At 46.1% G+C, this 114,908-nt stretch overlaps 1 protein-coding gene across 1 annotated transcript; it reads right to left on the bottom strand.

Moving 5' to 3' along the window:
- Positions 1-56,869: 56,869 nt before the first annotated feature.
- On the bottom strand, positions 56,870-104,643 carry LOC138260415 (galectin-related protein-like). The gene is made up of 4 exons (XM_069208875.1): positions 104,417-104,643; positions 89,748-89,836; positions 80,655-80,829; positions 56,870-58,407 (listed from the first exon to the last, which is right to left on the bottom strand). Exons 1-4 carry the CDS (start codon positions 104,441-104,443, stop codon positions 58,264-58,266), a joined length of 435 nt encoding a protein of 144 aa, XP_069064976.1. The 5' UTR covers positions 104,444-104,643; the 3' UTR covers positions 56,870-58,263.
- Between the last annotated feature and the right edge of the window lie 10,265 nt (positions 104,644-114,908).

The following is a 114,908-nucleotide window of genomic DNA, read 5'->3' as shown; positions in this document are numbered from 1 at the left end:
TTTTAACAAACACAGAGGGGGATGTTTGTAGTTTGCTCTTAGCGCCTGGGTTTATCTGTTCATTAAAAAAAATTACACAACCAAAAACCAAAACTAACATAAAGGGCATCATTACGACTTTGGCGGTACTTTCACAGGACCACCGAAGCCACTGCAGCTAAAAGACCGCCAGAACTGGAGGTTCTTGCCCGCCATATTAGGAGTTTCCCGCTGGGCCAGCAGAGCATTCACTACAACATCGACGCTGGCTCATAACTGAGCCGGCGGCAATGTTGTGGTGCGTTGGGTGCGACAGCACCTGTCATGCATTTCACTGCCCATAATTTGCAGCGCTGCCCTTTGCAGATTACAAGCACCGGGACCGCCAGGCTGCAGACTGGCTGCAGCCTGGTGGTGTCAGCAGTTTGACCGTGGCAGCTCCACCACAGTCATAATGGGGCGGTCGGACCGCCCTGTCTGCGGCGGTCCGACCGCCATTGCGAGTCTCATAATGAGGCACAAAGTCTTCTAATACATATACACATATATTCCAAGACAATAGACAGTCTTGACATAATCTCCTTTCCTCCATTCATTCATGGTTGTGCATTCATTTGATTAGCTAGTAGTCCATTACAAAGAGGTAATCACAAGATGGCAACATATCATGTGGCACTATGCCCCTAGTTATTATAGGCTGCAACCATCTAACAAATCTCTGTGTTCTTCACAAGTAATACTCAGACTCCTCCAGAAAATAGATGTTGATGGGTACAAACATCTTCATATAAATGCAAAAGAAGATTTTTATAAAATCTACAGAGAAGCCTTAACATTCAGGCCTATATTTATACTTTTTTAGCGCTGCATTTGCGTCATTTTTTGATGCAGAAACGGCGCAAACTTGCAAAATACAAATGTATTTTGCAAGTTTGCACCGTTTTTGCGTTAGAAAGAGGCGCAAATGCGGCGCTAAAAAAGTATAAATATGGGCCTCAATATAAAGGGCGAGGAACCTCTACTGATCATTTCCAACATGCAGGAGCCCAACCTTTTCACAGCAGAGGTGGCCGCAGGAGGAAGGGAGGATGAAGAGGTCACCCTCAGACCAGTGGGGTTCCGAACCAGGAGGCAAATATACAGGAGGTAACTGAAGGGGCTAACCGGGACAAGGAGCACATCTCAATATATAACTTGTCCTATTATGAGCTTTCGTACGTAGAAATTTCAGTTCTTAAAAAAGGACTCTCATTTGTACCCCTTAAGGTCCAAAATGCTATTAATACAAAAACAGAGATATTACACTTCTTGCGGAAGATACAGTTGAAAGTATTCTTCTCAAATAAAGTTGATGAAAGTGAAATCAACAGAAGTAGTTTAAAGAATAAATCGACTTTTTGACCACCAAGCTCAAGTGTGCCCCAGTCGGTATTGGTGTTTGAGGAAACGGTTCTCAGAGAAATCGATTATCTCAATAATTAGAAAATATTCCATAGGCAGAATATTAGTAAGTTAGAGACTCAAGCTATAGGAAATCTTGTGAATAATAATTCACTTGTCATCAAACCGGCAGACAAATGGGGCGGTGTTGTGGTGTGGGTTAGCACTAAATATGAACAGGAAGTAATGCGCCAACCCTCCAATCAAGCCCACTACTGTCCATTGACATCGACACATGATCCGACAAAAGATCTAATGGGCAAAATATTTGAGCTAACTAAAGAAGCAATTTCGTCTTGGCATACATTTTGCTTTCCAGTGACTAATTTAGGTTTTTCTTGTTGATAACTAAGGGCTTGATTTAGATTCCGGCGGGCGGGTTACTCCATCACGGTGACGGATAGACCGTCCGTTAAAATATAAATCCTATAGGATATAATGTAGATGGGTGTTTTGTTTCTAACCTGTCTTGTTGTTTATATGTTTGATAGATGTATCTAGCATTCCTTAAAAACAGATGTTCCTATAGTCCTTGTTCTGTGTGTTGTGTTCCTTCTTGGTGGTCACGTCAGGAACTCTAAATTAATTGTTATGTATGTAGCCCATTGAACCCAGACAATACTCTAACTTTGCTAAATTACATTTAGGGCCTGATTTAGATGTAGGCGGTAACGGTATCGCCGTCGGTTTTTCATCAGAAAACCTGTGTGCTGGCTTGGCGGCCCACTTACCTGATTTAGATGTATTAAAGAGTAATGGCACACATGAATCAAAATCTATCTACCAATTAAATATTTAATACAGCACACAAATAAAAATAGAACAATGTGAGTTCCTTAAACTTAAATCCATCTTAAATCCAATTTCTAAACTAATATCCAACTCGATTGTTCAAATTCACAATATTATAATTAGTCCAATTGTCCCATTTTCATAACCACCATCTCCAAGTTTGTTTGTGCGTCGTCAAATTCACAGTATTATAATTAGTCCAATTGTCCCATTCGTATAACCAAAAACTCCAAATGAGCTTGTACGTTGTCAACACGTGTTTCATCCGGGGGAGTACCCCATACTGGTATAGAGTGATACCACATCTAGGGTCACCAAAATCATACCTGGTTCCCATTGGATATCTGACAACATACTTAATACGTGTTTAGTGTCATTAATATGTGATGGTAAATTATTTACGAAAGGTTGTAGAAAAATATCTACATATTCTGATAATCTCTCTGTGGGGCCTCCTATGCCCGATACAATAGGTCTCCCTGGTGGAAATTTAGATTGTTTATGTATTTTAGGTAGCGTGTACAGACATGGGTATCTGGGACGAAATACTTGTAAGTATAGAAATTCTTCCTCATTCAATAGATTTCTGTCCCTCCAATCCATTAACATTCGATTAATTTTCCCTGTCAATGCCGACATCGGATTATATGACACTTTTTCATAACATGCAGTATCATTTAATTGTGTAATCATTTCTAATTCGTAATCCTTCTGATTCATTACAACTATATTACCTCCCTTATCTGCTTTCTTAATAACCAAATTGTTATCACATTTCAAATTCTTCAATGCAATACATTCCCCTTGTGTCATATTCGATTTTTTCAATTGTTTTTTCTTTCTCTCCTCTTTATCCAAATCATTCCATACTAGTCCAAAGAAAATTTCTATGTTACTATCACTTATTGATTTTGGTGTCCAAGTTGATCTCCGTTTCAGTCCACTGGTAATATATGTATCCGAAGAAATACTTAAGTCTTGTAATATCGAAGATGTTGTCACTGGATCCTCCTCAAAATCTGTGATTGTCATCAGCATTACAGTATCATGTATGTCCTGGATAGACAATTTGCTATACGCACTAATACCTTTTGGGGCTACTTCTGTGTCTGTTATGCGTGAGTCAAAATAACGTTTAAGTTTTAATTTTCTCATAAACTTTAACAAATCAATTTTAGATTGACATATGTTCCCCTCAGATGATGGGCAGAAACTGAGTCCCTTATTCAAAAGTGATATCATATCCGAAGATAGTTGTTTTTCAGATAAATTCACAACATTATTTACCACTTCAGCATTCAAATCTACATCTTTTTGTCCGGTGATCTTGTTTTCATTCCCACATATGTGTCGCTTTTTACTTCCTCTTTTCCCTCTACATGTCCTCCTACCCAATTTTTCTTCTGATTTATCTCCCAATTGCCCTGTTTTATCCTTTTGAGTTCCTGTAAAAAACCCACCGCCTGTACATCAGACCTCATATGTGATTTAGATGTTGGCGATTCCCATAGGCAATAGACCGCCCGCATCCCACAGCCTCTACCAGGAATCCACATTCACCCCAGTGCCACTGGAAATAGTGTCTGGCAGCGGGACTCTAGACACCCTTACCTCCGTGCAGATTTGGATGTGCCTTACCGCCAGGCCAACTGCAGCAGTCCAACCTCCACATCTGATTTGGCAGATTGGGGGGAAATGAGGTAAAAGTTACCTTTTTTCCTGATTCCACTTCCACTTTTGACTGGACACGTCGCTGCTGCCACTGGAGGATGGAGAAAAAACGACCCCTCCGTTGCCGGACTCGAAGGTAGGGAACCGCATTGATTGTGTACATTGTGTGGCCACTGCACATGAGCTCGGGACCACTGCAGTCATATATATGTCAAAGCAATTTTTAAGAATGACTGTCATATGCTTATGTCGGGTGGAGGATTCTGGTTCAGTGTGATAGGTGTGTGAGAGTTGCGAGGAGACGTGAGACGCGAGGAGAGGCGTGGCAGAAGGTAGGGCAGTGCAGCGGTCCATCTCAGGGGCAGCCCGGACCAAGTCAGCCCAACTCAGCCATCAGGGCAATCATTGGCCATCAGTAAACAGACTCTGGCAGCCCGCCTGTAACCCCACAAGTAAGCCTGCAAGCCTGCACCTCCTGCGAGCCGAAAGCCAATAAGCTGTAACATCAAGCCAAAAGCCCCGGTGGCAGGCCCCAAACACATCATGCATGCCGCAGGGTACACAGCTGCTGCCACTGGTAGCGCATATCCTTGGAGACCACTGCTACCACAGCCCATTGGAGCTCATTGAAGACCACTAGGGACTGTTTGAGGCCATCTGAGGTTGGAGGTTAGGTGGTAGGGTGGTAGTGTGGCAGCGTGCTTCCTTTCCGCCTCTTTGCATCCCAGTCCCCATGCCTGGCATACTCCAGTTCAGCCCAGCATTCCCCTTGGTCTCTTGGAAATCTCCACCTTACTGCAGCATGGCTGCCTCCTGAAACTACACCCTCCTGCTGTCTCTCCCTTATCTCATACCACTGTTCATCCTGCTGGGCCCCCCTTGTGAAAGCAAGCAAGTAAGCCAGTGTGTAACTGAGCTATTGAGTTTTCATCTGCAAGTCCCACCTACAAGTTCTGCCCTGCCCTTTCAGTTGGCTCCAGCCGGCCCAGTTAGTTTCCTCAGTCATGGAAAACTGTTTATTTGCAGGCAAACATGCAAATCCGCAAAATAACTAACATAAAATAAAACAATCAAGCAGTTCTTTACCTACTACAGTGAATCCACGCTGCAAGGAGAAATTACTGTCAAGCCAACATGCGCTTTTTGCTTTGAGCGATCAAAGGTGAGAGTGTTACGGCATTAGAACCGTAGCCCCAGAGTAGAGCCGGAGTGGCCACCCCTTCCCTCAGTTGCTTGGTGTCTTCCTGGGAGAGCCTCTCGGAGCATTCATCGCTGCAATTCCTCCTTCATCTCCAGAGGCCCTCCAGCTCTGGCGCTCCAGTCATCCACCAACTGTCTACTCCTTTTCACTTTCTCCCCATAATAATCCCTTGAAGTGCCCTTGATGCTGTCTCTTCTATGCTGTAATACACCGATCCAACCTGCTGGCAGTTTTCACTGACAATGAGGTCAGGTAGACTTAGGGGCGACCCCCCTCTGATTCAGTGCAAAACGAAGGGCCAAAAAGCACCTGATTCAGCTCTCCAATTGTCCAAGCCTGCGCAAAGCCTCCCATCATCTTCACCTCCACCTTCAAAGGTCAACCTATTAGTATCACCTTTTACTACACCGTTGACTAGTAATTTGCCTAATGGCCCAAGGCTCAAAGAAACAATCTGTCAAAATCCACATTTATGAAACACAAGAGTGACATTCTTTATCCATCAACAGAAGAGGTTAAAGAAGTGCTTCCAGCGTTACAGTCGCCCATGAGCCCTCAGCCTGATATATTGGTCAAGGAGGCCAGTCCTGTTCCGCAATCTGACTGACAATCCGACTGACCAGCAGTCCCTGCTCAGCACCTCTGTCTCTGTTCTAAACTTCTCTCCCGTGCAGCTACTGCCTAGACCTTCACTTGTCCTCGCAACTCAAGTAACAAATACTCAACAGGGTTCCCTAGCAGAGCACCCAAACCTGCACTCAATTTCAGATCTGATTTTGTGCAAAGCCTCACACAAAACAATGCACAGCACTAAACATGATGTATCTGAAGCCTTCCCATTACCTCAACTTCATCCTCTTCAGCCCAATGGGGGCTCTTCATCCCTAACCTCGAGGTCTTCCTCAAGTCCTAAGATGTTTGCAAACATCGGATACGAGCAGGGAAACCAGCCCCCTTCTCACCATCGCCTCTCCTTCACACGAATCAACATTGATTGGTGACTTTCCCGTAGAGTCCTTGATTCAAAATCGAAGTTAAAATTCACCTGTTGACATAAGGACCTGGCAGCAACTAATCAATACTCTCAATACTACTACCAAGGCATTGGAATATCAATCAAACAAGTTTGACATCCAAATCTCCTTGGTAGAGACGCTAGCCGGTACACATCATCTATCAACTCTTGCTTTGAACACCTTAATGCCACTCTCAATAGCTTAGTATCAAATGCCCACAATTCACCAGTTCCGAAGCCACCAACCTTCACCACGTGTAGCATACAAGAATATGTCTGCTCAACCCTGTTGGACAAGTTACACGCCTTACCTTCTATAGTTGGCGACTTACGTAAGGAAGTTTCAAACTGATTAGAAAAGTCCAGTCTCCCCTGATCAACACTCAAACCACTTTGCCCCAACTGTTTAGTTAAGCCCAGTTGCACTGACACCAACGCTGGAGACCGTGGTGCCTTCTCCAATAATACTGGTCTCGAACAAGGTTGTGGAACTCAGCGTGGAAGTTCAGCCGATTCTGCCGCATCTTGAAATACAACGCAACAATAACCAATGTAGATAAAGATGTTATCACGTCGTCCAATGCTGCATCCAATCCACTAATAACTATGGATAATGCTATTACTAGTGCACTAGGCACCCCTCTCCCAACTTTCGAAGTGAAAGAGAAAGCGTCTTAGGAAACAAAATAAAAACAGGAAAACATTTTTAGAGTGGCAGACTAGGCCTCGAAGATCAAAAACTTCTTCCACTCTATAGGAAAAGAGCCCCATGCAGACCGGTTTCAGATGTGAACTCACTGAGAAGGATAACAAAGCAGTTATTCAGCTCCCTGGTAACCCATCAATGCCTCAAGAAACTGCAAGAAACAATCTCCTGTAAAGTTGGAGACTGGCACCTTAGCCGTAACTAGCCCACAGGCGTTTTTGGGTCAAGAAATCCATCCTAAAAGTGACTTTCCACCCAGTGGGGCAGTCCTCAAGTCGCTTCCCTCTACTGACCCTCCTCAACCTCTAAATGGGTATGACCTCTCCACTAGAGCAACTGCTGACGCCTTTACTCAAGAACCAAGAGCTGGGACCTATAAAGAACAAGTGCATGCCCTACCAATGCCCTTGACCCACCCTGATTCTATTTTTGTTCAAAATATTCACCCCAGGCTACCACCACACTGTTGACATTTCCCAAGGCTATAACGACATATTGAGCAGAGGAAATATTGTCAAACCTCTGGCTTCACATCTAAACCTTTGCCACTTCCAGCAACATTGCAAGCATACAATTTATTTCTTCAAACATATTCCCTCAAAAGTAAGCAACAGCTGTGACTTGGTCTACTCATTCAGCCATCAGTGCAATATCTGAAAGCTGTGATCTATTAGAAGAAGGGGGTAATTCTGATAACACTCCCATCAAAGCCATGCTATCCTCCAACTCTCATTCAGCAACTCACTGAGGGCATCATTATGAGTGCAGCGGACGGTTTAAGCCATCTGCCGAACTTTAGACTGGGAGGTTGCCGCCATAGTGGCTACCTCCCCACCGGGCCCATTAAGAGTTTCCTGCTAGGTCGGCGGATGGAAACCAGAGTTTCCACCCACTGGGCTAGTGGGAAACACCCTAAAGCATTGTCTCTGGCTCATAATCGAGCCAGCGGCAATTCTATAGGATGCACTGTCTGAAAAGCAGACAGTGATCATTGCAATAGTGCCGGCCAGGGGGACCCCTGCACTGCCCATACCATATGCATGGGCAGAGCAAGGACCATAGGGCCCCCTGCACTCGTTCTCCTCTAGCCTTTTCATGGCGGTGAAATCACTGGTGGAGAATAAGTCGTAAACCCCACGATATTGCTGCTTGCAGCGCTGCCCTGGCAGATTAGGACCACCGCAACTGCCAGACCGGTCTGACAGCGGCACGACCGCCGGGGTCATAATTTGGCACTTGGAGTGCGCATTGGCGGCGATCCGACTGCCACCGTGGTTCTGGCGGTCAAGTGACCGCCAGACTTGTAATGACCCCCTGAGTGTGCCCCACACAAGTCCCCCTTTGGCCAGGACAAAATCAAAAATGTAAAACTTTTGCAGGCCAGTTAAATCACCAAGAACTTCATCTCTACTCAGAAACACAACGGGCCCCCTTTACACAAGAGGTGTCAACAACAGGCAAACGCTAACCATCTCCACTCACAAGCAGGAAAGCTATGCAAGTTCATTACATCTTTAGCAGAAATTCATCAAGAGGACTGGGGCTGGCTTGCTGCCACCCTGGCCAGTCCCTCATTCAACGGACTCACGTTTAAAGGGCTCAACGCCAAGTTTGAAGGAAGAGCCCAAGCTTATAAGTCTACTTTCCTGGAATGTGACCGGCCTTGAAAAAATCTTAACAGAATCGGATGCCATGTATTTTTTAACATCACAGGACATTATGGGGGTCATTCTGACCCTGGCGGTCATGGACCGCCAGGGCCAACGACCGCGGGAGCACCGCCAACAGGCTGGCGGTGCTCCCATGGGCATTCTGACCGTGGCGGTACAGCCGCGGTCAGAAACGGGAAACCGGCGGTGTCCCGCCAGTTTCCCGCTGCCCAAGGGAATCCTCCATGGCGGCGCTGCAGGCAGCACCGCCATGGGGATTCCGACCCCCTTACCGCCAGCCTGGCTCTGGCGGTTTTGACCGCCAGAACCTGGCTGGCGGTAACGGGTGTCGTGGGGCCCCTGGGGGCTCCTGCAGTGCCCATGCCAATGGCATAGGCACTGCAGGGGCCCCCTAACAGGGCCCCACCAAGATTTTCAGTGTCTGCCAAGCAGACATTGAAAATCGCGACGGGTGCAACTGCACCCGTCGCACCCCTTCCACTCCGCCGGCTCCATTCGGAGCCGGCATCCTCATGGAAGGGGGTTTCCCGCTGGGCTGGCGGGCGGCCTTCTGGCGGTCGCCCGCCAGCCCAGCGGGAAACTCAGAATGACCGCCGCGGTCTTTCGACCGCGGTACGGTCTTCTGGCGGTTCCCGCCAGGCGGGCGGCTTCCGCCGCCCGCAGAGGTCAGAATGACCCCCTATATGTATCCAGGAATCGTGGCATGATGCAGAAACCCAACTGAAAGGCTACCATGAGTTCTTCATCCGCGTCACACAATGGGCAGCCTGTCCATTTTCTTATCATCACGCTGGGACTTTTTGGCCTCTGCCCACTCCACTGGTCATCACAGTCTCTTATGTGGGGACGTCAAGAATCAGAACCAGAATACTTCAACTGGCAGATTATTTCTGCTAAAAGTGTATATTCATCCGGCAGCCTCTGGGAAAAAGCATAAAGTTAAGGAGCTGGAGCTCCTAATCTCGGACATCAAGGCCATCCACCTTGAAGTTCATCTCCTCTTGACCTGACATTTAAACTTAAACCTACTCCACAACCCCTTTCACTGTAGCCCCGTTGTCCGGCCCTATTGAATGTCTGCAATTTAACTAAGTGCAACTCAGGATTTCAACGCATATTAGCCTACGTATTTAAATGAATAACAGCCACAAAACACCTGAGGTAAGCAGTTCGTCACAGTATCAGGCATTTGTGCAGTGCACAACAAGCATGGCTTAACCTGGCTGCTTTCAGTATTATGTTGCAATAATGTCATTAAAATATCTAGATATTTCGTCAGACATTTGCTTGCTTTGCCGTGCTCTATTTACGGTTTGATCCATCTATGAATTGGATGTATCACTCATGATGTCTTCCATTCTTTTTTTTTTACCATGCATTGCGCCTATCTTAATCAGAATTATTTTATGAGGTTCCTACTTTGATTGACTTGATTGTCTAAATAAAGTATTTTTAAAATTGAAGCTTCTATCGGGGAAACAATTGTGTCAGACATGGATGGGAACACACTGGTACACAACGCATATTGCACACATACACAACTGTCATTATGGTGTCAGTATTCATTGCCAAACTGGCCCCACAGTGATGTTACAGTAGCACTTGTCAACTTTGTCCATGTGTGTACATTGCCTGTGATGTTGTGCAGTGTGAGCTACAGTTAGCTGACCGCTGAGCCTTATGGTTTTAGTATTAATGTGGGCCAGAAACGGTACATATGAAATTACATAACTATATATTACCCCAGCGAACCACAGGTCAGCCCTCCTAATCTTACCTGGCTATTGTAAGTAGTTTGTTGGTTGGATAGTTTCCAATCTGTGGATTTTAAGCTGTAGATTGAGGCTGTAACTGTCTTTCTGGGTCTGTTCCCAGAATGTGTGGTGGTGTGGTGCAGTTTTCCTGGAGATAGCCATGATTTCAACTGTTTTCTGAAGTGTGTATGCTCCTAGATGCTCCGAATGCTGACTAGTAGTAAGTTCTAGAGTTTGGTGGCTTGTATTGGGAAAGCAGTGCCTCCTACTTATTTATTATAGTGATGTGGTATTATAATAGCCTGGAATGCGGTGTCCTCTTTTGTTTGTATTTCTTGAATTTAGCTTGTAGGTGTACCCACCCCTTTCCTTGGAGGGTCTGTGGAGAATGCAAAGTGCCTTGAACATTGCTCTTCATGCTATAGGTAGCCGGTGGAGTGATTACAAGATGGTGTTGTGTTCTCTTAGGTGAAGGAAGAAAAGAAACCTTGTGGCAGCATTTTGAATGAGTTGTATTTTGCTTATGATGAATGCGGGTGCATCAAGGAATAGGCTGTTGGCATAGTCAAGCTCAGAGATTACAAGTGTGAGGATGATTCGCAGTTCCTATAGGTATTCACTGTATGGAAGGATGTAACATAGTGTTTTCATTGTGTAGAAGGCCCTCTGTTTGACCTTATTAACATTTGGTATCAAATATAGGTATAAATCCATGGTTGGCCTAGGTTTCTGGCTCCTCTTAATATTGTTGGAATGGTCTCATGCTCATTTCGGTCATATGGCTTCATGCTGGTATTTTTGCCATTGTCTGCAGGTCATAATATCTGTCTTTGCAGGATTTAGCTGTAGATAGCTATTCATCATCCATGTATTTATGGCCCGAAGGCAGTCATCAAGGGCCAGATGTACAACCATTTGCTCTTGCGACACGTAATTTGAGAATAGCAAATTGCGAGTCACAAAGCAAAATGTACAACCGTGTCAAGCACACTGTTTGCATTCGCAAATGGGTCACAATGGACCTGCCTCATCAGTTTTCAGTTGCCCTACATGGTCTATAGAGAAGATAGCTAGAGAGAGACTAAAAATATTAATAAGTACAAAGAAGATAAAAGCAAAGATAGAGAGAAGAGATTCCAGAAAAGGAAAGGAGATTGAGATAAAGAACGGAAAGTAAATAGAAAGGCAAGAGGGAGGAGAGGAGGAGAGACAGGAATGGGAAGATAGATGCAACAGCAAACAGAAAGGGGCAGTGGGGAACTGGTTGAGAGAGGCAGTGAGGACAGAGATCAGGGGTTCGGGAGAGAATAGGTAAAGTTACAGAGAGCCAAAAGGAGCAAAATGAGAGCTAGGTACGCATACAGAAACAGTCATTGGAGATTTTAGGTGGAATTTGGAGCTTATAATGTTTTGGCCAATACACCTGGCCCAATGTGATTTCAATACGTAATTTTCACTATATTTCCTAAAAGGGATCTTAGTGTAAGATACAAAAGTAACCTTGCATAGTGGTCTTTCAAGTACTAATATGGTCTAACCATTGTTATGTGATCCACATTGAGTTCTGCAAATTGCTTAACAAGAGCACCCCATTGCTAATTGTTGCTATATGCTAGTGATGAGAAGTGCTAACACCTTCTCTTTTAAAGCATATCATCCATGTCTATATTCTCTGGCTTAGTCACTGGAAAGTACAACCAACGTGCTGAGAAATCCAAGGTCTATTAAAGAGGTGATTTGGCTTTCTATTGTACATTTAAATATGGTAGTCTCTTACCTGTTTCATAACATTTTGCTTGTCTTTTATCTAGACATGTGGTTATGCCAAACAAACCCCCTTCAAGTATATTTTTTCATTTCTAGTACACATAGCAGGCTTCCATGCTTTCTACATTCACCACTCCAAAAACTGCATCATGACCAAGCAATTTAGCCACATAGAGGGTGCCACCTTGATGATTCTATGTAAGGAGTCTACTGCATGTGAAAGAGTGGAGAATGTCCATATTTCTGGACATGGAGGACTCTGAAGCATCCAAATGGGACATACAATGCAAGGAACATCAAATAGAGGCGGTATCACAGAGCAGGATCTTAGATGCAAACTGTGAAACCACCACTTGGAGCCTTAGAGGCAGTGCTGCTGCCTGCCAATGACTAACTGGAGATGAAATTAGTGTCCTCAGTTACAGGTCTAAAATGGACCCATCCCAGGCTCACACAACCACCTACCCTTTGCCTACCTGTCTTTGTGATTGATGTCTAACAAAGGTCTCCTTTTGTACAACATCCTTTGCCCATGTTACCTGTAAACATGAGGGGTTCATGCCAAAGACAGAGCCTGCTTCAAGTCCAGGCAGTTTTGACTGGTGCTTTTGATCACATTAGTTGAATTATTCATCTTTTGAAAGAACCTCATAGTGAATACATTGCAGGACCTCCTCAACTTCCCCTCTTAAATGATATCTAAATTCCGTATAGCTTTTGCCATTGTTATAGCCCTAAAATGTTTAAAACACACTGTTCACCACTAATTTCCCAAAACGTTCTTAATGGATATGTTCCCAGCTCTCTGTAAACTCATTTTAAATTAGTGGCAAGTTAAATTAAAACTTAATTTAGGAAGTTGGGCAGAATTAGGAAACCTGCAAAGCAGATGAACTTTCCTAACTGTAAGTGAGGTAAGTTTTATCCTTTCAGGCGTTTCAAGTGTGATTTTCTAATGCATAATGTCTCAGATAGATCATTCTCCAGCACAAAATGGTCAGTTTGGAGGCTGGACATTCACCATCCGAGGTGAGAGGTGTGGGAAGGTGGGCTCTGAGATGATGCCAGCTTATCTTTTTAAAAATAGAACTTAGTAAGCTTTGCACTTCACAAAGCTTGAACAGTGTAGGAAATACACAAAGCTGCAAGTCAGCCTACATTACACCCCTCTTACACCCTTTACTTAAAATCCCATCTAATTGATAAGATTTAAAGTTGGATTGTGGAAATTTGATTGTGTGGCTTTTCTAAGTGCCTTAAAAAATCCACAAGACCCTTCACATAGAATCACACAGTGTCCATTGGTTAAATGCTCGAATAGGTTATTCAGGGTAGTTTTTCAGTGCAATCTGTCCAGGTCACAGAGTTCAAATCAAATACCTGGACTGGACCAGCTACCCATCCGCAGAACTAGGAAACTTAAGAGCTCTACTTACAGGGAGTGACATTGAAATACAGGCTATCACTGTCCTTAATAACTGGATTTAAAGCACCCAGCATAACTTCATGCTCGCCTCAGTGGGGCCACCACCCACCCAAGCCAAGGCTGGGGCTCCCGTGGTTATTCTAACCCACCCATTGGCTTTGAGCTATATTGTAGGAGCATAGACATGTTACTCACTGCCCTCCATCCCATTTATTTTTCATATAGCCATTAAGGTCACCACAGTTCCAAGGGTGCAGTGCTTGTGTTCTTTGATTTTGTTTAAGAATGTAATGCATTCTGGGTGTCATAGCCCTGTTTACTTTACTTGATTAAACTGAGCTAACACCTGAAACAGATATAAAAACTATAAAAGAATATCCCAGCACTGGAGCATTGTGTTCTTGGTGAGATGGACATATCTGGTAACCTAAACAGCTGGCACTCCTTGGGGTCTGACCACCAACAGCTTGGGAAGTGTCTAGTGCTCCCTAGTGTACATGCAGCCTCGCCTAATTGTCCTCCCCAAGGGTAACACTGTCCGGCGCATATGGAAGCTGCATCTCTCTGCAGCCTCTCAAAAGACTAAGACAATCTTCCAGGTGCAGGTACAGGTGTGTTACTGCATTTTAGACAACATGAGAACACCCAGCTCCTGAGCAGGAACTTCATCATATGAAAGCCAGTCATCATGTCACCTCAGAGACCGCTCATTAACATCATGATCTGAGCATACCGTTTAACAAAGCGACTTCCTGTTCCCCCAGCAACCCTTTTTTTAAAAGGACCTCATAGAAATGTTTGGGTAGCCATTTCTCCATTCTCCCTCATTTCAGTTCTAGATCTTCACCCTCTGTCCACAAGGATGCAGTCAATAGACTCTCAATTTCTAGTGAAGCTGTACCTGTTCTCCATCACATCATGCAAAAGGCATCACACTGGTCCATGCACTAAGACTTTCATCACATAAGGAGTCTTTCTACTACACACTTAGGGGCAGATTTTCTAAGAGCTTGCATTGCTCGTGTGTCAAACAAGGCGATGCAAGGCAACACACGCCCTTAAATGAGATTTACTAAGCCACCTTGCGTGGCTCTGTGTGGCTTAGTAAATCCAGAGAAACGCAAGGCAGCACAAATCACGTTCCATGGGTGGAGCATGGGCGTTCTCATGCATCCACCCATGGATTTTGAGGCAATCTCAGATTTACTAAGGTGAGTAAACGGAGCATTGCATCAAAATGGTGTGTCTTCCCACGTGAGTGTTACGGGAAGAAATATCTGTATTTCTTGTTACTTCTTTTTTCTATGTGAGCTGCATTCTGCAGCACACATAGAAAGAGGAAAATGCCTCAAAGGATTGTTTTTGTGCAGGAAGGTGCCCCTCGTTGCACAAATATAATCCTACTCGTAACACAGTCACCCTTCCACCATGGCGCTAGAGAGCACACAGTGCACCACTGCAGGGAGAGATCAGAAATACATAATATCTTAGCAGATATGGTGCATTTCTGCTTTCTCCTAGCCATGCAATGCAGCACAGACGTCTTAGTAAATCTGCCCCTTGCTACATACCCACCTCACTAACACACACATGGAATGTCAGTGCAAAGATCTGGGAGCTCACACAGAATCCCTCTTTGGGCCACCTGAGATCATTTATCTGGAGCCTCCTTCTCCCCCTCTTCTAGCTCCTCTACTCATCAGAGTCTTCTCATGATCTTGAGCTTCCCTTTGCTGATTTCCATGTCCCCTTTGACCCTTTTGTTAGCCATTTACCATTTTTCCTGACTTCAGACATCTGAGTTTCTCAAACCCTTTCTGCCATCCTTCACAGACTACACCCATTTTCACCCATCCACCTTTAAACTCCTCTGACAAATTACATCTCAATGCCCTCAAATCCACCCTCAGACTACTGTGCCAGCATCCTAACGCATCTTCTATATTAAGAGATCAGTGTGTAACAGTCCCCCTTTTTATTCACTTTGCATGTTCTGATTTTTCAGCAAATACTTACCACTTCTATACGCAGGCTAAAGAGGTGGGGGTGGAAGTATAAGAAGCTTGAATATGAACCATTTACAAAAGGGATATCCTAATGCATGTGGCCTAGACTCACATAGGTTTCCTTTTGCACCTGGTCTTCTTCCTTCACACCCAGGTCCTTGTGTACCTTTATGTGTTGGTCATTCTCCTAGTCCTGTTACAAATTCTCCTTTGCTGGGTTGTTTGGTTCTTCTGGTCCACATCATGACACTGTTCTAACTAGTTCTGGTCACCCTGGTACTGGTTTCCTGAATTTGGGAATCCTGGTTGTAGTCTTTTCTTATACTGGTCTTCCTGGCCCTGCCCTTGGCTCATCATTGTATTAGCCCTTCCTGGGCCTCCTGATCCTGGTACTATTGATTATCACCCTAATCCTACTGGTCTGCTGGGTTCTTGCCCACCTAGCCCTGTCTGGTTCACTGAGGGCTGGCACTTCTAGTCTTCTCGGCTTGGGTCATCCTTATTCTCCTTGCCCTGGTTTTGTCTTTGTGGTCCTGGTCCTCCTTATTAGGTCCTACTGGCCTGGTCATTTTGGTGTTGGTCTGGTCGCATCAGACCTTGTGGCTCTCGTTGTCCTGGTTCCCCTGATCCTCACCAGCCTAGGCCTAATCGCCCACTTCCTAGTCCTCCTGCTCCACTTGGAGCTTCAGGTCCTGATCCCTTAGTTTTGACCTCTTCTTTCCTCTTTGTTCTGTTCCTGGTCCTGTTTATTCTAAGCCTTCTTGGCCAACTAATCCTCCCCATCTGGCCCCTGGTCTTAATTGCCACAGTCCACTTACTCTTGAACTGACTAGTTCTCAGGTTCCTCCTCCAACATGTCATAATACTGTTGGTCCTGGTCCTCCTGCTCATTGTCATCTTGGATTAACTTGTCCACTTTATTCTGATCCTTCTTGTTCAGGTCATCCTGTTCTTAGCCATTCTTAGCCACTCAGCATGGTCAATGTGGCTCCTGTCATCCTGGCCTTAATTGTCCTGGTCCTTTTGAAACCTTATCATGGCCCTGCTTGTTCTGGTATGCCAGGTCCTGATACTCTGGGCCTATCTGAATTGAGCTTTTTTTTCTCCTTGGTTGTGGCCTCACTTGTCCTCATTGCCCTGGTCCTCTTGACTCTTGTCCTCTTGGATCTGGTTGCCTGGCATCTCCTCTTTATTCTTCAGGTCCTGTTCTCCTAGTGTTCCTCACTCTCAGTCTGGTTTGCTTAACAATGGTCTTCCTATTTATAGTCTTCATGGTCCTTGTTCTCTTTCTGGGTTTGTGCCCACTAGACTCAATCCTTTTATCCTTTCGTTTCTAGTCCTCCTTGTTTGGGTCTTTGCATAACCCTCCTGGTTCTAGTCCTTCTAGCCATCCTGTTCCTTCCAGGCCCCCCTTCTACTAGCTCTTTCTTTTTTTCTGATCCTCCTGACCCTCATCCATTTAATATGGTCCTTCTGATCATTCTCACCCTGTCCATCTTATTCCCAGTACACCAGTCCCTGGTCCTCCTGGTTCACTCATTATACCTGGCCTCTTGTGTCCTGGTCCTCTTAGGACTTGCCCTCTTAGCTCTTGTTTTCTAACTCAGGGTCATTCTTGTCCTCCTGGCCTCTACCTTCTCCTCATGGCCCTTCTGGAACTGCCTCCAATTGCCTGTGGCCCCTTTGGTTCTCTTTGTTGGAATCTTTCCGAGCCTTGTCATTGTGGTCCTGGTCCTCCTCGAAATCCAGGACGAGCCCCTTAGTCTTCCTGATTCTGTCTGTTCTGTTCCTCTTGATCTTTCTTACCATGGTCCTGCTTACCCCTAGGTCCTGGTCTTTCTGCTCCACTTTGTACTTTGGGCCCTGGTCCTATAGTCATGGTGCCCCGGGCATGCCTAGGCCTATTTCTGGTCCTACTGGTGTTGATCCTTCTAATCCCGCTTGCTCTGGTCCTGGTCCTCCTGGTGTTCTTGGTACTGACCCCCTCATCTCCCTTGCGTATTCTGGCCACCAGTCCTGTTGGCTTGGATCTTATCTTTCTTGATGTGGTCCTGATCCTTATGGCCCTGGTCTTCCTGCTGCTTGTCCTCGTGCTGCTACACAAACTTAACATAGCCCTCCTCTATCCTGCTCATCTTCCTGACCATCCTCTTCCTAGCCATGTGGCCTGGACCTCCAGGGAATGTTCAGCTTGGCCCTGATGTCCCTGGTTCTCCTGATCCTCCTTTTTCTCCACACCATGGTCTTCCTAGTCGTCGTACTCAAGGTCCTGATTCTCTTTGCCCTGATCTTCCTGGTTCTTTTAGTCCTTTCTTGCCTGGTCCTTTAGAACTTTTCTGACTCTGGCTGCCTGGGTCACTGGTCTCGGCTACTTAGCACTCCTGACCAAGGTCACGTTATTCTTGTTTTTCATACTCCTTGTCCTTCTAAAGATAGTGTGGTCATTGTCCCTGATCCTCTTGGTCCTGTTCCCTGTAGTTTGGATTCTCTTGGGGCCAACCCTTCTGCTATTTTAGTCTTGGTCTCCTTGGTCCCAGTCATCCTAATTCTTCTGATCCTATTGTGCTTGTTATCATAAACTTTGATTATTGCCATCATGGCCCTTTCTGGTTCCCCCAGTGATGGACCATCTGGCCCGGTTCATTTGTGGGCCTCTTGGTCCTAGTCACCTCGACCTGGTTTTCCTTGCTGTCAACCTCCTAGCCCTGGTACCACAGGTCCTTGTCAATTTTGCTTCCTGTATCTTGGCACTCTTAGTCTTTGTCCTCCTGGTTTGGGTTGTCCATGTTCTCCTAGATCTGTTCCTTGTCCGTTTATGTCCTGCTGATACTGGATAATTAATCCAGATCCACTTGATCCAGGTTTTCCTTGTTCGGGTCCTCCTGAGCCTGGCCACTTTGGTCCTGGTATTCCCATCCACTACTGTCCATTCCACTTGGTCTTCCAGATGGTGGTTGGGCTTCTTAACTCATATCCTCATCACCCTGGCCCTGCTAATTGTAATGATTGCTCTGCCCAACTTGGTAATCCGAACTGTGGTCCCCTGGTCCAGATTTTCATGACGCTCCTAGACCTATTTCCAGTCCTCCTAGTCATGGTCCTTTTTAGTTTAAATAGTCCTTTTGCTCTGGTCTTCTGGGTGCCCTTTCCTCCTGCCTCGTCTTCCTAATCCCGACCCTGCTTTCCCTAGTTTCCTGGACATACTGGTCATTGCCCGTCAGGTCCTGATCTTCTTAGTCCTCTTCAATCTGGACCTGATCCTCATAGCCCTCATCCTCCTGCTCCTTGCCTGCATGGCCCTGCAATAACTGGTCCTGTCACAGAACAGCCTAACCTTTCCTACTTCTGATGTTTCTTGACCTCCAGTTCATGCTAGTCAAAGAAATTACTGGCCCTGTACTTCCTGGTCCTGGTTTAATAGGTCATCATTCCCATGTACTCCTACCCCTAGTCATTTAGATCTTGTCTCTCCTATTTAACAGGCTCCCTGTCCTGGAAATGTTTATTCTCACCCTAATTCTTATCCATTAGTCCTCCTGGTCTGGCTCCCCTGGTTTATCTAGTCCCCTTGTTTGCCTGTTCCTAATCCTCACCTTAGTCCATGTAGCTCAGGTCTTAGTTTTGGTACTCCTTTGTCTGGCCTTCATGTATCAGGTCTTGTGATGCTAGTCCCACTGGCTTAGTTTCCTAAAGCCTTTCTAGTCCTTGGTCCTCCTGCCTTGTCCTACTCCTACTAGTTCTCCTGGACACCTGGTTTGACTATTCTACCTTGTTCTTGTACATTTGACCATGGGCCCCACTATTATGGTCCTCCTAGTAATGGTCTTATTGGGTCTGGTGTTCTAATCCCTCTGGCACTGGTCATCCAAGTTCCTATGTTGTGGGTCACTGTGGTTCATGTGGTTCGGATCCCCCTGAGTATGGCACTCCTGCACCTTTTGATCCTGGTCCCATCCGACCTAGCCCCTGTTGTCCTTTACAATCCCCTCAATTCCCTGGTCATTCTAATCTAGGATCTCCAAGTCCTACCAACCCTGGTCATTTCTGGTTGTGGTCTTCCTGGCCCTGGTCTTTTTTGTCTGAACCCTTGGTCCTCCTTGGTCTGATGTCTGTAGTATTGGCCTTCCCATCTTTGTTCCTTCTGTCCAGTGGTCTCCTGGTCCTCTTTGGTCTGTTTACTTGGGTCTGCTACTCCGCGCACTGGTTGTCCTCTTCTCGCAGGTCCTAGTCAGTGTGCACAACCCTCATAGCCCTTCTTTTTTTAACGTCCAAGGCCTTCTATTCCTTCTACTTCTGAGCCTTCTGTTCCTTCAGGCCTTTGTCCACTGGGTCCAGATTCCCCTGTTCCACATCCTCCCAGCCATCCTCCTTGTCCTGTTCCTCATTGTCTGTTTGTTCCTGGTTTCTTCTGGCACTGGTAAACCTTGACTCTAGGTCTCTCTTGGCCTAATTCTTCTTTCCTGGTCCTCATGGCTCTGGTCATCCTAGCCCTCCTAAGGTCCACCTCTTAGTCCTTATTCTCCTACTTTTCATTCTCCTCCATCTCCTCCTGCTGCTTCCTTACCCTCCACAATGATTGTAGTCAGGTACAGCCTCCAAATCTACCTACCTGATTTTTTTGCTTTTTTGGCTTCCAGATTTATTTTTCTGAGACAGCACTGTCAAGAATAGAAATGACGGCCCGGTACAGACAGGACCTTGCCCACATAAAACACTGCTTAATATGTTAAACATCAAAGCTACCATTCCCAAGATGCATTGTGCAGGTGACTAAAATGTCAGTGTGGATGAAGGGGCTGCCCGTGGCATAAGACCCTAAACCTACTCTGTAGGATGAATAGCATGAAAAAGTGTGTTTATTAACAGGATCCCCATTACCCAGATGCATTACGTACGTGTCTCCTGCTTTCACTTCCCCATTCCACAGAAGCCCCTTTGCAGTGTCTCACTCTGTTTACCTCCTGCAAGTGCCCCAAAGCACTGTGCCCCCAAATATCAATTACCTACTGTACGTGTTTCTCTCTCTGAAGCCCCAATGCCACCTGCATTCTCTGTTTGCTGCTGCTAGTTGACTGCTGTGTATTGCCAGATTTGCAAAACACTAAGCAAGCACAATCCCATTACACAGGAGCCCTGAAAAATCATCAAAAGGATCATCATAAAGATTAAAAACACAATGTATTCTCATGAGTGAATATAACATTTATGTAACATGCTTTAAAACTGTACTCACTTCTCTTTGCTGACAGCCAAATACTCCCCGACGGAAGCGCAAAATGTCTGTGTACCATATCCTGAAGCTTCTGCTTGATTTCTACATGCCTTATTTGAATATTAAAATAATATAAATGTTTTTATTTAAAATTGATTTTAATTGTTTTTCATCTGTAAACAGCTGAGCTCAATTCATGCACCTACCTTTTTACACATATTGTAGTTTTGTATTTGCATTTACTTTCAAGTGCTTCACACATGTTGCATCCTCATTACAAGGTGGCCACCACACTACTATTGCCTGGAGTCCCATTTTTCATTACGGCTGGGCCTCCTTCACACTATCTATCCAGGCAAAGGTGAAACTATACATCATCTTTGCTATTTATCTATGGACGGCTAAGCAGCAAAGATTATGGACTAATTTGCCGGACGCTCGGTAAATAGCAAAGATTCTGCACTATTTGGCCGGCAGCGGGTAGACACTTACTTCTTTTAGTCAGGTCTGAGAAACATGGAAAGGGAACCCCCACAAGCCAACCCTCCCGGTTCAGACGGGAGACTACCAATTTCAAAAGTAGTCTACCACCTTCTACTTCCTGTGTGCTGAATCTGATTCCTCAGCAGGCTTCTGCCGACAAAGGCTGGTCTTGTGTGACTTGGAGTATGCACCGCCAGTAACTTGCTCCTGCAGGCGTGTGCACAACATTTTTGTCATGCTCTCTCCGTTTTACAGGTAAGGAAAAAAACTTATATTTTGCATTTCTGATTTCTGCAGCAGCACACTTGCAAGTCCCATTCATGCCAATAGACCCCATTCAGGCCTCAATAGAAGTCAATGGGAGAAATACATTCTTCTGAATATTTTTTCAAAATCTCTCACTTTTCTCTTCTAAAATGTTGGCATGTAGGACTACACTTTCTCGATTTTTGTTCCAAAATCTTCCATTTTTCTGCCCTAAAATGTTGGCATGTATGGAGAACCTTTTTTTATTTTTATTTTTATTTTTTTTCTCTTGTGACTCAGCACTCATATGTATTTCTCTTATTGATATAAGTACTTCCACAAGTTACGATTTCCACAGTAATTGATGCCACGAATTTCCAAACTTCTTATTGATGGGACAAATCTTTAATCAAGGAAATTTATTCCTGATGATCCTTAACTTTCAAGGTTCATAAAGTCCATGAGGAATATAAATCCCAACTTACAATAACCATAGTAGCCAACGCGTTTCGTCCACAAGGACGTCTTCAGGGCAACAATCATACAAAAAACAGACCATAAATATATACATACACATACAAATATACATAAAAATATCTTTATACAAAAAAAAATTCCACTCCATATTACTTCATATTAAACATTAACAGTGCCAAATTACCGCGTCTTGTTATATTATTGAAGTCATAAATCAGGAGGCAAATTTATATGAATATATATTACATATTCTTAATTGTAATTTCATATGTTTAAAACGAGTGAAGATATAATTAAATTTTACATTTCTGTTGTCACATCAAACCAAATCTATTTTAAATGTGTTAAATTAATTAATTCAAATTCTACAAAATATTTGGAAAGAACATTTTAAAATTAGTTATTTAATCCTGAGAAAAGAAAAATTATATAACCTCAAACCATTTACACTGAGTCCTAAATCGCAAAATAATTCTCAGACATTTATATTAAGACATTGTCCCTCGTAGAAATAGTTTAGATATTATTACCCATATATTCATAATTCTAAAAACAAAATATCATTCCAATTCTTAATAACGATCCAATAGAGCAAGGGAAATTATGGCGGCCATTTTACAATCTGTATAGATAATTCTAATTGTAATGACTTGTGTACTCAACAATTTACATGTCCTTCTTTAATGCGTTCCTTAATTACCATATGATATAAAAGGGCACTATGTATATATGTTTTCTATAAAGATGTTATTCTCTATATCACCATAATGTGGAAGGAAAGTTCCATTCCAATTCTTAATGATACTCTTGTAAAGCAAGGGGAGCTGTAGCGGCAATCCTGCCTTGCAAATACCTAGTTCTAGTAATCCTAACTCATTTATATCTACTTGCATGACTTTTTTCAATTACATTCCTTGATTGAAATATGATGTAAAAAAGCATTGTAAGTACATATCCAAATCTAAGCTCCCACATGTACGTCTGGGAAATGAACAATCAAATTCCTAATACTTCAACAAAATATGCTGGAATAAGGAGTACCCCAGCGAAACGCAATGCTAAGTGATAGAATCAATCTTACCTGTGTATCCATTTCTTAGTGTTCTCACGGCGGCGTCCCATTCAAGGGCAAACATAGAAAATATTCCTACCTTTGTTTCCCCGTTGTTATGTACTAGACTGATCATTATCACCTGTCATCTTCACCAATCCTATCGTAGAGCAGAGGGAGTTATGACAGCAATGTTGCTACGTATGTATCGAATTGTAATTCTAATGACTCGTGTCTCCATTGCCCACTTCTCACTATTGAAAGCGTTCTTTATGAACGCCGAATATAAGTAATTCACAATCGATTGTTTAGAAGCACTGTATATACTTATAACCTTAAAGCGAGCAGATATGCATATCCATGGTCAAATCTGGAATGCCTACAGAGAGGCATGTCAGAAATGTAGCGGGCCTCAATTTCTGGCACTCAGAGAAGTGAGCAGTGCCACACCCGATAGTTGGCACTGCAGGTGTAGAGAACTAGGGCAGCCACGATCTACATACATCTAGGCACACTTACGCCTTCCAGGCAAGCAGGGCAGTACCAAAGTGAACAATGAAAATAGGGCAGACGAAGTGCCTGCATTGACAACTTTAGGCACCTTAGGCCAGGACATTACCTTCTGATTAATGTATAACAAGCACTCCAGTCGGCAAATGCTGTCTTTTGCTTGGCAAAATCCTTACTCTGTTCCTGGATGAGAACCTGCACGCTTAGCTGGCAAGGTTTGAGATTGCTATGTGTGACATTTCCATAATCTCAGTGTTATTATGAATGACATTTCAACGACTGAGTGGCGCTTTCTCGCCAGCAAAATCAAGCAATGAAGACAAGGCAACCAAATAAATACCACAATATATAGAGTATCCTATACCTTCTGTTGTACACCATTGCCACCTTGTGGCCTTTGATAAACACTACTGAGCGATTCCCTAGCAAAGTGAGAAACTGGAACTAAAAGGTTTTATCGCATTTCAGAAAACAGTTATTTTGTGTGACAATCTCAGGCATTGTGGTAATGCATGAAAATGACAGAAAATGCGTTATTCTAACGTGAGATGCGTGGCACTTGGCAGGGCTGTGCACGTGCTTTCTAGAGAACAAGGGTGAATCACCCTTGGATGTCAACCTTGTGGTTGACTGAGGAGAACATGGTAACGCAGGGAACTATAGCAGTTTGGAAAGGACGCCTTGCTCTACCTTTAGGATTTCATCTGAAAACAAAATGGCGCATGGACTGTTTGCCAGGAAATGAATGGGCCTGTTCTGGAATTCCAAAAGGCGAAGCTGTTCTTGAATTTCTAGTGCAGACAGACATTTCTTTGTGTGTGTGAAACCTTTCTACCGATGATCCTGAAATGCACATTTGTTTTTTAATATTCTTTTTATTAAACAACAAAGCAGCCATTGTACATTATAGCAGATGGCAATAAATGTCCCATCGTCAAGCTGTTACATAGGAACCAATCATAGCGATTATCTAGAGTCCAGGTTCAGACATGTCAGGTGGGCAAAACCCAGTCAAGAAGACAGGTACATCACAATCCCAAACCCCCGGTTCGCCAGCACCCAGCCCACCACTAGTCACCCTGTGCGCCTGTAGGCCTCCCAACCTCCCCATATTTTCTCCCATTTTCGCACCTGCTCTCGAAGATTAATATTTCTGCGCTGCAGCACCAGTCCAGATCCGTCTCCCATCCCGGAATACTTGGCGGAGAGTCAGCAACCCACACCTTTGCTATGTTACGTTTGGCGACCATTACAGCAATAGCCAGCCATAGGGCTTGATGTTTCAGCCAATGTTCCTCCCCGCCACATTTAGCAGAAACAGCTTGGGGTCCAGCGGGATCACCCTTCCCAGCACCCGGGCCACCACCCCGGCGTCCCTGTCTAATATGTCTGTATGACTGGGCAGGTCCGAAGTATATGATAGAAGGTACCCTCCAGCCTGCATCGCCGCAGGCACTGCGAGGTCTGCGCTCTGCCCATCTTATGCAACACCACCCTGGAGTAGAATGCTCTGTGTAGAATCCGCAACGGAATCAATCTAAATCGCGCTTTAATTGCCACCTCCCATGGACCACGTCTCGATTCCCCCCAGTTCTTGTCGTCCAGAGCTTCCACGTCTGCCTCCCATTTAGTGCACAGGGCAATCATTGGATCCGGGGAGTTATTCACTAATGACTTGTACAATAATCAAATGGCCTTTTATCAACAGAGGGCCCTTCAGCAGGCGGTCCTCCAGGGGGGCTACCTCAGGTAGCTGCTCATGCTCCGGGACGTATCTGCCCAGAGCATGACGAAGTTGCAAGTATCTGAACTGCTCCGTGCCCGCCATAGCATATTCTTGCTGGAGGACATCAAAAGATACAAGTGCCTGACCTCTCCAGACATCCCCCAAATGCTCGATCCCCAGTAGAGACCATCCGCGAAACCCACCCAGCATCTTTAGGTCCCCCAAAATATCACTACACCACAAGGGTGTCCGTGCCGCCAGGGTAGTATCCCAACCAAGGAAGCGGGTAGCATAGAACCATGCCCTTACCACCGTCGGTGTGTACCGGCAGCGCATGTGCACTCGCAGGGGTGTAGAGGGCCCGCTCATATCCACCCCCGCCCATCCTCTGTCTGTCCACTCTGAACGCCAAGTCCCCCTGGTCCGCAAAGGCCCAGTCATTAATAGTCACCAGTTGGATTGCCCAGTAGTAACGAAGAGGATCCGGGACAGCGAGCCTGCCCTCGTACACCCCGAGCTTCAGCTTCGTCAACACCACATGGGAACAGCCGCCGTCCCACAGGAGCAAACTAATGTCACGGTACAAACGACGTAACACCTCCGCCTGCCCCCTATATGGGGTATTCTGAAAGACATATAATAGACGTGGCAGAGTCATCATCTTATAGAGGGCTGCTTTCCCCACCAGAGAGAGAGGCAGCTTCCTCTAGCGGACCACGTCCCTACGAAATCTGTCGAGCACTGGCTGCAAATTTTCCTGGAGAAAAAGCTCAGGATTCCTGGTCACATATATCCCTAAGTATCGAAACCCATCCGGTGACATCTGCACTTCAGTGTCTGGGGCAAGGTGGGGGAAGCCCCTGTCAAAGGGAACACCAATGACTTTGCCCAGTTAATTCGAAAACCGGAATGGTTCCCGAATATGTGAAGAATCTGCATGATCCTATCAATAGACCATTGGGGTCTGGTGACATACAGCAGAATATCATCTGCATAGAGTGAGACACGTTTCTCCCACGTAGCTCCAGAATCGATGCTCTGAATCAGGGGATCCTACCTGACCCACTCTGCCAATTACTCAAGTGCCAATGCGAAGAGTATCGGGGAGAGTGGACACCCCTGTCGGGTGCACCTATATATAGTGAAGTTCCTGGCAGGGTTCCATTGACCCACACCCGAGCCACCGGTTCATGATAGAGCAGTCGAATCCAGGCCAGGAACTGTGGGCCCATTCCAAACCTTCTATGGACCGCATTAATATTGGGCCATTCTACGCTATCGAAGGTAATTTTAGCTTCGAGGGACAGCAGCGCCGCCTGTTCACTATTCTGGTGTTCTGTCATATGCAGATCCCCATAGAGTTTCCTCAAATTTAATTGCGTGGATCTGGATGGCATAAAGCCTGACTGATCCGGATGGATTAATCTGGTGATGATTGCATGAAGCCTGGTGGTCAGGACCCTCGCCAGGACCTTCACCTCTGCATTCAGAAGGGAGATGGGCCTTTAGGAGGCACACATCTCCGGGGGCTTATCCTTCTTCCAAATCAATACGATAGTCGCCGTCTGCTGATCCAGCGGCAGCACACCAGCCTCCCTTGCCTCCTGAAACATGGCCAACATGTGTTTAGCCACCGTGTTCCCCATACAGTTGAACAACTCCATTGGGAGTCCATTAGGTCCTGCCGCTTTACCCGACTGAAGCCCCCGCAACGCCTCAGCGACCTCCTCCTCTGTCAGCTCAGCATCTAGTTTGTTTCTCTCTTCTACCGAGAGCTCTGGAAGCGGGATGTCCCATAGGAGGTCCACGCAGTCCACCTCAGTCATCCGAGTCACTAAAGCATAAACCTCCTCTTATTACGCTGCAAATGCCTCCACAATGGACTCACCGATCCCACACATGGCACCCTCCCAAGACCTCACCTCCCTGACCCACGATCACTCTCGCTCCCTCCTGTCCAGCCAGACCAGCAGTTTATTAGCTTTGTCACCCACATAATATAACCGACGCTGAGTCACCAACATGTGGGGCCGCGCATGCTGTTCAGCCAAGGCATATAGGTCATAACGCTTGAGTCGAAGCTGGTGTTACAGATCGCCCTCTGCCTCCCCGTCCGTGGCAAGATGTGCCTCAAGTGCAGCTATTTCCCGCTCAAGATTTGCAGCTTGCATATTACGTTCCTTCTTTTGGCTGCCGATCATGTCCTGCACGTGGCCCCTAATTACAGTTTTAAAGGCTTCCCACAGTGTACATGCCAAGTCAACAGATCCCAGATTCTCCTCAAAGTCCTGGGTCACCCTTTCCCTCAATTTGTCAGCAAAGGATTTGTCTCTCAGATACCAAGGGTCAAGCTGAGGCGGCACAGAATAAGACCGCGATGGGCCCAGCAGGGTAACCCCCATCGGGGGTGGTCTGAAATCCCCCTCAAGGAGTGCACGGCTTCCCGGAACCTACCCACAGAAGCTCCCGCCGTGAGCAGGTAGTCCAGCCTTGACGAACAATTTTGGGGAACTGAGTGATGAGTAAATTGTCTTGCCCCAGGATTCCGCTGCCTCCATAGGTCCACCAGTCCGAGAGAGTCCATAAAGGGCCGCAACGCTGTCAGTGCGTAGGCCCCCCTGTGCGCGATAGTCTGTTTAACCCCGAGTCTACCACCAGATTCATGTCACCACCTAGGACCAGTAGCCCCAGCGGGAGACACAATAGTAATGTCCCAAGCTCCGCAGGAGTAGACCCCTGCAGTCCCAGGAGAGCATAAACCGAACACATGTTAAGAACGTGCCCTTCCCACACACCCGAGACCACCACATATCGCCCCGATCAATCCCACCAGGTGCATGTTAAAATAAATGGTACTGATTTTTTGAGGAGGATACCCACTCCCCTCGAATCCGTTGTGTAGCCTGAATGAGCAACTGTAGGAAAGTACCATCTTGCCTGGCATGTTACCCCCATTTTTCACTGTATATATGTTGTTTTAGTTGTATGTGTCACTGGGACCCTGGTAACCCAGGGCCCCAGTGCTCATAAGTGTGCCTGAATGTGTTACCTGTGTAGTGACTAACTGTCTCACTGAGGCTCTGCTAATCAGAACCTCAGTGGTTATGCTCTCTCATTTCTTTCCAAATTGTCACTAACAGGCTAGTGACCATTTTTACCAATTTACATTGGCTTACTGGAACACCCTTATAATTCCCTAGTATATGGTACTGAGGTACCCAGGGTATTGGGGTTCCAGGAGATCCCTATGGGCTGCAGCATTTCTTTTGCCACCCATAGGGAGCTCTGACAATTCTTACACAGGCCTGCCACTGCAGCCTGAGTGAAATAACGTCCACGTTATTTCACAGCCATTTTACACTGCACTTAAGTAACTTATAAGTCACCTATATGTCTAACCTTTACCTGGTAAAGGTTAGGTGCAAAGTTACTTAGTGTGAGGGCACCCTGGCACTAGCCAAAGTGCCCCCACATTGTTCAGAGCCAATTCCCTGAACTTTGTGAGTGCGGGGACACCATTACACGCGTGCACTACATATAGGTCACTACCTATATGTAGCTTCACAATGGTAACTCCGAATATGGCCATGTAACATGTCTATGATCGTGGAATTGCCCCCTCTATGCCATACTGGCATAGTTGGCACAATCCCATGATCCCAGGGGTCTGTAGCACAGACCCTGGTACTGCCAAACTGCCCTTCCTGGGGTTTCACTGCAGCTGCTGCTGCTGCCAACCCCTCAGACAGGCATCTGCCCTCCTGGGGTCCAGCCAGGCCTGGCCCAGGATGGCAGAACAAAGGACTTCCTCTGAGAGAGGGTGTTACACCCTCTCCCTTTGGAAAATGGTGTGAAGGCAGGGGAGGAGTAGCCTCCCCCAGCCTCTGGAAATGCTTTGTTGGGCACAGATGTGCCCAATTCTGCATAAGCCAGTCTACACCGGTTCAGGGGACCCCTTAGCCCTGCTCTGGCGCGAAACTGGACAAAGGAAAGGGGAGTGACCACTCCCCTGACCTGCACCTCCCCTGGGAGGTGTCCAGAGCTCCTCCAGTGTGCTCCAGACCTCTGCCATCTTGGAAACAGAGGTGCTGCTGGCACACTGGACTGCTCTGAGTGGCCAGTGCCACCAGGTGACGTCAGAGACTCCTTCTGATAGGCTCCTTCAGGTGTTAGTAGCCTATCCTCTCTCCTAGGTAGCCAAACCCTCTTTTCTGGCTATTTAGGGTCTCTGTCTCTGGGGAAACTTTAGATAACGAATGCAAGAGCTCATCTGAGTTCCTCTGCATCTCTCTCTTCACCTTCTGCCAAGGAATCGACTGCTGACCGCGCTGGAAGCCTGCAAACCTGCAACATAGTAGCAAAGACGACTACTGCAACTCTGTAACGCTGATCCTGCCGCCTTCTCGACTGTTTTCCTGCTTGTGCATGCTGTGGGGGTAGTCTGCCTCCTCTCTGCACCAGAAGCTCTGAAGAAATCTCCCGTAGGTCGACGGAATCTTCCCCCTGCAACCGCAGGAACCAAAAAGCTGCATTACCGGTCCCTTGGGTCTCCTCTCAGCACGACGAGCGAGGTCCCTCGAATCCAGCGACTCTGTCCAAGTGACCCCCACAGTCCAGTGACTCTTCAGTCCAAGTTTGGTGGAGGTAAGTCCTTGCCTCACCTCGCTGGGCTGCATTGCTGGGAACCGCGACTTTTGCAGCTACTCCGGCCCCTGTGCACTTCCGGCGGAAATCCTTTGTGCACAGCCAAGCCTGGGTCCACGGCACTCTAACCTGCATTGCACGACTTTCTAAGTTGGTCTCCGGCGACTCCTTTGTGCGACTTCGGGTGAGCACCGTTTCACGCATCCTTGTAGTGCCTGTTTCTGGCACTTCTCCGGGTGCTACCTGCTGCTGAGAGGGCTCCTTGTCTTGCTCGACGTCCCCTCTCTCTCCTGGTCCAATTTGCGACCTCCTGGTCCCTCCTGGGCCACAGCAGCGTCCAAAAACGCTAACCACACGATTTGCAGCTAGCAAGGCTTGTTGGCGTTCTTTCGGCGGGAAAACACTTCTGCACGACTCTCCACGGCGAGAGGGATCCGTCCACCAAAGGGGAAGTCTCTAGCCCTTTTTGTTCCTGCAGAAACCTCAGCTTCTTCTGTCCAGTAGAAGCTTCTTTGCACCCGCAGCTGGCATTTCCTGGGCATTTGCCCATCTCCGACTTGCTTGTGACTTTTGGTCTTGGTCCCCTTGTTCCACAGGTACCCTAGATTGGAAATCCATAGTTGTTGCATTGTTGGTTTGTGTCTTTCCTGCATTATTCCTCTAACACGACTTCTTTGTCCTAAGGGGAACTTTAGTGCACTTTGCACTCACTTTTCAGGGTCTTGGGGAGGGTTATTTTTCTAACTCTCACTATTTTCTAATAGTCCCAGCGACCCTCTACAAGGTCACATAGGTTTGGGGTCCATTCGTGGTTCGCATTCCACTTTTGGAGTATATGGTTTGTGTTGCTCCTATCCCTATGTTTCCCCATTGCATCCTATTGTAACTATACATTGTTTGCACTGTTTTCTAAGACTATACTGCATATTTTTGCTATTGTGTATATATATCTTGTGTATATTTCCTATCCTCTCACTGAGGGTACACTCTAAGATACTTTGGCATATTGTCATAAAAATAAAGTACCTTTATTTTTAGTATAACTGTGTATTGTGTTTTCTTATGATATTGTGCATATGACGCTAAGTGGTACTGTAGTAGCTTCACACGTCTCCTAGTTCAGCCTAAGCTGCTCTGCTAAGCTACCATTATCTATCAGCCTAAGCTGCTAGACACCCTATACACTAATAAGGGATAACTGGGCCTGGTGCAAGGTGCAAGTACCCCTTGGTACTCACCACAAGCCAGTCCAGCCTCCTACATTGGTTGTGCAGCGGTGGGATAAGTGCTTTGAGACTACTTACCACTTTTGTCATTGTACTTTTCATAAGAGAAAAATATACAAAACAAGGTCAGTGTATATACACATAGCCAAAAAGTTTTGCAATTCCTCTTTTCACTCTTTTCTAAGTGCTGAAAAGTACTTCTAACTTTCTAAAAAGTTCTAAAAAGTTTAAAAAGTTTTTTTCTCTGTCTTTCTAAAAGCTCTGATAAACTTTTTATCTTTTACTATCACTATAAACAGGGTGTGTAAAACATGCTAGGTAACGCTTACTGACATACTCGTAGAAAATACTCCGGTTGTGTAGGCCACGATGCTCATTTACAGAAACTAAACCTCAACAGGAAGCACTTACCAATATAAACGTAGCAGGTGCCGCAGTCGAAGCTCAGCCTCTGGAAAGGACAAGCCACCCTGGCTCTTGGGCTTGGCAAGGATGAAGCACGGCTGTGCGCTCAGAGATCCCATAGCAGAAGAAGATCTGGAGTCCTTCCTGGAGGTGAACTGATGGTGTACTAGAGCGTAATCTGTATCTGACTGTGACGCGCGGGTAGCAATAACGCACTAGTAACAATAACATTGCCAAAGGCACACAAGGTTGCTGGAGACGTTTTACCCCGTGGCCCATCACGTACCCCTAGTGTACAATATAAACAGGGTATATAAAACATGCTAGGTAACGCTTACTGACATACTCGTAGAAAATACTCCGGTTGTTCAGGCCACGATGCTCATTTTACAGAAACTAAACCTCAAAGGAAGCACTTACCAATATAAACGTAGCAGGTGCCGCAGTCGAAGCTCAGCTTCTGGAAAGGACAAGCCACCCTAACTCTCGGGCTTGGCAAAGATAAAGCAAGGCTGTGCGCTCAGAGATCCCATAGCAGAGGAAGATCCAGAATCCTTCCTGGAGGTGAACTGATGATGTACTGGAGCGTAATCTGTATCTGACTGTGACGCGCGGTTTCTAACTTCCTCTCCTGGAGACACAGAGTAGAAGGTTCTCCCTTTATGAAGCACCTGTAAGCTCCGCCCGCTGAGCCACGCCCCGTCAACCCTCGAAGTAGGTAGGGGAATTCCCGCCTCTTGCCAGAATGATGGACAGCTTTCCAAGGCGACCCCACTGCGTTTGCCGCCGACTCGCGTGGTGCGTTGTTGATGCGCAGGGGCGCGAGGACATCTCCGCGGGGACGCACTAGTGGCAATGACATTGCCGGGGGCACACAAGGTTGCTGAAGACGTTTTGCCCCCGTGGCCCATCACGTACCCTAGTGTACAATGTGGATTGAAGCTCACCTTCTGGAAAGGACGGCCCACCCTGGCTCTTGGGCTTAGCAGGGATGGGGCGGGGCTGTGCGCTCAGAGATCCCATGGCGGAGGGGATCTGGAATCCTTCCTGGAGGTGAGCTGATGATGTGCTGGAGCGTGGTCTGTGTCTGACTGGGACGCGCGGTTTCTGTCTTCCTCTGCTGGAGACACAGAGTGGAGGGTTTCTCCCTTTGTGGAGCACCTGTGGGCTCCGCCCGCTGGGCCACGCCCCGTCCACCCTCGAGGTAGGTGGGGGAGTTCCCGCCTTTTTACCAGGATGATGGATGGACGACTAAGTATTTTTTACCCATGTTTCTAATTATGTATTGTATATGCAGATGTGTGTGTATAGTCATGTGTGTGTGTGTGTATAAATATATATATATATGTGTATATGTTGTCTCTGTGCCTGGCATGTTTCTATGAATTTCTGCTCTCTTTTTATCACACTTATCTACTCATCGCTCTTATGTCATGTCTCTATCAAACTATCCTCCATTCTCACTCGGACTCATCCCAAATCCCTTCGACCACTTCCATCTCCTAAATATCTCTGCCTAAGCTCATCCCTCCACCCCCACATCTAACTCACCAAACCTCACTCTACCTCTGTGACCTCCCACACAACCCTACTAAATTCTCCTGCATTCATCTCACCCTGCTACTATGCTCTCCCTAACCCTTCCACATCCTCTTTCCCCTCCGCCCCCCTTTTATTCATCTCAAGCCTTTGGATTGAGCAAATGAAGGATAAACTCCCAATTAACACTTCTGGATTTCTTTCCTCCTCCACCCCTCCATTACTCCAGTCAATCTAACTAACAAACTCTCATATCCGCAACTCAAATTAACTCATAATAATACTAAAACTGTACTCCTTATTAAATTATACTAATCCATCACTAATTCTTGTTGGGTACCGGAGTAGCGTGCTACTCATCGAAAAGCGCTTCGACGCCTCGTCAGGGGTAGTAAGCGCTATATAAATACGATTACAATTACAATTACAATTACTTTAACTCTCTCTAAAAATGTCTGGCACAGGCCAAAATGTTGATCTGTTCAAACTTGCATATGACCACCTTAGCTGGAAAGGAGCAAGGAGTCTCTGTGTAGAGAGAGGTTTGAGTGTAGGGGAGAATCCTTCCTTGGAACTGTTACTTAACATGCTTAGAGAACAGGATAAGGCTAGAAGTGCCCCATCTGTTGAAAAAGTAGCTAATGGTTCTCAATCTGATCCAGGGACTCCCCCAGGAAAAGATTCAGGAAAGAAACTTCCTAGCCTGCCCATTACTAGACAGTCTAGCATAGTTGGTAATGATGATGAGCCACACCATATAAATAGTGTTGTCTCACATCATAGCAAAAGCATTTATTCTCACCATACTGGTAGTGATGTTTCTGTTAGCCAAGCTGTTAGGGTGGCTTCTGTAAGGGACAGGTCTCCTTCTGTCCATTCTCACCATACTTCTGTTTCAAGGCATGTCCCTCCCACCCACCCTGATGACAGATTGTTAGAAAGGGAGCTCAATAGATTGAGAGTGGAACAAACCAGACTGAAGCTCAAGAAGCAACAGCTGGATTTGGATAGACAGACTTTAGAAGTAGAGAAGGAGAGACAGAAACTGGGTTTAGAAACCCATGGTGGCAGCAGCAGTATTCCCCATAGTCATCCTGCAAAAGAGCATGATTCCAGGAATCTGCACAAGATAGTTCCCCCTTATAAGGAGGGGGATGACATTAACAAGTGGTTTGCTGCACTTGAGAGGGCCTGTGTTGTACAGGATGTCCCTCAAAGGCAGTGGGCTGCTATCCTATGGCTATCATTTAGTGGAAAAGGTAGGGATAGGCTCCTTACTGTGAAAGAAAATGATGCTAATAATTTCCAAGTTCTTAAGAATGCACTCCTGGATGGTTATAGCTTAACCACTGAACAATACAGGATAAAGTTCAGAGAGACCAAAAAGGAGTCTTCACAAGACTGGGTTGATTTCATTGACCATTCAGTGAAGGCCTTGGAGGGGTGGTTACATGGCAGTAAAGTTACTGACTATGACAGCCTGTATAACTTGATCCTGAGAGAGCATATTCTTAATAATTGTGTGTCTGATTTGTTGCACCAGTACTTGGTGGACTCTGATCTGACCTCTCCCCAAGAATTGGGAAAGAAGGCAGACAAATGGGTCAGAACAAGGGTGAACAGAAAAGTTCATACAGGGGGTGACAAAGATGGCAACAAAAAGAAGGATGGTAAGTCTTCTGACAAGGGTGGGGACAAATCTAAAAATGAGTCTTCATCAGGCCCACAAAAACACTCTGGTGGGGGTGGTGGGCCCAAATCCTCTTTTAATCAGAACAAGGAAAAGAAACCATGGTGCTATTTATGTAAAATAAAAGGCCATTGGACAACAGATCCCAGTTGTCCAAAGAAAGGCACCAAGCCTCCTACCACTACAACCCCTACTGCTACACCTAGTGTCCCTACTAATAGCAGTGGTGGTGGGAGCAAACCTACTAATAGCCAATCCAAGGGAGTAGCTGGGCTCACTATTGGTAACTTAGTTGGGGTTGGCCTTGTTAGGGAGGCCACAGAGGCTGTGTTAGTCTCTGAGGGGGCTATTGATTTAGCCACCTTAGTTGCTTGTCCCCTTAATATGGATAAGTACAAGCAGCTACCCCTAATAAATGGTGTTGAGGTTCAGGCCTACAGGGACACTGGTGCCAGTGTGACTATAGTCATAGAGAAACTGGTCCACCCTGAACAACACCTACTTGGTCACCAGTACCAAGTAACCGATGCTCACAACAACACACTTAGCCACCCCATGGCTGTTGTAAATCTCAACTGGGGGGGGGTTACTGGTCCAAAGAAAGTTGTGGTAGCTTCAGATTTACCTGTAGACTGTCTATTAGGGAATGATTTGGAGACATCAGCTTGGTCAGATGTGGAGTTGGAGGCCCATGCAGCAATGCTGGGCATCCCAGGGCATATTTTTGCTTTGACAAGGGCCCAGGCCAAAAAGCAAAAAGGACAGGGAAGCTTGGATCCTGGAACAATGGACCAAGTGCTCCCTAAAGCTAGGGCTAGTAGAAGCAAACCACTTCCTACTATCCCTCCCTCTACAGTGGATTCTACTTCTGAGGAAGAAGAATTCCCTCCCTGTGCAGAACCTACACCAGAGGAGCTGGAAGCAGACACTGCTGAGCTTTTGGGTGAAGGGGGGCCTGCCAGAGAGGAGCTGAGTGTGGCACAGCAAACCTGTCCCACATTAGAGGGTCTCAGACAGCAAGCTGTCAAACAGGCTAATAGGGATGTCAGTGACTCTCACAGAGTTTACTGGGAGGACAACCTCTTGTACACTGAGCATAGGGATCCTAAACCTGGAGCTGCCAGGAGATTAGTGATTCCTCAGGAGTACAGAAAGTTCCTCCTAACCCTGGCACATGACATTCCCCTAGCTGGACACCTGGGTCAAATGAAAACTTGGGACAGACTGGTTCCATTGTTTCATTGGCCTAGGATGTCTGAGGACACAAAGGAATTTTGTAAGTCCTGTGAATCCTGTCAAGCCAGTGGCAAGACAGGTGGCACCCCTTATTCCACTGCCTGTGGTTGGGGTTCCCTTTGAAAGGGTAGGGGTTGACATAGTTGGCCCCCTTGACCCTCCTACTGCTTCAGGCAATAGATTTATCTTGGTGGTAGTGGACCATGCCACAAGATATCCTGAAGCTATTCCTTTAAGGACCACTACAGCACCTGCAGTGGCAAAGGCCCTCCTGGGAATATTTTCCAGGGTGGGCTTCCCAAAGGAAGTAGTATCAGACAGGGGAAGCAATTTCATGTCTGCATACTTTAAGGCCATGTGGAAGGAGTGTGGTGTAACTTACAAGTTCACAACACCCTATCATCCACAAACAAATGGACTGGTGGAGAGATTTAATAAAACTCTCAAAGGCATGATTATGGGTCTCCCTGAAAAACTCCGCAGGAGATGGGATATCCTTCTACCATGCCTCCTTTTTGCCTACAGGGAGGTACCCCAGAAAGGAGTGGGCTTCAGCCCCTTTGAACTTCTTTTTGGACACCCTGTTAGGGGTCCACTCACACTTGTAAAGGAGGGTTGGGAACAACCTTTAAAAGCTCCTAAGCAGGATATTGTGGATTATGTACTTGGCCTCAGATCAAGGATGGCTGAGTACATGAAAAAGGCCAGTAAAAACCTTCAGGCCAGCCAAGAGCTCCAGAAGCAATGGCATGATCAGAAGGCTGTTTTGGTTCAGTACCAACCAGGGCAGAAAGTGTGGGTCTTGGAGCCTGTGGCCCCAAAAGCACTCCAAGATAAATGGAGTGGACCCCACACAATTGTTGAAAAGAAGGGAGAAGTCACCTATTTAGTTGACGTAGGCACTGCCAGGAGTCCCCTTAGGGTGCTCCATGTCAACCGCCTGAAACCCTACTATGACAGGGCTGATCTCACCCTGCTCATGGCAACAGATGAGGGACAGGAAGAAGACAGTGATCCTCTACCTGATCTCTTCTCTTCCACAGAACAAGATGCTCTTGTGGAAGGTGTAGTTTTGGCTGATTGTCTTACTGCTGAGCAGAAAGACAATTGCATAAATCTCCTAGATCAATTCTCTGAACTGTTCTCTACTGTGCCAGGTACCACTTCTTGGTGTGAGCACACTATAGATACTGGAGACAGCTTGCCTGTCAAAAGTAAGATCTATAGGCAGCCTGACCATGTCAGGGACTGCATAAAGCAAGAGGTCCAGAAAATGTTAGAACTAGGTGTGGTTGAGCACTCTGACAGTCCATGGGCTTCTCCTGTGGTACTGGTACCAAAACCCCTTTCCAAAGATGGAAAGAAGGAAATGCGGTTTTGTGTAGACTATAGAGGTCTCAACTTGGTAACCAAAACTGATGCTCACCCTATACCCAGGGCAGATGAGCTCATAGATACACTGGCATCTGCCAAGTATCTAAGCACTTTTGATTTGACTGCAGGGTATTGGCAGATCAAATTGTCAGAAGATGGTAAACCTAAGACTGCATTTTCTACCATTGGAGGACATTACCAGTTTACTGTAATGCCTTTTTGTTTGAAAAATGCACCTGCCACTTTTCAGAGGTTGGTGAACACAGTCCTGCAAGGGCTGGAAGCTTGCAGTGCAGCATATTTGGACGATATAGCTGTCTTTAGCTCCAGCTGGGATGATCACCTGGTCCACCTATGGAAAGTTTTGGAGGACCTGCAAAAGGCAGGCCTCACTATCAAGGCTTCAAAGTGCCAGATAGGGCAGGGTAAGGTGGTTTATCTGGGACACCTTGTTGGTGGGGAACAGATTGCACCACTACAGGGGAAAATCCAAACAATTATTGATTGGGTTCCCCCTACTACACAGACTCAGGTGAGAGCCTTCCTAGGCCTCACTGGGTATTACAGGAGGTTCATTAAGAACTATGGCTCCATTGCAGCCCCTCTTAATGACCTCACATCCAAGAAAATGCCTAAAAAGGTATTATGGACAGCAAACTGTCAGAAAGCTTTTGAGGAGCTGAAGCAGGCCATGTGCTCTGCACCTGTCCTGAAAAGCCCTTTTTACTCTAAAAAATTCTATGTCCAAACTGATGCATCTGAATTAGGAGTAGGGGCAGTCCTATCACAACTTAATTCTGAGGGCCAGGATCAACCTGTTGCTTTTATTAGTAGGAGGTTGACCCCTAGAGAAAAGCGTTGGTCTGCCATAGAGAGGGAGGCCTTTGCTGTGGTCTGGGCTCTGAAGAAGTTGAGGCCATACCTGTTTGGCACTCACTTCATTGTTCAGACAGACCACAAACCTCTACTTTGGCTAAAACAAATGAAAGGTGAAAATCCTAAATTGTTGAGGTGGTCCATATCCCTACAGGGAATGGACTATACAGTGGAACATAGATCTGGGAGTAGCCACTCCAATACAGATGGACTCTCCAGATATTTCCACTTAGACAATGAAGACTCATCAGGTCATGGCTAGTCTTATTGTCCTTCGTTTGGGGGGGGGGGTTGTGTAGGAAAGTACCATCTTGCCTGGCATGTTACCCCCATTTTTCACTGTATATATGTTGTTTTAGTTGTATGTGTCACTGGGACCCTGGTAACCCAGGGCCCCAGTGCTCATAAGTGTGCCTGAATGTGTTACCTGTGTAGTGACTAACTGTCTCACTGAGGCTCTGCTAATCAGAACCTCAGTGGTTATGCTCTCTCATTTCTTTCCAAATTGTCACTAACAGGCTAGTGACCATTTTTACCAATTTACATTGGCTTACTGGAACACCCTTATAATTCCCTAGTATATGGTACTGAGGTACCCAGGGTATTGGGGTTCCAGGAGATCCCTATGGGCTGCAGCATTTCTTTTGCCACCCATAGGGAGCTCTGACAATTCTTACACAGGCCTGCCACTGCAGCCTGAGTGAAATAACGTCCACGTTATTTCACAGCCATTTTACACTGCACTTAAGTAACTTATAAGTCACCTATATGTCTAACCTTTACCTGGTAAAGGTTAGGTGCAAAGTTACTTAGTGTGAGGGCACCCTGGCACTAGCCAAAGTGCCCCCACATTGTTCAGAGCCAATTCCCTGAACTTTGTGAGTGCGGGGACACCATTACACGCGTGCACTACATATAGGTCACTACCTATATGTAGCTTCACAATGGTAACTCCGAATATGGCCATGTAACATGTCTATGATCGTGGAATTGCCCCCTCTATGCCATCCTGGCATAGTTGGCACAATCCCATGATCCCAGGGGTCTGTAGCACAGACCCTGGTACTGCCAAACTGCCCTTCCTGGGGTTTCACTGCAGCTGCTGCTGCTGCCAACCCCTCAGACAGGCATCTGCCCTCCTGGGGTCCAGCCAGGCCTGGCCCAGGATGGCAGAACAAAGGACTTCCTCTGAGAGAGGGTGTTACACCCTCTCCCTTTGGAAAATGGTGTGAAGGCAGGGGAGGAGTAGCCTCCCCCAGCCTCTGGAAATGCTTTGTTGGGCACAGATGTGCCCAATTCTGCATAAGCCAGTCTACACCGGTTCAGGGGACCCCTTAGCCCTGCTCTGGCGCGAAACTGGACAAAGGAAAGGGGAGTGACCACTCCCCTGACCTGCACCTCCCCTGGGAGGTGTCCAGAGCTCCTACAGTGTGCTCCAGACCTCTGCCATCTTGGAAACAGAGGTGCTGCTGGCACACTGGACTGCTCTGAGTGGCCAGTGCCACCAGGTGACGTCAGAGACTCCTTCTGATAGGCTCCTTCAGGTGTTAGTAGCCTATCCTCTCTCCTAGGTAGCCAAACCCTCTTTTCTGGCTGTTTAGGGTCTCTGTCTCTGGGGAAACTTTAGATAACGAATGCAAGAGCTCATCCGAGTTCCTCTGCATCTCTCTCTTCACCTTCTGCCAAGGAATCGACTGCTGACCGCGCTGGAAGCCTGCAAACCTGCAACATAGTAGCAAAGACGACTACTGCAACTCTGTAACGCTGATCCTGCCGCCTTCACGACTGTTTTCCTGCTTGTGCATGCTGTGGGGGTAGTCTGCCTCCTCTCTGCACCAGAAGCTCCGAAGAAATCTCCCGTGGGTCGACGGAATCTTCCCCCTGCAACCGCAGGCACCAAAAAGCTGCATTACCGGTCCCTTGGGTCTCCTCGCAGCACGACGAGCGAGGTCCCTCGAATCCAGCGACTCTGTCCAAGTGACCCCCACAGTCAAGTGACTCTTCAGTCCAAGTTTGGTGGAGGTAAGTCCTTGCCTCACCTCGCTGGGCTGCATTGCTGGGAACCCCGACTTTTGCAGCTACTCCGGCCCCTGTGCACTTCCGGCGGAAATCCTTTGTGCACAGCCAAGCCTGGGTCCACGGCACTCTAACCTGCATTGCACGACTTTCTAAGTTGGTCTCCGGCGACGTGGGACTCCTTTGTGCGACTTCGGGTGAGCACCGTTTCACGCATCCTTGTAGTGCCTGTTTCTGGCACTTTTCCGGGTGCTACCTGCTGCTTAGAGGGCTCCTTGTCTTGCTCGATGTCCCCTCTCTCTCCTGGTCCAATTTGCGACCTCCTGGTCCCTCCTGGGCCACAGCAGCGTCCAAAAACGCTAACCGCACGATTTGCAGCTAGCAAGGCTTGTTGGCATTCTTTCGGCGGGAAAACACTTCTGCACGACTCTCCACGGCGAGAGAGATCCGTCCACCAAAGGGGAAGTCTCTAGCCCTTTTCGTTCCTGCAGAAACCTCAGCTTCTTCTGTCCAGTAGAAGCTTCTTTGCACCCACAGCTGGCATTTCCTGGGCATTTGCCCATCTCCGACTTGCTTGTGACTTTTGGACTTGGTCCCCTTGTTCCACAGGTACCCTAGATTGGAAATACACAGTTGTTGCATTGTTGGTTTGTGTCTTTCCTGCATTATTCCTCTAACACGACTTCTTTGTCCTAAGGGGAACTTTAGTGCACTTTGCACTCACTTTTCAGGGTCTTGGGGAGAGTTATTTTTCTAACTCTCACTATTTTCTAATAGTCCCAGCGACCCTCTACAAGGTCACATAGGTTTGGGGTCCATTCGTGGTTCGCATTCCACTTTTGGAGTATATGGTTTGTGTTGCCCCTATCCCTATGTTTCCCCATTGCATCCTATTGTAACTATACATTGTTTGCACTGTTTTCTAAGACTATACTGCATATTTTTGCTATTGTGTATATATATCTTGTGTATATTTCCTATCCTCTCACTGAGGGTACACTCTAAGATACTTTGGCATATTGTCATAAAAATAAAGTACCTTTATTTTTAGTATAACTGTGTATTGTGTTTTCTTATGATATTGTGCATATGACGCTAAGTGGTACTGTAGTAGCTTCACACGTCTCCTAGTTCAGCCTAAGCTGCTCTGCTAAGCTACCATTATCTATCAGCCTAAGCTGCTAGACACCCTATACACTAATAAGGGATAACTGGGCCTGGTGCAAGGTGCAAGTACCCCTTGGTACTCACTACAAGCCAGTCCAGCCTCCTACAGCAACCAATTGGTACCCAAACCTATCTAATGCCTTGTAATAGTTCCCTTTCAGATGTGTATCCTGCAGCAAAACAAGGTCGGGCCTATGTCAGCGCAGGTATTGAAGAACTATAGTTCGCTTAATACGACTACCCAGACCTGGTGGTCCCTCCCACACCGCCTCCATCCAAGCAGCAGTGCATATCAGCACATATCGGTACAATGGCATAAAAACAGTGGAAAACCCCAAAACAGTAGGTCAGCAAACCCCAACCAAGAACTCCTCCCACCCTACAACCCCGCATAGCAGGCTTTGAACCCACCCCCCAATCCGTGGATCGCCTGTCGCCCAAAACAATTGAAACACCAGTATGGGTGGGCTAGTGCCACCAATCCATGCCTTCACCATCCGCACCACCATTGTTTAAGCAGAACAATCCCCCAATGTACAATTCAAACACAGTGCCTCCTTCCAGCACTAATGGAGCGCCGTGCCTTCCACACCCCAACCGGATCCATGTAACGCCACAGGTCCCTTACTGTATTCTCCCCAGCACTGCCAGGTCGAAGCCACCAGTCATCAAGGTGATGATCTCGTTGTCTCCTGCGCTTGTTCCTGAGGGGAGCACCCTATTCTGTCCGCCGCGGCCCATCACAGAACCCCAGTGCTCTGAGCGGCTCATTGATCGGGACCCCTCCAGCCACTCCCACGCCTCCTCCAGAGTGTCAAAATGCCACGTTTTCCCTTCCGCAATTACCCTCAGTCTCACCGGGAAGAACATCATGTATTTGAGATCATGGTCCCGCAGTATTTTTTTTTTGTAATCTTCTTTTTATTGACATTTTGTAAAACAGCACAGGCATACTTAATCAATAAGTATCATAGACTACTCAATACAACTCCATCTCCTTTGTCGTTTGTCCCCAGCAGGGGTAAGTGTTACATTGTTCAATAGGAATACTCCGCTCTAAGGGACGCTTGTCATCATGCAAGGTTGTAAGCGTAACCAGCACGTACAGTAAATGAAACAGTTTAAAAAAGATAATAAACAGGTTAACATACAACAAACAATCCATCCCTGGTCATGTCAAGAGTAGCTAAGAGTAGTCGGTGGTTGTGGGTCCCCCTCTCAAGGCCCACAGGGGTCCTCTCCAATCCCCGACTCAGACTCCGGTTTCTAGATATGGAAGAGGTGCAAGGCCCTTAATCTGGGAATACAAGTTGTGAGGGGGAGCCCCCTGGAAAGAAACTGAACCAGGGCATCCCATATGTAATCAAAACTTCTGCGCGAGCCCTCCTCTTTATCAACCAGACGCTCCATGGCGAGACTTTTCCACAACCGAATGAACCACAAAGCTATAGGGGGTGGGTCTGTTTTTTTCCAGAAGGATGCTAGGGTTGTCTTCACCGCCCCCAAAGCCAGCCACGGTCCCCGTATGTTTCGTACTGTAGTTCTTGGGCTCGAAGGCCCAAGAGGGCATGCTCCATCGTGATCAGAATGGGATATCCCAGCATCTCTTTCAGATGAGAGAGAATTTTGTTCCAATTGGGGCGAATCGTTGGGCAGTCCCACCATATGTGTTTAAAGTCTCCCAGCATGCCACAGCCCCTCCAACATCTATCTGACACCTGAGGGTAAAGTTTCTTAAGTTTCTCCGGATATAGATACCAATTATAAAGCAGTTTGTAGTAAGCCTCCCTAGCTGCCATGGAGCGGTTGTGCTTGGGTATATCTTGATATAGATAGCGCCATTGGTCCTCCTCCACCGAAGCACCCAAGACGTGCTCCCAGAAGGGGATGTATCAAGGGGTCGGCGCTGTTTGTGCCATAGCTAGTATAGAGTATAGTGTAGAAATACTGCCCTTTGTCACTTCTCCCCTTTGCACAAATCTCTCCACTGGGAGAAGATCCCTTGTAGCTGCTTCCTTTATATGTGGCTGCGTGACCCAGTGCACTAACTGTGTGTAATGGTAACGTTCGGATTGTGGGAGTTGGAAGTCCCTACAGCAATTATTGAAGGTCCTAAGTTGATTTCCATGGTATAGATCTGCAATGCGTAAGCAGCCCAATTCTCTCCATCGATCAAAGGGTCCCGGAAATTCCCCTGGTGGGAATGCCTTGTTAAGGTGGATAGGGGTGTGTGGCGAGGGGAAGGAAGTAAGCCCATAGATTTTAATTACCTTGTCCCACACTTTTAGGATAGTGGCAGTGGGTGTGCTAATGTATGCGTTTGGTGGTCGTGCCCCCTTAGGCTTCCATGGGATATCCCACAAGGTCTTGCCTGTCACTGCTCTGTCCATGTGCAGCCAAATCTTATCTGACTCTCGGAGGGACCACTCAGCTAAGACCCGCAGTTGTGCTGCTCTAGAATATAGCAGGAGATCCTTCTGGGGCGCACCAGTAGCTCTTGTACCCTGCCAAATGAATTTCGTGAATAGTGTTCGAGTCTCCGCAAAAGAAATCCGGCAGGATCTCAATGGGGAGGCTCTGAAAGTGATATAGAAATCTGGGGAGCAGCCATTTTAATACTATTGATGTAATATTGATGCACCCCAGTCAGGATAGCCATAACGGGGACCACCTCCTGAAGTCGTCTCGTAGAGACCTAATCAAAGGGGGTAGTTAGCTCTAAACAGATCAATTACCTGGGGGACAATCCGAATGCCTAAGTAGGTAATGTCTTTCTTGGCCCAAGCAAATGGGGTCAGGGAGGCTATCTGGGTCATTACTCCAGCGGGCAGTGTCAGATTGAGGAGATAGGGCTTCCCCGTGTTTACCCTGAACCCCACCACTTGTTCAAAATGTGCCAGTTCTTCCTGTATGGCTAAAAGAGATGTGCAGGGCTCAGTGACAAGTAATAAAATGTCGTCTGCAAATAGGGAAATGTTATGTGAATCTGCGCCAAATTTAATGCCTGGGAACTCAGGGCATCCCCTCACCCGCACTGCCAAGGGCTCGAAACTGAGTGCAAAGAGCAGAGGGGAAAGGGGGCATCCCCGCCACGTGCCTCGAAATAGATAAAAAAATTCAGATGTTACCCCATTGACCGAGATGCGGGATCTAGGGCAGGCATAGTTGCTCATCACCATGGATATAAATTGTTCCCCAAATCCAAACCGTCTCATGGTTGCCACTAAAAAAAACCACTCAACCCGGTCAAACGCCTTCTCGGCGTCCAAGACCAATAGGAGTGCAGGGACCTTTTTCTTGTGTACCTTTTCCATTAAGTGGATGACACGCCTTAAGTTGTCATGAGTCTGGCGACCTTTAATAAAACCAGACTGGTCTGGATGTATCAGCTCTAGCATCACATCCTCCAGCCTCTGCGCCAGGATTTTAGAGTATAATTTGGAATCCAGGTTCAACAGGGCAATGGGCCTGAATGAGGCACAGAGTTGAGGGTCTTTCCCGGCCTTGGGTATAAGAGTGATCAGAGCCTCCCCCACGGGTGGGGACACCACACCTTCCCCTCGTATATAATTAAATAGTGCCGCAAGTTGACCTGCTAGTTCTGCACTGAAGGCTTTATAAAAAAGGGCTGTAAAACAGTCAGGGCCCGGAGCCTTATGCAGGGGAAGGGTGTCAATGGCCGCCTGTACTTCCTCCGCCGTAAAGGGTGCCTCTAGCATGTCATTCGTCTCCTGAGAGACCTGCAGTAGGTGGATTGAGGGCAAATAAGACTCAAATCCTCGGAATCATTCACTGAGCTTAAAAACAAGGTTATTAATTGGTTACATCTTAATGCGGGGTTCGCATTCTCCTTGACATCCTCGATCCTAATGGTGAGAAGGGTTGGGTGGGTGGGTTTTCTAGAAAAGATCGGCACAGGGGATTGTATTGTCATCAAATTTGATTCCCCTGCTCTTGTACGGCAGCTCGTGCTAAATGCAGATAGATCGTATCCTGAAATTGGTATGGTCTCTCTGTGTAGACTTCAAGCATTCTATCCATCAGCACGGCCACCCATGAACAGGCAACCTTTATTGTTTCAGAAAGTTCCCCGTGACATTGAGACACGCTCCAGCCCTGCTCTTGGTTTTAGACATCCATCACTGTCACTCTCGGAGATAGACTGACTATGCGATGGCCCGTGGGAAGAGGATTCCAACACTCTTGCCTCTGAGTACACTAATTATACTGTCTCTAATGATCCTACTCTAGCAACTTCATTGCCTTTGATGAACCCTGACAATCGGGGAACTCCTGATAACACCTTTCATTTAGCCAATAAGGAGGGGGCTCCCCATCTCTCAAGCTCTTCTAGGGATCCAGTGCTTTATTGTTCAGATACCCCATTAGATACGATTGTATCGGGCCCTGCACCCTGTGAAGTGTACACTACACAAGAAAATACAGATACAGGCAACTATATTCCTCAAAAGGAAGCTAGATACACCGAGGCCCATATTTATACTTTTTGACGCAAAACTGCGCTAACGCAGTTTTGCGTCAAACAAATTAGCGCCGGCTAACGCCATTCTGAAGCGCCATGCGGGCGCCGTATTTAAGCAATGACGTTAGCCGGCGTTAGCCGCCGGCGCTGCCTGGTGTGCGTTGAAAAAAACTACGTACACCAGGCAGCGCCGGCATAGGGGGATATGGAGCTTGGGCGTGAAAAAATGGGGCAAGTCAGGCTGAGGCAAATTTTTCGCCTCAACCCGATTTGCGCCATTTTTTTCCATTCCCAACCCCCATAGAAATGACTCCTGTCTTAGCAAAGACAGGAGTCATGCCCCCTTGCCCAATGGCCATGCCCAGGGGACTTCTGTCCCCTGGGCATGGTCATTGGGCATAGTGGCATGTAGGGGGGCACGAATCAGGCCCCCCTATGCCACAAATTGTTTTTTTTAAAAATACTTACCAGAACTTACCTTATTGTCCCTGGGATGGGTCCCTCCAGCCTTGGGTGTCCTCCTGGGGTGGGCAAGGGTGACAGGGGGTGTCCCTGGGGGCATGGGAGGGCACCTCTGGGCTCCTTCCGAGCCCACAGGTCCCTTAACGCCTGCCTTTTCCAGGCGCTAAAAAACGGCGCAAAAGCGGGCGTACGTAATTTTTTTTTACCCGCCCACTCCCGGGCGTGAATTTTGCCCGGGAGTGTAAATACGGCGCACATGCTGTGGAGTCACTTTTTTAGACGGGAACGCCTACCTTGCATATAATTAACGCAAAGTAGGTGTCCACGCTAAAAAAGGACGCAAACTCCATGGACTTTGGCGCTAGACGCGTCTAACGCCAAAGTATAAATATGGAGTTACTTTTGCTTCGGAATTGCGTAAAAAAAAACGACGCAATTCCGGCGCAAACGGAGTATAAATATGCCCCCAAATCCAGTGATCTTGCCCAAGTTCTTAGTTGGAATATAGCAGGGCTGGAAGCAAAATGCAAAATTTGGAATGGGGTCAATTTATTGACGATCATTTAATATGCCTATTTCAAGAAACTTGGACGACGGGTCCCAAACACAGATTAGGTTTTAGAAGTTATTGGGTTCCAGCTCGTAAGTCATCCTCTGGGAGATCTTCAGGAGGGCTACTTATATGGTTAAGTAGTTCTCTCAGAAGCAAAGCTGTAGTGATAGACACGAGCTGCCCTGATCTACAGGCCCTATTGCTAACGATTCCCGAGGAGAAATCCTTACTAGTAATCAATGTTTATGACAGGAGTGTGGGTTCCCCCGTAGATCACGACGCTCTATCTTTATTGGATAGCTTACTTAAAAACAATATTTCCCACTTAATTTTGATTGGAGGGGATTTTAACGTTACATTCGAGCCCAACCCCCTGGTTCAAGAGATATATCAGGAAGAGGACGCCTATTGGGGGATTCCACAGCTAGTCTCCAACAAACGACCGAGATTGGGCAAAACAGCCCGTTTAGTGGCTGATATTACAATAACTTATGGCCTTCGAACCTGTAATGGTCGCTCCTGCTCTGATGCAAATTTGCAACCCACTTTCAAACGAGGAAGGATTAGAAGCCAGATTGATTATATGCTCCTCGACATTAGACTGTGGGGCCATATGGTTGATATGAGAGTACAAGAGCATGAAGAGAGCGACCATGACCCATTGATTCTATCGACTAGAGGCTTATTCCCTTTACTTGAGACACCCCATTCTAAGCTTTATGCCCATCAGCTAGTTTTATCAAATAATAGACAGAATTTAAAATGGGAGTTTGTTACTACATCCCCAAGCATCTTTCATCAATCTACAATCTGCTAGCTAATCAAATGGAGTGTATGCTGCATTATAATGAAGATGATGAGGGTGATAGGCTTTTAGCAGCCCATAGTAAACTGTTTGATTCCCTAAAACACCTCTTCACAAAAGAGATCTCCAGCACTTCCAAGAAAAAGTGCCGGGCATGGTGGTTTAACAATTTATGTAGGGAAGCACAGCTCACTCTTCTGAAAGTTTTAAAAACAGGCCAATTTGAATCTATAAGAATAGCTAGAAAAGATTATAAGAATGAATGTATCAAGGCTCGTCGAAGCTGGGAAGAGGCTAGATGGGTAGCCATCTTGGAAACCGCTAAATCAAAAGATACCTCCAGGTTTTGGAAATTAATAGCAGAAAACTGTGGAGACTCTGCCTCTGTACCTGGCACATCAATTCTTCCTGCAACCTGGGTTGAGCATTTTGGCCAATTATACGCAGGTTCTCCCGAGGTATCTTCTAGGTCCCTAGATGTCCCAATATTCCAAGCCGCTACCCCGATCTCATTTACTTTAGCTGAAACTAGCGCTGCTATTGATTCACTAAATTGGGGAAAGGCTCCAGGTCCTGATAAGATTCCGGGCGATCTATAAAAGACAAGACCTGACATATGGGCTCCTTATCTCAATCGAATCTGCAATGCAATCGCACCTGGAGCCCCCATCCCTCTCTCATGGAAAGGGGCCGAGATAGTTCCTATCTTTAAAAAAGGTTGCCCTAATATCCCAGCCAACTATCACCCGATCAGTCTCCTGGATAATTTTCAAAAAATCTATGCCAAACATCTTTTGTGCCACCTTGATGAATGGATCATGGAATCTAATGCCCTATCGAATCTACAAGCAGGGTTCAGACCTGCTGTGAGCACTATTGACCAAGTCTTAAGATTCCTGGCAATCAAGTGGAAGAATGTGGACTTAGGGGGGGGGAATCTGTATGTGGTCTTCATAGACCTAAGAGCTGCATTTGATCTGATCCCCAGGAACATGCTTTGGTCAACACTCTCCAACATGGGGGTTCCTGCTGGTCTCTTAAGTCTTATCACCCGGCTTCACGATAATACCTATGCCCGAATTAGATGTGGCAAGGAGGGCGACCTGACAGATCCTGTGGCCATCAACAGAGGAGTCCGGCAGGGGTGCGTTCTGGCCCCTACCCTTTTTTTGCTCTATATCAATAACTGTATCTGTTATTTGGAGAATTGCATAAACGACTCGCCCAAATTGGCAGGGGAAAAAATCCCATGTTTATTGTATGCGGACGATACAATCTTGCTAGCCAAATCTCCTGTGGGGATCCAAAATTTGGTTAACCAATTTTGTGCTTACTGTAGGGATTTTGGGCTTGACGTCAATGCTAAAAAAACGAAATTTATGATATATAGCTCTCTAAGGAAACAACCTTGTGTTAAAATTGAAATGAATTCAATACCACTGGAGAAAGTGGAAGAGTTTGACTATTTGGGAATTAGATTATCAACCACTGGAAAATGGGAGGCAGCCATTGGTAAAGGGGCACTTATTTTAAGTCAAAGAGGTGGGGCCCTAGTTCGCAGGTCCAGAAAGGTCCGGAGTTCCCCTTTGATTATAATTGCTGAGATCTATAATACCCAAATCCGTGTGGCGGCCTTATATGGAGCAGAACTCTGGGGATCACACAGAAGATTGGATATTTTACAAACAAAAGAAAACAACTTCCTTAGACAGGTTTCCCGGTTAGGGGTAGGTACCCCAATGATTCCTCTCAGGCTCGACTTAGGGTTAAACAGCATCAAAACCATTGCGGCCTTGAGACCGCTTTCTTATTGGATTCGCCTTTGGACAACTCCCGAACTTGAACCATATAGGGTGGTGGTGAGGGAACTTATAGCTACTTCACAGGGCCCGATTAGAATTCAATGGCTGCAGGAGATGAAATCTGCTTGGGCTAATATAGGTCTTCCCCACTATTGGGCACACCCGGAACTGATTCCCAATAACGCAAGACATCTCGTCAAAAGAAGATATTGGGAAAAAGTCAACGAAGATGTATTGCGCCAAAACGGGCTGGGTAGGCTAACATCAGAATTTCTCCAAATTAAACATGAACCTTGGCCCGAGATTTTCATGAACCTCCCTATGCCATCTCATGCTCGTGCCCTTTATCTACAGCTTAGATATGGTTCCCTGCCTACTAATATTTACACGGCCCACTGGTCATCCAGCGTCCTCTCGACTGATAGATGCATATCTTGTCCTCTTCATAAAGAAACAATCGAGCATATTTTGTTTTTTTGTCCCTCATACAAGAACCCCAGAGGAAAATGGATTATCCCCCTCTGTAAAAATGTATTGCTGTCGGATAGAGTCAATGCCACCAGAATATGCAAATATGAAATATCCACACTGGTTGCCACCTCAATTTCCAAATTTTTATCGGAGGCTTGGCGTATCCGTCGTAGGCTCATTTCTGTAGAGAGGGCCCAAGAGCTTTAGGCTGAGCCTTTGTTTGTTCACAGAGGGAGACCTCAATCAGATCTATATTTCTTCGTTCCTTCTTTTATCTCATAATATATGATATGCACCCTGTTATTTCTCTGATTTTACTAATTTATATGTGACTTCTTTTCCTGTATTTTAGCATGAATTCTGGACCTTTTTAGGAGTAAATTGAGACCGCATAAGCTAATTTTAGTTGTAAGGATTTTATTGAAATATTTTACATGTTAGCTGATTATCAGACTTTTATAGTATCTTGAATGATTGTTATTATGAATTATGATGAGTTATTGCGATTCCAATGGATTTATACAATCATGTAAAACAGTTTTTTTCTTTTAAACTTAAATGGTCCAAATTCTCTGGACCGAATGTATTTAAATAAAAAATAAAATAAAGACTCTTGGGCGTGGGCGGGTGGGTGGTCTGATTGATAAAGACGCTCATAGAATCATCTAAATGCCCTCGCCTTCCCCTCTTCAGTGAGGTGTTCCCCGTGCTCGTCTTTGACCTGCTCAATGTAGTCTCGGGCCTGTTGGACTCGAAGCTGTCTTGCTAAGGGAGTGCCTATCTTGTTGCCCTTGTCGTAATGAGCTTTCCGTAATCTCAACAGGGTCATCTCTGCCCTATTTGTATATGTAGCCTGCAGTTTACCTATGAGGGTCGCCACCTTCCCTTGAGCTTGCCAAGTCAGGGATAATTTATGGTCGCGTTCAGCTACCTTAAATTTGCTTTCCAAAAGGAGTTGGTCTTTAATCTTAATCTGTGCATGGCAGCGGCAAGCGCAATGCATTTACCCCTTATAACCGCCTTAAAGGCATCCCAGAGTGTGTGAGTTTTAGTATCACCCGCCCCATTATGTTGGAAATAATCCCTAATCGCTAGCATCATGGGTAAGCACCCCTGGAAAGTACCAGCGCTTGGATGGTTTGCGTGCTAGTGACCAATTTAAACCTACCACCACCGGTGCGTGGTCCGATATGACAAATGGACTAATAGCTACAGTCGTAAGGATGTGTCTTAGCGGTTTGCTAAAAAATACATAGTCTATCCGTGAATATGAGCGGTGGGTATGTGAGAAGAAGGTGTAATCCCTCTCCAGGGGCTTCAGGGCACGCCAGGAGTCAAACATCCCCAAACGGCGAAAGGAGGATTTAACTGATTTAGCAAACGCACGAGTTTGTGATCTCTGTGGGTGCGTTGTGTCTAATGTTGGGTCCCATACCAGGTTAAAGTCTCCCATCAGGATAACTTCGCCCTCAGCAAAGCCCTCTAGCTCGCTCAGGAACTGTAACAGAAATTGGGTTTGACCACTGTTAGGAGCATAGACAGTAGCTATTGTATAAAGTTTCCCGTCCAGGCTGCCCTTCAACATCAGGAACCGTCCCTCCTTATCTTTCTTAGACCCTATTTCCTTAAAGTGGACTGGTCTGCCAAACAGTAACGCCACCCTGCAGCGTTTTGTGGGAGCTGAGGCTAGGGCAATTTGAGGGTAGTGTGTGTGACGAAGACGTTGTCCCTCCCCCGTCTTCAAATGTGTTTCTTGTAGGGCCACTATATCGTACCAATGATCTTCAAGGTATTTTTTCAATTGAGAACATTTATTGGGGGAGTTGAGGCCCTTCATATTCCATGAAAGTAGTTCCAGCATTATCTCTGTGAAACATCAACATTCTCACCCGGGCCGCCAGTAGTATCTCCAATACCCCGCATCGTGTTTCCCGCCCTCCTCCTCTGGGAACATTTAATCAGCTCTGACGCTTTCCCCTGACTCTTTGCACATTGACATGGATGGTAAACATTAAACAACTCGAAAGAACATCTCCGAAGAAAAGTACAAACAATATCTTGGCAGTCTACAACCGCCGAATGTCCTACAAACTTCATGTCGTGGACAGGATCCAGTTCCGTCAATCTCTCCCACCAGGCCCGAACACGCCAACGGGCAGCGCAAAGGCGGGGCCCCCTGGACACCTGGCGACCAGCAAAGACAGAGAATGCTCGAGAGGCAAGTGACACTGAGACCTGAAGCGTGCAGACCACCTTCACACTTTCCCGTCGAGGGGGGGAACCTCCCCCGTCCCTACAGTTCCCCTGGAACTCTCCACCGGGGTTGCCCCCGCTCGTATCAGAGAAATGATGAGACTCTCCTCGGTATCAGACTGCCGCGTGGCTTCATCTTCTAGGGGTCTTTCTACCTCTCCTCTTTTGTTTCCATTGATCTGCCAAAGTGGGGGGACATCCCCTCCTTGCCCCTCTCCCGCCGTGGCGTCGGCAGTACCCCTCTCACCTCTAGTCTCTAGTCCCAATGCGGCAGCCGCCGCCTCCACCGTCGAGAAATGGCACGCTTTATTATAGAGTTCAAACACCACGCCAAAGGGGAAGGTCCATCAATATTTTATATTCTTCTCTCTCGGCGCCTCAGTCACTGGACAGAACTGTTGTCGTCGAGCTAGGGTTGCTGGTGCTATATCCTGGAAGAGTGAGCATCTCGCACCCTGGAAGGAGACAGGGTCCTGTTGTCTCGCCTTTAGAAGGATCTGTTCCTTCACCTTGAATTAGCTCAATTTAGCCAGAACGTCTCTCGGTCTCCTCCCTTCGCCCGAGACTCTGCTGCCCACACGATGTGCTCGTTCCACTTGTTCTTCTGTTTGATCCTCTCCCGGAAGTGTGGAAAATGGCCCTACCACAAAGGCCTCTAGGTCAGGCCCCTCTGCTCCCTCCTCCAGGCCTCTCACCCTCTCGGCGTGCACAATTTTCCAAGTCTTCACACTTCATTGTGGTGAGGTGTAATTGCGCTTTAATATTTGTGAGCTCGGTCTCCACCGGGGCTACTTTCTGTTGTAAGTTCTGTATGTGTGTTTCCAAGTCCAAGGTACGGGCCCCTACTGAATCTACATCTGTTTGGAGTGCGGATAGCTTCCCATTGATGTCCGTTTGGATGGCCTACAGTGTCACTCTCATATCTGTTGTGAGCTCTTCACGCAGTTCGGTTTTAAAGGCACGAAGAGAGGACAGGAGGTCCTCCTTTGTAAGCGCCATCTCCTCTCCCTGTGTCTGGTCAGCACTCTCCACTCTGACCGGTGTGAAATAGCTGGAGACCCGATTGGCCTGTATTTTACGTTGTGGCATATGAAACTGTTAAGGACCAAGCCCCTGTGCTTACTTGGGGGCTCGCCCTCTTCTCAGATCCGCTCTCCTTCACTCCAGGGGCCAGCAACTGGGTCCTCGCCCTTCTGTCGCACCCACTTCTTAGGGGGGTAGGGGATTTCTCCTTCTCCTCTGCCTCAATGCTATATCCTCTTCCCTCAATGGGCTCTCGGCCCCCTTGTGGGCGAGCCCCCAGTGATAGTGACCTGCCGGTCAGGGCCCGTACTTGCCTCTGTAATCTCTACTTTGTCCGAGCCCCCAGCTGAAGAGGCTCTCCAACTCTGTGTCTCTCAAAATGGCCTCCAACAGTCCTCCTCTGATCCACAAATGCACAGCTTCGCCATCCCAGTTCGGAGGTATATTTCTTAAATTAGTTGCTTTCTCCCACTGGGGTAAAACCGTCCTGTTGCTGCTCTATTGTTGTGGAGCTTCAGCCGCGTATCTTGAACTGGACCTCCACCGACTGCGCCATTCAAAATGGAGAAGGGAGGGCCTTCCCCGATCTCACCTAGCCATTGCCGTGTCCGGAGGCGGTCTTCTCGGTGCGGCTCGCCACTGCTCACCTGCGGCTCTGACGTCGGGGTGTCGCACTCCCTCCGTCCTCGGGTCTTGCACCGTTACTCCTCTATTACGGGGCGACGGCCCCTCTCCGACTCCAGCCGGCTCGGCCAGCGTGGCCTCAAGGACGCGCACCACCGCGGGACGCGCACACGAACGAGGGCCCTGCCGGGCGGCGCACCCCTCTCCGCCGGCAATCCCGCCAGGTTCTGCCCCTCCCGGGGTCTCGATGCCAGTCCCTGAATTGGGGGAGGCCCCCCAGCGCCTCCTTACTGCCTCACTGCATCGGACCTGGGGGAAATCGGACAGAGCCGACGGAGCTCACGTCCGATTGGCCATGTTGGTTGGCCCCGCCTCCCCGCAGTATTTTTTTAACCTTCTGAAAGCTTTCATGCTGTCATTGGACCCTCAGTGTAAAGCCCGGAAAAAAGCGTACAGTGGCATTTTCGTACAGTAGATCACCGTGAGATCTGGCAGCCTGCAGGATGGCGTCTCTATCCCGAAAGTTAAAGATTTGCGCAATGATGGTCCTCGGAGGGGCCCCCAGCCTCGGAGGAGGAACCGGAGCCCTGTACGCCGTCTCAACAGTGAAAAACTTTGACAACCTCTTTAGCTCTGCTAAAAAGTGGCCATCTTGGCTGGCGCCTAGCCGCGCCCCCCCTGAAATGCACATTTGTTAGTGGTTAACCATTCTTGGCTTCATGAGTCACTCCGTAATTCCCCCATTTTCAATGCCATATCCATCAACTTCCACCAAACCACTGACATTCTCAGACTGACCACATGATGGCAGCATTGAGCAAAGAATAGAAGTCAGAGGCGCCGTAACATGAACAGTTGCACTGGCAGAGTGCAGAGCCGCCAGCCTGTTTATATGAACTTTACATAAAGGGCAAAAAATAAATAGAAATTTCTCTTTGTTAATGTTTCAACAGCAGAAAAACACAAGTAGGAAAATGCGCGAGACAATCACTGTTTAATGGAAGAACACAAAACGGAAGTCTATGTGTCTCCCTCGCTCGTTTGTCAGAGCACTGCTGTTACACCAACTGGAGAGCTGCCAAGTTTTCAGATTGCTTAAAGTGTGACATTCCTATCGTTCAAAGTGTAAATGAGTGACATTCTGCTGTCAAATGTGAGACACTTTGGGTGACAGTTTCTCACGAGTAAATCAATGCAATGGCCGGTGTTTGGGCGCCTCTCTGTGAGTTATCGCATCCAGATGTGTCACAGACTGAACATGCACTAAAAACAACCCCGACCTATTGTTGTTGCCAATGCTTAGCAGTATCAGCTAAGTGACTAATAACAATTATTTTGTTATAAATGATTAGATTTTATTTTTTTCCAATTCTGAAAATATTGGACTGAGAATTAAACATTACTAAGGTCTCTGGATGGGGTAGAGATCTTTAGGTTCTCAACCACTCATGTGTTCCTCTTCCACCATTGTCCTTTGCAGTCTCTGCCATTTTTCTCTCTACTTCTTCCTGAAATCTTCCATCTGCATGTCTCACACAGCACCACACACACCTGAAGATGGCTGGGCTCATTTGCTGCTTGTAGCTCTAGTCTAGCTCAGGTTGTCCTTCCCTCGGGCTGTTCATTGTTCCACTCAGAAGGATGTTTCAGGGAGAGCAGTGGCCACCTTCTAGCACAACTAGGATCACCTATGCCTATCAGTCCTGGTTTTTCACTAAGCATGTTGGGAGGTGTAGTCCCACCTTACTCGCTTGAAGCATGAATCTACAAGGTAAAGAATGTCCAGCCTTCTTTGCTGCAAAAACAAGACTGGTCTAAATTCACACTGATGTCAGTGGTGCCAGTTGACTGTTATGTCCACCAAGGATTGGAGTTTGCAGTGGGCTCACTGATTTTATCTCTTGTGTGGCCAGATATTTCCATCGGAGTGGGACACTATTTTCCACCACTGAGCACTCATTTAGTAGACCAGTGCATGCTGGGAGTTGTAGTTTTGGTTTGCAATTGAATCGAACTGAAGTAAAATAACTGATAACAAATGATGTGAAAAAGCAAAGCCCAGGACTGAATAGTTTAAACATACATGATCCAGCTATATGATCACCACAATCACCCCCCACGCTCGTTTCTGGGGTTGAAGATTGGCATCCAAGATCTTTATGCAACTCACCACAGGACCTTTCACTCTGATGAAAAGCCACTGTATGTTTTTAAACATTGTAGATGTAAATTTGAGGATGCAGAGTGTTAATAAAGTGTTATTGATTACAAAAACAGTTAGCTAATAAAATTACGATTGCATGTCACAGCATTGAGAGCCACTATATCATAGGCAGTACAGAGGTCACTACATTTGCAGTACCATTGCCTTCTGTATATATGTTTGTGTGTATATGTCTGTGTACATATGTATATATATAAAATTATATCTTATTTATTTATTGAGTGTACTGCCTCAAACCCCTAATTTTCTCCAAGTGTTTGGGGGACATCCATTATTATTTCTATCACAACAAAGAAAAAACACAGTGGACATTGTGTTTGAAGCCCCAACCCAAAAAGGACAGGCCTTCGGATATCATGTCTGCTGCCTCATGCTGGTGGTCTCACTGCAGTGGAGTACACTAGATGGCGGCAACACTTGTACCCTCTGAGCTCTGAGGCATGGGTTAGAGGAGGTTGGTAGAAAAGACATACACCAATTTTCAGAGGATGACATGTTACCACCAACATCGAAATTGTAGCATTTTGATATTATGCACACTAGAATCTTCGTAGTTCTGGACAGACTTTGAACAGGAAATATGTAACGTACAGAGAGGTGTTAAGGTGTGGTTAGTGGAAAGTATGATGAAATGCACAGTTTGTTAGTGTATGCTGAGGAATAAAGTAATGTTTGATCGCAGCTCCCATCTGGTGTAATTCATCTGCATGCTCCAGAGCTAGGTAGACGCTTCATAAATGACCCCCTCAGTCCACTATTTTCAATATTAAGCAGCATGCAAAATGCAGCACAATGGTTGGTGGATTTCAGGATTTTTTAATTAAACTTTTAAACAAATATTTTACTAATAGATACAAACTTGCTTAGAAAAACAAACAGTTAAAAGGACAAAATCCCATGTTCAAATGTCATAATAATAAGAATAATAATGACAGGAGGATTGGTCCTAAGGATGTAATGTAGGGAACAGGCCGGCCTCTCCCGCGCATATTCTCCTCTAGGTGTTTGAGTAATTGAACACATCGAAGGTGGCCTGCCCAAGTTAGTTTGAGCACTCCAAGGACGCTTATAGATAGGTCTGGAACATCCTCATTGATGAAATCGCCTCCTGTCAGTTTGGCCCCTCTGCCACCTGTTGTAATGACATGACCCTCCCATGAGAGGAGAGCGTCACTAATTTCTATATTTCTATATCCTGCACATGCAATATGGACGACCTCATGTAATGTAGATTGTAGTGTGATGTGCTCTTTACTTCTTACTTAATAAAACTCAATAAACAGATTACAAAAAACAGTAATTTTGGGAATGTTAAAATGCACCTTGAAGGAAAAAAAGCTCAAGTAAAATTTGTGAGACCCTGACCACATTTTAAATCATTACACTTAAACGAAGATGATCCACTGTATGTCGTCATATGGATTTACTATGGTTGCACTATGAGCTATATTTGTGTCCTGGATGTTTAGGTCATAGTAACTCTACTCACTCAGTGGTCCAGTTTTAAATGATATGGCTAGTGTTTACACGGGCAAGTTTTGCAAATGTAAACAAGACATTCTCATTAGAATGGAGAGGCCAATGTGTGTATCACTTGCCATATTGTGACTGCTTGTGAACAGAAATAAAAAAGGGAATTGTTCCTCTGCTTACAAGCTGTATGTATCATTGCTTAGTAACTACTCATCCACAATTAAAGAAATGCCTTGGTCAGGTTGTCCTGAGGGAGGGCCATCACACTAGCGACTTTTTAAACCTGCCTCTTAAAGTGACAGGAGTTTGAAGGTCTCTGTGGGATGACTGACTGGTACCCATTCACTCCAGCCAGCACTTCCTCTTATGTACTCAATCCCAAAGTGCCCTGAGGTCACTTTATGGTGATTAGTAGCATTTTACAAAAATTATGAATAATAATAATAAAAAATCAACTCACTCCTGTACCGCAAATGAAATCAATGACTGTACCATGGTTGTTACAACCATTGGCAAACAAAAAGGCTGCCAAGAATCTACACAAACACAATGCTGTCCTTTTTAGTAAACATAAGCCAGCCTCGTTGTTCTATGTGACAGCAGTTGTACACAATAACTGGAAATTTACTGTGGTCTGCAGCACTAGGCTGACACTTCCCCAGTGGACCTGCACCTGGCCCAGTATATTTAAGTAACTCAACGAAGAATTCCGAGTGCAGTTAAGGTAACATTATTGAGACAAGTTTTGTGTTTTCCTTCTTGTAATCCCTCCATCAGAGTCCTCTTCATGCTACTTTGGTAAGCCTGACGTCCCCAGTGATTTTTAATGCAGTCACTGTCTTAATCTGTCGCACTCGATGGGCAAAGTGGCAGAGCTGATGTCCATCCACTAGAAGCCGGATCTGCTGGTGTTCACAGAGAATTTCCATCTGCAAGACAAGAGACATTGAGGTGGTTAAGTTGGGGTGCAAAGTCTGCTGGGAACTACATGTACGTATTGCAGCCTCGAAATTCAACTAAATACTAAATTGTGACTTCACAAACTACATGCGCGCATGGCCCTCCTTCTGTGTGAGACCTTCTCCCAGAATTCCACACAGAAGCAGCAGAGGAGTTGGACCATCAACCATCATTCCCCTCGGGTCCCAGCAGACCTAGGGTAGGCGAAGCTCCCTTGGATCCCTGGATACCAGGGGTAGGTGGTGACTCAGCGCCGCCAAAACACTGCATTCAAAACCTGTATTTTCACTTCTGTGATGTTAAATGCAGGGACAAATGTTAATGGCTTCCTGTGGTAGCCATTTACAACAATACAAATATTACTGGCTCTTATCTGTTATAAACATCGCATTATTTGTTTTTTCACCTTCTCACACAGATCCTTATTTTCTATGGTAAAATTCAATCGAACTGCAACCCTTTCTGTGCTAGCCTTCCTGTATCTAGTTTGATGCTTGCAGTTGATGCAGAGTGGAGGACCTTCAGTCCCATATGCTCCAAATTGCACCCATATCCTACCTGACAGATATGCTCTCTATTGGCCTCCCACTACCCTCCATGATTGTCTGCAGACTCTATGGTTGTCTGCAGCCTCTATGGTTGTCGGCATCCTCTATGGTTGTCTGAACCTCTATGGCTATCTGCAGTATATCCGATTGTCTGCAGGACTATGGCCTTCACGTAGAAAGCCCTTCCTCCCTAGCTTTGCTTCTTTAGTGTACTGGGACAGACACTTCAAGACATCCCACAGATGCTTCACTGGCCAACCCTTAGTTTTCCTACAGGGAGTGGCTCTGTCTTTGTTGCAGGCCCTGTAAAGCAAATATCTTTGCCATTACACTCAAGTAAATACCTAACCACCTGATCTTCGGGTGTATGACATTGTGCATCTGATAAGCTCCTATTTGTCTTCCACCTCAATGGGTTTTTGTTGGGATCTACCTCCCAATTGTTTTTCTCTACATAGCCATGGAGAAGGAATGTTGTCTGTAGTGGGGATTGGAATGTGGGAGGGACACCTGAGAGAAGACGTTGGAGCAGGAGGTTTATGCCTGGACATCCTGTAGTATCCAGTACTCAATAAGCGATTACCTGATGTGCGTTGAGCCTGCAACTCTGTATTGGTGACGAGGGGTATGTGCAGCAGGGCGAGCTATTCCCACATGTCTTGCTGTGTTCTTCAGCTAATAGGAAGTGTTCAAGCCTGGCGGTCGACTGCGCTTCAGTAGGGCATTGACCCAGCGATAAGGAGAAAATAGAGCTCCCTGCACGCCTTTCGCTTGTGCACGCTGTCTATGAGCGATCGCGATCACCTTACGGGAATTGAGTATCGGTTGGGCTGGAAGTATATTCGCACCGTGTTGGTGAAACGTGAGGCCTCCAACGCGTGGAGTCAAACCTCTTGTACAACTATTCACCACTAAAGGGGGACAACAGCCACTCCCAGAATAGCTAAATGGCAGAACAGACTTCAGGAAAATTATTATAGAGTGGAATATGTTCCAGGCTCAAAGAATGTACTTGCTTATTGCCTTTCTCATCTTCTATCTCTGGATTAGGAGGTAAAGGGAAAAGATTTGAATGAGGATGATGCATTGTTAGTATGCACGGTTGAAGGCCATTCTGAAGGTGCCTTATCAGAGGAAGAATGGAAAGTCGCATGTGAGGCTGATGAACAGTTCATAAACGTGAAGGGAGGCACCCTTCGAGGATTGTCGAGTGGAAATCCAAAGAGAAATTGAGTGAAGCATACAAACAAGTTTTTCAAGAGCTATATATTGTCAATGGACTTTGACATCTTTCAAATGTTCTAGTGGTACCTGAGGGAATGAGGAACAGGGTGTTAGCTTTGGCCCACGAAGGACTTATACGTATGCGAGCAATAAAAAGGAGAATTTGGGAGAATATTTGGTGGCCAGGACTGGACAGAAGTGTAGAACATTATGAAAGGGATTGTATGAATTGTGCGATTACTGATAAATCACAGATCACTCTTCCAAGTCCTGTAGAAGCTATAAGAGTACCTAATAAGGCTTGTAGTAAATTAGCAATTGATATAATCAGACCCATGGTTGGTTCAGGTGGTGTATCTTAATATGGCATAGTAGTAGTGGATTTTTATAGCTGCTGGTCTGAAGTGAAATTTATGAAGGTTCCAAGGAGCCTAAAAGTCATGGAGTTTTTAGAATCCATTATTGATAAGGAAGGTATACCAGATGAAATCCTAACAGACAGTGGTTGTCAATTCACGCCTGCACACTTACTGAATTTTTGAAATTTTGGGGAATTAATGTACTAAAACTTCTTTATATCACTCCAGAAGTAATGGTCTGATTGAGAGATTTAATAGAGTTATAAAGGAAAACATACATTTAGCCAGAACAAATAGACTAAACTGTAAAGTAGAATTAAGGAAGCCACTCTGGTCGGTACGTACTACTCCTAATGCGGATAATGGTGTGTCACCTATTGTATTGCTGAGAGGGAGGGCTTCCGCATCTAAACGGACAAGACAGTGGATGGGAAAATTTCCCATTTAGAAGCACATGGTAGAATATGTTGGCAGAAAAAGAATAGATGCTCAAAACAAGTATGTGGACAAACACACTAGAGTGACAAGAGTTGATTTAGGAGATTATGTGAGAATCATAACTTCGATGATTATACTTGAAGGGGAGTCCAAAAAGAGTGTTGGGAGGTGAGAAAGAGTGTGATGAAAAACTAGAGTATGGCAAGTGGTGGAATAAAGGCGAATTGCCTGTGGCTCGTGTCGTGAAGGGAAAAGATGGAAATAAGATGAACAAGAATGAAGAGAGATAAAACGGAGGGGTTCAGTGCGTGAGAAGTGTACAAGAGAAAAGAAACTGCCAAATATATTTCACGAATATGTTCTTGGTTCAGTGTCACATTCATGTTTGATGTTCTTTTACACAGGAAATGCAAGAGATTTGAAATTTTCTGTATCCAATCTTTTAGGATGTATTCTTGTTACAATTTTATTTCATTCTTATTAGAATATATGAAATAGACATTACAATCCTATTTGTCTTAGTTTGTGCATATAGTTGTGAATATTATCATTATGCATTTCATTACGTAGTAATGTGTTATAAGGGAAAAGATGTGTTGGGTTCTACCTCTCAATTGTTTTTTCTCCGCATAGCCATGGATAAGGAATGGTGTCTGTGGCGGGAATTGGAATGTGGGGAGGGACAGTGGAGATAAGACGTTGGAGCAGGAGGTTTATGCCCGCACATCTGTTGTATCAGTACTCAATAAGAGTTTTACCCGATGTGTCGTGATCCCACAACTCTGTAGTTCTAAAGTTTAGATGATCTTAGTGCTATCATAAATATTCATTCATTTTAGACTATGGACTTCAGCAAAACATATCATTATGCACATGTTCCATACATTTTACAAACTAGGTACTGATTTAATTGTAATGTGTTCCGAATTGAGCAATTCTGGAAAGAGGGAGAGGGGAAATTTTATTTGTCAGCCACAAGTAGTGCAATTTTACTTATCCTCTTTCCCGAATTACTCAATTCTGAGCACACGGGTACGATTAAATTAACACCCAGCTTTCTCCTCTTTTCTTGATGTCCCAGTTGCATGCACTTGCCCTTTGTTGGGTTAATTTTGCTTCTTAAAACAATTAAATTTCAGTCCATCACCCAACCGACAGATGCTCATAACTAACCTCCTGTATATAATTCTGATTGTGACCATTGGATTATTATACCCTGGTTGAAACGCCAACTGAAACAGGTGGGAACACTGAGATTTGCCCATAAATACTGGCATTTTCTGTACAACACAAAAACAATGGAATTTTCCTAATAATTATATCTCTATCACCACTTGTTATTCTTGCATAAGTGTGGTTTGTATTGCTTTTTAAGTACATCTACACCAGCACCATTTTGTCTCAGTGATATCCTACCGTACGCATTGAAAATAAATTCTACTTTTATGGAAAATCTTGCATTTTCGTGTTAAATATGTGTTTGTGTGTATGCATATATGTGTATGTATGTATATACATGTATGTATGTATATGTATGTGTGTGTGTGTGTGTGTATAAATATACATATATATATATATATCACTGAAGAGCAGTCCTGTGTTTCTTCCAGCGCTTGCCTGACGAGGTTGGTGCTCAGTAAATGGGCACAGGACCCATTTTGTATCCACTCCAAAAGAAAATCAAACTTAGGCACTCCATGCAAGTCACTGGCCTTGGTTTATTTCAGAAATTCCATTAAACAAAACATAGGGCAACGCGTTTCAACCATCACGGTCTTCTTCTTTGGCCCTTTTTTACAAACATACAACAAAAATGTGGCCCCTCCCACTTACTATATATCCACTTATCCATAGACATAGAAAAAATCCTTTTTTCTTTTTCCCCTTTTTTTTTCTTTTTCCCCTTTTTCCCTTTTTCCTTCCTCCGTGAATAACAAAATTCCAAATTATAATGTTATATTTCTAATTGTCTATTAAATGTAACATCCCCTGTTGGAGTAATACTGATATGTAATAAACAGTAATGCAAATAATTGGAAGAGCCACTCTATAAACCAGTTAATCATCAAAATAATATTTATTTAGGCCTTTTTAAAATAAAAGATAACCTAATATGGGATTATTACAATTTTCCCCTGCCTTTCCACCAACAGACTAACCAATATGGACAGAAAGTTCTTCGTCCTTGTTCATTCCCCAAGGATAACGGCTATTTAGCTGAATAATGTATTCAGACTCCAATCTCCTTAAATGTTTTTCTCTGTCCCCTCCTCTCATAGTACCCAGGACCCTGTCAATCCCAAAGAATTTCATCTTCTCTACTTTACCCTCATGTTTAAGATTACAGTGTCGCGCTACTGGATAAGCAGCATCCTTATTCAATATTGCTCTCCAGTGCTCAAGAATACGTTTTTTCAGAGGAAAGATGGTACTTCCGACATATTGCAATCCACATGGGCACTCTATTACATAAATAGCGAAATCTGAGTTGGAATTTATGTATTTCTTAATGTTCACTCGTCTGCCCGTGGGTAGCACATATTGCTTACGATTAGAACTGTATCTACACGATTTACACTTGGCACATTTGTAGAAACCTTGATGTTTGTCTAGGAAAGTTCCTTTTGTCTTCCTTGCGTAACTGTGTACGAGAATATCTCTCAAAGAGCCGCTTCTTTTATAAGTTATCATTGGAGTGCGACTCACTAGCTGACCAATTGTTCTGTCACCCTTAATAAGATGCTAATGTTTCATGAGGATCTTTCTAACTTCTGAAGAATATGCATTAAATCCTGTCACAAATCTCGGGGTATTGATATCTTCTCCTCTCTTTCTAGGAATCCATAGTTCAGCTCTTTGAACTTCTTTTACCTTGCGACATGCATTCTTCACTATTTTATGTGGATATCCCCTAGATCTAAATCTCTGTATCATTGTTAATTGTTCTCTCTCAAAACTTTGCGGGGTACTGCAATTTCTCTTAGCTCTTAACAATTCCCCGTAGGGTATATTCCATTTAACATTAGGTGGGTGGTGACTTGAGGCGTGTAGAATGCTGTTTCCAGATGTACTCTTTCTGAATAGTTTGGTATGAAGCGTACCTTTCTCTACACTAACCTCTATATCTAAAAATTCCATCACCTGTTTATGTATTTTATAAGAGAAATGCTAATTCAGATCATTGTTTGGTAACGAATTCAGAAAATCATACAATATTGATTCTGGACCTTCCCATATCATAAATATATCATCAATATATTGTGTCCAAAATATAATATGTTGAAACCATTTCACATTTTCATCTGACATCACCAATTGCGTTTCCCACCACCCCATTAATAGACAGGCATAACTGGGAGCAAAGCAACTTCCCATCGCCGTCCCAGTTGTTTGTCTATACCATTGATCCTCATACAAAAAGAAATTGTTTTCGAGACAAAATCTTAACATATTTAGAAGCAGTTCAGAGTGTTCCAAGAGTCTGATCGGTTTGTCCCTAAAAAAATGTCGGCAAGCCTGAATTCCCTTCTCATGTGGGATACAGGTATATAACGATACTACATCTATAGTTACCATGATATAATCAGTTTGCCAAGGAATATCCTGTATTTTCATTAAAAAATCTGTAGTATCTCTACAATAGGAATTTAAATTAAATACATAAGGACTAAAAAAATAATCTAAATAGATGGAAGCATTCTCCAATAGACTACCTCTTGCTGACACTATAGGTCGACCTGGAGGGTTCTCAATATCCTTGTGAATCTTGGGTAACAGATAGAAGCAAGGTACTACTGGTTTCCGTACCAGTAAAAACATATACTCGTCATTTGAGAGCAGACCTCTGCTGACGCCTTCAAAGAGCAAATCATGGAACCTACTTATAGAATGCCGGTAAGCTGACATTGTCGATATCTCATAACAGCCTGGATTCAACAGTTGTCTCTTTACTTCCTGTTGATACTTTGTAGCATCCCACAACACTACATTGCCCTCCTTATCGGCTGGCTTTATCACAAATGAGGTTGCTTTTTTAAGGGATGTTAGTGCAGTTCGTTGGCCTGCTGTTAGATTTTGTGCAAAAACATCCTTTGTCCTCTTCCATAATTTAAGCAAATCAAAGGTCACTGCCTCTTGAAAGGCGTCAATGTTGTCATGTGGCAAAACTGGATTACATCTTGATTTAGCTTTAAAATTGCTGCCACTAGCACAATCTGTTTGTAGGTCTAAGTCATTTAATAATTCAATATCTGTCACCCATGTCCTTTCTCCTATCTCCAGTTCTCGTAGAGTAGCTAAACCATCTATATCGCTAATCGTTAATGCTGGAGCAACCTCCTCAAAATCTGCTTCTGTTGTATGTGTTGCGGTTCCATCCTTCTGTTGCGCAAAGATTTTCATTAGCTTCAATTTCCTTATCAGATGAAAAACATCAATTTGTGTTCTTGTATAATTGAAATTGGCTGTCGGGCAAAATGATAACCCTAATTTCAGTACCGATTGTTAATCCTGTGATAAAGTATGAGATGAAATATTGACTATTGTCAACTCTCTATCCTTCATTGTTTCTTCCTCCTGGTCTGTCGTGCATTTTTGCCAGCCAGTTTGTCGTTTTCTTGTTGACCTGCCCCCTTTCCTGATCTTTTTGTTCCTGCGCTTTCGCCTCTGTCTCTTGGATGTTTCCTCTGCGGTCTTAAGCTCATCTGTAAAAAACGGTACTCTTCCAGCGTAGTAAATGGTTGACCCACCAATGTACTTGGGCCCGGGGTCTCTTCCAGGTCTGATATGTTCTCCACACTTGATACAGATGAGGACATCTCCTGTCGTCGTAGGGCTTCACCTTGTCTATAATCCTTTCTGGCTTGGTTATATCGTCTACTGAATGTTAAGACGCGTCCTGTTGCATAGTCATTTTTGTCCCGCAAGAATTTTCTTCTCTTCTTCAATTTTATTTCATCTTCATATTTCTTGAGTCGTGCCTCCATTTCTTCACAGAATTTCTTAATCTCATCTTGTGTCTCATGTTGTTCAAGATTTGTCTTTAATTTCTCAATTTCCTCGCTAGTTTGTGTTAGTTCCATCTCCGCATATTTAGATAAGAGTTCTAACATGCTTTTACAAGTTGCTGCCATTAAATGCGACCATTCTTCCAATAGCTTAGGGTGTGGGTTGGAATGTGTTGGAGTGATAAAAATTCGTAGGCCCTGTGGGACCCGACCAATCTCGATATAATTATTTAACGAAATCACTTCCCAGGCTCTATTTATCTCTTTCCTCCTTAATTTCTCCAGTTGCCACAATTGTTGCTTTAGGGGCAATGCCCCTTGTACTCTTCCCTCCTTATTACCATACGGATCAAACCCAGTACTTGTCGCTGTTTCAACAAACAAGTCGCGTGCCTCATCTATCCTCTGACGTATTACCTCACTCATTATTAAAAAATATATATATATATATAATGAATTATTTGTTTGGGGTCATTTCGATGAACTGGTAGTTGTAAAGCACCCTGACATATTACAGTCATTAATAAAGGACTACATTTAAGCCACATTTAAAAAATATGAATTTATCTGATGATGTTTGACCGAGATGCCCAACCTGCACTGCCACTGAAGACACTGTAAATTATATGCAGAGTAGATCACATGAAAATAGCAAACCCACTAAATTTAGAATCTGCAGATGTTCTGCTTTACACTTGGATAGCCTGGAGCCCATGACCTGCCCTGGATGCTTCAAGACACTCAAACATCTGATAAAAAACACAAGGGCCACCCTTACTCCATGGGAACCTCGGCCTCCAATACTCTTAAGAAACAATGGCTTTACACAATTGTTATGCTCACATAAATAATGAAAACTACTACAAATAATAGAAAAGAAAAGCCATCACCCAAAGTCATAGGTATTGTTTTTATGATATATAGTCTCAATCATGTAGTTGAAAAACGCAATTCACAAATGATTCCATAGGAGAAATGCAACATGTCACAAGTGAAAAAGGAACCAAATAGGTATAAATAATTTACAATAGACGCATATATATATATATATATATATATATATATATATATATATTATATATATATATATATATATATATGTGTGTGTAGTGTTGGGCACGTTCTGTGGTGGTGTGGAGCTTGGTTTTTAATGCACAGCATTTAATTTATTTTTAATAGACTACATGTCCCATAATGCACTAATAGGACTCATAGGAGAGACACTATAAATAGGGGACATGGAGATAGGACTAAGTTACTGTGATCAAGACCAGTAGGTCGAAACGCGTCGGTGGTGAAGGATGGTGATTTAATCCTGACTGCAATAAAAAGAAATAACTTCCTCCTGGAGTGCGAATGCGGTGGTGAAGTTGCTTGCAACTGTTTGTTTTTGGATTTATGAGAGGAAATGGTCCATTCCTCACACCTGCACCAACATGAAAGAGCGTGCCAGAAGCAGGACCAGTTTGTTTTCTCATATATATATATATATATATATATATATATATATATATATATATATATATATAACAAAAAAGAAACAAAATAAAAGTATGTGTTTCATAAACTACAATCAACCATGTGTATTAATTAAATTCAGGGATAATGATAATTCTGCGCCTTTTCTTGGATAAGACTTTAAAGTTGGTTTGTTTGACCAGTCAGTATCGACGGCGTTTCGACCCTGTTGTCAGGGGCGCGGCTTCAGGTGGGGGAAAGGTGTTTTGGTTACACCCCCTAATGTATTTTCTGGTAAATAGTGTGGTACAGGTGATTTCAGTCGGTTATGGGGAGGTGTCTGTCAGATTTTTGCATACACACAGACAAAAACACATACACTCTCTCTCCACCTCTGTTTTTAAAAGTCTTAAAATTGTTTTGTTAATTTACAAAAATTACAATTTCTCTCACTTAGTACCCCTATTAATCTGCGCTCATTTCACTTTCCACTGGCCCTTGAGCTCCTCTAATGTGCCCTGCTTGTGCTATAATGTATTTAACACTATGTGCCAGGGTGAGTGTTGGAAAATCTGTACCTCACACCCCCTCCAATCTTACTGGCAAGCTACGCCCCTGCCTGTTGTGGCTACAGGGCTCATCAGGACTAATCAATATAGGGACATATAAGAAGGTAAAGAAAGGTTCAGTTTGAGGGATGGCACTGATATGTGTCAGAATTAGGAGTAACAATCACTGTACCTTTAGTTACGCCGCCTTTAGTATTATACACAAAGATTACTCGAGAGCGCTCACCAAGGGTGCAGGAAAGTAAAAGGTTACTTACTCAGGTAAATCTTGGGGGTATATCCAAAAGTATTCATGAATGCCAAAACTTAATGTGTTGTATTAAAAAAAAGGTTAATAATATAAGTTTCACTCACCCCTGAAGGACAAGGCACCAACATGGGATCTAAATAGGTCAGAATTTTATGGTGGCCCGAGGCAGGGTCCTATCTAGTCACTGGGGGGAGGCTCAGCAAGCGGGAAAGCTGTTCAGCTCGCCGCAGTAGCAATGTTCGTGCACGTCGCACGAGCCAGCTCTGCGTGCAGCATCTCAGTCAGTGTCTGAGTGAAGATGCAGAAAAGCGCTTCCCCGAGACACTGACCCAGGCCAAAACGAGGCTTGGAAATGCGTGCACTGCATGCTAGACAAAGAGGAGGGACAATTATTATTCAAAGCTCCCATCCGAGCCGGACTTAAGTGAAAAAGTGTTGTGACACTCTATCAATGGAAGGAAGCATGAGGAAACAAGCAATAGGTCTCGCATTTACTTGCGCTAGAGCTATTGGCACTGTGAATGCATAACTGGACTTTTTTTTGCCACATTAATTGGTCAACCCTGCTGCATATTTTGTTCCTTTCCGCCACATAATTCCTGTAGTCCTGCATATAACTAAAGGGTTAATATGCTGATTTTTTTTTAAACAAGACCCTTAAAACACAAACTACTCCCAGGTGCAAAACATATTTACTTGGCAGTTGGTACAGGCAACATTGCCCGCGGGGCAATGAATAAATAATTGTACTCTAAGAATGTGTGCTTATTGGCTCACGGTCCCTTTACTGCAGTCTGGGGAATCAAACAAAACAAACATGATTTTTCACACGCTTGAGGAGAGCCACCTCACATGATATTAATGATCTTCAGTCAGTCTTGAACTGAAATATTAATTATAAAATATTGACCGTTGTACATCATAATCAACTGTAAGCTCTCCTCTGGGTTAGTTTTATAAATATACACATACACTCAAGTTTTACAGACTCAAACATGTGTAGTTCATCTAGTCAGGTTTCTGCTTTGTACTTTGTCCCAGAATGCAAAGCTGAAACATAAACTAAATAAGCTAATCACGCATCGAACTAGGAAGTTGGACAACTCTACGAATAGTACTCAAAGGGCTGGTTTCCAGCTTGCATCACATTATAAAAATAAAACTACAAGTCCCAGAATAATATGTGTGCCTCAAATAAGTTGTACTAAGCAGATCAGAGTGCATATAATATAAAAATGTCAAAATAACTCTAGTGATTAATGTTCTTTTTAGAGAGAGAACGTACGTTTGTGTAGTGGAAGTTTGGACTCATTATAAGGTAGCGCAAAGGGTTAATGTTCTTTCTGGAGAGAGAATACACTTTTACCTAGTGGAAGTTTGGAGTCATCATAATGTATCACACAGGGTTAATGTGCCTACTGCAAAGAATGTGTACTAATCAGATCAGAGTGCATGTAATGTAAAAATAATACTGGCAATCAAGTTTGGGCTCTGAGCGCCATGGCAGCCACGAAGTGCAGACAAAAGAAAAAAGTAGCTTGCCCATGCTGAAGTATATCGGCAATCGTGCAATTATCCATGTAATAGGGTTCGTGTCCAAGGCGATAACCAAACCACCCCAAGGCGGAACAAGCTAAAAGCATTTACCACGGATAACGAGTGATTTTTGAAAGGCACGCCCACAAACAAATGAAAGTCATGGGACTGAGGTGGGCGTGGTTAAAAGCCCACAATACTTACAACAGGTCAAAGCGCTTGCGCTCTCGACCTAAAAAAAGAATTGCAAGTAGATGATTCTAGGGCAGAACTGATGAATTATAAATCCATTACGAAAAAATAAATATAATGATCAATAAAGCTTATACACATGTAATTATGATAACGATATTGACCCAGAATTACATCAGTAGTCCAACATAATGTGTGAGCAGTTCTTGTTACAATTCATAATCGCAACATGATTGTCAAGGGGAATATTCAGAAAAGAACACCATGTGTTTTTTTTTTATGTGCTTAGTCCACCCACAAATGTGTGCCACTCTTCCACAGTGTTTAGTCCAACACTCAATCCACTTTCATTCCATTTTATGTGGTATCTGTAGGAGATCACCACCTCTCTCTGGGATATGTGCCATATTAATAATTTGCCATGTAATGCCCTCTATAGTGTGGTTTTGTTCTATAAAGTGTGCCACCAAAAGAGCACTTCACACTTTGCATTTAGTCCTGCTTTGGTGCTTACATGTCCTTGTCTTTACAGATTCTAAGGTGTGTCCTACATATGGACACCATATACAGTATATCACATTTTTTGAGTTACACTTCGAAAAGTATTTAAAATCAAATTTGCATTCGTAGTGTATTTACATGCAACATAGTTACCAAATCATAGTGCCCTTTCACAGGTTGTGGGTCCCACATACTTTCCAATGCTGTATTAGTGTTGGGATTAATGTTTCTGACTCCCGAATGAACAAGGTGGTCTTTAATGTTTTTGCCTCTTTTGAAGGCAAACAATGTGAGTTTGATTGAGGGATCAATATTCTTAATGATGTGCCAATTGTTTGTGATGATATCCCTGATCTTATACATGTAGAGACAAAACGTGGTAACACACAGTAGCCTATCAGTAACTTAATTGTTTACGTGGAGCAGTTCTTCCCGGGCACAACATCAGGCTCTTTTAAGAGAGGATCGTGCCAGGACACACATGCCTTGACTGAGCTCTGCACTACATTTCCCAGCATGCTGCGAGGAGGCCTGAGACGCATAAAGTTAGGACCTGAGGCCCGCTGCACAGGACACACACACATACAGCAGAGTCGGAGAGGCCTTGACTGAGCTCTGCACAACATTTCTGAGAGTGCCGGCCAGGAGGCCTGGGATGCATAAAGTTAGGACCTGAGACCCACTGCGCGGGACACGCACATACAGCAGTGCGGGGAAGGCCTTGACTGAGCTCTGCATTACAATTACCAGCGTATCGGCCAGGAGGCCTGGGGCGCATAAAGTTGGGACCTGAGCCCCGCTGCACAGAACGCACTCATACAGCAGAGCGGGGGAGGCCTTGACTGAGCTCCACACTATATTTCCCAGTGTGCCGGCCAGGATGCCGGGGACGCACAGAGTTGGGACCTGAGACCTACTTTACGGGAAGCGCACGGGACATCCGTCTGCACCTGTCCGCGGCTGGATGAGGCTGGGCCCCTCCTCAAAGCTGCTCATTCTCGGATCAGGCTTGTTGGATGAGTGACAGCCCTTTTTATTTATACTTTGAGTTCGATCAAGCCTGCTTTGGTCAAGCCGTAGGGGGCTGTTTGTGCAGCTATCTTGGCGTACCGGGGGGCAGATTCTGATGGAGAAGAAAAGGCCATTATGCTGTAAAGACCTCCCAGTGGGTAGTAAGAATCCTGTCAGTACTGCCCTTGACTCTTTTCTGGCCCAAGCTGTGGGGGTGGTTTCCAAGGAGATAGTGTTGGCCAAGAGGCATCTCTCTCTAGAAATGAGTGAATGACAAAGAGTGACTCTTTGAACATTGATATGGGTGATGCATAGTACCTGCATCAAGGGACAATTTACATAGGTCCCCTAAGATGGAAGTGAATAATGATCCGACTAGGGGAGTCTCTGACTGATGCACAGGTGATACTACTGACTTCATGGCCATGCTCTCTAGTTGCAGTAGTCCACCGACTAAAAAGAAAAGACCATTAAAAAGAGCTGGGAAAAAAAACAGCCGACCCTGTTTCTACAGTTCATGTTGCCCCTCCTTGCTTCCAGGGGGGCTCTTGCCCAGGGCAGGACCAACTGTTTTTTGTAAACAAACTTCTGGGTCATATTAAGGAGATGGTAGAATTCTGCCTGGCATCATTGAGGGATAAACTCCACTCTTTAGAGTCAGCGGTTTCTCTGGGGGCTCGGCAAGACCAACCACGCGATTCTAACACACTTGGATGTAATGGTCTTGTGTGCTCTCTCTCAGATAAGGAAGCACCTCTGTTGGCTACTCCACCCCCCCATGTGAACCCAATCTATCAGACCACTCAGCTGCCCCTTGGGGAACTCTGCCATTCGTACCCATTGCCAAGTGGTTGCTGAGACTGCTGGGTCTGCTGGGGTTCCAGTTAGAGAAAATGTTACTGATGTTAACATCACTAGGCCTATTCAGAGGAATTCACCTGCAATAAGGAATTCTAGTGGTCACTAACACCCACCTAGCTCTGTGTTCTCATTTGAAGCTACCCCCGGATTGTGTTCCTTAAGTTGTAATCCTCACAAATGTACCTTTGTTATCACATGACTCACGTGAATCTACAGTGCAGCTGAAAAACAAGACTGGACATTGGCTGGGTAAAAATTGTGATTTTAATTTTAAAGATTTCGAGGATATTTTGTTTGTTAAGTGGATTGGGTGGACCGGCCGATCGGCTAAGAACAGGAAAGGGGATTGCATTGCAGTAAACTAAAGATACCCAGAGTTGGCCGGCCCCTGATCTCTTCGTGTTTAATAGACCCATCCTCTTGTGATGCAATTTGGTTAGTTTCCTTGGGTTTTTTCTACAGACACACATTTTACCAAGACATTTCTTGTGCTCGAGGGGTGGCTATATTGCTTAGTGCCCAGCCTTTACTTAGCCTGAACAACAGATTTTCTGTTTTGTTGGGTTTAGAGGTAAATGACTGACCCATTAGTCTGGCTAGCTGCCCTGTTCAAGATGTGTATCACTGTGGTTGTGCAAAGGGACCTAAGCCTCCTCCTATCCCTGAGGTGGCCTCCGATAAGGATACATTGTTCCTGGCATCACTAATTTCTTGGAATATTGCAAGGTATGATACCAAGCTCCAGGATGAGATATGGGTGGGGTATATCTCTGCTTTTGATTTTATCCTGCTGCAAGAGACATGGTGGGAGGGTGAAGCTGAATGGGATGGGTTTCAAAGGTTTGCTGTTCCAGCTGTTCGTGTGATAAATAGGCCACATCATATTAGAAGCAATCATCAGGGCACCTTAATTGCCTGGGTGGTTTTTCCTAACAAATACAATGTTTTAATTGTAAATTTTTATAATGCTGTTTGGTAGTCAGGATGTCAAATTACAGCACTTTTTTCCTGTCCTGCACACACTGAAATTGGGGATGGATTTTCTCCAGGATGAGGACGACCCCCGTGAACCGCTAGTCCCCACATCATTACTCATCTTTATCCCCCCTTTTATCTTCTTCCTTCCACTCATCCGCCCTTCCCTTTGTTCACCTTCCCTCGGTCACACACATGCATAAGCACTCCCCACCCCCCTCATAGTCGCTCTTCTGATCCGAACATGAGTCCCTGTCCCTCTATCTGTTATCCCGGCCCCCCCTTTATTTATCACTCCCCTGTCTTCGTCTCCATCTGTCCTACATCCTCCTCTTCTTTTTTCTCCCAGTATCTGCTATTGCGATCCTATCTGATCTCCCCTGAATCATCTATGTTATCCATTAGAGTGAGATTCTGTATTGTACTGTTTTCCATAGTGTCCTCTTCTTTCTCATACTACTACCATTACTTTGCTAACATATTGATACTCTATATCATAGACTTCGGACCCACCTGCCTATTTCCCCAGCAGAACTCGCTCAAGGCCATTCTCATCTGGCGATCTTCTACGACGGAACCCCCTTCTCCGCTCTGCCCTTACCTTCCCTTCCGCATGCCCTTTCTCATCCTCATCAATAGTGGTGACCTATTTGGCCCACAGATGCAACTTTGGGTCTCTTGACCTCCACTGCCCCGGTGCTTCACTGTGCCAGGTGGGCACATCCTCTTCTGAACACTGGCACCATATGTTTGGCACAGGAGCTTTATCGCCCCTTCTCTCCACATGGCTTTCCTCCTACTAGTAAAGGCCTTCCTGGTTCTCCCACCAGGATGGGGATCGCTGTCTTCTCATCATATAGAAGGTCAAGTGTAATTTCTGTATACTTCAGCACTATGCATGTACAACGTTGTTGATGTTTTCTTTCAAAGACTACCACAAATGCTAATTTTTACCCCTGTGGTATTCTGTCTTTTGTGATTCTTCAAAATAAACAATTGTGAAACAAAAACTTTTTTTTTTAATTTTGAGGATGGAATCCGTCTTGAATGAATTTTGTGTTATTGTGGCAGGGGCCTTTAATGCTAAGGCTGGTGGTTACCCTACCATAGGTAATCCTTTTGACTGGGACGATTGTCTTACCACTACTGAGGTATCCTGGGACAGAAGAGGTGAGACGGTAATTAATGCTCTGCTAAAGATGGGGCTGATTAATACCTCTGAATTGATCTTTAACCCTGGGAGACAGGCCCCCTCTTTTGTTGGTAGGGGAGGCAGGTACGACAATTCATTATGTTTTTGTGACTGCTTCAGTGAGCCATCTTGTACAGCAAGGCGGGGTCAAAATGCAGGATCACAGCGACCACAATCCTCTCGTATTGACCTTTGACTTCCCCTTCATCAAGCCTCTGCCTGCTGTAATAGAATCTACCAGGTTGGAAGCGAAGGATCAAGGCTGCAGGATGCGCTGACGCTAAGTTGATATCCCCCAGGTCTTAGCTCTCACGGTGAAAAGTGCCTTTAATATGATTGTAGGCACTCTCCTGTCAGAAAACCCCTCAGCTGTAGAGGTGATTGATGCTCTGGAAAGATTAAACAACTCCATTAGAACTATTATTAATCCCAGTGGTGGGTCTCCTTGTAAGACCCAGAGTGGATGGTTTGATAAATCATGCCATGCTGCTAGGAAAATCCTGCTCAAAGAACTGAAAACGTTGCCCAGAGTTAGAGAACATGTGATCAGGGTTAGGACCCAGCATAAGCTTGCCCTGAAGATCAGCAAGCTGAAGTTTAACAAACAGATGTGGAGAGATTTAGTGCATGCTTGTGGCACAAAGAACACAGGCCTATTTTGGAACATTGACAACAGGGGAAGATTCGCCACAGGAACTTCTGGGGGGATTGGATGCAATATTCCACCCTTTATTTGGGTAAATCATTCTCGCAGCATCTACTCTCCTGAGACTTCTAGGGAAGCTGAGGTGGACTCGGGTGACTCTGGTCAGAGTTTGCTCATTAGGTTCAGCCTGGATGAGGTGGTTGTTGCCTTACAGAAGAGTCCAGTACACAAAGCTCCTGGGCCGGATGCCATTACGATGGATTTATACAAAGGAAATATTCAGTTTTGAGCTCCCATTATTGTAAATGTACTAAATGCTGCTATGATTTCTGGGATTCTCTCTTCGTGGAAATGTGCCTGCATCGTGCTGGTGTTCAAAAAAGGGAATCGTAAGTGTTATCGCCCTATCTCACTGTTAGATTCTTTGGGGAAAATTTTGGGCTGTATTGTTTTGCGGCACATTGAGAGCTGGGTGGAGGAACAAGATCTCATGATCCGGGTTCAGTATGGGTTCAGGGAAAGGCTGGGGACCCAGGAACAGTGCCTAAATCTGTTATTACCTATTGGCAAATACACAATCACAAATAAAGGAACTCTTTACCTGGCATTCATAGACCTTAGCTGTGCCTTTGACAGGGTAAATCGCGTTAAGGGTTTGTTATCTAAGATGGGGCTGTTGAGCTCAATTGTTGATCTCTTGTGAAAGCTCCATACTGGAACTAATGCTTCTGTGAGTTATGGGTTAAAGGGCAAATGTACAGATCCATTCACCCTCAACAGAGGGGTGAGGTAGGGTTGTATTCTTGCCCCCATGCTATTTCTTTAGTATACTAATGGTTTGCATGACTTCCTTGTGGAAAGATGTAAGGATGTTCCTAAAATGAATGGGAAGAGTGTGCCATCTCTGGTCTATGCCGATGATGCAGTGTTGTTGCGTCGCACTATGATCTACAAACTGCGGTGAATTTTTCTGTGGAGTTTATGATCAGCCTAGATTTGGAAGTGAATATTGGCAAAACCCATTATGTGGTTTGCGGGAAGCCTCAGAGCAAACTAGATGTTGTGTCTAAAAATGGGCAAATAATGAGCTATGTTCATGATTTCCCCTATCTTGGGGTGACCTTTGATAATAAAGTACTTGGAGCTCTGCATTTGTAGGCGCTGCTCACGTTTTAACGCTGCAGTGGGTGCTACATTTGATTTTTTGGCCAGGTTTGGGAACAAGACTATGTTACCCTTACTCTATGTGTATAGGCGTAAATGCATTCCGGTTTTGTTGTAGGGGCCTCATTTTGGGGGTATTGTTGCAGCATGGTCCCTCAAAAAGAAGAGAACCGACTTTGCAGAAGTTTCTTAGGAGTTGGGCCCAATATCCCTGGGTTCTGTCTGCATGAGGAACTGGATTTGGGTTTTGTAGAAGACAGTATCAAGATTGCTCCGCTTCTTTTGTAGATTTCTGTCTGGAACAACGAGCGTGCCTCCCTGAATAGGGAGGTGATCCTTGACTGTTCGGCCTGTGAATTTGGACAGGCCATCCCTTGGTTACACTATATTAAAAGCACTGCCTTGATTTTGGGATGCCCGGAGATTTTTAACTCCCCACAGTCATTAAGACGATCTGATAAGCGTTGGGTTAAGGAGGAATTTAACAAACTTATAGCGGGCAAAAGGGAAGCTACTAAACTAGTGAAACCGTCTGTGCAGGATTTTCTCATGACTAAGATGTACCCGGGGCCTGAGTTTTATTTATTGGTGGTTCAAAATGTGTGGGAATGGTTGCTTATTACTCAATTTCGTCTTGGTTCAATTAGATGTCATTTGTGCTTTTCGTTTGGCCAGTACGACTCAGAGAGTATTCTTATATGTCCTTGTGATGGTGCTTTCCACAGACCCAGCTCCATTTTACTTTCTTTTGCGAGTTTTATGATCCTTTTAGGCGTAGGTTTTTATTGCCTATATTGAAGAGCAAGGGTCTTTTACAATGCCGCCTCAGGTTCTGCCATCAGCACCAACCTCCAGGTATTGCCCTTCACCGCCAGCCAGTGCCTCTCAATCATGGCGCAATGGGCAGGCATACCCAACATAGCAGGGGGGGTAGCTCCCACTCAATTGTAGTTTAATAACTCTCCAACTGTTCCCCCTGCCACACCGCCCCAAGGGTAGAGGCCATTACTTTCCTCCCCAGGGGGACCAAGTCTCCAATGAACAGTCAGAAGCACCCTAGTCTCCTCTGCCAAATCACGGGGGCCAAGGGCCCTCCAGCACTCGCCTTCAAATTCGGGAGGGGGGCACTGGTTTCCCCTCTCCTCCTTGCCCCCACCTCAACACTCAAGTCCCCATTCGGTAAGCAAATATTAAGACATAGGAGGGGGGAGCACTGCCTCTGTGGCCCTCCTCGTAGTCCCCCTGCCATCTCAACAGCGTCTTAGCTTCCATTTCCTCGGGCTGATTCCTTGTGTTCGCTCCTGTTGCTCTCCGCAGTCTCTCCAGGTCCCTGCCTCCTGCCCCAGCCAGGACCATATATCTGCTTTGGTGGGGTCTTGGCAGCACTTCCGCCCTCGTACCTCCTCACTGCTGGGATGCGGCCCTGATCCTCCCATCTCCCCATCTCCGCCAATCAGGGCCTGCTCTCCTCTTTCCGCCGTACACCGATCCTGCAGGGGCCACTCTCCAGTACTGCCACAGCTACCCCATATCCCTCGCATTTGCCCTCATCGCATCCAAGCCGTGTACAGGCCCTCGCCACTGCCTCCATGCCACCATGCCTTCTCACTGTGCCCCGATCTCAGCAGCAGCAGCCGCCATCTTGTGCAGCTCCGTCCGGTCCTACTCAGCTTTTTGGCCCATTCCGCTGCCTGCTCCAGCTCAAAAAGGGGGGACCCTTACACTCTCTCTCCGGATGCATGTGGGGGCCGGCTGCACTACAGGATGACGTCCCAGGTTGGGGCTCGGGGTCAGGAGCTCCTCAATCTTCCACCGTCGCCATCAGCGTCAAGCCACGCCCCAACAATGCCACCAAGCTTATCTCTATTTGCTCATGGTACCTGATGAATTTGTTTGTTGTGGAGTCGAGTCTTTCCTTATATGTGCTATACGTTGATTTTTATCTATGTTTTACGATTTTTTGTATGTTTTTAATTCTATTGTATTATTATGGGGGTCATTCTGACCCCCGCGGGCGGCGGTCGCCGCCCGCCTGGCGGGAACCGCCAGAAGACCGTACCGCGGTCAAAAGACCGCGGCGGTCATTCTGACTTTCCCGCTGGGCTGGCGGGCGACCGCCAAAAGGCCGCCCGCCCGCCCAGCGGGAAAGCACCAGCAACGAGGAAGCCGGCTCCGAATGGAGCCGGCGGAGTTGCTGGTGTGCGACGGGTGCAGTTGCACCTGTCGCGATTTTCAGTGTCTGCCAAGCAGACACTGAAAATCAATGTGGGGCCCTGTTAGGGGGCCCCTGCAGTGCCCATGCCAGTGGCATGGGCACTGCAGGGGCCCCCAGGGGCCCCACGACACCCGTTCCCACCAGCCTGGTTCTGGCGGTGAAAACCGCCAGAACAAAGGCTGGCGGGAAGGGGGTCGGAATCCCCATGGCGGCGCTGCTTGCAGCGCCGCCGTGGAGGATTCACAGGGGCAGCGGGAAACCAGCGGGAAACCGCCGGCTTCCTTTTCTGACCGCAGCTGTCAGAATAGCCCCAGAAGCACCGCCAGCCTGTTGGCGGGGCTTCCTCCGTCCCCTACTCTGGCGGTCCGGGAATGACCCCCTATGTGTTTTATGGTTGTATTGTATAACCGAATAAAGATTAACTGACCTAAGGATCTTACTGTCTTTTTAGGATGGCCTCTATTAAGAAGTCTTTCTTGTAAAGAGGTTCTCCTCTCTAAAGTAATCATTTTTGTAAGTGCAGTTTCTCCTGAGTCTAAGAAACTGTCCAAACGGAAGGGCATCTCTCAATGCTCTCGGATGGAAGCTACCTTGGTTTCTTAAATAAGTTGGCATATAACTTCCCATTTTCCTGTCTGATAATTAAATCAAGGAAGGAAATCTCTGTTCTATCTCGAGAAAAAAGGTCTTTTTGTGATCTATTGAAGTATTCTAAAAATCTTTGAAACGTATCTTCTGTCCCAGACCAAATAAGAGAAATATCTTCAATGTATCATTTCCAACATTTTATGTTGGAACGATAAATGTTAGCTTCTGTTAGAACGAACTTGTGAGTGAAATCATCAACAAAGATATTTGCCAGATTTGGTGCAAACATAGCATCCATGGTGGTTCCTAAGCACCGCTGGTAGCACTGGCTGTCGTATTTAAATAGTTACACTGTAAAGCAATAATAAAAAAATGATCAAATCAGTAGGAACTCTCCTCAATTGGAAACAAGTTACCAGTAGTTTCTCAATTATCAGGATGCTTTCTTCTAGCGGGATGTTAGTATAAAGTAAGGCAACGTCCAGGGTAACTAAAAGACCAGTGTTGACGTCAGAAGGCATTCTTTCAAAGAGACTGACCATTATGTACAGTCCCTTACATGGGCCTCCAGTTGTGGGACACAGTCCTTGATAAAGACATTGATGTACTCTCCTAAGGGAAAATGGAATGACAGCCTGAAAGAATGGATCTTCCTAACGGATGATTCATATCTTCATGTATTGTTGGAAAAGTGTAAAAGACAGTGTACGCATATTGTATTTATTCAGAAATATTAACTCTTTATCAGATAGGAAACCAAACTCCTTGGCTTGTGTAGTTACCACCTACACAAATGTAGATCTGACACTTTCTATGGGATTCTAGGTCAGCCTTTGGAAATGGCCGGTGTTGGGGATCTGTCTTTTCAATTCAGGGTCATACGCTGGACCCTGAAGGCACTGAGAATTATATATGCGTGGTAAAGCACATGAAAATAGCAAACCCACTCAAATTAGAACCTGCAGTGCTTTACACCTGGCAAGCCTGGATCCCATGACCACCCTAGGATGCTTCAAGACACTCAAAGGCAGGACCAGCACGGCATAGATCATGTTACCGACAGACCTAATCCCACAGATTATTGCTTTCACATCAAAGGATAGATTAAATGTCACCATTTTGTACATGGTTGAAGATGACCCTTTTTCATGCCACAATACTCCAATTATTCACAGTACAGGGTAAAAAAATATTTCAAAATGCAACAGCATATGAAGCAGGCAGGTCAGCAGTCCAACAGCATTACTAGTCATTCCAACTCCAGGAAGCAATAGTGCAAGAATCCACCACCTTATAGGTTTGTCTTTTTCCAGGCCTGTTATTTGTTGTGGTGTGCAGCCTGGTGACACTGAGGTACCCAGAAACAACAATGTGATTTTTCACTTTAAATAAATACCATATGTTTAAACTGAAAGTGTGGCTTTGCATATTCACTGTGTTGGTCTCCCACTATATTTCTCCAACTTAACATCCCTTCATTTACCTTAAAATGTTCTCCAGCTGTAAAGGGGAAGTATTGTATATTTTTCTCCTCTGTGCCCCATTCCTCTGCAATTTTTGCATTTCGAATTATTGATCGCTCCTGGAAGTTGACTGTCATTTGAAGTGCTATGTCCGCCTTGGGGTCGACAGGATTGCACAACAAACTGACTGTAAGGCTGAAAGATATCAGAGCCAGCATTAACGTTTAGAGTTGATGGGGAAATCATGACTGGTATATTACAATGCAGTGATTTGAGACAATCTCATCTGAATGCACGTAAAATGTTCAAAGGCTCACTGAAAAACACTATTTTCAAAACAAATCTTTCCAGAAAGTATTACATTTTGAAAGGTATGCCTGGAAGAAGAACATTTTTCAAAACGAAAATCACAGACCGACTCCACTTTAGTGATCAGAAAGACTTGTCACTTAAATACCCAACGATAATCGTAGTTTCTAACAGTGCTTAAATTGTAAATAAAAACGGGCCAGTCCCCAAAGCCCTCCTCTTGAACTCGCGGCTCCTGCAATTAAATGTGGGAACACGGAATATTGAGGAAGCGTAATCCTGGAGCCATCTCGGGTCTCCTCAATCCATTTACAGCCACTCCCTGCCCCTTCAGCTCACTCCAGCAGCTTTGTGGTTTCTCCCACTGTGACGCTTTTTTGTTTTTCCCTTCCTCCGTCTTTCCCATATGTGTCTTTTGCTCGCAGCAAATGCTTGAGGCAGGAGAATAAGCCCCGGCCCTCAAAAATAAGTGCCAGTGCTCAGCACCAGAAACAACAAGCACAAATTAAGCACTGATTTCTAAAATCAATAAGTAAGCAATCATAAATAGTTTGAAAAATTAATAAAGCACAAACGTGCCTCATTGCATTTAGCCGTTGGGTGCATCTGAGCATCACAGGACAGGAAGGTGGAAGTTCAGGTCACTAATACCAGAGGTGGAGGAAGCCAGAGGGAGACATTGAGGAGACAGACAAAAAAGGAGGAGAAAGGGGGAGAAGGAACAGAGAAACACAAAGAAATGGAGCTGAAAGGGAGCAGCAGAGAGTGGGGAAAAAAATGTGTTGGAAAAAACGGTGGGTGAAGGAAAGGGTCAGCGTGGCAGAAAAACGGGCCTCCCTTTGTTAAACCATCCACACAACTCTGTAGAGGTGGAAAAAGGCAAGAGGAACGAGGCATTACGGGGCAAGAAAGTGGGAGAGAAGTATAGGAGTTCCTCATTAAAAACAAAACAAAATCTAATAGAAACGTTTTTCGGATCACTTGATGGGATTGTTTCATACAAATATAAAATGTAACTGAATCCATAGATTCAATTGATAATATTCAGTTTGTCACCTAATCCCAGCCTTCGGCTCGGGCCTTTAATGCGGGAGCGAGCCTTTAATAGCGGGTAGAGCCCGCTACGGCGGGTTCTAAGGCTATATTGGAACATTGGAATGTTGAGCACTCCGTTGGAAACAATGGAGTGCTCCGGGCTTCTAATGGTGGTAGAAGCCTGAAGCTCCAACATTCCAATATTGGAGTTCACATCTGTTGCAGTAAACAAGGACATCACAGAGCCCGAGGTGATTTCAACCCCATCGGCTCCATGAGCCTTTTGATTTATTTATTAGAACATTCTGCCCTCTAGTGGAAGAATGTTCTAATAGCCTTATAGCCCTCTGTAGCTGAGCTATACAGGCATTAAAGTCCTGCTCCTTTGTTTAACCCTGTAGAGGGCCTTTAGTTGGCGCTATAGTTTGCTATGGCAGGCTATAAGGCTATATTACAAAACTGGAATGTTGAACACTCCAGTCGAGATAAAGAAGTAGCTCTAGGCTTCTAATGACTGGTATAATCCCAGAGCTCCAACATGCCAAAGTTTCTTTCACAGCAACAGCTGCGATCAAAGGCCTTACAGGTCCCAGGGGATTTCAACCCCCTCGGGCTTCGTGAGGCCTTTGTTTTACTAATTAGAACATTCAGCCCCATCAGGGGGGCTTTAACGCTGGAGCGGGCCTTTAATGGCCAGTATAGCCCACTACAGGGTTCTATAAAGCTACATTCTATAATTGAATAAACTAACACCTCACCTTTAATATCGTGCATAGTGTTCCTTTTGATATCAAATGATCTTGAACCAGAAAGTATTCATTATGAGATGACGTGGGTGTGCCAGGGAAAGAACAGTACATCCCTTCTCGATGGACTTCGACAGTCGCCACATGCTGAGTATGCCCTGTCATTCCTATAGCAGTCAAAGGACTCGTTTTACCTATGAGGGGGTCAATCACCAAGTACAAGTCACACCGAGTATTACTTGCATGTTGCAGAGTTCAGTCAACTGTCTGGACAGGGAGATGACAGAAGGAGCCCACTATGAATATTGTATCTAGTGTCCTATTACAGCAAATCATTACTGCCTTCTAGGTCCTTCTATGTTCTAAATACCTAATGAGTGAGCAAGCTTTTAATGTTAATAAGGATGGCTACTCCACTTTTTTTTTAGAACAATTAGTTCCCCCTTGTTTCACTGGATCTCGTGTATGTGTACTGCTAACTACTGTTGCCCCTCATTTCTATTTCACTTTTATTGACTCAGTTGCCTGTTAGGGTTTTCCTTAAATAAAAGTGTGGGAACAGAACCATATACTCCAAAACTCATGACACCATAAAATTCAAATCATCCTAATATTATCTCAGGTGGTTCTGCTCTGGGGTTGATATTGAGTTAAAAGGCACCCTTCACCAACATCGGACCCAATATTAGTTAGCAGAGTAACAAACAAGTGGAACCAATCAATAAATGTGGTCTAGGTCAGAAGACAAATTAAAGGGTTTCGTTATAAAATCTCAAAATAGAGCAGTAAAGACTAAATGGATGCAATGAAGACTCAAATGCAAAGTACAGAGCAGTTTAAAATCAGAAGTCCCAAACTGAAAGCAAAATCATAAAAAATTGGACAGAATCCCTAGCCAAAAGGTGTTCTAGAAAATCTCTGGCTCACCCCCAAAGCCAAGGGGTTCTAAAACACAATTCTTCCATAACAAATTAGAAAGAAACTCAGTCTTATTGTGTCATGTTCAAAAGTAACACATTTTGGATAAATCACAGTGCCTGTTGTAATTCTAATGCTTACAAAACTAACCCACTTAAAAAAACGTCAAGCAGCTTCTGCACTGTTTTAACCAGGAATGTGCACAATAATATGAACCATTACAACCAATAAACCACATACTAGTAAAAAAAAAAAATTATTTTTCCCCCCCAATTTTATGTATTCAGGCAAACATATGCATACCATTCAAAACAGTACCGTATACCATAAGCATATAGATGATAAGGCAGCTCCACCCGGGTTTCCAAGCAGAGCACCTCCTCGGTATCCGTGCTGCCAATCTGGGCTCTCCGACAAGTGTGTTAGAGTTCAGTAGATAGGTTTTAATTGGGCATGAGTACCTTCATGATAGTCCATCTCTGAGTGTAAAAGGTTTCGATTGTAGCAGAGGTGAGTAGGCAGATCAGTACAATCGCATTATATAGTACATTGAACATCGACAACTAGATGGGGATACTGCAGTGCATGTTTACATGGTTCAAGCATGCAGAGAGAGCCGACAGTGTGCTCCAGCGGCCTAGACAACAAAAAGAGGGTGGCCAAGGCCCGCAGAGGGAAGAGCAGACACCCAGCAAGCAGTCATACAACCAAGTCGAGCGAGGGGGAGAGGGAAGCCCCAAGGGGTTGGGGGGAAGAAGAGTGGGCAAGGCGCCAACCGACCGCATTAAGCCTCGTGTCCGCAACCACTAATTTCTGGCCCCATGGGGTTAGTCGATCTCAGCACTCAGATACTGGGATTCGTTCGCCAAGGTTCCCCCATCTCCCACCTCGGTCTCCCCATGCAACCCCTCCATCATACCACTCCAGGCCTCCAAATCCCGCTCTGCATGCTCATCCGTATGTATCTTGCGGCTCAGCAGTCACCCATTCAAGAAGATCAGTCAGCCAGGTATCATACGTCGGGGAGTTGGGATTAGCCCGCTGGATGGAATGCGCCTCTTGGCCAGTACAAGCCCCAGCTGCGCAAATCTGTATGCCTTTTTCGGGGATGAGGAGCAATCCCAGCAAGCAGTGCCGCTTTGTTACCTTCACTCTCACAGTCGTTGCAGCCTTCAGCATCTGTACTGTCTGGCTCCAGAAGGGTTGTAGGGAGCTACATGTCCATATGACATGCCAAAAAGTGGTTGGGTATATGCCGCAGCGTGCACGCACGGCAGGTCATGTTGGGAATATTCTGTGAAGGCATTGTGGTGTCAAATATGCTCTGTGCAAATAGTAAAATTGTGTCAGCTAAAATCTAGCATTGCTAGTCCCTTCCTGCACTAGCGAACAGGCCCTATTCCATTCCTCGTCTGTTAATTGAGTTCCCAGGTCCCTATCCCACATTGCTTGCGCTCCATGCATAGGACGAATATGTACTGAATATAACTGTCCCCTCCACTTTTTCTATAGTTTTTGTGCTTCAGTGTCCATCAAGTACGTCTCCTGCAGGACAGCAATGTGTGCACGTATGCATCTGAGGTATGTGTGTACTCTAGCGTTTTACAAAGGAGTTCAACCCCCTCACGTTCCATGTAATGATTCGCACTAGACTTGGTCTATTCTGATCAGCAGTCGCAGCGCCGCCCCCGTCTGCCGCCCCCACTCAGCCCGGGCCCCGCACATCAGCCAAGCGCGCACAGAATAGAGCAAACCTCTCTTCTCGTTACAATGCATGCAGTACACCAAGTTTAATAAAACGTAACTCCAACATCAACCAAGAACCCCATACAAACACCCACATCCCTCCCCGGGTACACCTCCGAACAACTAGTGTCTGCCCAATCTGTGTGTGAGTCCTGCTATCTACTCCAGAGATCGAGAGGGGGGAGCGAGTTCGCTGCCCCCACTCGATAGCAGGTATCAGCTCAGGATGGCATGGTTTGGCCTGCAAGCAGCTCTCCAGCACCCCTCCCACAACCATCCAGACCACACACACACTGTTCTTGATTATCTAAACTTTATCGCTACAGTAAAGATCATAGAAGAATAAGAGGCAGGAGCCTCATAGATGATTAGAAGGATTAAAAGGTAAGGGGTTAGAAGTGGCTAAAGTAGGGAAGTGAGCTTGTAAGATTGCCCCATCCCTGTTAGTTGTTGCCGTCCAAGTCTCCACTTGCCCCCAGCGCAGACAGAGCAGCTAGAAAAAGAGAGGGAGGAGGGAGGGAGGAGGGAGGGAGGAAGGGAAAGAGCTAACTTTCTCCGAGCATGGCAGGGGCCCGGTCACAGCATTAACTCACAGATCCTCTTTGCCGCCACCAGGTGTTGGCATTGTCTAAGTCTGGGGTTGGACCCTCCTCACCCCGTAGCGACCCAGTACATGAGGATGTCCCTGAGGTGACAGATTCCACCAATAGTCTCCTCAGGATCCTGTCTCTTTCGCTCCGGGCTCAGGGTGCCATCTGGGCACACTATCACCCTGTTGCAGCGGCTGGTACGGTGGCGTCTATTATTCCTGCCTGCATTGACCTGCGAAACTCCGATGCCCTAGTCCTCTCTGCAGCCTCTTCTATGGGGAGTCTCCGGGGGTCACTCACCCCTCTGAGTTCCAGCCAGTCCTAAAATGCTTCTGGTGTTTGGAAAAAGTGCGAGAGGCCGGCGTGGAGGACCTTAGTTTTGGCTGGGTATAGTAGCATACAGGTGTACCCCATTTCTTTTAACTTTTGCTTAACGCCTACATATGATTGTCTTTGGAGCTGGACCGCCCTCGTATAGTCAGGAAAGAAGTGTATAGTGTGATTCTCGTATGTGGGATCACTGTGTTTGCATACTACCTGTAGGATAATGTTGCGGTCACTATAATTGAGAATATTGGCCGTAATCGGTCTGGGGGAGCCCATGGTGGTGGCGGGTGGGGGGCTAGGGCTCTATGTGCTCGCTCCACCACAAACACAGACAACAGTGGGGTTGTGGGCATTGTCTTCCTGATTCAGTCCTTGTGGAAGGTCTCCGGGGCCGTCCCCTCCGCTCCCTCCAGGAAGCCCACAACTCGCAGATTACATCTCCGTGCCCTCCCCTCCGCATCATCAGCCCTCACAACCAGTCTGCGCATTTTAGCCTCAAGAGTGGATAGAGTGGCCTTCAGAGCGTCTATGTCTGTCTGCATGCCATTCACCTGCTGCTCAGTGGCAACCAAACACTCCGCTACCACCCTAAGATCAGCTCTCAGCAAAAGGCCTGCACCGCCTGTCCAGAGACCTCAATGGCTGCCAGGATCTTGGTCTCGGTGGACTCGCACACCTTCTCTGTAGGTCCAGGAGGTTCTCTTTCCAAGCACTCTTGGCCGTGAACTGATCCATCCTTGTCTGCAGTGCACCTTTGTTCGATCTGTCTTTACCCATAGTGTACAGGGCCCACAGCACCGGCCTCTGCCGATCTCTCTAATTTCCGGCGATCGCGTCATGGGCAGCATGCAGAATGTGAGGTCCCCTTATTCGGCGTGCTTCCCCTCACTCCCAAGCCCCATGGTATCGTACCCACCAGGTGGGGCCGGCAGCGGTTGCGACTCCAGGTTGCGCCACAAGTTTGGACTATGCAGGTGACTCGGCCCCCTGCACCTCCCGGGGCGCTCCTCAATTCTGCAGTCAGCACCGCAGCCAGGAGGCCTGTGGGGTGGTGTCCAGGCGGGGGGGTAGACATCATCCAGATCATCTGAACCAGAGACAGAGCTCCAGCCTCACCTCAGAGACCCCAGCTCCTCTCCTTAGCTCAGCTCAGAGCTTCTCCAGTCGGTGCTGTGCAACGCGCAGTCCAGGTAGGCCACATTCTTAGTGCACCGATCAGCAGTTCAGGTGTCGCCCACTCACTCACCGTCATCTCCCTCGGCAATGCAGTCCCTCCGCCGCAACTCCACAGCCCCCTTATCACAGCTCCCTGTCTCCAGCTGGGTCGCTGCGAGGGGACCCCAAGACCGGGGCGGCGTCCAACAGCTCAGCGTCAACCAAGAGGGAGGGGGGAGGAGGGAGAGTAGAGCAGGCTATCCACACCACACGGGGCGCTCGCTGCCAGGTTCCACAAGGTTGGGGGCCCTGGACCGGGTCTGCCGCGTCAGATGCCGCCGGCTCAGCGCACCTCGTGAACTGCGGCAGCCATGTTGGTGTCAGGTGCTCTCCACTAGCACGGCTGTGCAGCGCAATTTCAGGCATTTGTGCCCTCCACAGTCATCTCATCCCGGCTCCCCAGCTCCCGTCATCAAATCTGCCGGGTCTGCAGGTTATTGGCGGATTTAGGGGCCAGGAGCGCTTGGCTAATGTGTCACGTCGGCCATCTTGTTGGTCACGCCCCCATACCAGTAAATATTGATAGGCCCAGCAACGGAACTAGAGCGAAGGACCTTGAAGAAACATTTACTTTGTGATTATGAGGCAGTCCACCCACAATAGATACACACTAGGAAACATTTCTATCACATCAGTTTTGACTTCCCTCTGTGGAGCCTATGGGGTGAGAAGATGCACAAGTGGACGAGCTGGGAGATGGAGAAAACAGCTTCCATGTTATCCAAAATGCCATTTTGTAAAAAATGTGGCAGAACTAAATTACTTTAATAAACAGACTTCTGTAAGTCATTTTAAATTCATCTCAACTGCCATATTATTACTTCAGAATTTATGCACAGGATCCATTATACAAATTATAAATACTCAATGTTAGGTAGCACACACATTTAGGAGTGTAAAAACTTTAACAAAAGCAATGTCCAGATTTTTACAGCATGAATAATTCAATGTCTTTTTCCTCTAAACAAAGTGGGACAGGCCATTCAAATTTGAGGAGTGAACACTGATTGGTTGGTGGTGACAGGGATGAGCACATATTGCTTGAGTAGAAGCGCTGGTTGGTGCGAGCAATTATCAAGCATCTTTGTCTCAGCGAGGTGTATAGTAAAATTATGGAGGTACTCCCATCAAAGAGGAAGGGGAGGGGACAATGTAAGAAAGGTTCTGATACAGAGTGTGCTCAAATAGAGATGATGTGAGAGGAACAACTAACATAGGATGAGATATCAATAGTTATCATAATGTATCTTCTCTGAGTCAAGCTCTGCTCAATCCTACGTGCAGTGTAATGTGTGGGAACGAGCTAAGGATAAGCTGCATAGGGGCCGATTTAGAACTCAGTGCACAAGTTACTACGACATAACAGTGACGGATATCCTGTCTGCCGAAATCTAAATTCCATTATGTCCTATAGGATTTAGATTTCGGCGGACGGGTTATCAGCCACTGTTATGTAACCCTGCCAATATCTACATCAGATCCATAGTTTGATAGTGGCAGGCCTCTGCTGCATTTCCCAAGTTGGAACTGGTTATCCCTTGAATGCTGGAGCCCATGATATTTAGCTGTCAGTGGTGCACCCTTGTCAGAGTGGGGCCAGGATTGGCTGATATATCTGCACAGCTCTTTCAGACAGCAATGTCTCTGCCATGGCTAGGAGCCACCCCAATGTTGGCTTTTTGTGGACCCTGGAAAAGGTACGGCTTTCCTTTTGGCCATAGCTGGTTAGATTAGCAGGTAGGATAGATTAGAGCAGGCCATCAGTCAATTCATATTGTGAATATTTTGCTGTTAATACCTAGGATCAGGAAATCTTCCATAAGTGGACATAAGTTCCTTCTCTCATTGCACAAATCCAAATGTACATCCAAAACAACTCCTACTGCATCTGTCCGCCATTTGTGAGGGAGGAAAGTGCCCCAGACAATTGTAATGGCTTTGCTTTAGATGTCAGCCTCTCAAGAAATTTAGCAAAGCATCACCAAGGCCACTGAGCTGCCAGTGGATTGTGACAAATGTCAAACACTTAGCGGTGGTCATTATTTACACTAGACTGGGAAGACGTTTGGTCAATGAACACATCATAGCTGCATAGAATGTCTGATAGTACGGTGATAATGTACTAATGTGGACCTGTGTTTATAGAATACTGCTATACAAACCTAAAGGTAAGGCAGTAACCCTGAGCACCACAATACACCCAACACTGAACTGCTGACCAACATACCTGCTCGGTTTATGACTCAGAATGCCCATAACTGTGAGCCGCATGGCTGGTTTCATTCCTCCTTTGATCTCGCCGACATATTCTTCCACCTGCAAAAATTATAAATATTTACTCATGTGCTCTTCCACCAAGCACAGTGTGCTTCTATGTCCTTTTGCAGTATGTCAACCTGACTAATATTAGCCTCTGGAGTAATAAGGACAAACATCATGAAGATTAGATCAAGCTGTATGTGAGAATTATCCCTATTACATCCTGACCATATTGATGAGTGTACCACTACCCGATGTGTATCTCATCAAGGGCTCAACTGATCATATTTAATGCATTCTTATAGATAGATGTACCGTGACTGATGCTTCAAGTAGGCATCGTCTTCAAGACCGGCAACATGATATCCAAAGCAATGACAAACACTGCACAGTCTACCCAGAGGAAACAGTGAATAGCACAACACAGGGATCCAGGACACCTCCAGTCTGGGAAAAACTTGTAAACTACAAAACACCCTAGAGGAAGTAATTCACCAGCCACACACTAATTACCTGATTCACAAATTGCACTTTTGAGTAGATTTACCACTTTTCGGTATTCATAAACTGCACTTTAGCACTATCTTACAATTTTGTAGTAAATTATACTTTTGCAGTAAGTCCACTACCCATGTTCAGACACTGATACTGCAACACACTCCCATAGAAAGTAATGGAGATAGGGACTTAAAATAAAAACCTTAACAAATAATGTTATAATAAATTAAATTATGTAATTATTTAAAATAGTTCAAAATATAAACAAATAAATATAAATTATTGTGAAAAACATGCATAATAACTGTATATATTTATTATTTAATTGTCATGCACACACATATATACATATATTTTTATACACACACACACACACATCTCAAAAGCATTCTTGCTCCCAACAGAATGAAAGCATATGCACTCAGGATTGTCGAAATGCTTGACTTACACAGGGGTATTAGATTCATGATTTCTACAAAAAATGGAGTATCGCTAAAGGCCCATTTGGGCTATACGGAAGACATGAATTGTGCTATATGTCTACATTAGTTTGGAGGCTTCCTAACTGAATTTTATACGTAAAATGTTTTATATGCCCACGTGGGTTGTATTTTGGTGCACGTAGGGGTACTGTTATTATGCTCTGTATTGAGAGAAATGCATTGCTACATGCCCAGTTGGGCAACATTGACGTAATGTACTGCAGCATATGTCCATAACTGGTGAGAAGCTTTGATATTAATATTTATATTAATTTCTTTAATTTTGTACATTAACAATCATCCTTTATTTTGAAAGTTTTTAGTACATATCTTAGAAATTGGATCTCTAGTTGGAAGTCAGTTTACACCCTGTCCAAGCAGGGACCCTCACTCTAGTCAGGGTAAGGGAGATACAGAGCTCAGATAGCCCCTGCTCGCCCCCTTGATAGCCTGGTACAAGCAGTCAGGCTTATCTCAGAGGCAATTTGTAAAGTATTTGCACAAACACATGCAGTAACACAGTGAAAACACCACAAAATGACTCCGCACCAGTTTAGAAAAACAGCCAATATGTATCTAAATCAAGCAAGACCAAAATGGCAAAAATCCACCATACACCAGCAAAGATATCAAATTCTAAAGTAAAAAGAGTCTTAGGGCCTGATTACAACTTTGGAGGAGGTGTTAATCCGTCCTAAAAGTGACGGTAAAGTGACGGATATACCACCAGCGGTATTACGAGTCCATTATATCCTATGGAACTCGTAACACGGCTGGTGGTATATCCGTCACTATACCGTCACTTTTAGGGCGGATTAACACCTCCTCCAAAGTTGTAATCAGGCCCTAAATCCATAAGAATCAATGGATGCGTTGCTTTAGCACAAAGTACCTGGCATGCGTCAAAAATGAAGCAGCAGGGGTGAGGGTATGTCAGAAAAGCGAATGATGTGTTGATTCCTTACTCGCAAGTCAGGCCGTGTATCAATTCTTTCTCTGCCAGTTAAGTGATGCGTCAAGTCTTTCCTGGCAAGGAAGAGACGCATCGATTTCAGGGCAGGCAGCCACAGGTCCATGCGGTGATGTTTAAGTTTTAGCGCCCAGGGACGATGCATGGAAAATCTGGGCACATGGTAGCGATGAAGCCGCGCTGAGCTGGCGATATGTCGATTTCTGCAGCTGCGAGGCAGGTGCTGCTTCGTATTTACAGCTGTGAGGTGGGTGCTGCATCAATTTTTCTGCCGCTTGGCTCCAATGTGTGGATTTTCATTTAAGATCTACTAGCTTCTCCTTCCAGGGGCCTAGGGATTGGTGATTGGATGTGTCACCACTTGGCAAGCCAGCGGTCTCAGCAAGAGAGCCCAGGTGCTGGCAGGTGAAGTCTTTGATGTCCCTGAGACTTCTTAACAGGAGGCAAGCTCAGTCCAAGCCCTTGGAGATATTTCACAAGCAGGATACACAGCAAAGTCCAATCTTTGTCCTCTCCAAGCAACTGCAGGCCAAACCAGAAGAGCACACACAGCAAAGGGGCAGTGCTCCTCCTCACAGTTCTTCAGCTCTTCTCATTGGCAGAGGTTCCTCTTGAACCAGAAATGTTATAAAATTGTGGGGTCAGCAGTCCAATACTTATACTCATGTTTGCCTTTGAAGTAGGCAAACTTCAAAGGAAAGTCTTTGTAGTGCACAAGACCTATCCTCTTTCTTGCCATTCCCCAGCCACACTCTAGGGGATTGGAGACTGTATTCTGTGAGGTCAGGCACAGCTCTTTCAAGTGCACGTGTCAGCTCCTCCCTCCCACTCTAGTCCAGGAAGACTAATCAGGATATGCAGGACATACCTCAGCTCCCTTTGTGCCACTGTCTACAGGGAATTCACAAACAACCCAACTGTCAGTCTGACCCTAACGTGGATGCAGCAGCCAAGCAGAGGCACATAATGGTTAAGCAAGAAAATGCCCACTTTCTAAGAGTGCTGTTTTCAAACAGGCAATCTAAAAAACAACTCTACCAAAAGATGTATTTTTAAATTGTGAGTTCAGAGACCCCAAACTCCATATCTTTATCTGATCCCAAAGAAAAATTGCACTTCAAATATATTTCAAGGGAATCCCCATGTTAACCTATGGGAGAGATAGGCCATGCAATTGTGAAAAACGAATTTGACAGTATTTCACTATTAGGACATGCAAACACAATCAGAATGTCCTACCTTCTAAATATTCTGCACCCTGACCATGGTGCTGTCTTGGGCCTACCGTAGGGGTTACATACATGTAGCAAAAGGGAAGGTTTGTGCCTGGTAAGTGGGGTACACTTGCCAGGTCGAATTCACAATGCAAGGCTGCACACACAGACACTGCAATGGCAGGTTTGAAACATGCTTATGGAGCTACTCATACGGGTGGCACAATCAGTGCTGAAGGCCCACTAGCAGCATTTGATATACAGGCCCTGGGCACACATGTTGCACTATATTAGAGACATTCCAGTAAATCAAATATGCCAATCATGGATAACCAATCACAATCACAATTTACACAGGAAGCACTTGCACTTTTTCACTGGTCAGCAGTGGTAAAGTGCCCAGAGTACCAAAACCTGCAAAAAAACAAAGACCAGCACACAGTCAAAAATACAGAAAGCAGAGGCAAAAAGACAGAGGAAACTACGCCAAGGATGCCAGGTCTAACAATACTGTTTTCCTTACTAAGAAAATGCTTGAGAGCAATATATCTTTTTTTTAGGATGGCACTTGTACTGATATATCACCTCAAGTCAACGACTTAAGACCTGGCTATTCGAGCAGTAGCAACCCCACCCCCCAAGCGCCTTGAGACCCTAACGGGTGAGTAGAGCGCTTAACAAGTGACTGATTGATTGATTCTATTGTTAGTGCACACTTTTAAAATGAATTTCTTTGTCAACAGAACATGTTTGCGTGAGCAAGTATGGCAGGCCGAACCGTGTTGCATTAAGTAGTGTCACAGACTTGAATAAATCATGGATTTCGAAAGTTGTGAGTGCGCATGCTTCCATTCTATTGGAAGCGAGAATATTTTTGACATTGACTATAGTCGGTACCGCGCTCAGCATCATGCAACTCCCCCGTAGGGCAACGCAATGTAAAGCCTGCCCTGAGGTAACTCTAACTCACGTCCCCACCATGCATGGTTTTCTCATCAACAATTTGACTGCAAATGTTGCAGTGATATTATCAATGATGTGATAGAAGATGCCATGAGTGATGTAATATCTGAGGTAATTAGCAGTGCATGGTAAGGGTGCGAGTTATAGTTTCTTGAGAGAAGTATAACTATAACTGCTGAATTTCTATGGTTTTGTGTGTGTAAAATCTGAACCTAACTATAAAATCCTATAATGTTTGTTTTTTAGCAAATTTTTACGTTTTTTTTAATTCTATTTCCTAACTATAACATCCCTGTAACCTTTGTTTTTTCAGTGAATGTCTAGGGTTTTTTAACATAAAGTAATATTTAATTACCATATGTTAATCCAACTGATGCCTTCCGCCATGTGCAGCACGGGTTGGCCTCAAGGCCTGCAGATAACCCCCCACATGCAGCTAACCCCACACTGCGGGTCTGTGAGTGGGTATGTGGTGGTGTGACTGGGTGCGGTTTGTTGTGTGGGTCGGTGGGTGTGTGAGTGTATGAGTGAGTGTGTGAATGCATGTGTGAGTGGCTGTGTGGGTCTGTGACTGGGTGTGCGGTTGGTTTTGTGGATCTGAGAATAGGTGTGGCTGTATGGGTGTGTAAGTGGGTGTGTTAGTGGTTGTGTGGGTGTGTGACTGGGTGTGGTAGGGATTTTGTGGGTCCGTGAGTGGGTGTACGAGTGGCTGTGTTGGCGTGTAAGTGGGTGTGTGAGGGGGTGTGAGGGGGTGTGTGAGTGGCTGAATCGGTCTGTGACACGTGTGGTAGTTATTTTGTGGGTCTGTGAGTGTGAAGGGTTGTATGAGTAAGTGTGTGAGTGGGTGCACTTTTTTAAATTGGGGTCTGGATCCATGGATCCATCATGGATTTACATGGGTGTACACGCTGAGCACCACAGAGGTACCGCAGATCTTCGCACGCACCACAAACACATTTTTGAGCAATTTCTTGCCCATGAGGGGTCCCTCAGAGACTCCTCCATCAGTGCCATGGGGGCAACATACCTCTATCCTATTTAATCTTTATTACCACCCCCCAGAAACCGTGTCCTGATTGACAAAATGGGCGAAGAACATTTCTCTCAGGTTGTGGCCAGCCAAACATGGCACTGCTGTTGGCGTGTGGATCTGGAGATCCATCACAGTGGATCGGCGGTGGAGTCTCGTCTCTCGATATCAGTACTTAATTTGTGCTTGTTGTTTCCGGGCCGGCACTTATTCTTCTGCCTCAAGTATTTATTGCGAGCAAAAGACACAGATGGGAAAGACGGAGGACGAGAAAAACGAAAAAGCGTCACAGTGGGAGAACGCAGAACGCTATAAGAGTGAGCTGAAGGGGCAGAGAGTGGCTTTAAATGGATTGATGAGGCCCAAGATGGCTTTAGGATTACGCTGCCTCAGTATCCTGTGTTCGCACATTTAATTGCAGCAGCCACGTGTTTAAGAGTAGGGCTTTCAGCACCGGCATGTTTTTATTTACAAATCAAGCACCGCTCGATATACCTAAATCTTTTTTCTTCAATAACTCCAAAACTACTGAACAGATTTACACCAAATTACTACAAAAGATCTGTCCAGACCAAGGTCTGACAAATTTGGTGTAATTCTATTCAGTGACTGTTAAAAACTGTAAGGGTCTAAACTGCTGCCTTGATATTTACATGCAGTTCCTTGATGTTGTTCAGAACTCACTGCTATTCTACAACAAGGATCTCTGCAACAAAAGCAGTAATGTACTGAATTATCTACAAAAAAGTACATATCTAAAAGCACAAATGTACTGAATTATCTTCAGAAAATACATATCTGTGACCTATATTTTACCCATGTGCTTTGCACCAAGCGTTAACCACTAGCGTTATCTTGCCGTTAATATACCATAAAAATTGCTGAATACACAAAGTTTCCTGTAGCAGGTGCCTTAACCCCTTAAGATATCTCAAAATACAACCTGTTTTTATGATCCCCAATTAAGCAGGCACAACAGATTGTATCACATTTGTCCTTGTTGCACTTTTCTTTTGGGCACAGTTTTAAAAAAAATGAATTTCTGTGTAAAGTTTTTAGGACTTGTGTTAGCATAAATGTGGTAGTTGTTGCTATTTTCTTGATAATATTAACTATATGCTGCTTCTGATGTGCAAATCCAGGTTCTCATTTCTGGCTTTGTAGGGGGCAAATTCTCAGGTTGTTTATTCAACCCTGTAAATTTACATTTTTGTTTCATTTTAGAGGGATAATGTGCACTGTCTCAAGTTTCTTCGCTACACCTGTAAAGCCTCTTTTGCTTCCATTCCGCTATGTGATCTCCATTGGAGCCCCGTGTACGAAAACATATATATTTATCTTGTTTACGATTGTACTTTAGTTTCTATACTTACTGGGTTTTGGCGGAGCATGTGGTCTCAAGAATATGATTCACAGACTAGTTTTCTTTTGCTAATAAACATTTTCAGACTTTGTGTTGGTGTGTGAGCAGATTTCTTCAACATAAGTTGAACCACAATGTTTTGGATCCCGGGGTACAATTTTCATTTTCCAGCACTGGGTATATGTCGAAGAGTGTGAGGAGATGGGGCCCATGGAGGAGGTTGGAGCACACTGACGGATGGTGCGAGCTGCTCAGTGTATAAACAAACAGTTGAGGAGCTTGGGCACGTGGGCCGGCAGTGGAGAAAGTGTGGGGCCTCTCTTCAGATAGTGTGGGGAGCTTGAGTGGCATGGATATGGAGTGTGAGGAGCTTGTCCACGTGCACAGGCAGTAGAAAAGTGTGGGGCCTCTCTTCAGATAGTGTGTGGAGCTTCGGAAAGGCAGTAGAGAAGTGTGGGACCCCTTCTCAGTGAGTAGAGCTTGAGTGTCACAGGTGTGCAGTGCTAGGAGGCTGGCCACATGGACAAGCAGTGGGGTAGTGTGAGACTTCTCCCCAGATAGTGCGAGGAGCTTGGCCACACGGTCATGCAGTGGAGAAGTGTGGGACATCTCCTCAGATAGTGTGAGGAGCTTTAGTTTCACAGGCAGGCAGCAAGAGGAGCTTTGCTATGTGGACATTCAGTGGAGAAGTGTGGGACATCTCCTCAGATAGTGTGAGGAGATGAGTGTCACAGCAATGCAGTGCGAGGAGCCTGGCCATGTGGACAGTCAGTGGGGAAGTATGGGACATCTCTTCAGATAATGTGAGGAGACTGAGTGTCACAGCAGTGCCATGTTGAAAGGCAGAAAAGAAGTGTGGGGACTCTCCTCAGATGAATGAATGAACGAAATGCACCCAGTAAAAGGGCACGGCTACTCCAAGGAGTCTCCCAGTGCTGCACTTATGGGCACCCTCTCGGAATGCAGTTTGTCTGTTTATTCTTGTTTAAAAAGCCAGATTTTCAGGTTCTTCTTGAACAGTGGGATAGCATCCACTGAGCGTAACTACAGAGGGCGTTTGTTCCCGGCAAATGGCCCAAGATAGGAGGAGGCCCTCCCTCCATTACTAGTGCAGCGAATCTTAGGGATTCCAGCCAGAAGGCTACTAGCTGACCACAGGTTTCTAGAGGGGACATACAATCTGATTCTTGCCGTAAGGTAGCCTGACCCAGTATGATGAAGTGCCTTGTGGACCAAAACTAGTGTTTTAAAGAGGCTTCTCTTCCCTATAGGGAGCCAGTGAAGGGCACATAGGTGTGGGTGCACGCGTGTTCTAACAGGTAGGCTAAGGAGAATAAAGGCTGCCGTATTCTGGACCACCTGAAGTGTGAGGAGCTTGAGTGTCATTGGCAGGCAGTGTGAGGAGCGTGAGTGTCATTGGCAGGCAGTGTGTGTGGAGCTTGAGTGTCATTGGCAGGCAGTGTGAGGAGCTTGTGTGTCATTGGCAGGCAGTGTGAGGAGCTTGAGTGTCATTGGCAGGCAGAGTGAGGAGTTTGAGTGTCATTGGCAGGCAGTGTGTGTGGAGCTTGAGTGTCATTGGCAGGCAGTGTGAGGAGCTTGTGTGTCATTGGCAGGCAGTGTGAGGAGCTTGAGTGTCATTGGCAGGCAGAGTGAGGAGTTTGAGTGTCATTGGCAGGCAGTGTGAGGAGCTTTGGTACATAAACGGTGACGTGTGGGACCTGTCGTTAGATAGTGTGAGAAGCTTGAGGACTGCGGACAGTATGAGCTATGACAGCCTACGCGAAGACGATTTGAGGATCTTCCACTGTCACAGAGGTCTTTAGCTTTCATTGTCCTTTCATGCTCGCCCAGACAAACACCCGGCGATGATGAGGCTATCTGATAAAAACACAGGGCCTGATTACAACTTTGGAGGAAGGTGTTAATCCGTCCCAAAAGTGACGGATATACCACCAGCCGTATTACGAGTCCGTTATATCCTATGGAACTCGTAATACGGCTGATGGTATATCCGTCACATATGGGACGGATTAACACCTCCTCCAAAGTTGTAATCAGGCCCACAGTTTCTTAATTTCTTAGAACGTTCTCATGCGATAGCTTAGTGGGCTGTGCACCTGCCCACAGACCTGCACATCGCTGTATGAAATATCAGTGGGTCTAATTCAAACTTTTATCCTTCTGTGGTTAACAAAGTACATTTAAATTGGGCAGTTATCACACCTTTCATTGAAGAAGAGCGACGCAATTCAGTTTGTGGTGTCAGCCACATGAAGAAGACTTCTATATTGCAGTGTGACACCACTTAGGGTGACCACCTGGCATTGAGGCAAATTCTGGACAGGACTGTAAAAAATTCAGGACAAAGGGTCAAAATTCAGGACAAAAATTCTGGACAAAGGGTCAAAATTCAGGACAAAAATTCAAGAACAAACGTCAGTTTTACAGACACACGCAAGAGAGGCCATGCCTCACTATGTTGTCAGTGCATTTATGTACTCTTTTTTAACATAGCACTATTTATTTACTGTGGACCTTTTGTGATTGCCTCCTGGTGTGCTACATTCAGGTGTCACATTACGTCCTTGTTCAGTAGTAAATTAATGCCCTTCACGGCAAGGCCATCACCCCTACCCAAATCTACCCGATCTTTCCTGAAGAGAAAGTAACAGCAACATTTTGATTAAGTTTCTGAACATTTCAAAACCCCTGGCAAACAGTTTGGGAAACATTAAGGTAATTAACCTTATGCTAGTTTAAACAAATTGAACAAAAACATCTGGCTTACCCCAACCGCCCATGGACTTTCAACCTAATTTTTTTTAAAGAGGTAGGGCAGATGGTGTGGGTGACAGTCTCACATTTAATGACAGGATGTGATGTACCCATAACTTGTCTGTAGTCTCACTGCACTAGAGTGTATGTTTGGGACTCTACATTTATCTCAGAAATTGGAGCCCGGACTACCAATCAAAGATAACAAAAGAGTAGGATGAAATCGAGATCAAATGGGAGATCCGCGGCAAGTAATTTAAAGGGTTGTTGCTAACAACTGGATAAATAAAGAAGAGAAGAACAAGGTGGGACAATTCCTAAAATCAGACAAGATGGGTCCACCAAGACTATTTGAAGGTATTGGGTACCTGGGGAGTTGTCTGCACACAGGAGCGAAACAGAAGGGGCACTGTCAAGTGGTTGAACAATCAACACCCATCCACCTTGGCAAACTCTTCTGGTGCAATGGTTCGCTGTTAGTGCTTGTGAAGGGTGAGCAGGGGCCAGACCCCTTGCAAGGTTGTGCAAGGCAATTGCCCGCTTAGTCCATGTCTTTATATGGTTTTGAAATTGAGCAAAAGCCAAACTAGAGATCTGGGTTATCCCTAAGTGTAAAGTACACATAGAATCTTCAAAATATTTGGGATGTAAATTGCACAAACAAAATTTACAAATTTTAAAATTGAATTAGTGTTTCTTTAACATATGGCACTGTTTTCACCTTCATACACAATTAGATCTCAGATTAAACTGGGAACCAGTTACCTTTTGATACCTAGTGATTAATATCTACCATTCTTAGACTGATTTCCAGGATGAAAATCTCGGCAGAGCGAACGGTCCCTCCAAGCCCAGTTTGCTTTTTGGTCTTCTCTTCTGCTTTCTGTAGAGGCCATGTGGCACTAGCGAAGATGGTGTGCTACCCCAATGATAGTATTATTTTGCAAACCTTCCCCTGCTCGTCCTTCATTCCTTCTTCAGACAGGCCACACATCTGATTTGGTCGCTGCGGCGCCATCAGGAGCTCTTTCCACTCTAAACCTAACTGTGACTGCGGGTGGATTAGATCTTCTAGACTTAGAATGATTTTATTCAGCTGCAGATGTCCAATGGGTGGTTCACTGGCTTTCTGCCCACCTCCCTGCATGAGATGGGGTTTACCAGTAAAGACTTTTAAGGAAGGCTTAAGGCACTGCTCATCGTTTCCTACTGACCATTCTATGGATCACCATCTGGGGTTATCATGCATGGCTTTCTCTTGCCTTGCCAGAACCTGTAAACTCACTTTCACGAAGAAACCCTATGCTCCTGCACTACCTTTGCTAAGCCTTCCCACTCGCACAGGATGGCTGTGCTCAGAGCAACTCCATCAGTGGCATGTTGCAGGTGTCTTAAAATTGGGGACTGTTTCTGAACAGTGAGCTACTAAATTTCCAAACCCTTGTGGCAGACTACCATCTTCACCACGGTCAACTCCTTACTTACAACCACCTTAAATAATCATTAAATGCCCTATTTCATGTCTGCTACCTAGCACTAACCCTACAAGAGGTGTGCCAGAAGCTCTGTACCATAGGAAATGGTGGCAAACTGATAGAATGGGTGTACAGACCTATCCTGCAACATGGAAACCACTCCAGGTCTTCTCGTCATACTACCTGGGTGATTGATGTAGCCAAACCTCTGCAAGATATGGACTAAAATACTGGACTTTCCCCACAAAGTACCCACAGCTGTCACTTTAAGGAAATTCATAGTGCTTCCTTGTGAATGCATTCTGCCCGTTGCTTGCCATTGGCCTTGTGGTTTGTAACTCACAATTTGTTGCTTTCAATTTGCTGGCTTTATTTGTTTTAGGCTATGCAGCTTGAATCCGTCCCTTCCCTTGCCAAAACCTTATTTACAGTATCCTGCCGAGTTCTCCCTTTCTGTAAACAGGCCTGTAAATCTTGTTCTTTTCTTATCATATTTGCTGTGCATTCAAAGAACAAAGTCAAATGTCAGGCTCTGTCTTCGGTGGGACCTTAGTGTTTACTTTCCTTTCTCTGACTTCAAAGTGAGAGGATTTATGCAACAATCTTGCTGGATACTGGGGTTAGGAAAGAGTTTTTTCTATCACATGACACCATTTAAATAGACTTCAGAATATATCAGAATTTCACCCTACTCTGTATCACTCCACTTTACGCCACTCCATGCCACTGTTCTCTTCTCCATTCGGAACCACATCACATTATGCCACTGCTCTCCATGCTACTTCACACTATGCCTCTCTACTCTACTCAGTTCTACTCTACTCTAATCCACCGCACTTTGCGCCTCTCTACACCACTGCGCTCTGCTCGTCTGCACGCCATACCACTCCAGTCTAGGCAACACCAATCTAATCCGCACAACTCCACTCTCTGCCACTCTGCAACGCTGCACTGTACGCCACTGCACTCTAAGCTAATACACTCTATGCTAATGCACTTTACTCTGTAACACTCAACTCTATGCCCCTGCACTCTACAGCAATACACTGTACATCATTCTAATCTACTCTGCACTCTACACTACTTTACTCTATGCCATCACACTCTATGCCACTTCATGCAACTCCACTCTAACCTGCACTGCTCCACTCTAAGCCACCTCACTCTACTGTGAAATAATCTACTTTATGCCACTGCACTCTGTGCCACTGCATTCTATGCCACTGCACTCTACCCTGCACCTCTCCACTCTATGCAACTGCACTCTACTCTGAAACAATCTATTCTACGCCACTGTACTCTATACCACTCTGACCACTGCACTCTAGTTCAGTGCACTCTACACCACTGCAAGCTGACACTCTGCAACACTGCTCTGGCCGCCACTATACTCTACACCACTCTGCCCTGTACTACTGCATTTTGCACCAATATACTCTATTCCACTGCATTCTATGCCACTCTACTCTGCCCAATGCCACTCTGTGCAACTGCACTCTACACCAGTGCACTCTAAACAACTGCACTGCCCTTTACTCTGCACCACTGTACTCTATGCCACTGTTCTCTGTACCACTCTACACCACTGCACTGACACTCTACTCTGCAACTCTGCACTCTACACCACTCTACTCTATGCCACTGCACTCTAGGCACTATACTCAACTCTACAATACTCCACTCTGCACCACTCTACACCACTACACTATATGCCACATGAGTCTACTCTGCACTCTATGACACTGCACCACTCTGCATTACTGCACTCTCTGCTACTCTATTGTATGCCACTGTACTCCACTGCACTCTATGTAACTCTACCCCATGCCACTCTATGCCACTGCACTCTGCGCCAATGCACTCTAAACAACTGCACTGTACGCCACTGCCCTCTACTCTGTACCACTGTACTCTACGCCACTGCTCTGTGCCACTCTACTCCACTCTACATCACTGCACTGACACTCTACTCTGCAGTGTTCCACTCTCCACCACCATACTATACACCAATGTAATATGTACTACTGCATTCTATGCCACTGCAGTCTATGCCACTCTACTCTGCATTCCACAGCACTTTGCCCTACTCTGCACCACTCTACACTACACCACTGCACTCCCTGCAATGTGAGTCTACTCTGCAATCTATGCCACTGCGCCACTCTACACTACTGCTCTCTCTGCTACTCTATTGTATGCCACTCTACTCCACTGCACTCTATGCCACTCTACTCTGTCCCATGCCACTCCATGCCACTGCACTCTAAACCACTGCACTCTACGCTAACTCACTCTAAAAAATTGCACTGTACCCCACTGCACTGTACTTTGCACCACTGGGCTCTACGCCACTGCTCCTATGCTACTCTACTCCACACCACTATGCCACTAACTTTAAGCCATGCTGAACAGCAGCTACTCTGGTGTATAACATGGCTAATGGCTAAAACACACTAGCAAAGCCAATAACTCTTTCGTAGATGAGACCTATTGGCTTTGCCAATGTTTGTTAGTACTATGAGGTACAGAGGTACCTGAAAGAACTGTGAAAAATACAATTACATCATAATAAAGGCTGCTACAAAATGCGCAAATACATTTCGGTTAAATTAAAAAAAAGTGCTTCTCAAATACAGATTTGAATAATATACAGTTTATACCTAGTGATAAAAAAAATTATAACACTCCATTAAAACCACACACTCCACAGCTCACCTTGGAACACTATTACAATACCTCTCTGAAAGAAATATCTTTGCCACCAGAAAACTTCAAGTGACTCCTTTTAGTAAAGTCAATGCAGGTTTTCAAGCCCTTTTGTATTTGCAGATTTACCAGTTGCCCACATTTGCATGTCTTTAGGGAAGGAGACCCCCTGGCAAGAAGGCCTTTTCTTATCTGTCTGCCCCTCCCTCCCTCAGAGCACAGGAGACCCCCTGCCTTCCAGCCCAGCTGGGGAAACTCCTCTGCCCCTAATTTCGCCCTGCCTCCATTGCCCTTTATGTGAAAGGCTAAAATTACGGACAAATGCCGTCCGTTAAAGCTTTCATCACGGACAACGGACAGCAGGGCGAAATTACGGACAGTCCGTGAAATTTACGGACGGGTGGTCACCCTAACACCACTACTTGGCAATAGCACTGAACAGAAAAAAAAAATACGTCTCGTTTAAATATTTAGATTTTGAATGAATTAACACTGTCTCTGCAGGACACCCCACGGTATAACCCATGTAACAAGAGGTATTGTGTGAAAGACTAAAAAGGATATTTTTCGGGAAAAAACGTTTGTCAAATCTTTCTTGCTCCCAACTTCCTCCCGATTCCTCGGGTTGTTTTTCAACTAACTTCATCATGTCTCATTTGTATTTTAGGTAAATGAGCGGTGGTTTTTGTACAACGTTCAATAGCACACATTGTGACCTGGATAACGTTTATCTGACATCCCTGGTATACACCAATAACAGTAATTCTGTAATGATATAAGTTGCTACCACATAGCTTGTCTTTTCATAGCGTGGTAAATAGCAGGTGTTTACTACCCAACGTAAATTTACTCTGGTTGCGTGTTAAGAGGGCACATATCCGAGTGGCATGCCCAGATTACATTGAAAAATGCATTTACTGCAATTGTTGTCTACAGCGTGAAAACATAGCATTTTGGCTGCTTCGGCGCGCTTTACGAATCTGTGAAGATACAGAAATTCAAACGCAACATTGCACTCGTGTGTATACATCGAATAGTTTTGGTGCTCTGTTTGTCGTGTTGGTGACTACACCACACTGGTGAATTCCCGTAATTTATAATACACTCATTTTGAGTAACCGCGACTTTCTTACACACGTAAACTGATTTTGTTAAACTTACCTTTACCGAGTGCGCGTTTTCCGTCATCCTGTCCTCCTTTTTCAGGTTTTCACAGCGGGAAGCGGTAATTGCTCAAGAGATCAAAGTCCTTTTTACTTTTTTTAAAAACGCATTACTCAGTAAGTGAGTGAATAAAAGAAAAGGTTTATCTGCACCGCACAGAGCTCAGCCCAGCCTTGCACAAGAGCTGTTAGAAACCTCCAACAGGTTCCAGCTCCCACTGCACGCCGTGCCCGCCGTCACCACGGTAACAGCAAACATCTCTGCACTACCTTCCACGGGGGAGAGGGTGCTCTGAGACCTGAGCAGGCCCTGCTTGCAAGCAGAGGGTCCCCCGGTCTCGGCTGCAACCTCAGATGCCAGATTTTCAGAGCTCACAGCTCAACCCTCCTCTCCTTCAAACTCATTTCACTCCCATGTAGTGTGAAAAATACAAGTGCACTGTGCAACACTTTAGGAAATATATTACTAAAGCATGATGTGATAGCGCACTTTTATTTACAAACAGTCCATTTCCATTAAAGTACAAGTTACTTAGCTTCCATAACAAAATATCTGGTAGACATATTCTAGTTGCAGATTCCTTACCTTAGAATTTTCCCCCAGGTGTCAGACTGGATCTGGAGATGTTTTTCTTCGAGGAATACCCTTGCGCGTCAGTAGGTGGTGTCGTCGACTCCGTGGGCGTCATTGGCGTCGTAGTCGCCTTGATGACGTCGGCAGTAGTACATAGACGCCGCCTCAGCAGAGTGACGTCAGTTTCTCTTAACGACTTTCCACGCCAAAGCGCAGAGCCGCTAAGAACACTGAGATTGGTGTGCCAGAGCTAAGGACCTGAAAGGGGAATCCCTGTCTCTAGAAATCAGTTCGCAACCGGGGAGGATGGGTGGCCGGTAAGGAATCTGCAACTAGAATATGTTTCTATCAGATATTTGGTTACCGAAGGTAAGTAACTTGCACATCTGATAGAGACTTCTAGTTGCAGATTCCTTACCTTAGAATAGATACCCAAGCAATGCCATCCTCGGAGGCGGGATGTGAACCAAGATCATACTAGAAAGTCCTGCAGGACACAACAACCAAAGTAGCCGTCCCGACGGACCTGATTGTCCAGGCAGTAATGTTCAGCAAAGGTGTGCAGGGATGCCCATGTAGCTGCCTCGCAGATATCCAGGACAGGAACTCCGCATGCTAACGCAGTGGAAGCAGCAGTTGCTCTGGTGGACTGAGCGCGCAAGCCCTCAGGGGCTTGCTTCTTGGCCACAGCGTAGCACATCTTGATGCAAAGAAGTACCCATCGAGAGATGGTACGTTTTTGCACCGCCTTCCCTTTCTCCGCACCCACATACCCAACTAAGAGTTGATCGTCCACCCGGAAATCTTTAGTACGATTTAGATTGAACGCCAACGCTTTTTTTGGGTCCAGACAGTGGAGTCTCTCCTCCTTATGAGAAGAATGTTGGGGTGCATAAAAAGTAGGCAAGGTGATGGTCTGGCCCACATGAAAAGGCGTAACAACCTTGGGAAGGAAGGAAGCATTAGTGCCAAACACCAGTTTGTCAAGGTGCACAGACAAGAATGGAGGCTTTGAAGAAAGAGCTTGAAACTCACTCACTCTGCGAGCAGAAATGATGGCAACAAGAAAGACAGTTTTGAAAGTGAGGAGCCGTAAAGGGCAATTGTGCATTGGCTCAAAGGGAGTACACATTAAGTAAGTAAGGACAAGACTGAGGTCCCACTGAGGCATGATAAATGGAGTGGGAGGAAATAAATGGGTGAGACCTTTAAGGAATTGATTGACAATAGGAGATTTAAAGAGTGAGAGCTGATCAGGTAGCCTAAGAAAGGCCGAAACAGCAATAAATACCCTTAAGGTGCCCAAAGCAGAGTCCTGCTGGGCCAAAGAAAGAATGAACAAAAGGACCTCAGATAGAGGAGCAGAGAGGGGATCAACAGATTTGTTGGTACACCATGTTACAAATGAATGCCAACAACAGGCGTATACTGTTTTGGTGGAGGGACGCCTGGCTGCCAAGATAATATCGCAGACTTCGGGTGGAAGATCAAAAATCATCAACTGGCGCCTTTCAATCTCCACGCATGACGGTGGAGACTGGACAGGTTTGGGTGGAGAACCGTACCCTGTGGCTGCGACAGAAGATACGCCTGAAGAGGCAGTTTCAGTGGAGGATCGGTGGCCATGCTCCAAAGCTCTGGATACCATATTCTCCGTGCCCAGTCCAGAGCCAACAAGCTAACTTGGGCCCGGTTGTACCTGATCTTCTTGAGAACTCTGGGCAGAAGTGGTATAGGGATATAGGCGGAAAGGAGACCGTAGTTCCACTCGAGACGAAAAGCGCCTCCGAGGGAGTGCCGCCTTGGAAACCCCAATGCGCAAAACAGCTGACATTGTGCCTTCTCTGTGAAGGCGAACAGATCTAAGCAAGGCTGTCCCCACTGCTGAACGAGACCTTGTGCCTCCTCCGGATGGAGATGCCATTTGTGATCGGCTGTGTATCGCTGGCTGAGTTTGCCCACTCTGGCGTTCAGAGAGCCCGCCAGATGTTGAACCACCAGGGCAATGCCCTGATGATCCAGCCATGTCCTGACAAAGGGTCCAGGACCCTACCCTGCCTTCTGTTTGAGAGAGGGAAAAAATGCTTTCAACGCAAAACTGATCGCCCAGCGCTCCAGAAGATTGATATGGAGACCAGACTCCGCCTCTCCCATGTGGCCACCCCAACCCAGAAGTGACGCATATGTCACTATGGATAGATCTGGCTGGGGAAGGGAGAGGGATCTGCCATGGACCCAATGCGGAGTCGGAAGCCACCACTGCATGTCTTTCGCAGTCCCCTCCGAGATCTAGACCATGTCAGAAAGATTTCCCTGATGATGGGCCCACTGAAACTTCAAGTCCCACTGCAGAGCCCGCACATGCCATCTGGCTTGTGTTACTAGCAGGATGCAGGAGGCCATGAGGCCCAGCAGCCTCAGATTCAGTCTTCCCGAAACCCAAGAAAGAGGCTGAAAGATCGGAATCATAGCCCAAATATCTTGGACTCACTTTTCGGGAGGATAGGTCCGAATCTGCACTGTGTCCAGAACATCTCAGATGAAAGGGAGCGTCTGAGAGGGAGTCATGTGCGACTTCGGCACGTTGATAGTGAACCCCAACGTGTGCAGGAGGCTCGCCGTAATTAGAAGGTGGGAGACAGCTTTCTGAGGGGAGTCTGCCTTCAACAACCAGTCGTCGAGGTAGGGGAAGACTGAAACCCCTAACCTACACAGATGAGCTGCAACCACCTCCATCACTTTCGTGAACACCCGAGGGGCGCTGATAAGGCCAAAGGGGAGCACGGAAACTGATAGTGCTCGTGACCTACCACGAATCGCAAGTAACATCTGTGGGCAGGCAGGATGGGAATGTGGATATAGGCGTCCTGCAAGTCCAACGCGACCATCCAGTCTCCTGGGTCTAAGGCAGACAGGACCTGAGCCAAGGTGAGCATTTTGAATTTCTCCTTCTTTAGGAAGTAATTGATGTCCTGAAGGTCTAGGATAGGACGCAAGTCCTAGTCCTTTTTCGGAACCAGAAAGTAGCGGGAATAAAAACCACGACCTACTTCTGGCACACGGACCTTCTCTATGGCTCCCCGGGCCAAGAGAGCCACAACTTCTTGGTGGGGAAGTGCCAAATGATCCTCCGGAAGATGGCTGACTGATGGAGGCATGGCTGGTGGGGCAGATTCGAAGTGGAGGGAATAGCCCTTTTGAACTATATGCAAAACCCACATGCCCGTAGTGATGGATTCCCAGTGGGGCAGGTGATGGCGAATCCTGCCGCCAACTGGATCGAAGTGAGGGGACGGACTAGTAGGGTTTGGAGGCTGCAGCAGGGGTGGACTGTGGAGACCTCTGGTTCCCTGTTGCACGCAAACGTGGGATTCCGCGTCCTCGGCATGCAGCAGCTGAGCATAGGTGGCACGGTGGCTGGGTTGGGGTCAGGACAGGGAGCCCCTTCCATGACCACAAAATGGGTGAAAGGTGGACCGTTGGGGGCGATGGGCAGTGGAAAGGCCAAGGAACCAAGCAAGAGCCCAGGGATCCTTGAACCTCTGCAAGGCCGAGTCCGCTTGTATCGAAAGAGACGGTAGCCATCCAAGGGCATGTCCATAAGAGACTGTTGGGCATCCCCCGAAAAACCAGAAGTACGCAATAAGACGTAGCATCTCAAGGCCATCGTAGTAGCAACCGATCTGCCCAGAGAGTCAGTCGTGTCCAGCCCATATCAGATCGTGAACTTCGCTGCATCTCTCCCATCGGTGACAGCTTGGGAGTCGATAGTACGGGCTTCCTCCAGTATCTGTGGCAGAACTTGCACGACCGTATCCCACAGAGAGTGGGTATAGCGGCCCAAAAGGCATGCAGTGTTCACGGACTGCAGCGCAAGACTGGAGGAATGAAACATCTTCTTCCCAAATTGTTCTAGCCTTTTTGATTTCCTATCCGGGGGTGCGGAAGGGAATGCATCTGAGGAAGAGGATGCCTGGATGAGAAGACTCTCAGGCGTGGGGTGTTGGGACAGGAATTTAGGGTTGTTCAGGGCCGGCCGATGGCAGTGTGCGATAGTCCTGTTCACGGGAGGTCCCTGTGTTGGGTTTGGACCAAGTAACCAAGAGGATATTGGTGAGGGCTTCATCGAATGGCAGAAGGGACTCAGATGTGTAAGCCCCTGGCTGAAGCACCTCCGTCAGGAGATTTGACCTGACCTGTACAGTAGGCAGCTCAAGGCCAAGGACCTCAGCCGCCCTACTGACCACAATAGAATAAGTCGCTCCCTCCGCTGTGGCATGGTAGGAGGAGACAGCATGGCAGCGTCCCAAGAAGTGTCCAGGCTACTGGCCTTGCCCAACTCCTGTGCTCAGTCCAAAGTAGGGTCATCGTGGTATTCATAAGGGTCCAGGGACCCCTCTAAGATTTCCCGGAATTCCTACCCCTAAGGAAAAGGATCCAAATCTGACCTGGGGTGAGTAGGCCCCATTGAAAACAGAGGTGGCGGCGGCCAACGCCGTTCTGACTCCGAGTCATAGGGGAGGAGGATCGTGTCGATGGTGGGCACCACTGACGTTGGGAGCGTCGACAATTGAACCAGTGCCGGGGAAGGTCTCAGTCGTACGACCGTTGTCGGTGCGGATCCGCAAGCGGATCCAGAGGGGACCTCGGTGGCCGGAGCCAGAGCCGCTGGCACGGAACCCGAAGGTCCCCCCCGACGGAACCCCATGGGCCCGAAGGTGCTGTATCGGGGTCGGCCTGCATAAAAATAAAGCACATGGCCTCATAAAACTCCTTTAATTGGGCAGGGGTCACTCCCGCTCCCAGAAATTCAGGGAAGCGCGGAGCGGACCCAGAAGCAGACTCCGAAGACAGAGGCCTCGAGCGTCGACGCTCCTCCCGCATAGCATCAGCCGAGCAACGGGGTGAAGTCAAAGGGTGACGGAACCGCTTTGACTTCTTCTTCTTCTTACCTGTGGCCGAAGACTTGGAGGAAGAAGAATGGTGGTGGCTCTGAAGCTGTCTTGACACCTTCCCCTCAAGTGGAACTGGGATTTACGTGGAGTTAAGTGCTGGGCCGCCATGAGCTTGAGGGACCGCTCCCTCAAGGCCTTCGGGTGCATGGCCCGGCACTCAGAGCACGACTTCGGGTTGTGGTCGCGCTCCAAGTATCACAAACAGACCCGATGCAGATCAGTCACTGACATCATGCGGTGACAGTCCTTGCACGGCTTGAAACCGGTCTTCAAGGACATCTTGACGCACCAAAAACTCACCAAAAGATACAGACAAAACGGTCAAACTTGTCAAAAAGGGACCAGGGTAGCTCTCTCCGGATCAGCACGTGGCACGGAAAGAAAAGAACTGACGTCACTGAGCTGAGATGGCGTCTATGTACTACTCCAGACGTCATCACGGTGATTACGATGCCAATGACGCCCCCAGAGTCGACCGATGCCAGCAACCGACGCGCAAGGGTATTGCTCGAAGAAAAAATCTTCAGATCCAGTCTGACGCCGGGGAAAAATTCTAAGGTAAGGAATTTGCAACTAGAAGTCTCTATCAGATATGGCTACTAAATGTGCAGACATACAGTCTCATGGGTAAAATTATAAAGCGCAAACGAAAAATGATTTCAGAGAATATTTATCATTTGTGCGTCATCTAGTGAAATGTCTTCATTTGTTTTGATCCTATTAAAATCTTTGTTTGCATCACAATCCAGAATTAAAATGTGCTTCATTTGTGCTTTCATAATGGCTGATATAGTTAGAAATATTTGCAAGGTTCATTTGGGGGCTACCAAAGCAGCTGTGCACAGGCAAAATCCTGCAGTCAACTTCTATATCATATGTCTAAATCTGCTTTGGTTTCCCCTTACTTACCAACTCGACACTGGGCACCTATTAATAAATGTAATTAGTACAAAGCTTTGTGTTATATGCACAAGGCTATGTTGGGCAGTGGACCGACCTGCCTGTGGTCAGCGTTCAGCCGTACGACCCCAATTGTACTGTTCAGGTAGTCTGAATCTAGCTGTGATTACCTGGGTCAGATTGGGTAGGTGAGCACTCGAGCACTGCCCGAAGTCCAGTGCCCGAGGATTGATGTGGGATGTTTTTTTCCCATCAATGTCCAGGCCTTCTTTGCTGCTCCGAACTTGAGAGGCTGCTGCAGTCCCTTCCCACCCCAGCACGGATGATCGCAACCTGTAATGACTCGGATGCTGTGAATGCACTTCTTCTGGCCAGGTAGCCAGAGGGCTATAAATAAAAGGGGAGACTGGTGTTCAGGGTCAGTAGACCCCCAAACATACTTTTGTGCACCGCTTGTCATTTCAGCGACGCATGCAGGCCTAGCTGTATACTACACGTGCGCGTGCTGCCACACTGGCAAAGAGGGAGGGCCCTCTTTTCCACACCCTCTGACACAGGCAAACGCCTTCCTCTCAGCGCCTGTCACGTGCATGGCCTGACTGCTGCCCAGCAACACACCAACATTGCCAGAACGCAACACGGGTCGACCCAACTCCAGCGACAGCCAAGGCAAGGCAGTCCTCCTACAATGGGGGTGTGCAGCTCCTGCCTACGGCTGCTCCCGCCTTTGCCCTCTGAGGCCTGCAACAGCATGCAAGAAGTGCTGACAGAGGCCCTACCCACTAGCCACACCCAAAAGGCCTTCCACGGCCTACCAAGCCACACGCTCGTGTTAAGCAGTAGAGACACAACAGTGAAGGCACCACAGACCACCACAGACCACAGAGACAATATCCCTGCTTGATACCAGCACCATCTACCTCAAATGTGATACAGGGGTGACCAGATTAGAGTGCCTCATTCACCTCCCACACTGCGACCTGCAGCACTGGCCCTTGGACAGCTACTGTGCGAGTGACCCGTTGTCCTACCAGCAGGTGACGTCATTGCCAGGTAGTGTGCCATTCACCTCTTTGTATGATACCAGCACAGCCCTGCGGCGCCCCATGCAATGCAACATAGCTCCATAGAAGCGACAGACTACACTACGCCTGTCGTCCCACTTACCTGCAAATTGTTTAACATTAGCAATGGCCGACGACCATGTGCCAGCCTCCAACCCACTGCATCCTTTGCAACAGCACACCATGGTCGGCCCTCTCCTGCCATTCAGTGAGATAATAGACCCCACAGGGGCATCCCCTCATTGTAGAATTTGGATCAGCAGACTGGAGAACTACTTTGTGGACACCCAGGAGTGCAACGGCGTAGTCAAGAGGTCACTCCTTCTGCACTTCGGGGGAGATGAGATACATAAATTGTTCAGAAACCTTCCAAACGCCAGAGCTGCCCACAACTATGATGTGGCAGTGAGAGTGCTGCACTTTGACCCACAACTGAACCCAGACTATGAGCGCTTCAAACTTCGCCAGGAACGCCAAAGAGAAATAGAGTCCATCAACCAGTATACACACAGCTCAGAGAGCTCGCGAGCACATGCTCCGAGGATGACCAACCGAAGGCAATCCGGGCCCAAATCATCCAACGGTGCAGGAAAAAGACATTAAGAGGCCTGATCCTGAGGCAGCACAACATCAGCCTGGATGACATACTAATAACGGCACGATCGCACAAACTCTCAGCAGCCTGAGCAGCTGAAATGGACTTAGCCCTAACACAAGCCCAGAGAAAACCCCAGTGATAAAAGTGGAATGTGCAACACCCCAGAAGAAAGTTCAAGACAGCCGCCCTAAACAAACAAGGGGGCTGCTGCGACTACTGCAGAGAGACGAAACACAACCCAAAGGAGTGCCCAGCCTGTGTGAAAGTAGCCTCTTTCTAGCCTTGTTACCCCCATTTTTGGCCTGTGTGAGTATATTTCAGGTGTTTTCACTGTATCACTGGGATCCTGCTAGCCAGGGCCCAGTGCTCATAGTGAAAACCCTATGTTTTCAGTATGTTTGTTATGTGTCACTGGGACCCTGCTAGCCAGGACCCCAGTGCTCATAAGTTTGTGGCCTATATGTATGTGTTCCCTGTGTGATGCCTAACTGTCTCACTGAGGCTCTGCTAACCAGAACCTCAGTAGTTATGCTCACTCTTTACAAATTGTCACTAACAGGCTAGTGACCAATTTTACCAATTCACATTGGCATACTGGAACACCCTTATAATTCCCTAGCATATGGGCTAGAGCATTTCTTTTGCCACCCATAGGGAGCTCTGACAATTCTTACACAGGCCTGCCACTGCAGCCTGAGTGAAATAACGTCCACGTTATTTCACAGCCATTTACCACTGCACTTAAGTAACTTATAAGTCATCTATATGTCTAACCTTTACCTGGTAAAGGTTGGGTGCTAAGTTACTTAGTGTGTGGACACCCCGGCACTAGCCAAGGTGCCCCTACATTGTTCAGGGCAAATTCCCCGGACTTTGTGAGTGCGGGGACACCATTACACGCGTGCACTATACATAGGTCACTACCTATGTATAGCTTCACAATGGTAACTCCGAACATGGCCATGTAACATGTCTAAGATCATGGAATTGCCCCCCCCAATGCCATCCTGGTATTGGGGAGCCAATCCCATGATTCCCCGGGTCTCTAGCACAGACCCGGGTACTGCCAAACTGCCTTTCCTGGGGTTTCACTGCAGCTGCTGCTGCTGCCAACCCCTCAGACAGGTTTCTGTCCTCCTGGGGTCCAGCCAGGCTTGGCCCAGGAAGGCAGAACAAAGGACTTCCTCAGAGAGAGGGTGTTACACCCTCTCCCTTTGGAAAAAGGTGTCAGGGCTGGGGAGGAGTAGCCTCCCCCAGCCTCTGGAAATGCTTTGATGGGCACAGATGGTGCCCATCTCTGCATAAGCCAGTCTACACCGGTTCAGGGATCCCCCAGCCCAGCTCTGGCGCGAAACTGGACAAAGGAAAGGGGAGTGACCACTCCCCTGACCTGCACCTCCCCTGGGAGGTGCCCAGAGCTCCTCCAGTGTGCTCCAGACCTCTGCCATCTTGGAAACAGAGGTCCTGCTGGCACACTGGACTGCTCTGAGTGGCCAGGGCCAGCAGGTGACGTCAGAGACTCCTTCTGATAGGCTCCTCCAGGTGTTGCTAGCCTATCCTCTCTCCTAAGTAGCCAAACCTCCTTTTCTGGATATTTAGGGTCTCTGCTTTGGGGAATTCTTTAGATAACGAATGCAAGAGCTCATCAGAGTTCCTCTGCATCTCTCTCTTCACCTTCTGCCAAGGAATCGACCGCTGACTGCTCTGGACGCCTGCAAAACTGCAACAAAGTAGCAAAGACGACTACTGCGACCTTGTAACGCTGATCCGGCCGCCTTCTCGACTGTTTTCCTGGTGGTGCATGCTGTGGGGGTAGTCTGCCTCCTCTCTGCACTAGAAGCTCCGAAGAAATCTCCTGTGGGTCGAAGGAATCTTCCCCCTGCAACCTCAGGCACCAAAAGACTGCATCACCGGTCCTCTGGGTCCCCTCTCAGCACCACGAGCGTGGTCCCTGGAACTCAGCAACTCTGTCCAAGTGACTCCCACAGTCCAGTGACTCTTCAGTCCAAGTTTGGTGGAGGTAAGTCCTTGCCTCCCCACGCTAGACTGCATTGCTGGGTACCGCGTGATTTGCAGCTACTCCTGCTCCTGTGCACTCTTCCAGGATTTCCTTTGTGCACAGCCAAGCCTGGGTCCCCGACACTCTAACCTGCAGTGCACGACCTCCTGAGTTGTCCTCCGGCGTTGTGGGACCTTCCTTTGTGACTTCGGGTGAGCTCCGGTTAACTCCACTTTGTAGTGCCTGTTCTGGCACTTCTGCGGGTGCTGCTTGCTTCTGAGTGGGCTCTTTGTCTTGCTGGACGCCCCCTCTGTCTCCTCACGCAATTGGCAACATCCTGGTCCCTCCTGGGCCACAGCAGCATCCAAAAACCCTAATCGCGACCCTTGCAGCTAGCAAG

Source organism: Pleurodeles waltl, chromosome 9 (assembly GCF_031143425.1).
Source record: "Pleurodeles waltl isolate 20211129_DDA chromosome 9, aPleWal1.hap1.20221129, whole genome shotgun sequence".
In the NCBI taxonomy this organism is placed as follows: Eukaryota; Metazoa; Chordata; class Amphibia; order Caudata; family Salamandridae; genus Pleurodeles; species Pleurodeles waltl.
Note: the sequence above shows the minus strand (reverse complement) of the source record. Positions and strands in the feature narration are given on the sequence as shown.

Bases quoted from the DNA above. Each gene is read 5' to 3' on its own strand.
- LOC138260415 (XM_069208875.1), bottom strand. From the start codon at position 104,443: ATGACGGAAAACGCGCACTCGGTAAAG. The intron at 89,837-104,416 runs GTAAGTTTAACA...TAATTTTTGCAG, and splicing joins AAAACGCGCACTCGGTAAAG to GTGGAAGAATATGTCGGCGA. The intron at 80,830-89,747 runs GTATGTTGGTCA...GATATCTTTCAG, and splicing joins CTGAGTCATAAACCGAGCAG to CCTTACAGTCAGTTTGTTGT.